Source organism: Antechinus flavipes, chromosome 2 (assembly GCF_016432865.1).
Source record: "Antechinus flavipes isolate AdamAnt ecotype Samford, QLD, Australia chromosome 2, AdamAnt_v2, whole genome shotgun sequence".
NCBI lineage: Eukaryota > Metazoa > Chordata > Mammalia > Dasyuromorphia > Dasyuridae > Antechinus > Antechinus flavipes.
In genome coordinates this window covers 597,935,171-598,079,349 of record NC_067399.1, presented here as the reverse complement: position 1 = coordinate 598,079,349, position 144,179 = coordinate 597,935,171, and the positions used below count along the sequence as shown (strand labels likewise).

General features: G+C 33.4%; 1 protein-coding gene across 2 annotated transcripts; it reads left to right on the top strand.

Annotated features, from left to right (window-relative positions):
* The first annotated feature begins 33,620 nt into the window (after nt 1-33,620).
* On the top strand, nt 33,621-104,248 carry RAB11FIP2 (RAB11 family interacting protein 2). Of its 2 annotated transcripts, XM_051981520.1 has the most exons (6): nt 33,621-34,060; nt 43,759-44,201; nt 44,905-45,373; nt 57,772-58,101; nt 91,200-91,245; nt 99,999-104,248. In XM_051981520.1, the coding sequence occupies exons 1-6, from the start codon at nt 33,708-33,710 to the stop codon at nt 100,224-100,226; spliced, it is 1,869 nt and encodes a 622-aa protein (XP_051837480.1). In that variant the 5' UTR covers nt 33,621-33,707; the 3' UTR covers nt 100,227-104,248. The 2 variants fall into 2 exon arrangements, with proteins under 2 accessions (XP_051837480.1, XP_051837481.1); XM_051981521.1 differs by lacking the exon at nt 57,772-58,101.
* The last annotated feature ends 39,931 nt before the right edge of the window (nt 104,249-144,179 follow it).

Here is a 144,179-nt window from a genome sequence, read left to right as displayed (position 1 = left end):
CTTTTTACTCTTTTCTTTCTAGGGTAGTCCATAACCAAAGCTACAAGTAAATTTGTTCCTAGAGTTCTAGGATTGAGGTTTTAAGAAGCAATTAATGGAAGGAAAGAGAGCCTAACCTCTTCCTTTTAAGGCCAGTTTCCCCAGCATTTAACTGTGTCCAATCACAGCCTATAATAGAGGCACCTCAATAGAAAAGTATCTTTGGTCCCAGGAGTAGTCTCTCAATGTTATACTACTAAGCAATAGCAGAGGTTTTGATGAGCATCAATGTATATACTCACATAGATGAAACTATGAAGCATTGAAGTAATCGATTAAAAATTCAACCATTTACTTATGCGTAGTAATGTTATCCTCATAACTCTTTCCTTTGAAGATAAAAGTATTATGGAAAGGTATCCAGTTGAAACTCAGTTGGGGAAATTAAAAAATATAACTGACATAAAAACAAGCACAAGCCTACAAGATTCAAAGTGCTGTTAATTGTCTTAGATGAAACTTTCATCTTTTATATTTTATTTTCTTAATCTTCTGCTTAGCTCAGACCATGCTTCATTAGCTGGACCTTGATTGCAGTGATCCATTACAATTCATACTTCCATCCAAATCTTACCTCCTAGCTGTGATGACTATTTAGCTAATTAACTAACCAATCCCTAGCTCTTACCTGATGTTTGTGGTATCTGCCTAGCAGTGGATTCTTGTTAAGGACCATGCCTAAGTGAAGGGGCAGGTCAGTTCTCCGAGAGCCTCCACAGCTGTGAATCATAACATCTGAAAGAGTTGCAGGGCACCTTTACTGACACAGGTGTTGCTCGTAGAATGGGAATGAAATAAACTGGAGGCAGAGGGCAGAGGAGAGTGGTCAGACAATGTAACTGCCTCTCAGTCTTTTTGTATCATCATCATCATCTTCCTCTCACATGAAGAGATCTGTTCTACAGGTCCATAGACCTCCAGAAGCCACTGGCAGGTAGCTCCCATATTACAACAGATTCTGATTTTGACCTGTCCTTGCTCCATTGATCGGTAAGCTTTAGCCTGCACTCCCAGTTCTCACTCATTTGGTTCAGCTGGCCATAGGCTTGGCAAAGTTGAAAGAAATGTGGAAGATAATAAAACTACAAGCCACCAAGAGCTAGACTAGATTTCCTAAAGTTTTAAAGGCATCCTTTGAATATTTTGAGAAAATTCTGCATTTTATTTTCCATATTAATGAGGTTATTTTCTTTGTATGTTCATCAAAACATGTAAGACAAATTTCTAAAGATTAATGATTCATTTACAAAACCATTTAATTAAATTTTGTTTTAGTTGACAACAGAAAGTAATAAAATACCAGCTTGTCCAACTAGACACATTTTTTAAATAACCATATTTCTTCAATAAAGTATGAAATCACAAAGCTGAAGCCTCATTTTTCAAATTTCTAGAGCATAATGTGAATTTTTAATTCAATTCAATAAATTTTGAATGCATGCTAAAAGCCCCCATTCTCTTTTATATATTGTGTTTTTACTATATCAAGAAGACATAATGCAATCTTCTGAGCTTATGTGCTACATTCCGTTTATATTGTTCACCATATTCAACGTAATGGGTTGCCTTGTGAGCTTCCTGTCATTGGAAGCATTCAAATTGAAGCTGTATTACATACATTATTCACCAAATACATTCATTGGATTATACAAAATGATCTATAAATTCATTAATCTTATGTCTTCTTGAAGACTTTTTGAAGACTGACTTATCAAATGATCTATAAGTCTTCCAAGTTCTTATAATTGTAAAGTATACTAAATGAACATGGTGGGAGTAGGAAGAGAATGATGGCAGCACTGAGATTTTGAATGTTTGATGATCATAATTAGTACTGTTTGTAGCAAGAGTAATCAGAATGTAGAAAAGAAAAAAAAAGTATTAGAATATAAAAGAATTATGCTATAGAACACTTTTTAAAGGAAAAGTTTTAACCCAACCCTGAAAGAAATGGAATCCAGTAGTTTGGGATGATGAAAGTATAATATCTTATCAGTACTTCAGTAGTGATATTTTTCCCCCACATATTAATTCATGATGCACTGCAGATTTATTTGATGAAACGAAAGAGACAGAGAAACCAAGAGAGACAGAGAGTACTTGACAAGATTCTGTTACTTGACTTATAACTCAACAAGATTGAAGCCAAAAATAAAGAGTATAAATACAACAAAATATTGGTAGCAATACTTTTTTGTGATAGTAAAGAACTGGAAACAAGGAAAGTATCCATCAATTGGAGAATAACTTAATAAATAGAAATGAATGATAGAATGTTGTTATGCCATAAGAAACAACACAGAGGAAGAATTCAGAAAAACATGGGTAACTATATGTAAACTGCTACATGGTAAAGTAAGCAGAAGCAGTAATAAATCAAGCCATAATATCCACAAAAACCATATCATTGTAAATGGAAAGAATAAAAAACTGTCATTGGAAACATTCAAATTGAAGCTGTATTACATACATTATTCACCAAATACATTCATTGGATTATACAAAATGATCTATAAATTCATTAATCTTATGTCTTCTTGAAAACTTTTTGAAGAAGACTGACTTATCAAATGATAGTCTTTAAGTTCTGAACAGTATGTAAATATAATGCCCAAAGCTGGCCCTGATGAATAGCTATGAAAACATCTCTCTATTCATTTCAGAAGTAAGGGAGTATGGTTTTGGAATAGTGTATATATAGTTGATATATGGATTCATTTGAATGAATTACTACTATTTTCTGTTTTCATCTTTGTTACAGGGAATGAATAGGGTAGGGGAATAGAAATAAAAAACATAAAAAATGACAAAAGATTTGAATTATCAGCATTAGAGGAGTTGCAAAATGACAGACATACTAAAACATTGGTGCATCTGTGACTTAACCTAATCATTCTAAAAAGCAATTTGAAATTATGTAAAAAGAAAGACTAATATATCCACTGTAGTGACTCATAGATTGGACTAGTCATATGGATGACATAATAGGCATATGACATAAGGATGTCAATTTCAAAAAAGAAAGGCCCCATAGATACCAAAATGTTTATAGCAACTCTTTTTTCTAATAGCAAAAAAATAAGGAAAAATAAATGTTTATTAATTGAGGAATGATTAAACATATTTTATATATGTATACTATACTATGTGTATACTATGCTATAATAATGTGTAATAAATTATTAAAATGAATAAAAGCTATTCCCAGTTGACAAGTCACCTGATATAAACAGGTAGTTTTCTAATAAAGATATCCAAGTAATTATCATGAAAAATGTTCCAAATCCTTTATGATTAGAGAAATTAAAACAATTTTTAGATTTTATCTCATATTCCTTATATTAGAAAAATTGAGAAAACTGGAAAATCACAAATATTGGAAGGATTATGGGGATACCTTTCTATTGCATGTTTCCAAATCCATCTTATATAGTTCCAATGAACCAGTAATTCAAATACTTTATTCCTTCTTATTTAGTTGTTCTTTCAAAGGTTGTTTTCAAGTGTGTGCTTCAAAGGTAGTAGTTAATAAACTTTATAGATTTCAGATTTTTTTTAATTTAAAAAAAAGTTGTAATTGAAAAGGTGAAACTAATGATAATGTGACTCAGGGAGTATTCATAGAATGAGAAAAATATAGAATGACTTAAAAATTTGAAAAGCTTTATAAGGTAGAAAGTGATTTCTGAAAAAAAATTGTTGGTGAGTAAAGGATAAGGACATGCATAGTGGCAAGTACTAGAAATGCATTTTTATACAATTTTTTTTTAATTCTACAAATGTATATGTATATGTGTGTGAGTGTAGGTACAGAATGTGAATGGAATTTCATATATATAGAGAGAGACAGACATATTTCATATATGTATGCATGCACACAACACATGCATATGAGAGTTGTGACATTTTTAATGTTCTTGATTGATTTCATTTATTAGGTATCATGGTATAATGGAAGGAATGTTGGAATAGAAATCAGGTGGCTTAGTTCTGCAATTAACTTATTATGATTCAAATTTCTTAGCTCTCTGGGCCTCAATTTCTTTATCAGCAAAATGAACAGGCTGCATTAATCAATCTCTAATGTTTCAAATGGTAACCATGGGTATGTAGGATTTATCAAAATTCTATTGTTTCAGAAATAAAGGTAATGACATCACTTTAAAAAAAAAGAAAAAGAAAAAAAGAAACCCAGGACTTAAGAGTTGGAAAGGACCTTAAAGGTCCTCTAATCCAATCATCCAATCCTCTCATTTTATAAACAAGAAAATGGAGGTCTATGGATGGTAACTTCTCCAAATTTATACAGTGAAATAATGGCCAGTCCAGAGCTAGAAGCTAAGTTCTTTTGATTCCCAACACCTATACTCTTTCCACTTAGTAAGGTGGAAAACACTTTTTAATAATCTCATACTGAAACATGAATTTAAAAAAGTTAGTCCCTTGGCTTAAACAGTTGAGTATAAGAAATGGAAAAGAAAGGTACACTTGCCATCACTATATATTCTGGCTGTTTGTGCTGCTATTTATACAAGGCCAAATATGGCACCTTTCCTTTTTTTTTTTTTTTTCTGGAGCATAATGTCAATTTTAAAAAATATTACAAAATAACTAGGTATAATAAAAGGATTTGTGTCACAATTGTCACTCTGGAACCTTGGCACCATCCAGACAGGAATTGAAAGCCACTGATAAAATGCATACAGTCTCTCTGTATAAAAGGTTACAATAGCTCTAGTTTCACTCACAAAAGGATAACAAGGTGTAAGTGGTTTGCTATACAATTCCTATTTATTTAGTCACAGCTAAAACCTTTTAATGTTGCTGCATGTAACTCATATACCGATATGATCATTTGTTACTGCATTTGGTGGGTTTTATTATGATAAATACTGACTGTAGAAAGCAGCAGTGTTTTAAAGGCTAGTTAATCATACTTCGTTTACATCTAAAAGCCTTTTCTTTTAATAAAAACATAAAGTCAAGGAATAAGGATTCATTTCTCAGATTTGGATGGTATAAAGTGTGCACAGTATGCATGGAAATTCTATTTGGACATTGTGTTTCTCATTGATTTTTCCTCTTTGTCTCAAGTTAATAAAATGCCTTGTAAAAATGTACCTACACTGTAGTAGTTTCATAAGCTCCACTAAATAAAACACATCTTCTTGATATAATAAAGTTTAGAAAGCTCTGAGTTTTCTTTCCTATAAATGTATCATATTACATTTTACCAGGTAATAAAGTCTCAAAGAATGAGTATGCCCTTCTTTTCACAATTTGAGCCTTTGCAAATGTATATGAACTTAACTCTGATCTTTTATGTGAGAAGATGCTGGAGACTGGAAAGTACATGTCTTCTTTCAGTATTGGGCGCAGAATCAGCAGCAGCTGACTGTCAAGAGAGGGCAGCAGGGAACAGAGAGGACAGCTGGACATGCAAAGTTCCCTGCTGCTCTCTCCTCCAAACTCCTGCAGATAGAGTTAATGAGGTTAATAAAGCATGGTCAAAGCAAGGAGACCTATGGAGCTGAGTAGTACCGAAGAGGATATATAAATGGGGCCAATTACCAGAATATCAGTCCGCAGGGTTCAAACAAGAGCAGATATCAACCCCCTCCCCCCAAAAAAATTAGATATCTGGAAATCACAGGCTTTAGAGTTGGTCTGGACTTCAGAAATCGTCTGGTTCAATCCCCTCATTTTGCACATCAGGAAACTAAGGAGACATAGTAAAGGCAAATGATTCATCCAAGGTCACACTTGTAATAAATTTGAAAGCCATAGTTCAAAATCATCTCTTGACTCTAAAGCTATCCTCCTTTCTAATCTACCACACTTTACTGTTTTCCCTACAATAGACTATCTTATAGAATGTGCAATATATGTATCTATTCCTTCAGCCACTTCCTGGCCATTCTTAGTTGTTGGATGTTTGACTGAATATTTTTGATGAAGAGCCTCTGTTTTTAGATCCAGCCCTTTCTCATTTATCATATCTAGAAAGGAAATTGCCAAACTTCTATAATCCTTTAATTAGTAGTGACCTTTCTTTTCTACGAATTCTCATAGAACTCGGTGCATTTCTAATGCAATGATTTTGTGGGTGTTTTGTATCTTCCCCCAAGATCTCAGAAGTGTTTCTTGTCTTTTCAGAGGCAGCATAATATGAAAAGAGAACTAGATTTGGTGTCAGAAGACTTTGGTTAAAATCTTAAGACTTATTTCTAATGATTTTGTGATTTGTGTGATTTTAGGCAATTTGCTGGATCAGTTTCCTCTTCTGTAGAATAATGCAGTTCGATTAGATATTCACTAAGTTCCTTTCTTAATCTAAATTGTGATCCTATGGGAGAATCTCAAAACTAGTATCCATAATATAAAAAAGAATTCTCCTTATCACCTAGCACATGACCTCAAATGACCTTAAATGTATTGGATGCTGAATCACTTGCAATAAAGCTTGAATGCTCCATGGAACTAGTCACTTCATTGTATCCAAAAGGAATATTAGAAGTTCTCATAGAGTATCCCTTATATCTACAAAAATCTTTGCATTCAAGAAGTGGAATGGAAAATCCAGATAAGTGTCCCTCTTTACTATTGTGAGCCCCAAAAGGCTGCTTCTGGTCATAAAAATGAAGCTTGTTGCCTGGAGTTGCCAAACTCGGGAAACCTCTGCCTTTGACCTTGTTCTCTGTATATCTTCTAGTTGACTGGTTGCATTCCCAGAACCTAGTCTAGCCTAATCCTTCTAAGAAATCTTTTTGCTGCCTTGTATTAGACAACTACGCAGCCCTTCCTCACTTAAATCCAATTCACTTGCAAGCTATGGCATCACCTTCTGATGTCATGGTCATCTTCAAGATTGAAGGACAAACAACAATACACTTAATGAACACATTCAAAAGGGACAGAAAGAAAGGATAATTATATTCTGATTTTATGTATAGAAGCTTCAGGTCTGTCCTTCCTTTTTTCTTTAGCACCAGTTGATAGAATTACATTGTCCTGCTAGTAGGCAATTTCCCTGAACCACTGCCTGTTCAGTTGATTGGGCTTCCCAAAGCACTGGACCAGGGCAGTCATTTCAGTTTTAGCTCCCTAGGGAAGGCTCCAGCTCTAGCAAAACCATTATGTAGTTAGGGGTAGCAATGTTGGTTAGTGACATAGAATTGTTTCCATGAGTTGTCTGTTGCTCACAGACCTGGTAGTTTGCCAAAATCTTTGTGCAGTTGGAAAAGTATGAATTTTTTTAAAAAGAAAAACTTCCAAGTATTAAAAAAGTTTCCCAGCAAAAATCTACTTGGTGTGAAGTTGTGCCTGAATAAACATTTTTATAAATGTTTGCTTCTCAAAACAAACAAAAAATTCTATTGCAGATGTGTCTTAAATAATTACAGATTTAAATAGTGTTTTAAAGTTTACAAATATACTTTCCTCACAATTGTATGCAGTACGATTGTACAAATATTATTATTTCTATTTTATGAATTAGGGACCTGAAGCTTAAAGAAGCTTTGACTTACCTGTGGCCACACAATTATTAAGTAAAGGAGCTGGGCTTTAAAGACTGGTCGTCTGACTTTGCATTTGATGTTGTAAAAGCATACATATACTATGCTAATCATAGTAACTAAAATTTTCGTATGCCATTAATCATTCAGTTACAACAGTCTTTATTAACACTAATTTAAACAATACAAAATTCAATTCATTGCAAATGATGTGGAATGATACCAAACAGCATTTAATGCAAGTCAAAAGTCAATTGATGTAACCTTAGGTGAACATATTCTCACCCTGCTATGTTTTTGGTCTACACTTACCTATTGTTGCATGTGGATAAAATATGCTGCTATGTATCGCATGTTGCATAAGCTATTTTAATACCAATAATGCTGTTTTTTAAAAAAGAATCCTTAATAAAATGGACAAAGGAAGGCATACTTTAAATGAGAAACAAAAGAACACCCCCCCAAAAAAAAAACAATTATTACATGAGAACAAAAATCATGAGAGTTATTACGTCTATTTTATTACATAAGAATAAAATTTTGCAATAACTATAGCAATCCCCAGCCTTTGGGATAAGAATTCATTATTTGACAAAAATTGCTGGGAAAACTGGAAATTAGTGTGGCAGAAACTAGGCATTGACCCATACTTAACACCGTACACCAAGATAAGATCAAAATGGGTTCATGATCTAGGCATAAAGAATGAGATTATAAATAAATTAGAAGAACATAGGATCGTTTACCTCTCAGACCTATGGAGGAGGAAGGAATTTGAAACCAAAGAAGAAGTAGAGGTCATTATTGATCACAGAATGGAAAATTTTGATTATATTAAGTTAAAAAGCTTTTGTACAAATAAAACTAATGTGGACAGGATTATAAAAGAAGCAATAAACTGGGAAAACATTTTTACAGCTAAAGGTTCTGCTAAAGGCCTCATCTCCAAAACATATAGAGAATTGACTCTAATCTATAAGAAATCAAACCATTCTCCAATTGATAAATGGTCAAAGGATATGAACAGACAATTTTCAGATGAAGAATTTAAAACTATTTCTAGTCATATGAAAAGGTGTTCCAAATCATTATTGATCAGAGAAATGCAAATTAAGACAATTCTGAGATACCACTACACACCTCTCAGATTGGCTAAGATGAGAGGAAAAGAAAAAGACAAATGTTGGAGGGAATGTGGGAAAACTGGGACACTGATGCATTGTTGGTAGAGTTGTGAACAGATCCAACCATTCTGGAGAACAATTTGGAGCTATGCTCAAAAAGTTATCAAACTGTGCATACCCTTTGATCTAGCGGCGTTTCTACTGGGCTTATATCCCAAAGAGATCCTAAAGGAGGGGAAAGGACCCACATGTGCAAAAATGTTTGTGGCAGCCCTCTTTGTAGTGCCTAGGAACTGGAAATTGAATGGATATCCATCAACTGGAAAATGGCTGAATAAATTGTGGTATATGAATGTTATGGAATATTATTGTTCTGTAAGAAATGACCAGCAGGATGAATACAGAGAGGCTTGGAGAGACTTACATGAACTGATGCTGAGTGAAATGAGCAGAACCAGGAGATCATTATACACTTCAACAACAATACTACATGATGATCAATTCTAATGGACATGGCTCTCTTCAACAATGAGAGGATCCAAATCAGTTCCAATTGATCTGTAATGAATGGAACCAAGTACACCCCGAGAAAGAACACTGGGAAATGAGTATGAACCACAACATAACACTTCCACTCTTTCTGTTATTGTTTGCTTGCATTTTTGTTTTTTCTTCTCAAGTTATCTTTACCTTCTTTCTAAATCCGATCTTTCCTGTGCAATAAGATAACTGTATAAATATTTGTGTGTGTGGATATATATAGTATTTAACATATATTTTAATATATTTAACATTTATGGGATTACTTGCCACCCCTAGGGGAGGCGTGGGGGGAAAGAGGGGAAAAGTTGGAAAAGAAAGTTTTGCAAGGGTCAATGTTGAAAAATTACCCATGCATATGTTTTGCATATAAAAAGCTATGATAAAAAATAAAATTTAAAAAAAATTTTAAAAAAAGAATAAAATTTTGGTGCAATTGCATGACCTGACTATAGTCATAGTGACTCATTAAAATATAAAATGTTATAAAACATGCAGGTAAAATCAAAGAAAAAGGCAAATTTGCATCTGTTTTTTGTTGTTTGCACATAACAAGGAAGAGAAATGTTCAAATTATAAAAAGGGAACATCTCTTAGCTGTATTGAAAAGTGCCAACTAAAAAGCATTCTTCTTTTAAGAAAAGCCAATCAGATAAAAACTTCAAGTATTTATTACAATGAAAGAAAATGAAAATGATGTGGATATTGAAGAAATTTTTATTGTAAATTTTGGTACAATTGCTCCAAAAATAGTTCTTAAAATTAAGTGCAATTACATAATGTTAAAATTATAGGAGAGACAGCCAGTATAAATGAAGATGTAATACTAAGAATCTTGATGTTTTGAAGAAAACAATAACAAATTTTTAATGTGAATGAAACATATGTATTTTGAGAAAAGATGACTTCTAGAACTTAAATTTCTAAGAAAGAAAAAGACCTCAACCTGGATTTAAAGTGTCTAAGTATTTCGTTTGACTTTTATTGGGGGATAATGCAGAAGGGGAATTTAAATTAAAACCAATGCTTGTTTATTAGTCTCCAAAATCCTCCAGTTCTTGAAGCTACAACTAGCAATAAGCTTCCAGGCTTTTGGCAGTCAAATAGAAAGCACTGGTGACTAAAGCTGTTTTTGAAAACTGGTTTTCAAGTTATTTTTTTCCAAATTATTGAAAAATATTGCAAGAACAACAATATCATATTTTAAAGTATTACTGATTTTAGATAATGCCTCAAGTCATCAAACTATACTTAGGATTCTGCTGCCAAAATATTTTAAACAATAATAATTTTTTTCTCATATATCATTAGTATAGGCTTGTCTGTAGGTGTGATATTCAGTAATTTTTAAAATTTTGCTTCCTATCAGTATTGCTTTGTAAAAAAAAAAAAAAAACTTTAATCAGAAATACATTTTTTCTTATCCTTTTCTGCTACATTGTGGCAATAAACAAATAAAAACTTATTTGAAATGTTTTTCTTTGCAATACTTTTATTAGGCTAGAACCAATTATCATATTTGACATATAGTTATAATTTCAAATAATATAAATTCAAATAATGAGATAGCTTCATTGATTCATTATTAGCATTAATTAGGACCTAGCTGCAAATAAGTTTTTGCCAAACTCTATTATATGTAGTCTCTATCTTGAGGAAAGTTTTCATAGAATATCAGAAGTGCACCATCTAGTCCCACTCCATAATTTTACAGAAGGAGAAAGTAAATGCAAGGGAGATAAAGTATCTTGATCTCCATCTCCCAGTGAATGAATGGCAGAGCTTAGATTATAGTCAGGTCTTTTGACTAATCAAAGAATTGTTGGATGTTAGAGCTCCAAGAAACTTTAGAGATGGTAGTTCCAAACTACCTTCATTTTATAAAGTGAGAAAACTGAGGCCCACAAAGGCAAAATGACTTCACAAACTCACTGGAATAGTAGATGAGGGAAATGAGCTTAGGACACAGATATTCTCACTCTTTTTACTGGAGAGTTTACAATATTGCTAAAGGTGACAAGATACAAAGTGAAGAATGCAAAAATGTAAGATCAAAGGCAAAAATGAGTCATGCAAAAAGTACAACATGCAGGAAAAAAAAAGATATTAAAGGAAAAAACACGTTGTTTTGAAAACTTCACTTACAAGTGAAAAGGGGAACAGGAGGGGGAAAGGAGTATAGAGGACATACTAAGCCCTAATAAAAGAAAAATCTATTTGGTTAAGTACCACACCTAATGAGATAGTTCTACTATTGAATGTAATAATATGGACATATATAGTCTAAGTTTCACATTTTTAAAATGTAAAAAAAAGAAAAATTTCCCTAAATGTTTATGCTACAAAACAAAACAAACAAACAAAAACCTCTATTGTTTTTAATCATGATATAAACTTCTACACAGTTACCAGCAACAATCTTGAAGTTCCAGTCAAATACCAACAACGAATTAACTTTGATCCAGGAGAAACTATTTTTTTTTTTTTTTTTACTATTTTTGTATGATGACTTAATAGTATTTCAGTTCAGTCCCCCAAAAAGAAGAACTTCACCACTGATGTGGTTAGGTTCTGTTCAAGGTGTGAAATTAGTACGTGACAACACCAAAAGGGGTTATTTCTTTTAATATTGTGTTTTCTTGACATGTCTAAAAGATTATTGTTCTTTGGGAGGAATCCAAAAATGCATAGTGAGAAATATTTATAGCATATGAGTATAATAAAAAATATTTAATCATAGACTAACAATAGCTTAAACTGGTAGGACATAGTTTACATTAGATCACAGGACTGAATATCAAAAATACAGGCAATATTTTTGAAACAACAACCAGCAGTGAAAAGTTTATTTATAATACAAACCAGATACTTCAAAATAATTTGTGGTTTGCTTAATTCTTACCGTTCATCCTATATTCTTTTGAATATGCCAAAGGAAGGCACCCGCGTAACTGCATCAGATGGTTTTGATTTAAAGCTTGAATTTTCACTGAGATGAAAACTCACTACATGAGAAAGAAAAATGCATAATTTTTATAAACAGATTTTTCTCATCTAGACATATTAATTGGGGAAAAGAATTATTATAATAAATTATTGTTTCAGCATTCTATCATTATTTCTTAACAAATATTTGGATGTCCTAACAAAGACTCACATTGCTTCCAATGAGCTCTGCAATTTGCCCTCATAGAAAATCATTAGAGTAACAAAACCAGCTGCATGTAATAGAAAACAAATGATTTATGATGTTACTATAAGAAACTACTTTATTTCACATTATCATAAAAAGAGCAGAACTGAATATTTGCATAACAAACAGAGGAATCCAGGAAATTCCAAATCTATCTCATTTGGGGGATATTTTAATAGGCATTAATATTAGCAGGTGAATTAGAAAGTCTCCAATACAACAAAATATTACTGTTTGCAGAGCAATACTACTAACAATTAAAATGTGCCAACTGGGTTTTCATTCACTGAAAGAAAAAAAAATTCTAAATTATCAAAAGTAAGAAGATTAGAAGGTGTTCTTAGAGCTATATTTGTTTCTTTTCTATAATATTTATCTTCCAAGAATCTGATATTTCTTCAATTTGAGTACAATATATTTTTCTTTAATTTCATTTAGAATAAAAGATATAAATACATTGCACATTCTTGATTGAGGGAAGAGTTCACATTTGAACCAACAAAACATATGTCTTTAAGATCAACTGTGTTTTTAAAACATTTCACCAAACTAGAGGACCGTTGACTTTAAGTCTTTGAGTTCAGACATATGATTGAGATTAAGAGGACTCAAATATTTTTCTCTCATATTGAACTTCCAAATTGACACCATAGCTTTAGATCAATCACAGGCATTTTGGATCATTGATTATTTGAACCTGGGAAGGCAACTATATATACTGAGAGGTCAAGATCTTTGATACAGTCTATGAACTGAGCACTTGAAAAAGTTAAAGCTGTTTTGAAATATAATTATAAAAAGTCACCCAGTGATTGTGATAAAATCTTTGGCTCCTGTTCTCTAATTGTATTGTTGTGGTATTACAACTACATAATTATATGGTATATCAATGGCAGACTATATAGCAATGCTATAAAATAGGAGTTTATTGCGGAATCTTGTAGAAATAGCAATTGGCTCAGCAGTGGCTAGAATGCTGGGCCTGGAGTCAGAAAGAACTGAATTCAAATCTGGTATCCAACACTTACAAGATGCGAAACCCTGGACCAGTCATTCCTTTGCCTCAGTTTCATTAACTGATAGGAATAATAATAGCACCTACCTTGCTAGAGTTGTTATGGAGCCCAAATGAAATTTGTAAGAAGTGCTTAGCACAGTGACTGGCACATAGTAAACCCTATCTTTAGAAATGCTTACTTCTCTTTCCCTTGACATTTTATTTAGCTTCATCACTTATGAAGTGACTAGTTATCTTTTCTTCCTGATAATTGGTTATTTCTAGTCATATGTTTGGGAACTAAATCTGTCAAGTAAAAGTCAAATGACTCAAATAACTTCTTCCTGTTTCTGCATCTCCATTTTTTCACATATTCATAAATCTTGAGGCTGATGTTGAATGGAGATACTTCATAAAAAACATCCTGCCAAGAGGAAATACACTTACATTTAATGAAGTGTTAAATTAGTTTTCTATGCCTAAGATGGATATCACCTGTAGGCTATTCCTGTACTTAAAAGATTGGTACAATAGCCAGTGATCCTTTTTAATATTTTGAATCAGAGAAGTTTACTAAAAGTTTTTGTGGTCAATCATAATAGCTCACATTTTTAATAGCATGTTAAGATTTTAAAAGGCACCTTTCTCAGAATAACATTCTGAGGTTGATATTCTAAGTATTTTACCCCAGTTTTATAGATGAGGATATGAACATTTGTAAGGGTAAGAGGACTTATCCTATATCATTCCAGCAAGGAGTCAGAGCTAGAATGTAAATCAAGGGATTCATACTCCAAGGGTGATGCTCTCCAAATGTCAAAATATCAGAACTTTGTGAAGTGTTTTTACCTCGTTCCCATTAGCTTTTTATTAGCGCTTTTCTCCTCCCCCTCCCCCTCCTCCCCCCCATCATATACTTTGTTATCATAAAGGCAGCTAGGTGATACAGTGCATAGTGAGCTGGGGTAGGAGTCAGGAAGACCTGAGTTCAGATACTGCCTCATATACTTCTTAAAGGGGTAATCCTGGCAAGTCATTTAATGTCCCTGGGCCTCAGTTTGCTCATTTGTAACTTGATGACTTTTAAGGGTTCTAAGCTCTAAATCTATCATCTTATGATTGTTTTAAGCCATTGGCAACAGGGTGATATAATATAATTATATATATATATATATAAATAAAATAGAATATATATAACAAAATATGATATATATGTGATAATATATAATATATATATATACATATATAACATATATAATAATGGGACCTGAAAAGATGACCACAAAGAACAAATAAAAATCTGCTCTTAGCTGTTACAGCTACTGGTTGTCCTCATTGTCAAAGCATGTGACATCTTTGTGTCTTGTATTACTACCATATTTAGAGTGCATTTGTTTTTTGTTATTTGCCTCAGGAATCAATGGATTTGATGTACAATTTAAGAGTTTCCTTTAGTCTGTCACTAGCATTCCTTCTTTGTGCCCACTTTAAATGATCTCACTTCATATCATCATCTCATTGTTCTTATCTCTCCTTCAGCATTAAAGCTGAATTACTAGCAACAAAGGATGAACAAGGGTAAATGAGTGTCTTCTTGTTGCTAAGCCTCTGAGATACTACTCAGCTGTAGAACTGAGTGAAGTTAAAAAAAAAAAAAAACAAGAAGTCTTCATTATGGAAAAAGCTAACAGTCATATGGTTGATTGGACCTTGTCACAGGTTATGGCAAAAATAGCTTGTTTGTTGGAGATTGGATTCTGTTTTATCTGATGTTAATCTATTTAGGTCCCTTTTCATCCATCAGCTGATCTTTGGAAGAAAGTATAGAAGTGAGCTAGTTGGCCCAGTGGATAGAGCATTGTAACTGGAGTCAAGAAGATCCAAATTCAAATCTACTGTAGCAGTCATTTAACCTCAGTCTGTTTCAGTTTCCTCATTTGTCAAATGGGGGGTAATACCTTTATCTTCTGAGGTTGTTATGAGGATAAAATGAAACACTATTTGTAAAATGCTTTGCAAGCCACAAACCACTATGTAAATCTGAGTCATTTATTATAGGAGTAATAATTTCTTAGAAATGTAAAATTTTCTAGTCTTATTACATTTGAGCCATACATTTCTTTGTTCTTGATATGCATCACATTATTGACTTCAGGTGTGCCTATCGCTTAAGGAACTGATTAATACTAGTAGGTAAAAATTAGATCCATTAGATTTTTAAACATCTGTATATGCCACTAAAACATTATAGGCATTAGGGAAGAGGAGAAAAATATAGCATCTAATAGAGCTGAGGAGTGAGCACAGCATATATATCATGCCCTGAGAAGTATGATCTGGTGTTCTTACTTGCTTGGGGGAATAATTAATTAAGGACTATGTAAGAAAGGCTTTGAGGAGAGACTCTGGTACTATTTGAACTAGTAATATTTGTTTCTAGTCACAGTATGAAGAGCATTATAATTGGAAAGGGGAAAGTTAGACGGAGCTGCTGATATATGTAACCCTCTACTTATCAGCATATTCTTCAGATTCCTGAACTTCTTTCCTTTTGTGTGTGGCACTCCGTCCAAGGCTCAGGTTGGATACCCAGAAGACAGAACTGGGTGCTATTACTCTTTCAGATCTTGATTAAGTACTTTTGAGGAGCCAGGATCTTGTATAAGTTTCGGGAGGTATCTCTGAATGATTTTACATGTAAAACTCTTTGGTTCTAGGAAGTTGTCATGTGGGCTTGATTGTCACAAATCCTTGTTTAATGGAGGTTACCACTTATAAGTAACAATAAAAAATCTTAAAAGGATCTACATTTAAAGTACACATGAGGCCAAAGTGGGTTAACTTACATCTGGAGCATCAGAAGTTCTTTGTTCCCACTGTGGAGTCCTCATGAAGTTCCTCTAGGTAAAACTCACTGTTGGAACAGTCAGCTGTTACTGATCCAAGCTGCCATATGATGTTGGGGGCCAGGTCCCTCCTTTGCTAGGTCAGGCTATTAGATCATTGTTGGTATTCTCTTTTCAACCTTACCTTCCTGCTCAGGTAAAAGGGAATGGGAAGATGCAAATTCCTGCTTAGCTTAGCTGCTGCTGAGGAAAGTAAGACAGACAGCAGTTCAGTAACTCAGATGCTAGCAGAAAATCTTTTTAAATTAAAATGCCCCACAATGTTTTTTTTTTTTTAAGTTTTTATCCCAGGAATTCTCTCTTAATGCATTTTGATGCAGTTATTTCTAAATGCTTGTGGCTACTGATGATGCTTGCCTGTCTTACATCCTCCAATAGCTGGTGGGACTACACCTCTGGACATCCTGAATTCACAAGTCACCTGTATTCTCCCCTCTTGGAATATTCATTCATGTAAGATCAGGAAATATCATAAAGAGAAAAAAATGCCAAAATATGTATAATGGTTGAGTGGGAGGATGTGGCTGGCTGCTCCACAGTTTGGCAGAAGCTGCCAAGAAAAAAAGACAGAGATAGGTAAGTCACACATTTTGTATGGATACTCGTTTTTATGTCCAGACTTCTCTTGGCACCCATTCTTCCAGCTCTGTGAACAATTGAAGAATTTGCATTTTTACATTGTATCAACCCCTAAGTCATTCATAGCTGGAAAGAGACAAAGAAAGTCTGTGCATGCTGTAATGACTAAAACTAGTCAGACAATATCCATGTTTCAAAGACCAAGTCTTTGAACATTGCTACACATTGCTACTTCTTATTTGCCTATACCCTAATCTTAAACATAAAAATTCTCTGTAGTGCCTTAAGTTTGAGAGGGAACACTATAAAATTTTGTCCTGGGGGGAGAGAGAGAGAGACAGACAGACACACACACACACACACACACACACAGAGACAGACAGACAGACACACACACACACACACACACAGAGAGTGTGTGTGTATATGTGTGTGTGTGTGAGAGAGTGTGTGTGTGTATATGTGTGTGTGAGAGAGAGAGAGAGAGAGAGAGTGTGTGTGTGTGTGAGAGAGAGACAGAAAGACAGAGAGAGAGAGAGAGAGAGAGAGAGAGAGAGAGAGAGAGAGAGAGAGAGAGAGAGAGAGAGAGAGAGAGAGAGAGAAAGAAAGTATATGTGTGTGTGAGAGAGAGAGAAAGAGAAAGAGAGACACCTGAACTTTTTGTGTCTGGGGTTGAAGAAAAGATCTTAGAGCAAAACAACAATGGTGAAGTGAATGCTCACAGCTTCAGATGGACATTATTATCTGAAAGCCTTCAGAAAGTTTTTTCCCCCTTTTCCTTGAGGGTAAGTCAATTTCTGAGTCTTTGTCCCTAGCAAAAGCATTTATGGACATTGAATCTTCCTCAATGACTTTTAAAATAATGTCTACAGCCATTTAAGATTGTAAGAGATTTTCAATCTGAAGATCTCATTTCCAAGTTTTTCTCTGAAAACTTGACATTAAAAATTATAAGACAATTATTTCTTATTCACTTTGTTGGTGATAAATAGGGGAAGTTGTTTTTTTTTAAAATATGCAAAACTAAACTAGAGGCAGCTAATTGCATAAGCAATAGAATGTTGGGAATCAGGAATGGGAATATAGAAATGTCAGAGTAGGAAAATGAGATCAAATGTAGTATCTGACATTTTAGTTGTATGATCCTGGGCAAATCACTTAACCTTTTTGCCTCAGTTTCCTCAAAAATGGGGATAATAATAGCACCTACCTCTCAGGATGTTTATGAGGATCAAATGAGGTCATATTTATAAGTTTTTAGCATAGTGCTAAACATGTAGTTGGTTGGTTGCTGTCTTTTCAAAGAAGATCAAAATGACATCATTATGTTGTGGTCAAGGTAGAACGTGCCTAACTGTGGCTGATTGGTTCAATATGAGCTTGGAAGTCTCTCCCACAAATTTAGTACAAAATGAACATTTAGAGTGAAGATGCCTCTCAATTTGAATATGTCACGTGTCTTTTGAGCTACTGCAATTCTGCTTTGCTCATACAGCACAGTGCCTTCTTTCATGTGGGCATGCCATGATGGCACATAGGCACAATATAAATGCTTATTCTATTCCCTCGGCATTATGTTAGAAAAAAAACAATATAATGGTTTGGTATGGAATGGGGGAGGAAGCTCTGAACAAATATTCTTTGTAATTAAATAACATGCTTAAAGATTTTATCACTTGGTAAAAGGGAATTTATCTAATACTGATTAATGGAATGTTTAGATTATCAGATGTGCTAAAAAGTTGCTAACTTTTTCAATAGCCAAAATTCACTTAGAAAATGGTTAGATGACAAGTACCTCATGAATTAAATGATATCTTGTATGATTCATTCCATAAATTTCTTGCTCATCTTTCTAAAGAAGTAGGAGTCATATAATTTAGAAAAACCTTCATTACTTTTCTGTATGTCCAGAAGGAATAACATCTTTGAAGAAGGTCTTTTAACTGAACCTGAAGAAGGCACAGGATTGTGTGAGGGACTTAAAAGCTCTGAAATTAAATGAGAATTCAAGCTTTCTTTTGTGCTTTTCAAACTTTTTTTTGCATACTTGTTTTCAAGAACTAATTTTTTTCCTCCATTTTTAACATTTCCAAATTCTACACAGCAAAAAATAAAATTGTAGGAGAAATGTGCCCCGCCCCTCCCAATATTTCATTTCTGAATTCTTTATGCATTGTTATTTAGTAAAGTAGATAACCAGGAACATTTTACAAAGTGCTTTCTTAATTTTCCCTTAAATGTTTAAAACCTAAAATGGCTATAAACAGCAAAATTCCCTGGACATATAATTCAAGCTATCAGTCTCTTGGCATAATAGACCCTTAATGAGTGAATGAACTTGGAAATAACACAGTAGACCTTGAGTCCAGAAGATCTGGATCCAAATCTTGTCTCTGACATTTAGATTCCACTTAAGAGATTTAAAGGAAAAACCGAGCAAACTCTGAATATGAAACTTTACATTGATAGGTAGGTAGGTGGCTCAGTAGATGAAGCACTAGGCCTAAAGATCTGGATTTAAATCCAGCCCAAATGCTTACTGTGAAACTCTGTTTACCTCAGTTTCTTCATCTGCAAAATAGAGATAATAATGCTCGGAAGATTGTTGTGAGAATCGAATGAAATAATATTTGTAAAAGTGCTTAACATAATGCCTAGTGTCTGTCACAGTAAGTACTATAGAAATGTTAGCTATTATTATCTTCACTTTCTGTTCATAGTTACATAGTTACAAAGTGTTAGAATCAGGCTCCAAACCCAGCTTCTGACTTCAAAATTTTCTGAGCATCAATTTTGTCATATGCAAAAGGTAAATGATAATTCTTGTAAAATCCAATCTCTCAGGGTTATTAGGAGGCTCCGCTGAGTTATATAAGTGTTTTATAAATGTCAATTATTATCATTATTATTTCATAAAGTGAGTGCTTTGGTACAATTTTTCATTGTTTATTCTTGGTTCTCAAAACAGAACATGATTGCTCGATGAGTCAGAATTTTTAAGAAGCACAATGCTGATAGTATAAAATCACACAGCAAACTCAGCTAGTTAATAATGATACCAATTTATTTGGGTCCAGTTTCTTTTGATTTGATTCCATTGAGTCAATGATCTCTTTCAAAGTGACCTTGAAACTACTTTATATCAATCTGTATGTACTTACATTTTACATTTTTATTTCATTAAATACTTTCCAGTTATATGCAAATTCAGTATCTCCCTCCTACCTCTCCCCATCCCTTGAGAAGGCAATAGGATATCAATTATATATGGAAAGTCATGTAAAACATATTTCCATACTAGTCATTTGTAAAAGAAATATATACACACAAAAACCAAAAAAAAAATAAAGTTAAAAAAAGAGTTCTTCAGTTCTCTCTCTCTCGAAGTGGATAGCATTTTTTCATCATGAGTCCTTTGAATGTTATGGATCACTGTCTTAATCAGAATAGCTAAGTCTTTCCCAGTTGATCATAATTACAATATTGCTTTTATTGTGTATAATGTTCTCCTAGTTCTGTTCACTTCATTTTGTATCAGTTCATAAAAATCTTCCCCAGTTTTTATGAAACCGTTTTCATCGTATCTTACAGGACAATAATATTTTGTTATAATCACATACCACAACTTGTTCAGCCAATCTACATTTGCTGGGCATCCTTTAAGTTTCTAATTCTTTGCTACCACAAAAAGAGCTATAAATATTTTTGTACAAATGGGTCTTTCTCTTTTTAAAAATTTATATCTTTGAGATACAGATCTACTAGCAGTATTAGGGAATCAAAGGGCATGTACAACTTTATAGCTTTTTGGGCATAGCTCCAAGTTATTCTTTAGAATGGTTGATCCAGCACAAAACTCCACCAACTATATATTAGCATCCCTATTTTTTCCACATTCCCTTTAGCATTTGTCATTTTCCTTTTCAGTCATATTAGCTAATATGAAGTGTATAAAGAATTAACTCTGAGTAATTTTAATTTGCATTTCTCTAATAAAGTTATTATTAGAGTTATTTAATAACTGATTTTTTTCTTCTGAAAATTGCCTGTTCATATTCTTTGGATAATTATCAACTGGGGAATGGTTCATATTTTTATAAATTTGATTCAGTTCCCTTTATATTTGAGAAATGAGGCCTTTATCAGATATTCTATAAAATTTTCTCCCACTTTCCTGTTTTCCTTCTAATTTTAGTTGTATTAGTTTTGTTTGTACAAAAATTTTATTTAGTTTTTAATTTACTAATCAGTGTACTATATCTCCCAGGATAACATAAACTCTTCGAAAGAAAAAGACTTTTGTTTGTATCTTCAGCATTCAGTATAATTTCTTATATATTATAAGTACTTAATAAATGCTTGAATATAATTGAAATAGTTTTGTTTAGAAAAGATAACATTCAAGGTTTGATTTCCTCCAGATTTTAGCTTGTCTAAAAGATGTCCACCATTCTACTTGAAGACTATAGCTAAACACTTATTGAGTCTTATGCCCAAGGTCTTCAGGAGCAACTTTTTATTTGTTTATTTATAAGAACTTATTATAAGAACTTAAAAGATTTATAAGAACTTGTTATTTATAAGAAAGAAAAAAGGAAGTCTCTGAGATAAATCTTTGAAAAATTTAATCAAGATTAGTAGAGAATTATTTAAAATATCATAAGGCAACAGAGTTTCTCCTGAGTAGAGATTCCGAGATTTGTGAGGAAGGTGCTTTGTAAAGTGCTAAGGAAATCACCCAGTAAGTCTTTAATCTTGTCAATAATAATGTCAATTATATATAGTGACCATTTATATATTTGCATAGGAAATCTGAACTATACCTGAGTGTCTCTCCACCTAATCTCAAGTGGTTTACTGCTGGTGTGGGGGCCTATCTTTGCGTCGATGATCTGAAATTTGGACCTAAAAATAGGCTTCATTTCTTTCCAACACAGCTGGTTCTAATTCTTGTGCTTGCTACTTGGCAAACTCCTTTTTGCATTTCAAAAAGATCTCATAAGATGAGCACAAGGGTAATGTATGTGCAGTGGCATATCCTCATTATTATATGTTTTGATGTCTTGATTTTTTTTCCACATCACATTTATATTCAATAGCAAATTATCTTTTGAGAAGGTCATAGGATTCAAGGCTGGGAAGAACCTTATAGATCATATAGCCTAACTCCCTCATTTTATGCATGAAGTAAACTGATTTGACTAAAGTCATATAGATCATAAGTGATAGAGTTGAAATATGAAATGAGGTTATCTGAATACCTATTCCCTTAGGTAATCTACAATTAATATAGTTTCTTGGAGTAGATTAACAATAGAGTGCTGGCTAATAATTGGGTAAGTTTTTAAGATCTAATGCCAGTGGAACTTCTTGATAATGTAAAACTGTAAAGGCTACTAAGTTAAGCTTGAGTAATACAGAATTGTAGTTGAGTGATCTACTAGATTCTTCTTTCTTAAAGGTGGACCCCATCTAGCAAATACTACTTGGGAGATTGGTTCCCAAGAATGGAGCAAAGCAACCTCTGTTTTTATTTTGTGTATATGTGTGTGTGTGTGTGTGTGTGTGTGTGTGTATTTTAAAGAGTTATATATAGAAATTGTTAAATCTATCTTATAGAGCAGCATGGTAAAATGGAAAGCACATTCTATTCCAAATCAGGGGGCCTCAATTCATATCCATTCTATGGCATTTACCTTGGACAAATAATTTGATTTCTCCAAGCCTCATCTTACCCTTAAAATCACAGAGTTGTTTGTGTGAAATTGGTGATTCTATTTTAAATTGAGGACAAAAAATATAAAATTTCATTCAATAAAGAGAAATATTTTCAAATGAGACTATTTCCAGTGCTTAGCTTATAGTTGAATTTGTTTTATAGTTGAATTGTGTTTTAGGAATGAGAATAAGGAAAATACAGAAAGGCAAAGGGAGAAAAAGGTTTGGCAACAAGACTAAAAGAGTGAAAAATATCTGCAAATATTATATGTGTGTGTGTGTATGTGCATATACATACATACATACATATATATATATATATACACACACACAGAGAGAGAGAGAGAGAGAGAGAGAGAGAGAGAGAGAGAGAGAGAGAGAGAAGACATTATAGAATGTTAGTCATCCACTCTTAGTTTTTTCTTAATACTTGTACCATATATTCTGAATACAAGTCAATGTTGGCCATGTTGGGAAAAAAAAAAAAAAAAAAACTACTTAAGGATTGATCACAGCTTTGTATTCTTTTTCCTTAAAAAAAAAAAAAAAAAAAAAAAAAAACTGCTCTGAAAAGGATAATCATGACATCCCACCAAAGGGTAAATTAATTCTCAAAGGACCAAATCTACATTGCCCTCAGAGGTAAAAGTTCTGCATCCACTGTTTTATCCAAGAGTTTTGGAGTCAGTCATAGATTTCTAGTTCTAGAATTTCTCTGATTTTCTGTGTTATTCCATGTAGGTCAGTTAAATTGTCTGGGTTTCAAATTTCTAAATGTGTAAAGTGAAGAACTGAGTAGTTGGGCTGCATTTCAGAGAATGACTGATAAATGAACTAAGTTACTGAGCATCGAGAAGACTATCTCTCATTGAATCCTCATCCCCTTCATAATTCCTTTTAACTTAATTAAGATTTTATAGACTTACAAGATGATGTAATTAGGATAACAGATTATAAGTATACAGCACTTTCAAACAGCATATTATTTATTCCTAATAAGAACTCTGTGAGGTAGGTCTTATTACTGCTCTCAATTTTCTGCAAGGGAATTAAGGGAGGCTAAGAGGAATTTTGACTTGCCCAAGGTCACATACATTGTGTTTGAGGCAAGATTTGAACCTGACTCAGTTCAATGCTCTATTCAATATACTGCACTACTCCTTTTACAAGTGAGAGTCCACTATTCTTTGACAACTCTGACAGTAGGTAAAGGACAAAAACTTATCTAGTGCTGTTGTGTCCTGCTTTCTATAGCCCCCAAGTTGGGGTGACAAAACGTACTGTGCTTTCTAGAGCCACCATGCTATGGTGATTAAAACATACCATCTTAGTGGAGGAGTGATAAGGTGAGACTCCTGAGGATGGTTAAAATATGGAGTCCATTTATTCCAAGTTCTTTCACCCTTATATAACTTAATATGCATGTGCTACCTATATACAACACATGTGGGACCACAAATAACTTGCTATTGTATATGTAGTTTGCTAGCTGGTATTGTTCTTGCCACCTGATATCACTCTGCTTCAATCACAACACAGGTTGTCACTGCCCCCTAACTTATACCTCATCCAGAGTTCTCCCACTATCTGTGGCCCTCTACATAATGTAATGAATAATTTGTACAATCTACAGGGTCTAATTGCTCAAGGCCTCTCCATTTTCCTGGACATAAAAAAACTTGATAGTTGACTAGAGAGGGTCAAAAGAATGAGTAATGACCATATTTAATTAGATATTTATAGCATCATCTTTGCTGAAACTTTGTCAGTTCTCTCAGTCTTTAAAGAGCTATTAAGCATTTTATACTTCTTTGATGTTAGAAAGCTCTTAGGGTTTCCAGCAAGAAATACTAAGCTGGATAAACTATTGTCTCCTGGAGGTTTAGTTAGGTTAAGTTCCTCTGAAAGCAAGAAAATTTGTTTTCTCCATATCTACTGCATTGGAATTGATGTTCCATAGATAGTTGGCATTTAGGTCAATGAGGTTCTTGAGCAGAGGACTACTTTTTAGATTCTGATTTGAAGAGTCAGTGCTAATATAAAGTAATTTATTTGGGAAACTGTCTATTAATTCTTATTTGTAAAAACAAGTGTTTTTTTTCTTTGTATCACCTTGAACTTCTGTTCTGAACTTAACTGAATGAACTCTTGTGTCATCTTTGTATTTTGTGTTTGGTATTAGGAATTAGTCTTAGGTATTAGTTTTTTCTCTGGTCAATCAGTAAACATTTATTAAGTGCTTACTATGTGTCAGGGACTATGCTATGCGCTGGGAATACAAATAAGAAAAAAGATAAATGGTCTCTGCCTCAAGGAGCTTACAATCTAATGGGGAGATGTAATGATCGTGTATTTAAAATCAGCCAGAGTCAGGTTAAGGGAAAAATCTTCAGTCTTTATTGAAGTGAAGAGGTGAAAAAAGATTGCGATAGCAATATGGGCAAGAAGGATTGCGATAGCAATATGGGCAGCTGCGACATGAAGCCAGCTAGCAGAGAAAGTGGGACCTGAGCTCTCCTCCCCTTCCTTTTTCACTCCCCTGCCTCCACCCACCAGAATCGTCATTTCCTATACAACACATCAGGACTTGCACAAAGAGTGGGTGGGGGCCATTCTTTCTCCAAGCTTATATATTAATAGAGTATGGTCCAATTACTATTTAGCCTCATGTGCTTGGGACCTCAGTGCATCAACTCAAGCCTCAGCCCATTACAGGGAGAGAAAATACACCAAAAGTTAGGGGAGGAAGAAAAATGAGGTGAGAAAGAAGGGAGAAGAAGTATGGTCAGTGGACAATAATAGCACCCAACACGGGGACATGATAGAAAAGTCAGAGAAATCCCACAGTACAGCACTCCAGTGAAAAACAAGAGGTTCTGATCTCAATCCCCTTCTTAATGAAGATTATAAAATCCTGGTACCTTGTTTATGTAGATGTAGAGTGTGTGTGTGATTAGTCACTTCCCTATGACTAACTATGTAGGTAGAATATAGTCCTGGAGGCAGAAGTCTCAAAATCCTGTCTTGGGAGTTTATTATTTTGTGACCTGGAGCAAGTCATTTACCTTTATTTCCCTACATCTAAGATCTTAAGAAGGTTTAAGCTTTAATGACCTAGTTGCTTCTATGTATTTTCAAAATAAAGGGAAGGCAGTGTAATTCAGTGGAAAAAGTATGCGGTTTGAAGGCAAGAATTTAGGTTTGAATCTTATCTTATCTGCATGACTTTGTGCATTTAACCTTTTGAAGACTCAGTTTATGCTATAAAATGAGGGGATTAATCTGAATGATCTCCCAAGCTTTGTCTAGTTCTAAGTACCATGAAGGCCATTCTCAAACTAATTCTTTATAGTGCCAAAAATAGACAAAATATCAATTTAGTGGGGAATAAAAATCAATGCTTCTGCATTATTAGTACATAAACAAAGCTTTAGCTTTATTATATTACCTTGTGACTGTCTCCTGATTTCTTTGTTCCTCTGAATAGTTACCTGGAGAATAATTTCCACTATGTAACATATGTAGGAAACTTGGAAGTCCCTGAACCAGTAGGCTATTTGCAAGGTATAGTAAAACAGTTGTTTATTTCCAACAAGAAAGTACTTTAGTAATGTGGTGGCATAAATTCTCTCAGGAACTTTTATAGTGAAATATAAGATATTTATTCAATATCTTCTGAAATGTTTCTCTGTGAAACTCTTTTGACAGATAGTGAACCAATTTATTATTTCATTTTTATTTTTGGTTCACTATTCATTTCAGCAAGGATCTTAAACTAGTAAGTTGAGGATTAAATGGTTTTTTTCCCCACTATAAAATATAGACTTTTCCCAAGCTCTCATCTTTGGAATGGTCTCAAACATTCCAGATCATATCATTAGTCATTGAATAAGAATGTTACTCTCTTCTATTCTGGAATCGTGTTATACACGTCATTCTTCTTTCTTAAAATATAATTTCCTATATATCTGAAATCAATTATAAATATTTAAAACAATGGGAAATCCAAGAGTTTTGATTAAGCTTTTTACAAAGTTTAAGAATATATGTGACCTGAGACCAGAGCAGACATTTTGGCTACCTTTCAAGAATAGTCTTTTACCCTAGGAAGTTCAGTATGGTAAGTATACTTTAAGGTGGTTCCAAGGCCTACTCTACACCTGCCTATCCAAGGAAACTTCAAAAGAATTTGAGGCTATGTTGAATTCATTAAACATCCAGTGCTCACAGCCCTTTTTCAAGTGAGCCACTAAACCAATTCAAGGGTTAAGTTAAAGAGCTTTTCTGTCCAAGCATAGACATGTATCTTTGACCTAAATAATCACACAGAACCCATACATTCACCTCTCCTTTGGAATATATAGTCATTTTGTGTTGATCCAAAATTCATCAAGCTAATTATTCCCAGTAGCCTTTCTAGTTTTGTTTTGTAGTACAGCCTGTTATGCTATTAGTTTTATTACTTTAATCACTTCCCCAGCTTTACTTCATTGTATCATTTCATTTGTCACACTTGGTGTTTCCACCTATAGCACCTAAGGCTTTCTTAGTAAATCTTTTTGGTATTGGAAATATCCAAATCCTATTCAGATGTTGCTTGGCATCTGAAAAATATTTTACAAACCTGGATGATTTGAAGTTCTACCTGCCATATCCAATCATTCTTTGGTTCTTACCACCTAACCCTTTAGTGACCCAATCAATGTGATGATGGATGAACCAGAATTTTATCAGTAGACAACATGAACATGTACACCACTCCTCCTCAATCATCCTTAAATATAGGAAGAAGGTTTAGGATTTCCAAACCATTTCCTCAATTAACTACATTTAATTCTGGATAAAAATGTCCAAATAGTAATATGTGGAATATCTTTCACCATGCTTGTATCCTCGAACTTCATTTTCCATGTTAATATACCTATTCAAAATACGAGGGGAAAAAAAAGGGCTATCAAATTCAATGATTCTTGTTCTAGGATAGGAATATACCTAGCCCCCTGCCCCCAAAAAAGCCCAATAAAAATATATTGTCTGGAGTTGTTAATATGATCAAGAAAGCTATAAATTAAAAATGGAAGGGGAAGCAGAAAACTTTTTACATTTATCTGCCAAACCAAATACCAAAGTATTAGTTATGTTATAACTGAAAGAAGAATTGCAAGGAGTTAACTAGCAAAATTCACAAGAGATGATATCTAAAATAGAACCAACAATAAAACCTGTGACCTCAGATATACATGTACAAATGCCAAAAGTATGAGTAATAAGGAAAGTGAAATGGAGATTCTACCGCAAAGAGACAAATTTGATCTCACAAAATAAAGGGTTAGGGGGATAGGATTTATGTCTGGAATATGTCTCTAGAAAGATATATCTTATTAAAAAAGGAATAGAAAAGAGTGGTAGAGTAATATTATGAAGACATGCTTAAGTGGGGAAAAAACCAGGATTTTATAGAGAAACAGTGAAAAAGCATTTTGGTGAAGCTCAACAGTGGGAGAAATGAAGTAACTGTAAAGAAGCATATAACAGACCATCTGAAACCAAGGAGGAATTAGAACAGGTGTCGTATCAATTTTCAGTAAAGGAAGAGAAAAATTCTTCAAACTATAGCCCATTGAAATTGGCTTTTATTCATGTTAAAGTCTATTTGTATTATTTAAAGGGATGTTATGTAAGCATTTAAAAAAGAAAATGGTAATCACTAAGAGCCAGTGTAACATCAGTATGAACAAGTCATATTTGATGAAATTTATTTCCTTTTTTGATTAAGATAAACTATGTTGATAGATCAAAGGAGAGCTACAAATTTAGTATCTCTGTATTTAATTTTAAAAACTTGGAATACATTTTCCTTATTATCCTTGACAAGATAAACATTAGCTAGATATTAGTATAATCAGGTAGATTAAATGAGTAGTCTTACAAATAGTTATTAATGAGCTAGTATTACTTCAGAGTGAGATACCTTAGAGTATACTCAAAGGGTCTCTCCTTGGTTCTATTCTGATCAACATTTTGAAAAAGAAAATCAACGAATGACATGGATGGAACGGTTGTCAATTTTTCATGTATCCTAGAGTATGGGAAGAATAATATATTGAATTGAAGTCAGGAAACCTAGCTCAAATTCTCTCAGACATTTGCTAGCTGTGTGATTATGGTTCTTTAACTTCTCAGAATCTGTTTCTTTTTCTGTAAAATGGGACTAATAAGACAGGTATTACTTAAACCTTGTCCTTTAGCATATCTTATCTTCATTTATCAGAACTATTAGAAAGGGGTTTTATGTGAAGTGATGTACAGGATAGCAATACAATTGGGGATGAATTGTAACCTTCAAGTAATATCTCCACTCTTGTTGCCCTTATTAAATAGGGCTCAAAATAACTTGAGATAGATATTTTTCTTTAAATAAAAAGATCCTGGCAACTTTCTGAGCCTAATACATACTCCTTATCCAATTTCTTTGAAGGGGTCAAAGTTTCAAAGAGATAGCTAACACTACAGTTTTCTCAAGCAGTCATTCTTGGGCCTGAACCAGGATTTATCTGTACATGGGTACTGACGCCAGTCCTTCCTACCCAGTTTAACCATCAGGAAGATTTGTTTTCATACTTCATTTTACTCAAAATGGATTTTCTTATGTTCTCCCACCTCTGTACTTATTCTCTTTGTATTGTTCCCTTTTTGGAAGATGCTTTCCCATATCTTAATCTGCCAATGTCCAACCCATTCTTTAAGGGAGTATTATCACCACTTTCAGGAAGCTCTTTCCTGAACCTTCTTATCAAGAAGTGATTCCTTCCACATCTAATTTCATAGCCACGGCAAGGTCATCCACTATATCCCAGGCCATTAGCAATTATCTTGACAAGAGTCTTGCCATTGGACTCAGGAGGAGAAAATGACTTTATGCAACTCTGCCTCATTTAAATCCAATTCATGAACAAGTCAAGATATCACTCCTTGATGTCCTAGGTCCTCTTAAAGAATGAAGAACAGCAGCAGCTTTCCTAGGACTTTATTTTCTTCTTTTGTAGTTACTTGTAACATATTTATTTGTATGTATATCTAATAAGCTTTATTATAGTGTGAGTTCTTTGAGACCAAGGATCAAGACCAAGTCTTGTCTTGTTCATCTTATTCAGCACTGAGCACATTTCATGATGCATGAATGTGTTTAACAAATGCTATTTCTGCAGGATCTCGAGTTGAGATCTGAATTTGCCAAAATAACAATTTCAACTAGCTTTTCTTCTGGTCAATACTTGAGAAGCCACAAAAGAAATTTAGGACAGATAGGAAAAGTGCTCAGAAATTCACTCAAGGCAATGCTACTCTCTTGCCTTGTCAACATGAAATAGTGTTGAGTATATTATTTATTACATTGTTGTGGAGTATTTAACAATATCGAACTTAAAACTCTAGATGTGACCATCCATTATTTCAAAGATGGGTGAAATATTTGCAGATGCATTTATAATCATTTTATAAAGCTTGTTCAGCATCTTTTAGAAAAAAATTCCATATTATAACTAATTGTTCTTTATTGATGCATTATTATATCACAAAACACCTAATAGATACCTGAAGGTTAACTTTATCAATGTAATTTATTTATAGGCAATTTTTATTAAAATAAAGCTTCAAGTTTTCAGACTTTAGTTATCAAACTGTTTTTTTTTTAAACAAATTCTACCATTGCACTGATCTTTATAAAAATTTCTAAGAATTAACTTGTCTGTAGCTGACAATTGCCTGCTCTGGGATACAGATAACAGATTTGCGCTTATAATTCACATTATTGATCTTTATATTGATTTGACTTTTCATGCACACCTGTCAAGTCCCATCTTTGAAACAATATGATCATTCTCTCTTACTTGAATGTGCTATATTCTCTTTTTAATTCATTAAGGTAAAGCCTTTGAGATGACTTAAAATGCAGTCCTTTTGTTCTGAGTTATCTTTCCTTCTAGGATTAAGTGGTGGATCTCTGATATTTTGATAATCTCATCAGACTGATTTGCATTTTGTTTTTTAATGACACATAGCTCTAAATACCATGAAAAAGTACTATATGTAAGGAATGCTAAAGAAATAGTGGATAAGCCTTACACCTTCAAGGGAAATATGTTCTCAAAATTCTTCAATTCTCAACAACATTGAAAGACTAGAAGATATGGGCAATGTCCCTGGTATTTATCCTTGTTGTGCTGTTCCTCAAAGTAAATACAGCATTCTTGTCTTTTCCATGATGATAAAAGGGATAATTTTCTCTCTCTTCAAGTATTTTCACTAAATAGGCTTTACATACTTGTAAACATAAAACATTTCATGTAATTAATATGCTCCTAATTTCCTTTTGCTTCTTATAGTTTAATATAGTTCTATAGTAGGGGCCTGTGAACATAGTATTACTGAAAAGGGAGGAAAGGAAAGGGTCATTTAAAATTATTTTATCTGAGGATATAAAAAAAGTTCTCAGATGGAGAGCCTTTGAATAGTGCCTGCACATTGGAATAAACCCTTGAGCTGTGAAATTTCCAAAGTATGAGTTAGCTCAGGAATAATAAATTTCACAAATATTTATTGAATATGTCTATGACATCTAAAGCAAGCCCTATGCTAGATGCTCTGAGAGACACAAAGATATATGACCCAGATTTTGTAATTATGGGGCTTTCAGACTAGTTGGGAATATAAAGCAGCTTTTGCTTGTACTCAGGACTTTAATTACCATCTCCCATCCCTACCCTCCAGGTAACTTTGTTTCCCATATCCACATTAGAATGTAAGCTTCCTGAGGATAGTGACCGTCATTTTTGTAGTATCATTTTGGAGCTCTTAGAAACTGTCCTATAAATGCTTTACTGCCTTCTTGTGTGTATATGTGTGTACGTGTGTATGCACCCGGGCATACTATTTTAAAGACGAATAGATTTACATGTGGTATCTGGTGAGTCAGTGGCTAAGGACTAGAATACAAGTCTGTTAAACTCTACTCCTTCACTCCATTCCCCTGAGACCTAACCCTAAACAAAAGAAGCCATTCCATAGATAAAATAGCTTCAGCCAGATTTATCTTATTTATCCCAAGAAATCCCATCATTAGAGAGGATTAGTATATAAGATTTAGACTTTACCTGGTCTAACCTTTCCCTAACCCAAGTGGAATTTCAATTCATAGGGATGGATTTCTCCGAAGTCACAAGTTAGCAGTACAATTGGGATTTGAATTTAGATCTCCTGACTCCAGATCCAATCAAGATTATATAGGAAGAGTAGGAATAACATCCTGTTGGGGCCAATATTAGATTATTAACTTTAAGTGGTAGGCAACCAGAATATCTGCGCTTCAAGCCTATCACTAATCCTTTGACAACTTTGGAGAGCAACAAGTGGTTAGGACTTTCTTTCTTCCTGGGAGTAGAGGAAATGGTACCGAGTGTTTTTGAAATATAGGTTGGTTGATTTGGAAATCTTTGTAATTACTTCAGGACATATTTGCATTTATTTGGGTCCCAGCTATTTCCTGCGGATAGAATGTAACTTTCTTGGAGGAAGAAAGAGTTTAGAAATTTTTTTGTTCTTTGTATCGCCTAATGTATTCTACAAAGTAGGGCGTTAATGTTTTCTGAATTTTCTTGTTTAATCCTTTTGCTCTTCTGAGCCTCCAAAATTGAGGGAATCTTTCCTGGGAGTCAACCTAGTTAAAAAAAAAAGCATCGACTTACACAGGGTCAGTGTTTTTAGTGTGTGAGCTCTGTGGGCATGCAGGCTTTCTCTCGGGCATCTTCGCCTCCGGCATATAGTAGGTGCTTGTGGACTTGATTGTAGGCCTGGTTCCACCACAAGTAGCTGTGTGCGCTTGGTCAAGTATGTGACCTTTCCTCAGCTTCCTAATTCAGTATCAACGAAGGGCGGGACTCTAGAGCTCTAAGGTGGCGCGTGGTGTCACATCTAGCCTCCGTCACTGCGAATTGTGGGCCTCCAGAGAGGCCTCAGTTTCTCTCTCTATACAACAAGTTCTTTTAGGTCCTCTCCACTCCAAGACTTCAAAGGAGATGCAGCTTCCTTTTTCCCCCTTCCCCACCTCAAAGTCATCCCTCGGCCTGAGTGGCCTAAGGATACCATGGCAACCAGGGAGACGCTTGACCCCTGACCCCCCGTCGCCGCGCCCTACTCTCGTCACGTTCCAACATGGAGAAGCCCAGACCGGAAGTGCCGCCCCAGCCGCCTGCCGCCCGCCAGTCCAAGGGCGCCGCCAGGCCCTAAAAAGATCCGTAAGCCCCAGCTCGGCCTCACGTTCCACCGGCGCCTGTAACGGCCCAGCCCCTTAGGTGACCGAGAAGCGAGGGCCGCGGCCCGACATACCCTGCATCTGAGAGGAAAGGAGGAGGAGGAGGAGGATCAGGCGAGAGGAGGGAGGTGGAGGGATAGAGAAAGGGAGAGGGAGCAGCCCGAGTCCGAGCCGCCGGGGGTTCGTATTAGCCGGGGGCTGGGGTCCGGGGCGGAGCCGACCCGACCTGGGGGAGACCCGGGAGCTAGGCGGGGCGGGAGCCCGAGCAGGTGCCGCGGGGGAGGCCCCGAGCGGGCGTGCTGGGTTGGGGCGGCCCGGACCAGAGTAGGGAAACCGAGCTTTAACAACCTCGCGGCGGCCGAGGAAAGCCCCCGCGCCCCGCCTTATGGGGCGCAGGTGACCCGGGCAGGCCTCACCTGTTCCTAGGGCCGGACCCGGAAGGAGCACCCCTCCCTCCCAGCACCTGATCCCCCACCCCCCCCTTTCCCCAAGGCTAGTAGCTAGAAAAACCCCGAGACTGGGGGAGCCTGGGAGCGATAGCGGGATCGGCCCGGCCCGGGGATGCCAGCTCCGGAGGCGGTGGCGGGCGGGGGCTCACGGGGCAGCTGCTTCGCCGGACCACGAGGCTGGCAAGCTTTGAGACTGGAAGCAAATAGAAATCGGGCAACTTTGAGTTCCTCGTGAAGTGCCCTTAATATGCAGTCCCTGCAGACTTAGGCTTGGGGAATTTTCATTTATTGCTACTGTTTGTAATCCCCCTTGGGGATCCCCCAAAAGGCAAAATGATGTTGTCCGAGCAAGCCCAGAAGTGGTTTCCAACTCATGTGCAGGTCACCGTGCTTCAAGCCAAAGATCTGAAGCCGAAAGGCAAAAGTGGCACTAATGACACATACACTATCATCCAGCTGGGCAAAGAGAAATATTCCACCTCGGTAGCCGAGAAAACCCTAGATCCGGTCTGGAAAGAAGAGGCCTCTTTTGAGCTACCTGGATTGCTAATGCAGGGCAATCCAGAGAAATACATTCTTTTCCTGGTAGTGATGCACAGGTCTTTGGTGGGTCTGGACAAATTTTTGGGGCAGGTGGCAATCAATCTCAATGACATCTTTGAGGACAAACAGAGAAGGAAAACAGAGTAAGTCATGCACTTTATTTTCTTGTTTTGCAGTGTTTAAAGTATATCTCATCTTGTAAAAAAAAAGGACACTTTCTATTTATTTGAGAGACATAGGTTTTAGGATGAAGCGTGGTGACTTTTAGAAAGAAGAAGACTTTTAGAAGAAAAAAATAACTCACAGGGAAAAAGCCTTTAAAAACGGTATTGCACAGATTTTATTCTGTTATTTGTTTTATTTTAAAGTAGTCATCTGTTTAGGATTTACAAATGTTAACTTTTTTTGGTAATGACTTTTGGAGTGGTGATTAAGATTACTTGTAAGAAGCTGTCACTTTTAGCCTTATAAAAATGGATAAGTATGCTTATAATCCCGAAAATTAGTCAAAGAGATGGGGTAATTACAAAGGTTAGTAGCCTCTGGGGGGAAAATATAACAAGCATATTAGAGTAGTGTTTTAATGTTAAATTTCAAAAGCTTAGGATTTCTTATTCCATTTTAGGATTACTTATACAATAGGTCTTCATTATTTCTTTGTCAACTGTTGCTCTATCTCAAGACAACTTAGTATATTCCATAACATTTGGAAATCTAGAATTTGAAAGTTACATAAATGTTTCATTTCTGACTTTGAATATTCTTATAACTTCTTTTATATTTTCATTCTAACCATGCCAGAAAATGACTTCAAAATTACTTCCACAAAGCTAATATATTTGTCCATATTAAGTACTTCAAGATTAAAAGTATTGATTCAGTTCTTAGGATGAAGAAGCTTAATAACATGTGCATTGGAAACAGGGCCTTCTTAATAGGAATCTTTAGTTATGAGACCTATTTTTTATGAAAACAATAATAAGATAAGTAAAAACCTCAACACTAAATATTAAAACGAAACAAAGTACTTCCAGAAGTAGGAACTACTGCCCAATTCAACTTTTAACCCAAGGATAATATGAGGAAATAATCAGTTTTGTTATATTCTGGAAAGAAGTACAGGTTGAATTACAGGTCTACAAACTTGGAAGAGACAAATAGAATGTTTTGAAAGTGAGTAATTCACTCATAACCACAGTCAAATTTCCTCTTTAAAAATCATTTGACTAGTGTAAATTTACCTAATGACATAATTTCACATACTTTAACTATAAACGTGTAGACTAAAGTATATATTGCTTCGGAACTTTTAGAAAATACTTTTTGGGGGAGAATCCATATTCTAAATCCTGATCCAAGGTTTGTGTTAGTGATAAATGCCAAGAATATAAAATTAAAAGTGATAATAAATATTTTAAAATAATTAAGGTGAAAATGTCCTAAGGAAAAAAGGAAAAGACAAACATAAAATGCATATTATCTGTGCTGTTGGTAGCACAGTGAAATACATTTTGCATTTCCTTTTTAAAAAAGAGTATTTTATTTTCCATTGAATTTTTTTCATATTATTGGGGTTGTTTTTTAAATAATATTTTATATGTTAAAATTGATGTATGCATGTTAGAAGATGCTTTGGAGACTAATGTTTGAACATACTTTCAAGTATCATGATTATGAATTTCTTATGCCACTTTAATTTTCAAATTTTATACTATATTTTCAAATATTTGATAGATTGTGTTACTGACCTATTAAGAATACATTTTCCAAATAAATAGTTGATCTAATTGAAAACTTAACAATTCTTAGTTTGAAATAACTGTTTTCCTTGATTCAAGATCTTTTTGTATGTGGTAGCATTTATCCAAAAAAGTGGCAGTTGACAGTCTAGTTTCTATGGGCAAAAGTTTGCATGTGTATGTTGACTTAAATAAAATTGATTAGTATTGTTTGAAAATCAAATTGTTGCTCCATATTATCTTTCCTAAGCTTATCATGTTATTTTACCCAAGTAGTTTTCTTATATTCTGTATCCTTAACATTTTTTTTTTTTTTTTGCATTGTATGGGGATGAATGAGGACCAGGTTATTTGATGAAGTGTCTTTATTGGTAATATTTCTAGTTTTTTAATATATTTAATAGCTTCCTCTTTCCAGCACAGCTGTACATATGGCCTTGCAAAAGACAGACTTGAGTCGCTGGTGTATTACAAAAAAAAAGATATTTAATATTCTGCACAATGCTGAACTCTGTCAGCAATTCCCAAGTGTTTTTTAGAAAATCAATATGAGTGATGAAGGCTACCAGCTGATTTAGAATTCCCATAAAAACTAGAGGGTGACACTTTTCCCCCCTTTGATATTGAACTAAAGAAAAATATTTACAGGTTGATTTATTCCAAATTGCATTATGATAGATAAAGGATGAAATTCTGAAAACTTCTTCTGTTTTTCACTGACCCCACTCATCACTTTTTCTCCTTAAAGAAAGAAGGGAAAATGGCTGAATCTGAATAATTTAAATACTGGCCTAGAGAGTACTTCTGTGTCTTCAACTTTAATGGCTTGGTGCTGGCATGAGACTTGAGAAAATAAAACCATGTTTAATATAACAGAATAATAAAATTGTGCATGCTGTTATGTAATATCTATTGCTTTTTTACAGCAATACATTGTGTGTTTAATGCTCATGAAAATAGTATTTGGAATCCCTAGAGTTAGGTATGATGCAGGCATGAGCTTTTTAAAACTTCTCTGTGCAGCCTTGCCAGTGCACCTGCATTCTGGCCTCTAGCACCCTTAATGCCAATCTTTTCCCCACTTCTGACCAAATAGCACCAATTGTTTGGGAATAGTTCCCACATGTGTGATGATTTTTCTAACATGGACTGGTGCCCACTAAAAATTGAATTGAGGCCATATTGAATTTAAATCCAGGACTCAAGAGATGAAAAAAAAAAAAAAATCAGCATTAATCCACTAAGCCTTAAATGCTATGTCTTCATTTTATCTTTAGGAAGCCTGGGAAAACAAATGATATCTCAAGAATGGTTCTTGAAGGCCTCATTAAGACTTCCATGTTATAGCAGCATAAAAACAACATCAAAGCAACTTAAATTACTTCTTATGCTTATACTTTTATTCTGAAGTTTTATGTTTTAGCTTGTGAATACATTGTTGATCTAGTGAAGGACTTAGATAATTGGTAGACTATATGTGCCTACCTCAACTATAATATCAAGTACCTTTTTGTGCTTCCCATTAAAGTTTGCCCAAAGCTTTAGAGCAGAGATTTTTAACATTTTTAATATTTCTGAATTAAAAAACAAAAACAAAAACAATGCTTTTTCTGATCACTTCTTTATTATAACTGGCATCTATTACAATTTTATGCATACAATTAAATATTTACATTTAAAACACTTCTGAGAATGGGTCTATCAGTTTTACTAGACTGCCAAAGAAGAACTCTACACAAAAGATATCCCTGCTTTGGAGCTATTTTATAACTTGGTTAATTCTAGAAACATAAAAACGACGATATCTTTGACCTCTGTTTCCTGGTAATCAATGTCCTAAAATTTAAATATATATTCTGCAATAAATGTATCTTAACTAATTGGTAAGTGGATTGTTTATTAGAAAAAAAACCCTTTAGAATGTTCAAAGAGAATTCAAAATCATTGATTTTTTTTTTTTTTTTTTAGATTAAATCCTGTGCAAATTATTTTACCAAGTTGGGCCTTAGTTTCCCATTTAATAAAATGCAGGAATTGAACTAGTCAAATCCAGCTTTAAAGTTTATTTCACATCTGCTCCACAAATCTTTTTGCTAGGATTTAGAAAGGATAAGAAGTTGAAGTCACTGCCATCGTGGAGTATATGTTTAATAGAAGATATGTACAAAAATAACTCAGTAAGAGTCAATCTGTTGTCAAAGGAGTTTCAGACTTAGAATAAGACCTGGATTTGAACCCTGCCTTAGTCACTTAGAGCTGATGGGACTTATCCTCAACCTCAGCTTTTTTTTCTGTGGAAATATTGTTTTTGTGACTTAATTTCATTAGGTTGTTGTGAGGATGAAATAAGACAACCTATAAAGGGGTTCATAAATTTTAAAGTTCAATATAATTGTCAGCTGTCATCATCATCTATTGTTATAAAGTGCTTTGGTACTTTAGAAGAAGGAGCAGTTACTTCCAAGTATGAGACTGTGAATTAATATTAATATTGGTATTAAAGTGAAATTATTTGTTATGCTTATATTTTGTCATATTTTGTCCTTGTCAAAACATTTTACAGATTTAGGGGGTTTTGTATAAAAATTCTATGATTCTGTTTTCCTTTTCTCCTTTGTTCTTTTTCCTTTGAGTTATAGTTCTACCTGTGTTTAATAGTGTGACACCTCTAGATATTATTTATCCATTGTTACATTCTCAATTGATGGGTTTTTGATGAATAGTTTACCTATTTCCTCTAGATTATTGCTGTTTATGATGTATCATCTGTCAAATATTTCTCAATATGAATAGTAACTAATAATTAGTTCCATGGCTACATTGGCAAGGCAGTAGCCATTACATTGGTAAGACATTTGTGTTTGTTGTGTTTCTTCTATCTGAATTCCATAAAGATTGTAGTATCTTTGTATCCCATTTTCTAGTCATTGAATTTTCCAACTTCACATTAGTGCTACTGTTAATTCTTTTTTTTACCTTAGATCTTTTATTCTTTATGTAAGTTGTTTAACATTGTTGGTTCTTAATTGTTGTTATTTAATGTTAATTAAGAGTTGTTTTCTTAAATTTTATTAATATTAGGTGCTTGTGAAAATGATTAGCAGAAATACTTTTATCTGAATGATAGTATTAGAACCTGTATCTTAATTTTGAAAAAGTGGAATCAAGTTATGGACTTCCCACATATAGCTAGATCTTTATTTTTATAATTAAATTTATGTACAAATTAATCTCATAACTAATGAGGTAAAGGTTTAAATTGTTTGTAGGTTGCTTTTTAAAATGTTTAATGCCTTTGATTATACTATAGCTTTTTGTCTTCTTTCAGTCATTCAAGCAGTCAATATATTAGAAGAAGCAATAACAAATTAGAAGTTAAGAAATCTAGAAGGCTGTCTGCTACAAACTAGTTATATGACCTTGGTTCAGACATTTAACTTAATCTGAGCCACCAGTTTTTCAGTTCAAAATTGAAGGGATTGATTATAGAATGATTTTAAGGTTTTTTTGAATTCTAACAAAAGTCTGACAGTTTTTAAAAAAATATTAATACAAGTAATAATTATGGTGTATAGGATATTGATAATGTTATGTTATTGATCTTCACAAAAATCTCATAGTTGCCTTGTCTTATTTAGAATTAATATTGATACCGAATTTAGGCCTCTGTCTACTGTACCATAGGTACCTGTCTTTGATTTTTCCAAATTTAAATAGTAATAGTGGTTTAGAGAAAATTTCTTGGATGTCTATTATTATATCTCTTAGTTGTTGATTTTTGTATATTTTTCTATCTAAATATATATGATGATTCTATACACTGTTAGATCATATGCTATAAGGTGATATATACAAAGTACTTTTAAAAGTATATATATATGTTAGCTATCATCTAGTATAAACAAATTTTCCCTGCATACATTCACATTTTCTTACTTGGTTTTCTTTCTTACAGACTTTTGTATTGAAATAGGATTAGCATTGCAAATCAAATGGCCCAAGCTGTTATGATCTTGGCTCTGGTGTCCTATACAACTAACTATAGTTGTATGTGGTCTTGTAGATATATTGGAGAACCCAATCCTGGAAATGAGTTATTTCCCAAGAAGAAAATAGATTAATAGTATATTGAATAATTTTTTTTATATGTAAAGTCAAAAGTATCAATAGATAAGTTAACCTTGCTTAGCTTATATATAAACAGTGAAAGTAGGAGAATGTGATTACCCAAATGGACTATAATGTTTATTTCAAAATAATTTGTCGCAATAATTTATGGCATCCTGAATCTTGATATTTTTAATAATGTAAAATTTTATTTCACATACAGTTCTATATCTATGTAAAATTTACTTAGTTGACTCAGCTGAAAGAAAGGAGGAAGAAAGATGGACAAGCAGAGGAGAATAATTCTTTCAGATTACCTATTTTAGGTACTTTGTTCAGATGTGGCTGACATATTCTTTTTTGTTTCTTGTCTAATAGAACTAAGTGTTCATCTGATAAAGTATTAAATTAAAGACAAGTTATTATGTCTTACATATTCTAATTGTGACCTGTGTAAAATTGAGTCATTTAATTCCTTTTTAACTAAAAAACTTTTTAGGTTTGACTTTTGGGTTTTGTAATATCTTACTCATTTTTTTGTATACTTGACGCTGGCTTCCTCATGGAAAATATTCCATTTCCTAACTCTAGGCATGTTCACTTGCTCATTCTCTCAGCCTGGAATTCTTCCCTCTTCGTTTTTGCCTTTGGCTTTCCTACTTTTCTTCCAGTTCGAGGTAAAATCCCACCTTCTTTAGAAAGATCTTCTGGATTCTCCTTTGTGCTAATGTCTTAATTTTATTGATCATCTTCAATTTATTATGTATATGTTTTGATTGTATATATTTAGTTTTCAATATTGCTTTTCCCATTAGAGTTCCTTGAAAACAGTGATGTCTCTTGCCTTTCTTGTGTTTTAAGTGCCAGTGTCTGGCTTGTGGATCTGTGAACTTTTGTGTTTTGTGTTTGTGGACTCTCACAAAGACTTTTGTGTTACTTGATAATGAAGTAAAATATCCATGCTTTCAGAGGAGTTATTTAAACAAATTCTGTTGATAAACATTTGGTAAGCTTTTATGTTCTTTTGCAGAATGTTAAGACTAATCTGCCCTTGTAAGAAGAACCCCTTGTGATATTCTGAAAATTGTGGTATTTTTCATGGTTAAAGATGCTGTAAATGAAACCTCAGTAAACTATGCCTTGCATACTCTATTTAAATAAAGTGTGTAGTATATTGGAACAAAATGTTTGAAAATAGAAAATTTTATTTTAAATTAGTTTTTAGTATTTCCATTTTAATATACTGTTACATGAAGTACATGGATGCCAGCAGGAGGCATTTAAGCTTTTCTTTTCCAGTAATCTTAGCTCAGTTTATTAGTAACCAGATTTCTCAGCATTGTGATCAGTTTGCATATTTTATAAAAACTCAATTCAACAAACATTTATTAAGCTCCTCTTGTATATAAAGTATTGTTTTAGGCATTGAGCATGCTCCTTTGTCACCTCCTTTTTCTCTCTTCCAATCCTTAATAAGTCATATTACCATCACAAAGCTTTACAAAACCTTTTACTTGGATTGGGAATGGAAGGGATTGGGGAAAAAATGTATACAGTTAATAAAAAGCTAGTAATTTCAGGGGCCTGGATACAGGGCTTAACAGTTTGAGGGGATTTAAGAAAGGTTTTCTATGGGAGAAGGCACCTGAGCTAAGACTTGAAGGGAGGTTGGGTTCCAAGAAGTACATTAGGAGGGCAAAAATTCCAGTTTTTGCGGGGGTATGGAAGTTAGAGATGTTCTTGTACATATTCAGGTGGAACAGAATGCCTATGGGGATAAAAATGAAATACATTTAGACATAAAGATTGTAGATAGATTGTTTTTATTTTATTTTATTTTATATTGACAGAATCCATGCCAGGGTAATTTTTTTTTACAACATTATCCCTTGCACTCGCTTCTGTTCCGATTTTTTCCCCTCCCTCCACCCCCTCCCCTAGATGGCAAGCAGTCCTATATATGTTAGATATGTTGCAGTATATCCTAGATACAATATATGTTTGCAGAACCGAACAGTTCTCTTATTGCACAGGGAGAGTTGGATTCAGAAGGTAAAAATAACCCGGGAAGAAAAACAAAAATGCAAATAGTTCACATTCGATTCCCAGTGTTCTTTCTTTGGGTGTAGCTGCTTCTGTCCATCATTTATCAATTGAAACTGAGTTAGGTCTCTTTGTCAAAGAAATCCACTTCCATCAGAATACATCCTCATACAATATCATTGTCGAAGTGTATAATGATCTCCTGGTTCTGCTTACTTCACTTAGCATCAGTTCATCTAAGTCTGGAGAGAGATTGTTAAAAGCCTTTGAATGGCCTACAAAGAACCATGATGAGAGAACAAGGCTAATGGCTTTGAGATTGGAAAGAGGAAGAAATGATATGTGGAGGCCTGTTTAACAAGATTTCCTATTTGATTGGGTAGGAGATAAGGGAGATTTGAGATTAATTAAAGTTGGCTCCAAGATGGTAATCCTAAGTAAATTATATGATGGTGATACTATCCACAAGAAATAGGGAAGTTAGATGAAGAGATGGGTTGAGAGGGAAAAGATTATCAAAAACAAAACCAAAAACCCATTTTGGACATGTTTGAGTTTGAATCACCTATGTGACATTCAGGTGAAGATGTCTAGCAGGTAGGTGATAATGTGAGACAATAATTAGCATTTTTAAGATTTTTAAGTACTTGACATATCTGTTAAGTTTATAACATTGTAAGATAGATGCTATTATTATCTGCTTTTTACTCCTGAGGAAGCTGAGGTATAGTTTCAGATCAGATTTGAATTCAGGTTTTACTGATTCCATGTCCAGATTTTTATGTGTGGTCCCATCTTATGTAGATTTGGACATCATCTATGTAGCTGTAATAATTGTACTCATGGAATTGATGAGATCACAGAGAATATGAAGAGAGATCTATATTAGTTTCTATTTCGGAATCTAATATAAAATGTAGTATAAATAAGATGCATTATGTCCCCAATGTTCTTTAAAGTTATCAAATTATTTCTCATTAGGGTAAGTTAAATGTACTGATTGTACCCAAGTAGTATTTAGAGCGTTGAAAGACTTTGGGAGAATCATTTTTCAAAGAATTTGATCATTATTTGTCATTGTAAATTGCCTAACTCAAAAAGAATTTTTATTGGTGAATGCTTTCAGATTCTCTCCTTCAGTATATTTCAATGTCAAGAAAATTTACTTAGGCCATTAGCAACACTTATCACATATGGAAACATGTTAGCTATTACTGATAAGAATTTTAAAGGTGAGTAATTTTAAAATCATATAAGAAAAGGTCACTTAAAAAGGTATACTGACACTTCTGTTTTCAAGCCTATTCAACTAGCTTCATTTCATAGCACAGCATTAGTTGTATAACCTCTTTGAAAATGGATAAACCTAGAAATGTACAGGATTACTAAATTGGATAAACACTGTTATTCCATTCTTAAATGGTCTTGAAATGTCAAATTATGAAAAAAAAATCATTTATATATGAAATTTTAAGGTTTTCTGTCTAATGAAAGTACACCTTGTTATGTTTTATCTTTAATTTTTAAATCCTTTTATAATATTCTTATATTGGAATGTTTTAATATAGATTGGCTGGATGCATGTGTTTATTTTGGAAATAGTTGCTATTCTCCCATAATTTTTTTTTTCTTTTTGATTTAAGAAATTAAGGGAAGGTACTGCACTTTAAAATATCAGAAGAAACTTGTAGACCTATGGCTAGTTACATTTGAGTTGGGGCAGAGTAGGTGATGGGTAGTGCAAAAAGTTCTATTTAAAGGAAATTTAAAATATACAAACTTTGTAAGTTATGTTTTGTAGTCTTGTCAGCATTTTGTTACATCAATCTAAGGGTTCAAAGATACCTTGGTTGGAAATTTTTTTGAGTATTTGGTGATACTGTGCAAATAATAAATCTAATGAACATAGCTGAATGTCTGATGCAGCCCATTTTTTTCCCTTCTTTTTTAAGGTGGTTTAGATTAGAATCCAAACAAGGGAAAAGAGCCAAAGACAGAGGACAAATAAAGGTCAACATTCAATTTATGAGGAACAATATGACAGCCAGTATGTTTGATCTATCCATGAAGGACAAAACAAGATCTCCTTTTGCAAAACTAAAAGATAAAATGAAAGGTAGAAAGAATGATGGGACGTTTTCTGATACATCTTCAGCAATCATTCCAAGTACTCACATGCCTGATGCTAACACTGAACTTTCAAGTAGTGAAATACAGATGAAATCCAGACCAAAAAAGCCTTTTCTTTTGGGACCTCAGCGACTTTCTTCAGCTCATTCAATGTCTGATTTAACTGCATCACATGTTTCTTCAGAGAAATTGAAGACTACCACAATTGGTCATACACATCTTTTCAGGCGCCAATTAGAGTCATTTGAATCTGTTGAGGAAAGTGGTAAGTGAAATGTTTTACTAGATATTTTGATAGAAGTTTAAACCACCCTTTGATTTTCTTACATATAGTTTTTTAAGTTGGAAAATGCTTTTTTTTTCTTTTAGTTTTTTTTAAAATGAGTTCTCAATCCTTTTATTAGTAAGTAATATAAATTCATTTCTATTTATAGCAAATTTTCAGCATGAATTCTTCAGTTTTAAAACTTCCTTTTATGGTCTAATTCTCTTTTATTGCTATTTTTTCATATTGAAGACTTTATAACATTTAATTCTGTATAAATTGTGTTACAAAATACATACTTTCTGGGGTCAAAAATGTCTTTGAAAATAAATCCTGCATATTAAAAATGAGTTTAATAGTAAATGATTTAAAAAAACACACAAATCCTTGAAATACTTTATAGCTTTCTCATACCAAGAAGATACACTGACACTAGTTTGTTTATATCATGCTTTGTCTGAAGTGAAGAGCTTATTAGGCACATGTTTAGTAATGCTGTAAGTGTCATTTGCTTAGAACCTTTGTACCATTATACAGTGGCGTCTTAAAATGAATTATTTTACAAGATTATTTTTAAGGTTAATATCTTGGAAATAACTAATTACTCAACTTCTAAAAACAGAACCAGCGTGCACACTGAATGTGTCAAATAGTATGATGTAATGTCTCACTGGCTATGTATTAACTACAAAATTGTTTGCAGGAAGTCTCAAATCTCCACATAGAAGAACATTAAGTGCTGATACTTCTAAAATCAACCAACCTGACAGCATAGTTGATGAAGGTGAATCGTCTTTTGGAACACAAAATGACCCATTTACAAATGTGACTGCTTCATTACCCCAAAAATTTGCAACACTGCCAAGAAAAAAAAATCCATTTGAAGAAAGCAGTGAATCTTGGGACAGTGGTATGAATTTATTTTCAAAACCAGTTGAAGTCAAAAAAGAAAATAAAAGAGAGAAAAGAGAGAAAGTTAGTCTTTTTGAAAGAGTGACTGGGAAAAAGGATAGCAGGAGGTCTGACAAACTTAGCAATGGGGGATCAGACAGCTCTTGTGACTTGAAATCACCTAATGCATTTGGTGAAAATCGCCCGGATTATTTTGATTATGATTCTACTAACCCGTTTACAACAAACTTCAGGACTACAAACATGATGCCATCTTCTAGGTAAGCTTAATCTTGGAGGGGAGTATGGTGTTTTGAAAAGTAAAGTAAATGAAGGAATAAAACCCCCCAGATGTTTAATTATTTTAAATACTTTTGCTTTGCTCCTTATTTATTTCACTTGATTTGTGACTTTTGTTTATAGTCTCTTTTTGTGGCTGTACTTTTGCTCCTCATTACAGTGGTTCTTCTATACTTTGCAATTACAGTGGGACAACAAATCTTTCATGTATTTTCTTATACTTTTAAAAAGTTGGTAAAATTTAAGGAATGAATGTTAATCTTTTTGATGAGATATAGTGATGGGTATCCTTATTTACTCATTTTAGAATTTTCTGTCTTAAAGTAAGATTATTATATTGTAGATAATAATGTTTTAAAAGACCAACCTGTGCCACATGCTTTAAGAGCAGGAGCAGACTAATATAGGTTACATTTTGAAAGCAACTACCTTATATCTCAAGTTAAACTTCATATTGCTTTGATATTTGGATGAGTAGCCATCCTTAGAAGGTTTTTATATTGTAAGAATGTTTCTTAATTCTTGTAATATCCTTTAAGACTCCAAGTGAGTAACTGTTGCTCATGTGGTGATTTATATAAAATCATAGCACTATCAAGTTTAAAGCCAGAAGTAGAATTCAGAATACCTGATTCACATATAGTGTGAATATATAGTATTATATATATTCCTATACTAGTCTATATATGTCAAGGAATATATGCATTCATTCTGTATTTTTAAGGGAAGTATCAGAGGTTGAAAAACATGAAAATATTTATTTGTAGAGATTTGCAGAAATTTTGTTTGGAAAAGCAATGCTGAGATTTTGCTATGTAACTATGGATTCATTGCATCATATTCTTAGAGATAATTGACTGATTTCAAAAACTTGGCTTTATTCTCTTTTCACTACCTTCCTGTCACCTTACCCCATATCTCTGTTTCTGTCTCTCTCTCTGTCTCTCTCTCTTTCTCTTTGTCTCTGTCTCTGTCTCACTCGCTCTCTCATTCATTCTCTCTCTCTCTCTCTCTCTCAATAGGGATTCTGTTGAAAAATGTTTCATTATCTGTTTTCTGTGTTTGAGCTCTGATGGATAGAAAGACCTGTCAAGCAGAATCGGTACTAAAAATTTAGAAGAAATGTATGCTTTTTTTTTGCCTTGAGAAAGATTAGGTGGTTTGCTATGGCTTAAAAAAAATCTAGTGGAATTTCTTAACATGGTTCCCAAAGAAGTTTATTGTTATTATTCAAGATAGTATTGCCATTTCATTTCATTGAGAATTACAAATATATATATATATGTATATCTTATTTTAAAACAACTTATTTCCTTGATATTGTAATAAGTCTCATTTCACTAAATCCCCAAAGATTAGTGTACAGCATACCATAGTTTTACATTTCATAAAATAAAAACATCAATACTAATTATGAATAAGGATTCATTTTAGAGATATGGAAATTGAAGTACATATTACATAAATGTTTAACATTTAACAAGCATTAAAGTTTTGTAACATGCTATATATAATTAGTTGACAGCATACAGCTTTATAAAAGACACCCAGGTTTTCTAACTAATTCTAAGTTTTCTTTCCTTTATACTATAATTTCTTAACCTTTTCCATTTTTTTCTTTTTTCTCTTATTCAGTTTTTTATGCAAAAGTTTGGCCTAAAATAAGATGATTATTTTAAAGGACCTCAATGAGTTTTGAGGAGCTTTAAATTCCAATTAGGTAAAAAAAAAGAAGAAATAGTAGGATTTAAAATAAATGAAAAGTAGGAGGATAAAGTTTTTTAAATTATAAAATGTTAAAGATTGTTTTGCTCAGATGAAGTCAGTGTGTTATCAAATCTGGGATGATAGGGCCATTTTCATCTAATCCAGTGTAAATGCAATCAAGAGTTTTGAATGCAGGAATTCTACTTAGTCATCTAGGCTTTCCAGTAGCTTATTTCAAAGAAAATGCAGAATTTTCTATTAAAACAGCTGTTTCAGTATGTAGTTAAATTTTACATAGGTGAATTAGATTATCGGTGACTTATTTTTAATAATGGTAAACTAAATTTAAAATACCATAGATTGACAAATATGTTTGAAATCTAGGAACTAACTTCAAAATGTAAGCAGAAAGAATTTTTTGGCTTTCAAGGAAATAAAAGCTAAAGGGGAGTGGGGAAAGAAAACATTCTAAACCAAAGCATTAGGGCATCGAATATTGACAGAATAATTTTTAAAGGATCTTTTCAGAAAATTCAAAAATTATCTTACCAATTTCTAGATAAAATATTTTTTTGGGGAGAAATGTAGGAAAATAAAGAGAGTAGTGATGCCTTTCCATATTCCATCTTTTTCTTCTCTGTATCCTTTCTCATGATTTACCCTTCCCTATCCCCATGCTTACCATTTTTTCTACTATGTGTCTAGTGATTTTGACATTTGATCCTTAGAATATCTTACTTGTGTCAGTTATTTCCACGATAAAGGGCACTATCTGACACCTTGAATCTGTTTTCAAGATACTATAAAATGCAATAGTGTATCAACTGAAAAAAATAAAGCACATCTCTATAGTTTCAGATGAGATTTCTTTCAAGTGACATGTCACAGTGTTTGTGATTTTTCAAGCCCTATCATGTAGCATGGCAAAATATATAATAAAAAGCCATAGTATAGATCTTCAGGATTATGATTTTTTTGAAATTTCATAATTTAAAAATGTAGAACAGAAACACAGTAATAGCTAATTTGTATTGATAGTGTATAAAAAGGTAAAAGGTAGGTAACTTGACTTTAAAATTTGGATTAAACTTTAGAAAATAACCTAATGCTCTGTGCAACTTTCTAAGAATGACTTGTAGAGATGATAATATACATCAGAAGAAAAAGTTTCTTCATCTTTTCAATTTTTGGGAGTTGGCCATTGTCTTTTTAATTTCTTCAGCACTGCACATAAGAAACACTGGTGCTGATGTTTATTGATCACTTTTATATGTATGTCTTCATTTTCTAGCTTGATATTCTTTACCACTTTACATGAATTGTACTATCAATTTAAACTGGTTTTCTTTTCCATACATGATATTAAATCTTTCATCATTCTATCCCTTGTACAATCTGGACTCCCATGTATGGAATTTAATTCTTTTTAAGCCTCTTTTTAGGAATCTTTAATTTCTTTCAAATTTCATCGTAAACACCAGTTTCTACAGGAGGCTTCTCCTAATTCCCAAGGCTATTAATGTCTCCTTGTCCCAAAATTACTTGTGTATACTTAAATTAGTCATTCCTTGAGCAATTATTAAGTACTTTTTGAGAACATCTAAGGCATTATGCCAAGTGCTAGGGATATACAAAGATACAAATGAAACATCCTACTTGTGAGGAAGACAACATTTTGGTATGTAGTATATATAGAATTATATATAGAAAGAATTTAGGATCGTTTTAGGAGAGTTAATCAGTACACATTCATTTGGCTCCTACTATTGGTCAGGCAGTATGCTAATTGCTGAGGAAGGGCACTATCAGCTGGAGGTTCAGTAAGACAACATACAAGGTGGCATTTGAGTTGAGTCTTGAACGAAATCAAGAATTCAAGTACATATTTTGTCAAAGCAAAGGCACAGTGATAGGGGTTGATAACAGGTAAACCAGTATGGCTGGATTCTAGTATGTGTGGAAAGAAATACTATGTGATGAGACTAAAAAGATAAGAAGGGATAAGTTGAGGGCAGCTAGGTGGTGCAGTGAATAGAGCATAAGCCCTGAAGTCAGGAGTACCTGAGTTCAAATCTGGTCTCAGACACTCAATACTTCCTAGCTGTGTGACCTTGGGTAAGTCACTTAACTTAGCCTCAGCCAAAAAAAAAAAAAAAAAAAAGGAATAAGTTGGGAAGGACTTTAATAGAAGTTTATTTGATCCTTAAAATAATAGGAAGCTGCTGAAGTTTATTCAGTTAGAGGAGGGTATATGACCAGACCTATCTATTTTTTAAATTAAATTTTATTTTCAAAGATGAAGATCTACCTTTTCTCCTTTTTACCTCCTTTACCCCCATTGAGAAAACAAGAAACAAAATTACACGTACAAACATGAATAGTGAAACAACAAATTTCCTAATTGGCCATGTCTTTTAAAAAAAAAAAAAAGTTTGTGTGATCTCTGAGTCTATCACTTGTTTAGTAGATAGGTTGCATGTTTACTATGAATTCTCTGAAATTGTATTTGGTTATTATGTTTAATTAAAATTTCTGAATGTTTCCCAAATTGTTATTACTGTATAAACTGTTCTCCTGACTTCACCCTGCATCATTCTATACAAGTCCCAAGTTTCTCTGAAACCATCTCCTTCACCATTGCTTATAGTACAATAACATTTTATCAAATCATAAATCATGATTTGTTAAGATATTCCTTGATACACATTTTTTTGTTTTTTAATTTATTGTTGGCATAAAAATATTTTTGTATATATGAGTCCTTTTCCACATTCTTTGATCTCTTCAGACTATAGATGTAGGGTTATTGATTATTAAGGCAAATGTTATACACAGTTTTATAGCTATTTAGTAGTTATATAAATAATTCCAAATTGCTTTCCAAATGACTGGGCCAATTCATAGCTTCCCCAACAATGGAATAATATACTTGTTTTCCCATAGCTCCTCCAATATTTATTATTTTCTTTTTTGGTCATCTTTTTCAATCTGATGGATCTTGAGGCAAAAGCTCAGAGTTATTTTGATGTACAAATCTGTAGTTATTTTCAAAATTTCAAAAATTTTTTCATGTGGCCATTGATTACTTGGATTTTTTTCCTCTGAAAACTGCCACATGTGGGGTAGACAAGCCAGCTTGGCTGAAGTAGTAGACACTCCGAGAGAGAGATGGAGGGGAGCATGTATTAGCAAAGTCAGACCATCTCCACCACTCTGACCACCATTTTCACTCAAATTTTGATGAAGGAAATAGCACTGTTTATGTCTCATTACCTTCAGCCATCATTCTGGGAAGTAGCCTGTATAGAGATTCTGTTTCTGTACAGAAAGGAAAGTTCTTCCCACTTCCCACTAAATTCTTAGTATTGTTAAATAATTCACCATCAGAAATTGGTAAATTATTTTTAGCAACAAAAATGATATTAAGGAGGCTGTACATCAAAGATTAAGAGATTTGGCTGAAAACTTCCCATAGGTAGTGTTCTCCACTATTACAATGTGAATTCCTTGAGAACAGGGCCTGTCTTAATTTTCTTTGTGGAATGCTTAGCATTTACCACTGGTTTCCTTATAAGTGCTTCATCCATTCAAATAGAGGTGCATACAGAAGATAAAATAATTCCTAGTTTATGAATCTAGAAAACTTTTGCATGAATGAAAATAATGTAGTATTAGGGAAAATGTAGAGTGAAAAAAATCTTTGCATCACATATCTGTGATAGGGTGTGTTATGCAAGGTATGTGGAAATTAACAGACATATAAGATTGAAAATCATTTACCAGTGTCTAAATTGTCAAAGATATGAATAGGTCCCCTTTTGAAAGACTGCCTTGAATTACCAATAATAGCACATGCAAATTAAAACTGAAATTTCATCTCTTCAGCCAACAAGCTGGCATAGATGACAAGAGATTTGGAAAAAAATCTGTGTCAGGGGAGCTATAAAAAGGCAGGCATACTATAGCATTGCTCCAATTGAATTGGTACAACCAAACTGTAAGAAAAAGTGACTAAAATGTCCATATTCTGAAAAGTGGTCCCATATATAGTAACACTTATTCATGGTTACAAAAAACTAGAAACAAAGTATTTGACAACTGGGAGATGGCTAAACAATACACAGTACATGACTGTAATGTAATAGTACTCTACAGTAAGAAATGGTGATGAGAATTCAGAGAATTATGGGAAAACCTAAGTTAATGCAGGATGAAAAAGCAGAACCAGAAAAGAACACACAGAAAACCTACAGCAATGTAAATTGGAGGGAGGAGGGGGGAGGGGGTCAAAATGGACCTTAGGTAATTGTAATGACCAAGTGTAATACTGAAAAAATATTGAAAAAACTTGTTCCCTCATCTCCTTCAAGGATGTAGGATAAGTACAGAATGTTGCATATACTATCAGATAAGGAATGATATGTTGATCCTTTTCCTCTACTGTAAAGTTGTTTCATATATATATGTGACAGCTAAATAGGAGGTGTGGAAAGGAAGTATTTAGTAAAGATGACGATGTAAAATCAAAAAAGTACAGATAAAGTAAAAGAAAAGAAAAAATACAGTAGAAAAGAAGAAATGGAAAATGGAAAAAATCTAAAGGCTTTATTAAAAGAAAAAAACTGAGACAGAAAGTGTGAGAGGGAAGCCTTTTAAAATAAAATTCCAATTAAAAAAAAACCCAAAATATGGAGAATAATGCCATATAAAGGATAAGCTATTGTTTAGAAACTTATATATGTTTGAATTTTGAGTTATTTCTGTTTGCATAAACCTAGCAAAATTAGAATATAATTAAATATAGAGGAAAAATCTAAAATGAGTAGTTTGAATTACTCTAGTACTGTAAAGAAAATATGTATAACTCTTTAGGTATAGAACACTGATTTGTTCCATCCTCAGTTCCTGGAATCAGATTATTTCCACAAAAAGCAATGGGAAAAGAGATGGCTATGCAATTGGACTTCTAGCTATAACAGGCTAGACACAGAACAAAATATCAAAATTGGGTTTATCATATGTCTCTTATGCATTTTGAATAGCAGATCAGATTTCTGGATATTTCTTTCAGAGGTAAAACCCCCTCCCCAACTTTAGCCTTAAACATCTTGCTATTGTAGAGCATAGATCTGCAAGGCTTTGGGACCAAGAGATCCTCATGATATTTTTATACAAAATCTAGATCTAAGACAGAATTATGACACAGTCACTTTTTAGTATTGATACTGTCAGGGACTGTGTATTGTGATTTAATTTAGAATCCAAAGGTAGATCACCCTACCAGCTATAGAGATGGCAACATACTTAAACAAATGGAAAATTTTGTTTTTTCTGTTTTTAAATATGGAATGTTTCTCAAACAGCATTCAGTGGATGATTAATTAAGACTACTAAGTTTACACATGTATAGGCTCCCCTACTATTCTTCTAGATGTCAAATCAAAATTAAATTCTATTGAAATAATTTTAAAACTTGGATACTGATTTATAAGAATCATTCTATTACAAGGAATATCAATTTAAGAAGCATTTTTTAAAAGTCTTATCAGGGACCTGAAAAGAACTTGATTTCTACATCTGATCATGTCATACCAACCTGTTCACGTTTAACTATTGGATTCTCTATGTGTTATCCTGTGTCCAGTGCATAAGAGCTCGTTAATTACCTAAACTATATCTCCATAGGTCTTGTTAATTACCCGTCTCCTGTCTCAGAGGACCTTGTTAATAACTTGTACAGTCTCTCTAAAGAGGTCCTAACAACACATTAAAATTAAAGATGCTTTTCTTTTAGCACCTGTCAAGTGCTGTAAATTGAGAAATTTTCACATCAGTTTATTGGACTTACAACAGTTTTTGTGGATTTTTTTTTTTTTTTTGGTTTGTTTTCTCATTCTCTTTCAGTAAACTAACTTAACAAAAGTTTGACTTTCTTGTTAGAGGATTCTGTTTTGTTTTCCTTTCATTTTGCAGAATATACATATCAATTTGTATTAGAGTCAGCAGGAGTATAGAATAGTTGATCTACAAATTAGCCCTCAGGGAAATAGAGCAATTAATGAAAAGTTATTATGAGTATCAGGATGACAAAGAATAAAAGTTTCAGTTAGTGTCCAGGGAGTTTATGCATAAAAGTTCTGGTTACTGTTAAGGGAACTTAACTCTGAAAATCTAAAAGTTTTAGTCATCATTTCATTGGCTGGCTACATTCTGTAAATTCCTGGGCATTAATAGATTAATGGATTTTTAAAAGTATCATCTGAGAAAGATTTTTTGTTTTTTAAATTTAACCACAAATTTTCCTAATTAGATTTCCTAATAGTTCTCATGTCACCTGGGGTGGGGGGGGGGGGAGAAGGGGGAAGAAGAAATCATTCTTCACATAGAATTTGACACGAGAGAAAAATAATTTAGTTTTCAAAATTAAATGATGTATTTTCAGACTTAGAGTACAGTATTGATAAGCTTCTATCTCTCTTTGGAACAATTATACTCTAAGCAAGAACAACAAGAAAAACCCTGTCCAATTACCATTATTGCACAAAAATAATGAGTAGCTTAAAAAAATAAAAGTAAGATTTTTGGTACAGTTTGTCTAAGTATTTTTTAAAATAATTTCAATTAACAAATAAATTTAGTCAACCTTTTCACATGATTTTATAGATACATTACTTTATCCAGTTATGTGTTTCTTAGTTATATGGTAATGTTTTAAATATTTGAAACTTTTAAATATATTTACATATAAATCATAGATACATTCTAGGTTATCAATTCATTGGCATCTAAAAAGCATGTTTAGGCCTCGGTTATAAGAGAGTATACCTAACAAATGACTGTGACCTTAAGAAGAGGGAAATAGCCATTTTATATATAGAAATATAAGTTATTAAAGGAACAATTAGGATTTTTGTTTGCCTGATCTTTATAATATTGTGAACAAAGGATTATTAATCAGCCAAAATTAATTAATTGGAAGTCAGAATCAATCATTGTAAATTGTAAAGAGAACTGTATGTTCAAAGTAGCAGCAATCCTGTTGGGGGCAATATTAGAATGTCAGTTACTCTGATATTTGAGAGAATTTACAAAATAATATCAGTCTTAACAAAGATATTGTTATCCAGAATCTAAGAAATACTCACAGGTATCAAGATACATTTCACCAAATACAGAAAGTAACTTCAAAGTCATTATATTTATGGTCAAAAGATAACCAAAGGAAAAATACAAAAATATTTCTTTTCTTCTTGAAAATTAGATAAATACAAATTATAACTTTATATTAGTAGTTGTCAAATATTTTGTTATTAATTTGAAGTCTTCTTATTCCTTAACTATACCAATTAAAATATACCAATACTAATAAATCATTCCATGAAACAAAGTTTAAAGAAAGGGGAAAACAGTTCAGCAAAACTTAACAGAATAATCTGTCAGCATGTACAATAATGCATACATCACAGTCCTTCACTCAAGACAGTATAGTAGAATGTTCATTTTCTCAATAATTAAATAGTATTCAGCTAACTTGTGTATTATATTTTGTTTTAAGTCATACTTAACTTTTATTCTTTAATGATAAAACAGAGCTACAAAATTTAATAACATGTCTAATAGATGTTGCTATGCTGAGTAACTTTTTTTTTTTTTCCTGAAGCAATTAGGGTTGTGACTTGCCCAGGATCACACAATTAGGAAATGTCAGGTATCTGAGACGTGATTTGAACTCAGGTCTTCCTGACTTCAGGGCTGGTGCTCTATCCACCACCTAACTGCCCCTAAATACTCCTAACTTTTAAGCTATGTGGACACCAAGGGCCTTAAAAATATAGAAATCTAGCAGAAATTAAAATCACTTGGAAGCACACTGAGATAACTGTCATTCCTGTTAATCTATCTGCTATTAGAGTTGTACTAGAGATACTTTCAGGGAGTCTGTGTTCCAGTACTTGATTTTAGTACAAAAAGCATTATTTCATTCACATATATAATTGTCTGCAGAACATTAAATACAAAAGAATAACAGGGTAAGGCCTCATCTCAGTATTATTTCTATCTAAACTCCACAGAAAAAGGTAAGATCAAGTTGATTAATAATAATAACGTTTACAAAGTGCTTTACAAATATCATTTGATCTTCACAACAAACCTGTGAAGTAAATATTATTATTATCTCCAGTTTACAAGTGAGGAAAATGAGACTGGCCACATAGCTAGTTAGAATCTGAATGGGATTTGAACCCAGAAAGTCCAGCGCTGGAAATAAAGGAACAGAAAGCCAAAAAAAAAAAAAAAAAAAAAAAAATCTGACAATGAACTCTGGATCTTAGGACAGATTTTAAAAGATTTAGGGAAAAGATCGTGTATCCTATTGACTAGAAATGTATAGGATATGTCAGCCCATGGGAAAAAAACTCTTAAAAGTGAAATTTGGTTACACTAAGAGAAATAATTCTGATGAGAAAGAAGGAAAAAGGAAGGAACCAATGTAAATATGGAAGAAATTCAGTCATCTTACAAATATATGTATAAATGTACACACACAAACTCAAAGGAAGTAATACTGAATATAAAGCAATAACAGAAAATATTAAGAATTTTAATAGAACTAAAGCTCTGTATGAGGTGAAGATAAGCATTGTCAAAAATGGTAATGACAAAGCATTGTGAAAGAACTGTTCCAAGGAAAAGAAGGTCAAAAGAGGATTGAGACAGTAGCTTTATAGATGGAATGATAAAAAATTGAGAGAAAGCATACATACTCAGCTTTTCCTTTCTTTGTAATATTTTTCTTCCAGGTAAAATAATTTTGTAGTGGAAAAAGACAAAAAAATTGTCTAACCGGGAAGTTGAAACTAAAGAATAGTAGGGAGATAGTAGTCATTGCTGAGGATGAGTTTAAGAAGTTAGACTGAGATTTACTTCAAGCTCAGGTATTTAAAGAACTGAAGGATTTGAGTCCGGAGCTATTGTTAATGATTTCTGAAAGATCATATAGAATGGGTGTTAAAAGCATAAAAGGTAAAATTTTGAATTTTCAAAATAGGGAGAAGAATGCAAAACTTGCAAAATGTAATTCAGTAAATTTAACCTAAATTCTTGCTGAAATTCTTTTTAAAAATGTTTAAAAGAATTAGTAGTGAAGTTCTAGAAAACAAAGTAGTAATCATCAAAAGACAACATAGCTTTTAGAATAGACCATGCTAGAATAACCTCATTTCTTTTTCTGATAGGGAAATAATAGAGTATGAGGTTTACCTCTATTGCATAATATTTGACAGTCTCTTATGCTATCCTTGCTAACAGGATAGATAAATAGAAACTAAAAGTGTAGTCGTTTGGATTGGTGAATAAGAGAAACAGTGAAGAATCAGTATATCTCAGTTCTCCACAAATACTCCATTCCAACATCTTTAAAAAATTACAAACTTAAGTTGTGAGGGGGATATCCAAAAAGAAAACAAGTCATTTTTTCAGCTTAGATTAGCTTAGATCTTTGGATAGTAGACCTCTATTCTAGCCAAGAAGGCATTGATACTGATTTTAAGTCGGATGAAGCTATGCCATAACTAGAGCAAGTGGTAATAATGGATCTAGAAGGGAATGGATCTAACTTTAGGCATGTGGAAGGAACAGAATCCAACTAATAGCTCTGTTGCTCTGACTTAATATGGACTGAGGAGAGGACCTGCAAGAAGGGGCATCTGACCTGGGCCTGAGGCTGTGTATTTACTTTACAAAACAGAAATTGAAGTAAGTAGCAGCTGTATGGTTCTTATTCTACAGCCAGATTTTAGATTTTTGCCTTTTAATCAGAGAGGGATACTCAGACCAAGGCTAAATCTGTAGTTCAATCACTATGAACTTAAATAATTTTGCAGCTAGCTGAATGCCTGCTGTAGGGCAAGGGCAAATCTACAGCATTGTTGCTCAGACTCAAACCCTGGTCAGAAGAACTTGCAAAAGCTCATGCAGGAGGACAGTAATCAGGTTTAAACCAAAAATCATAATGATTTGAGCACACTTTAAGTCTGTAGATCATAGGCCTGAGCTGTTTGTGAGACCTTTGAAGAAGAAAGCACAGAATACTTGAAGAAAACAGCAGCAGGAACCCAGAGAATTCAAATCAGGACTAAACAAGTCTTATATATTTTCTCCAGAAGTACACAGAACTGGACCCTAACATGAAATTCAAGTTTAGGAAGAAAGATTATAAGAATGAATAGCATAAAAAAATCCACCATTAAGAATTGTTATGGAGACAAAAAGACATTCAAGACATACTTGGAAGAAGAGAATGACTTCAACAGACTTATAAAGACACAAAGAAAAAGTAGCCACAAGGTCAACTAGAATTCCTGGAAGAAATATGAAGCAAGAATTTTTAAAAGAGCTGAGGTGCAAAGTATTAGCAAATTAAAAATAATAATGTGTCACAAAGATTACATATAATGAACAGGTTAGATTGTATATTAGGAATGCAGGGGATAGTTCAATATTAGAAAAACTACCAGTAGAATAAAAAAATTACAGGCAACAAAACTTAATGTTCATCCTTCGTTTTTGAAGAGCACCAGTGACATCATGGGGTGATGTCTTGACACAAGCATGAATTGGATTTGAGTGAGGCAGAGTTGTACAAAGTTACCAGCCTCACTTTCTCTTCCAGAGTCTTCCAAGTCCAGTGGCAAGACAAAAATCAAGACGACTCGCGATGGCTTGGGATGCAGTGGATGACCTTGGCGTCTTCAATGTCTCACCAAGCTTTGAGTGTTCCACAGCGCTTGCTTCAGCCACCTTTATGGCCATTGGAACAAGTTGTTCTTATCCACCCATTTGGTCAGAAGAAGTCTTCACACGCTTGGAATAGACATCCCTCTCACTCCCTCACAAGAGTTTTGAGGCCTGTCAGATATCCTCAACCTGGTTTAGCTCATCTGCCAAGACATTTTAACCAGCGTGTGGCCGCTACACATGCTAGAACTTCATGGAGCCACAGGTGAGAATGGGTGAGAGATAGGTATTAAAGTTGGGTGAGCAGCCTTGACTTAGCAAGCCCTCACCTCAAAAGTGCTTGGGGTCTCTGAACACTCTGTGCATTGTATTATGACAAAAGATGAAGAAAGACAAGACCTTTTGACAAGAAACATTATCTTATAATAATATTCCTATTAAAAATGCTAAAAACATGAAATGGACCTATATTTTATCTAATAATTAAGAATTATCTATCTGAAACCAAGAGCCAACATTACATATGAAGTAGAAACATAGAGGCCTTTGTAATAAGAGAAGTAAAGCAAGGATCTCCACTTCCCCTCTACTAATTGACATAAGTTTAGAAATATTAACTGTAGCAATAAGATGAAAAATTGGGGGAAAATACAGGCAAAGAGGGAAGAAAATTATCATATTTTGAAGGTAAGATAGTTTATTTAGATAAATCTAGAAAAGCAACTAAAAATTAACAGTGTCAACAAAGTAGCAACATGTAAGAAGTGTGAATTATTAGCAATTTCTGAATCCAAGAGGAAGATATAGAAATTCAAATTCTATTTAATACAGGACATTATGGGATTTTATCTTCCAAGACACAGATAGGAACTGTATAAATACAAATACAAAGTATCCTTTATACAAATAAAGACAGACTTAAATAAATGGGAAAATATTCATTGCTCATAGCTCTATAGAGCTAGAAAAAAAAGTTTATCTGGAGGAACAAAAATTCATGAATTTCAAGGGACATAATGACAAGAAAAATGGGGAGGAAAGTAGCTTAGCAGTACTAGGTATCAGAACTACTACAAAAGAGTCATTACCAGAATAATTTGGTATTGGTTAAAAAATAGAGAAGTTGCTCCAGCTGTTCTGTTATTTGGAACTGCGCACAAAATTGTACATTCCCTCCTAACCCAACAATACAACTAGTAGGCCTAATTAATACAGCCCAGTGTGATTAAAGCAAGTAGAAAGTGATCCAGCAAAGGTGCCCATCAATTGGGGAATTGTAATGTTCTTTGTTTTTGTTTTCTTGGGATCTATGGGAGCAACCTTCATTTCAGCTCAGTAATCTGAGTAGCTGGGGTTAAAATCCAAATCCTTTATTATCTCTTTCAAACTCTTGTCTCCTTTCCTGGGGCCCAGTTAGCTTTCTTATAGTCCAGATTCTTTATTATCTCCTTCCTGGGGCTGGGCAACTTTCTGGAGAGCCTTTCAGATCAGCCTTGGTCTCAGTGGGGAAGTGTAGGAGGAGAGCCTGCCACCAGTGGCCTGACTGAAGATCGAATGAATGTCTGTCCTTGGTTCTGAGAGCTTGAGCTCCCACCTGTCTTCTCTGCCTTCTGAAAGCTTTCTTTCACTAAGGGCTTTCTGAGTCCCAGCTTATGTGCTCTACACTGAGTATAAACCAATCATTATATCTCTAGGAAACCATTATTTGTCTTAAGATTAAATCAGTCATACTGACCCTTGCTAAACTAGATAACCATTGTTTTCTCAATTCCACTTAGTACCTTATTTCAAGTTCTGGCCCTTAATGGAATGACAACAAATTATGGTCTCTGAATACAATGGAATGCTTTTGTCCTGAAAGAAAGAATACAAAGATCAGTTTTAGGGAAACTGGAAAACTTGTAAATCGACTCCTAGTAAAGTAAGCATTATAAAGAGAATTACCTATGTGCTAAAAACAAATAACTTCGAAAGATTTAAGAACTCTTGTGAACACAATGAGAACTGATGATGAACAGCTATGTAGAATGAGACACAGTTAATGTGGGAATTAATTTTTTTTTAAATAATTATAACTTTTTATTGACAGAACCCATACCTGGATAATATTTTTTTTTTTTTTACTTATGTGCTAAAAACAAATAACTTTGAAAGATTTAAGAACTCTTGTGAACACAATGAGAACTGATGATGAATGGCTATGTAGAATGAGACAGTTAATGTGGGAATTAATTTTTTTTTAAATAATTATAACTTTTTATTGACAGAAGCCATACCTGGGTAATTTTTTTTTTTTTTACAACATTATTCCTTGCATCCCCTTCTGTTCTGACTTTTCCCTTCCTTCCCTCCACCCCCTCCCATAGATGGCAGGCAGTCCTATACATGTTAAATATGTCACAGTATATCCTAGATACAATATATGTGTGCAGAACTGAACAGTTCTCTTGTTGCACAGGAAGAGTTGGATTCAGAAGGTAAAAATAACCCAGGAAGAAAAATAAAAATGCAAACAGTTTACATTATTTCCCAGTGTTCTTTCTTTGAGTGTAGCTGCTACTGTCTAGTATTGATCAATTGAAACTGAATTAGATCTTCTTTTTGTCGAAGAAATCCACTTCCATCAGAATATATCCTCACACAGTATCGTTGTTGAAGTGTATAATGATCTCCTAGTTCTGCTCATTTCACTTAGCATCAGTTCATGTAAGTCTTGCCAGTCTTCTCTATATTCATCCTGCTGGTCATTTCTTACAGAATAATAATATTCCATAACATTCATATGCCACAATTTACCCAACCATTTTTCAATTGATGGGCATCATTAAGTTTCCAGTTTCTGGCTACTACAAACAGGGCTGCCACAAACATTTTGGCACATACAGGTCCCTTTCCCTTCTTTAGTATTTCTTTGGGATATAAGTGTAGGAATTAATTTTGCTTGACATGTGTTTGTTACAAAGTTTTGTTCCTTTTTTTCTTCTAGGATTGGAGGAATTGTAAGAGAAAGAAAATAGATTTTTGTTCACTGAAAAAAATTTTAAAAAGTAGATACCAGATCCAAAGAGTATTAATATTTCTTTAATATTCAATATCAACTTGATAGCTCTATCCTCAAACAAATCAAGAATTTGTACTGTTCCTATTTATTTTAATCAGTGACTCAATATTTTATCAATAGATGAAAGTCAAGATAGCAAATTTATCAAATATGCAAGTTGTAAACTTAGGAAGTTTAGCTCATATGTTATACTGGTTAGACAAAATCTTAATAGATTTTTAATACTATTCAAATTTAATCACATGGAATGGACACAAACAAGCCTTAGGCTTTGAACCTGAGGTCCAAAAAAAAAATCAGCTTTACAAGTAAAAGAGAATGTAAATCTTGACTCTGTTGCTATGAAAAAATCTAGGGGTTTTGGTTGGGCATTGACTCAATAGATGAGTCCAAAATGTGATAATCAATTCAAAAAGTTGATGGAGTTTTGACTGCATTAAGTGAGACAACATTGTCTAGAACATGGAAGTTGAAAATTCAATAGTGTCTTTTCCTTGTCATAATTTATTTGGAATAGTGTGTTAATTTTTGGGAAGGACATTAGTAAGTGGAAGTGTATCTAGAAGAACAAAGAACAAAGAAAAGTCTTCAAAAGAATGCAATGTAAGCATAAGCTGAAGGGACAAGGAATAAGTGGGTTATAGAGAAAACATTAGAAATATTTCCATTAATGATAATGACAGCAGTGAAACAAATCCACTGGGATGTAATCATTTTTATTAATGATAATGACAATAATTAAAGACAACATATCTTTGGGGATATAGCCAAAGGAATTCTTAAGTGAAAATTTGTAAGCAATTTTATCAATAAAAGAATAAATAAGTAATTGGATATATAAGTAGAGGAACAGAAAAGCAATAAAAACCCTTAATGAAGCAGCTGAATAGAAATCTGAAAATCAGAATAGATTAACATATAATAAAAAAAAAACATTAATAAAAAAAGGAGAAACTACTGAGGGAAGACATAGAATTAAATAAACTTTTAGCTAATGTAATTTTTAAAAAGAAAACCAAATGACTAGTATCAAAAATGAAAAAAAGCTAATTCCTTACTAGTGAGGAAGAAACAAGTTATTTGTCCAACTATATGCCAATTAAAAAAGCATATTTACAAAAATGTGAAATGCCTAGATTAATAGAATAAGAAATGATTTAAACTCAATCTTGGGAAGACAAATTTTAAGTTAAATTCTCAAGAAAAAAAATTACAAGACCAGATGGATTTACAGATCAAATTCTATCAAACATTTAAAGAACAATTTAAATGGTGGTCAAAGTGGTGGAGATGGTCTGACTTACCCAATCATGCTGTCCCTTATCTCCCTCTTGGTGCCAGCTGCCTCAGTCAGGCTGAATTGTCTTTCTCCCATGTGGCAGTCAGTGACAGCTGATGGGAATGACTGGCCCTTCCCCGCAAGAATTGCTCTTCTTGATGATATTTGTGAGGGACTAGAAGGAGTCCAACCATTGATTTAAGGATTGCTGCCACTCTTAGGGCTTCTATATCCATCTGCCTATCGGTGACAATTGGTCAGCAGTTATTGCTAATGGTGATGAGGAAAATGACTTCTCCCTTTTATGATGGCTGGAGGGGCTGGGCTGGAAGGAGATTGCTTTTCCAAAGGCTCTTCGGCTCAGAGTCCATTAATTGTCTCTTATCAGAGTTCAGTGGAAGACTGAAGTCCTATGGTGGTAGCTGTTTTTTTGTTTTGTTTTGTTTTTTTGTTTTTTTGTTTTTTTCTCTTTTTTCCTTTTTGCATTTAAAAAGTATTTTATTTTCCCCCAATTACATGTGAATATAGTTTTCAGCATTCTCTTTTATAAGATTTTTAGAGTTCTAAATCTTTATTATCTTTCCTCCCCCCTCCTCAAGAGACCAAGAAAGAAAAAAACAAAAAACCTGAAAATAATGTGCTTCTATCTACATTCAGGCTTTATAATTCTTTCTCTGGATGCGTTAGCATTTTCCATCATGAATCTTTTGTTATTGTCTTGAATCATTGTATTGCTGAAAAGAGCTAAGTCTGTCATATCTGATCATAATGACACAATGTGTGTGCTGTTACTCTATAGAGTATTCTCCTCGTTCTGCTCACATCATTCAGCATCGGTTCATTTAAGTCTTCCCAGGTTTTTCTGAAAGCATCTTGTTCATTTCTTATAGCACAATAGTTTTCCATCATACACCTCAGTTTGTTCAGCCATTCTTCAATTGATGAGTATCTCGTCAATTTCCAATTATTTGCCATTACAAAGAAAGCTGCTATAAATCTTTTTGTATATGTAGGTCCTTTTTTCTTTTTTTATGATATAGATACAGATACAGATCAGATGTAGTAGTGGCTATACATAATTTGATTGCCCTTTGGGGGCATATTTCCAAATTGCTTTCCAGAATATTTAGACCAGTTACATCTCTGGTGATGTGGTTTGTCTTGCTTGGCACATGCTATTTCCATCCCTCATTTTCTTCCTAGTTATAACTGAAAGGTTCCCGATCTTGTTTTCTTTAGAATTTTAAACTTAAAAGATTTATCTTTTTAGTAGGAGAACTAGAATCTTTGTCAAATATAATTATCCTGCAGTGGTAATTCAATCTACTAAGATATTTGCTATATTTTAATTGTAATTTTACTTCATGTTTGTTAATTTGTCATACTCCCACCATTAAAGGATGACAAAATGTCAATAAAATTATAGTTTTAAATAATCATATTCATATACTTATGAAAGAAGCTTTCTTTGTTTTCATTTGTGTTCCTTATTAACATTTGACAAGTTCTTTTACTGTTTTTTTTACTAGTTTAACTTCATTCTTTTAATTGTAGAATGCTACAAAAATGGTGTTCTTAAAAAGATAGACAAAATACATAAAGATTACTATGCTGTCTTGTGTATGTTTCTTCTCTTTTGTTTTATATGGAAAATAGTTGCTAAAATTTGAAGTATTTGTCTGCATGAAAGGACATGGCTCTTTCTGCTCTTGAAATATCAGTCTCATCACAACTTTTTCATGATTAAAAAAGTTCTAATCTAAATAAAGAGTATTCTAATCTAAATAAAGATTAATACTGAACTATATATGCTCTATCTCTGCTGCATTTTTAAATTTTTGCCCTGTTTAGTGTTCATTCCAGTAGCATTATCTTCCTGTAAGCAGACTATTGTTAATTACACTGATGTAGAAGATAACATAGCAAAAAATTATTAAGTAATAACAGTGGAGGAGGTTATATTAACAGTTTAATGTTGTCAACATTTTAATTCTGAGAGAATTAAATTTTAATAATGAATTTGTTAATTGGAAATAGTTTTTAAAAAGGATCAGGGATTTTAACGAGGGCTACATTAGTTGGCACTGACTCATGATTTGAAAAGAAAAGTATTAGTAATAGAGGTTGAGAAACTCCATTTATTTTAACATTTTGAAAATATTTTATGCAGCTAATAAAGAATTCTTTGCCTCCATCTTGATTTATTCAACATTTATTCATTTGTCAAGCACTGTTGAAGGCAAAGGAGACAGATAAAAATCAGAACAGCTCTTACAAATAGTTTACATTCATTGAATGAATCATCATCTTTACCACCACCACCATCACTGCTACTGCCACCATAGCATAATAGAGAATCTGAAGTTAAATCTTGAATGTACTAGTTATTTAGACTCTCTATATCCTTGAAAAAAACATCTAAACTCATTTTCCTTTATATTAAATGAAAGGATTGAACCTCTTAAGATCACAAATTTATATACATTTAATAAGCTTATACCTCTAGTCAGCATTCCTTGAGGATATTATACAAAGTACCTGTTCTCTAATAATCTTTATTTTTTTTTAAGATAAATTGTGTTAAGATAGCAAAGTTACCAATCTCTCTCTCTCTCTCTCTCTTTCTCTCTCTCTTACACACACACACACACACACACACACACACACACACACACACACACACAAAAAAACAAAGAATATACAAGCTACTCATGACATGGATAGCTTAGGGAGCAGTGGATAGAATACTGGACTGGGTCAAGAAGTCTCATTTCCCCGAGTTCAGATCAGGCCTTAGATATTTTTTAGCTCTGTTGACTCTGATCAAGTCATTTAACACTGTTTGCTTCAGTTCCTCATCTATAAAATGAGCTAAAGAAGGAAATGACAAACCAATCCAGTATTTTTGCCAAGAAACCCCTAATGTCATGAAAGTCAGACATGACTAAACCAAACCATGACATGAATATTAATTACTTAAAGTTTCTATTTACAGAGCAAGATTTGGCTAATATTCTTTTTTATTTTTAAATAACTTTTTATTGACAGAACCCATGCCAGGCTAATTTTTTACAACATTATCCCTAGCACTCACTTCTGTTCAGATTTTGTCTCTCCCTCCCTTCACCCCCTCCCCCAGATGGCAAGCAGTCCTATACATGTTAAATAGGTTACAGTATATCCTAGATACAATATATGTGTGCAGAACCAAACAGTTCCCTTGTTGCACAGGGAGAATTGGATTCAGAAGGTATAAATAACCCGGGAAGAAAAACAAAAATGCAAGCAGTTTATATTCATTTCCCATTGGCTAATATTCTTAAGGAAATGTATATTTATGGTGGAGATCATTTTTAAGTTTAGTTCTTATTTACTTTTGGAGAAAAAAGACACAATTCTGATGACAAAAAAATATCCTTTAGAAAGAAAAATGTCAGGAGAGAACCTGAAGTAGTCATGTTGAGATATACTTGTATACATCTTTATAGACTATTTCCTGCCATAAGAGATTTTTAAAAAGTACAACTAATACTCTTTTCGTGTCTTCTAAAACATACTTGCTTTTTAGGAGTCTTCTAAAGAATCTGCTGATACAGTTTTAAAAAAATGAACTTGGTGACTGACCCTTTGGGTGTTCTCACTCTCTCACTCTCTTCATTTTACTATACCTTTTTTTTTTTTTTCATATTTTATTTTTCCCTCAGTTAAAATTAGAACAATTTTTTTTTTTTTTAGCATTTCCAAATTCTATCCTTTCCCCCTTCCTGTGACAGTAAGCATTCAAATATGTTACACATATGCAATCGTGTAAAACATTTCCATATTAGTTATTTTGTGCAAGAATCAGATAAAAAAATTAGCATATTTCAATAATTCAAACAATATCAGTTCTTTCTCTGGAGATGGATAGTAATGCTTCATCATTAGTTCTTCGGGATTGTCTTAGCTTATTGTATTTCTGAGAACAGCTAAGTCAATCAAAGTCGATAATATAGCATTGCTATTATTCCATGCAGTGCTGTCCCAGTTCTGCTCACTTCATTCTGCATCAGTTCATGTAAGTCAAGGTTTTTCTGAAATCTTCCTGTTCGTCATTTCTTATTATATTCCATTATAATCATATACTAGAACATATTTAGCCAATGCCCAAATGATGAATATCCCTTTGATTTCCAATTCTTTTAAAGAATTGGAAATCAAAGGGATATTCATATACATACACACACACACACATATAAATATATTTTATATATTTATAACCAGAATGGTTCACTTCACAGCTCCACCAACAAAGCATGTCCCATTTTTCATCTCCTTATTCAGCATGTTCCATTTTTGTCATACTAGCCAACATGAGAGGTACGAGGTGGTACCTTAGAATTGTTTTAATTTTGCATTTCTGTAATCAAAAGTGCTTTACAGCACTTCTTCATATGCTTGATGGTAGTACAAGTAGTACAAGTTTTTCTCAACATCAATAACAAAACACAAACCATACAGAAAAGATCATCTTTCTATAAGATTCCTCATGAATTCAAAAAAGGATCAGCATTCAGTCAAAAAAAAAAAAAAAAGCACTTATTAAGCACCTACTATGTGCCAGACATTATGCAGATAAAAATCCTTCCTATCAAGAAGCTACAGTTCAAAAACATACATGAAATATAGACGAGAAATTAAAGATGATCAATAAAACATTAGCATAATTGGGGAATCAATCAGGAAAGACTTTGTACAGAAAGTAGAGTTTAATTGTCACCTGAAAGAAGCCAGGAAACTTAGGAGGTAGAGATGAGGAGGAACAGTTTGGGGAACTGTTGAGACAATAAGAGAAAATTCTAGAATTTGAGAGGTGAGGTATCTAACTATTGTCAGAAGCAGGAAGGAGGCCAATGTCTTGGGATCAAAGAGTATATGGTAAAGTTGGTATAGTTAAGGAATAAGAAGACTTCAAATTAATAACAAAATATTTGACAACTACTAACATAAAGTTTTAATTTGTATTTAATTTTCAAGAGGAAAAGAAATATTTTTGTATTTTCCCTTTGGTTATCTTTTGACCATAAATATAATGACTTTGAAGTTACTTTCTGTTTTTGGTGAAATGTATCTTGATACCTGTGGGTACTCTGTGTATGAGTATAGATCTCAATCCAAACCATCATGTCATCATTTCTATTCTAAAAAATGTACTCACAGCTCAACTATATAGGTCACAAAATTCATGAACTTAATTGGTAAAGACTCTTTTCCAACCTAACTTAAATGTTGTTAATTTTGACATTATGTACACTTATGTTTTACAAACAGATCAATAACTTTATATCAATTTTTACCCAGGAAGCTATGGAACTTTGCCCTCTTTCTTATCACTTACTCTCTAACAGTTTTTTAGCTACTTTCGTTCCTTCAGGCAATTATGGAACCAATTATCATATTGTATCAATAGGGTAGTAAATAAAATAAACTTTTATTTAAAAAAAAATTAGTATATTTGGTAAATGGAATCTTTTGATTTAATTAAAATACCTGTTATATCTTTAATACTGCCCTTTTAAAAATCAAGATACTATAAAATGCATTCAAAACTAAAATATATGGTATATATTTTTATCGTTTTTGATACTGAAGATATATCAAGATTTTATATCTGGAAGTTTGTAATGCCAGTGAATAATTCTGGGGAACAGAAAATACTCAAAAAGCCAGATAATGTAGTTGATAAAATGCTGAATTTGGATGTAGCAAAGATCTGAATTTGAATCCTGCCTTAAGAGTCGGATTGTGTGACCGAGGGCAAGTTACTTAAAACATTTTTTAGCTTTAGTTGCCATAACTAAAAAATGGGAATAAACATAGCAGCTACCTTAAGAGAAATTGTGATAAATGTAAAGCACTTTTCCAACCTTAAACCATTAATAGGTTATATCATATGTGTGTATTTATATATATATAATATAATGTGTATTTATATATATTTATATACTTATTAACTTATGACCTGCCGAATAAAGTTTACTGTGTTTCCACAAGGGCCACAGAATTTTTAGATTTGAAGACAGGAGACAATCTTATATTTTATGAAGGTTGATATTTTTTATATGTATATAAGGTTGCAAATTTTTTAGAGATATGGCCATTTTTTGGGGGGGAGGGTACTTTTTTAATATCCTCACTGTGCAGGTAAATATTCCCTTAAACTCCCCTACTCCCTTTCCAGCTTTCTTTTCTTTCTTTCTTTCTTTTTTTTTTTAATTGTCATCTTCTTCCAATAAAATGTTACCTTTTTGAAGGAAGAGACTGGCTTTTTGCTTATATTTGTATCACCCTTAAGTAAGTGCTTAACAAATGGTTGCTCCTAGCCTGCCTGCTTGCTGTCCTGCAATTTCATTAGGGAATGAATGCTTTCCTGTATAGAACAGGCCATAAATAGTCTCATTAATGTTCAGGTTTGGGCAAATATTGAATTGTTAACTTTTCATTTACATTTTATTGGAGGAAGTACTACTAACTTCTATGAGTAAAATCCCTATTCTCATAGAGGTAGAGAAATAACTTGTGGCCTTATCAAAGTTACTATCAAAAGCAGAGAAAGTATTAGTCTGCTATAGGCATGATTCTCAGTATTCCCTCTTGAGCATGTGTTAATATATACATTCATATAAAAATGATAGCAATACTTAAAGTTCTTGAAGGAAAAAAAGACATTCATTTTATCCATGTTTACAGTTGTGTATCTTTTCAGTAAGTAAAGTAGAGCCACTTATATAGTTGGTTTGAAAAATAAATATTTTCCTCATTATGAAATTTGTTATGGAATATATATATGACATATTTTTGGAGAATTTAACATACAATAGGAATTTAAACCCAAGAGATTCTTGATTGGACTTTTATTTAACAATATGTATGTTGTCTTTACGTTGTTTTATTTTAAATCACTACTGAAAATTTGTGGTAAATGAAACTTTTTGTACTACTTTTGTGTTGTAAATATGTTATTTAAAGGAAATCCAGTGTTGAATTTTGATATGAGATTATCATCTTTTTTTTCTTTTAAATATTTTTTCCCAAATACATACAAAGATAGTTTGCAGTATTACCTTTGCAAAACCTTATGTTCCAAATTTTTCTCCTCTCCTGCTCCCTTCTCTCTCCCCCCCGTCTCCCTTCCTCCCTTAGACAACAAGCATTCCATTATAAGTTAAACATATATGCTATTTGTCATGCTGTACAAGAAAAATCAGCAGATCATCATCTCTTAATTTGCTTCTGTGGCATGAATTTTTTTTTTTTTTTTGGAAATGCGTTTTCATTCTATTCTTGAAATTCTAGTCATTAGTTAGGTAACAAGGAAGCTATGTAGCCTTTTGACTGATTCAATTTTGAAAAATAGACTTTATTTTCTCGATGTTTTAAAGACATATTACTTTCCCTTTCAATGAACCTAAATAAAATAAGTAAATTGTTTTTAAATCATCTTCTCTTCATTATAATTTATAACCTGAATGTAACATGAATATTTGATTAAATCATTCAAATAGATAGCTATCTATCTTTTTAGTTAAAATTAAATAGATTCTTCCTGAGCAAGAGATTAACAAGAATTAAGTTGTTCTGGATCCTTCTCACCACAGAATAAAAGTATTTCCATAATCTGGCTGCAAATCAATTTTGAAAATTTATTTCATGTTACTTTACTTACTTAAAAAATGTAAAACAGCTTACTTGCTTTCCTTGAATGAGGCATTTCCTGGCAGGTCTTTGGGCCTTCATGTCTGGAATATACTTCCTCCCCATTCCCCTCTCTTAGATGAGTAAACTTCTTTTAAGGCTCAGTTTTAGGTGGTTCCTCTAGAGCAGAATCTTTCCTGATTCTCCCTCCTCATTGCTTGAGTTAGTGTTCTCAGCCTTTTCAAATTACCTTGTTTTAGCTAATTAGTGGCCTTTTTGTAGCTCCATCTCGTCTTCCCACTCCCAATAAAATGTAAAATCTGGTTTGTTGCCCTGCTGCTTAGTACAGTGTCTTTTGTATGATGTCCGAGAGATGTTTGCTAAAATAAAAGAAGCTGAAATATTAAGGTGGTTTTTTTTTTTTTTTTTTTTTGTTTTTTTTGTTTTTTTTTTTTTGGTTTTTTTTAGGATTGTATGTAGAGAAGCTTGACTCCAGAGTCAGGGAAAAGGGGGAGCAGGATATTTGTGGGGGGGAGTGGGAAGGATTAAGTGAATTATGAGGCCCTAGCTATGCCTCCTAATAGTGCCTAGTGTATAGTAAGCACTTAATGTTTGTTGAAGAAGTTTATATAGTTCTGTATATTTTTTCTTCCTCTTCTTGATCTCTTATACTTTTATCATATTCATTTTTGCTTGAAACATTCCCTTGATATCTCTTAATTTTGAAGAGATCTCCTGTCTTTTCCAGTCTATTGGGATTCTGATTTATTTGGGCCTATCTTTTACTTCTTTCTTCAGTTATTTGTAAAGCCTCTTGAGACAAGGCATTTTGCTTTCTTGCTCTTCTTTTTCTTTAAAATTTACTCGTTGCTGCCTCCTACATGATGTTATAAATCTGTTTATAGTTTTTCAAGCACTTTTATCTACCAAATTTAATTACTTAAATCTATCACTTCTCTTTCATAGAAACAAGCAGACCTTTTTTTAACTGATATATAGAGATTCTTCACTTTTGGCTGCAAAAATGTATAATCATTATGATTTTGAGGTTAATCATCCAGTGATGTCCATGTGTAGAATCATGTGGATTGTTGGAAAAAAAATAAAGTTTGCTGTGACCAGTGAATTATCTTTACAAAACTCTGCCATTTTCCATTTTGTATTCAAGCCAAACTCGCCTGTTATTCCAGTTATCTTTTGATTTCCTACTTTAGCCTTCCAATCCCCTATGTTGAATGTGACTTCTTTTTTCTGGTATTATGACATACAACTGATCAGCTTTGGCCTCTTTTGTATCAGTGATTGGAATGCAGATTGTTTATTATGATGTAGAATGCGTTGTTTTGTATTTGAAAATATAATTATTTGCTTTTCTCACTCTTATTGACTGAGGGCTACTCTATTCTTCTAAGGGATTCTTGCCCATAATAGTATACGTAATGTATATGTTATACAGTAATGTATACAGTATATGAATTAAAATAACCCATTTCTAAGTTCATAGACTAGATGTGAATACTTAATCTTTCCATCTCTTGTTTGATCACATCCATGTTACTTTAGTTCTGAGATCTTACATTCTTGATTCCCATGAACTATTGATTTTTACAACTTCAGACTTTCCTTTTGTCACAAGATACATCTGCAGCTGCTCTTCCTTTTGCTTTGAGGCAGCCACTTCATAACAATTCGTAGTTATTCTCTGCCCTTCCTCAGTAGTGTGTTGGACACCTGTCTATTGGACAAAGGAGTTTATCTTCCGATATCTTTTTTTCTTTCTATTTAATATTGTCTATGGGGTTTTCTTGGCAAAGATACTGCAGTGATTTGCCATTTCTATAGTGGATCATCTTTTAAGATCTATCCACTATGGCCTATTCTTGTATCCTGCACAAGCAATCCTATTCCATCTTATATTTTCTAAAACATTGTCCCGCTCTATTATTCTCACTCTCTGACTTAATCTCCCTCTCTATTGGATATTTCCTTACTACCTACAAACAAAAAAATTTGACTTAATCCTTTCATCTCCACTATCATCTTTTATCGTTTCTGCTTTTGTGATCAAATTCCTCAAAATAATCAGTCTCCTCTATTCCCCTTCTCCTCTCCCCCCTTTTTAGTGTTATATTTTACTCTGATACATACTTCTTATACATACTCTTTGATCCACTGGCATTGGTCTCTAGTAAGACTTGGCTTTCTCCTGGGCCTGAAATGCTGTCTCCTCCTTATTGCCTACCAACTGTTGACTTCCCTGGCTTCTTTTAATACCCAACTTAAATTTTATCTTCTGTTACATAGTTGGGGAACCATTTTTTCTGCCAAGGGCCATTTGGATGTTGAGAATATCATTCACGGGCCATTATCTTTAATTATCACAGAATAGAATTCAAGCAGTGGAAGTTGGGCCTAGTTTGCAGCTCATCACTGCTATGGTGCCCTTAGCAAATAATCTTGCTGGCCTTCTATGACCCCTGGGCTGGAGGTTCCCCCACCCTTTGTTAAGTAAGAAACCTTTCCCTATGCTTCTTATTTTTAATGCCTTCCCTCTTAATGATTTCCTGTTTTTCCTGTTTGTATGTATTTGCTTTTATTTTCCCCAACAGCTTGTGAGCTCCTTGAAAACAGGGGCTGTCTTTTGCCTCTTTTTGTATGCTCAGGACTTAGCATAGTGCCTAACATAGAAGAGGCACTTGGTAAACACTTATTATTTCATCCAGATGTTTTATGATTTAGCTCAAGTAGTATTTTCTTACATATACTTAAGTCCTTCGAAGAATGCAAAAGAAATGTATGACAACTGTAAACTTTAAAATGTGAATAATCTAACTGGAGAGATAAGATACATTTTCATGAAATATAGCATATGGTAAATGCCACAATGAGTGTATAGTAAAGAAGTACTATAGGCATTCAAAGAAAGAAAAGCTCATTGTCAATTGAAATTGTCTGAGTATGTTTTGTGGAAAAGATTTAGTTTGATCTGGACCTTAGAGAATGATAGGATTTAGAAAAAAGGAAAAGAGGCTGGGGGGAGGGACATAGGGCAGTTCTCTGTGCAAGAGAACCAATATGAAAAAATGCACTTGGAAATGGTAAAAGACAAGATTGGATAGGCAGTGTAGTCAAGGTTACTGATTTAGAATGCTAAAAGTTTTAGACTTTAGTCTACATATATATCTGTTGACCATTTCAAGAAATTTGATTCAAAGATTTTTTTACTAATTTATCTTAGGTGTTTTAATTTTATTTATCGAGAAGCTTTTCAATTTTAGGTTGCCAAAATTATCAATTTTATTTCTTGTAATTACCTCTATTCTTTGTTTAAGCTTACTTTCTTCAGTTATTACTGCAAAAGAAATTTATAGTACACTTTTGAAGAACACAACTCTCCTGTTAATAAATACATCTCTGTATGCCACAAGCCTCATTCTTCCTAAAACATCAGTGAAATTACTTGTAGGAAAAAAAAAAAAAACTGTCAAAAGTAATATTCTATTATATGTTGGCATTTTCTGTGACAAATAATTTCTGTTCAGTCTATTAGAACAAAAAAAAACACTCTTTATGTGTGTGTATTACTTTGAGGAGCATGTAATATTACACAAAGCAACAAACTCTTCTAACAAATTTCATAATTCTGGAATTTTGCATTACTATATTACTTTGAGGAGCATGTAATATTACACAAAGCAACAAATTCTTCTAACAAATTTCATAATTCTGGGAATTTTGCATTACTGATGCCCTAATTCCTTGGCTCTCAATACTCTTTAAACTAGTAAACTTTTCATATCATTTGGGATTATACTTAGTATTTTGTTATTATGTTAGTGATATGATTATACTTGAATAAATTTTCCTTTTTGATAGCAAATACAAAAAGTATGGATAATCTCAAAGCTACATATTAAACAGTCCTTTAACGTATTTCTCTAAGTTGTTTTATTTTGTGGTTTGCATCAGTATTCATTTCTGGAGGAGATTAAAATGGTCTGCAATGCTGAATCTGTTGTCCATTATCTTTACAGTTACTGACCACAAGTTTTAATTGTCTTGCCTGTGAGATCTCATAAAGCAGCCTGTAGGGCTGTTTTTTCCTATGAGAATATTAATGAGTAATTACTGTTTTTCCCTAAGGGCTGTTATATATTAGGTTCTATTTTGTCATCCTTTTGGATTCATTGTACACACACCAACCCAAGGGAGATGAGCACACTGTTTTAGTCTATAATACCATTAATTTTGGGATGGTACTTAAATCTTCTCTTAAAAAAAAGAAAAGAAAAGTGATAGCAAATATATATCTAAAATTCTCTAAGGCTTATAATATAGTAACATTCTCTAGTTTGCATACAATTTTTTTTCCTCTAGAGCCTTTAATTTATTGCTTGTGTTCTATAAAAGTTAAAATAATCAGTTTTCAAAATGTAAATGTATTTTACATGTCTGTGGGATATATATGAACTCTGACCTCTTCCTGAAGGACTTACACTTAATAATAAGATGATACAGCAACTTTTTGGTCCTCAGTAATGAACCTTGTATTAAAGATAATTGGGGATATACCCCAAATAAACCAAGTATAACATAATTTGTAAAAGGAATTCTGGAGAAAATTTTCTTTCTTTAGTATTCTTCTAGCACCTTCTCTGCCTCTTAAAAGCAAAGGTCACGAAGGGGATTTTTCTTTCTTTCATCCCCTTTACTTCCCTCTAAAGAGTAGGTACAATCAATCAGAACATTTGCTTGCTTAGGCAAACCTGAACCTTTGGCTGTTTATTGCCCAGGTATGTTTTCTACCCGAAGTATCATTCGCTTTCTAGTGATGTTAAAAATTGGGTGTTTCCAGCCTTGTCAGTAAGCTTGTGAGTTAAAGGGTCAAAGGCTTCCAACTCAGATGCTAGCTGCCCACAACTAGAAGATTATTGATATAGCATTCCTTCTCAGAAAAGTAATAACTACTAAAGAAATGTTAAAGCTGAAATGACTTCAGTAGTCTTAAGCTATTTCCTAACCATCCAGGAGATCTAGGTTTTGTGATTTGCTCAAATAGCGCAAATCCTCAGTGAGTATTAAATATCTACTGCAGTATTTTCAAAAAATTGTTTTTTGGGGTAATGTGTATTTTGGAACAAATTGGAGTTTTTGAAATAAACATTATAGCAGTAATAACTACCCTAAAATCTTTTCCAACTAGTTGTCAACCTTCATATTTGAAGATGACTAAAATAACGTCATTATGTTGCATCACGTATAATGTTTGACTGTGACTAATCAGACTAATATTAATTCAAAAGGCTCTACCACAGGTTAGGCACAAATAGTCTGTGTATATGTTTAAAATGGAGATGTATATAAATTTGTGCTTCTAATATGCTTCTTTTGATCTATTGCACTTCTACTTTGCTTATAGAGCACAGTTCCATCTTTTTTTTTTTTTTTTTAATTTTATAATAACTTTATATTGACAGAATCCATGCCAGGGTAATTTTTTTTACAACATTATCCCTTGCACTCGCTTCTGTTCCGATTTTTCCCCTTCCTCCCTTCACCCCCTCCCCTAGATGGCAAGCAGTCCTATATATATGTTAGATATGTTGCAGTATATCCTAGATACAATATATGTTTGCAGAACCGAACAGTTCTCTTGTTGCACAGGGAGAATTGGATTCAGAAGGTAAAAATAACCCTGGAAGAAAAACAAAAATGCACATAGTTCACATTCATTTCCCAGATGGAATTTTGCATTACTATATTACTTTCTTTGGATGTAGCTGCTTCTCTCCATCATTTATCAATTGAAACTGCGTTAGGTCTCTTTGTCAAAGAAATCCACTTCCATCAGAATACATCCTCATACAATATCATTGTTGAAGTGTATCATGATCTCCTGGTTCTGCTCATTTCACTTAGCATCAGTTCATGTAAGTCTCTCCAAGCCTCTCTGTGTTCATCCTGCTGGTCATTTCTTACAGAACAATAATATTCCATAACATTCATATACCACAATTTACCCAGCCATTCTCCAATTGATGGGCATCCATTCAATTTCCAGTTTCTAGCCACTACAAACAGGGCTGCCACAAACATTTTGGCACATACAGGTCCCTTTCCCTTCTTTAGTATCTCTTTGGGATATAAGCCCAGACGTAACAGTGCTGGATCAAAGGGTGTGCACAGTTTGATAACTTTTTGGGCATAATTCCAGATTGCTCTTCAGAATAGTTGGATTCGTTCACAACTCCACCAACAATGCATCAGTGTCCCAGTTTTCCCACATGTCCTCCAACATTCATCATTATTTTTTCCTCTCATCTTAGCCAATCTGACAGGTGTGTAGTGGTATCTCAGAGTTGACTTAATTTGCATTTCTCTGATCAATAATGATTTGGAACACTCTTTCATATGAGTGGTAATAGTTTCAATTTCATCATCTGAAAATTGTCTGTTCATATCCTTTGACCATTTATCAATTGGAGAATAGCTTGATTTCTTATAAATTTGAGTCAGTTCTCTATATATTTTGGAAATGAGGCCTTTATCAGAACCTTTACACAGTTCCATCTTTAATGTAAACTTATGGTGCTGGGTGGTCCTGAGCTAGTGACTTCCATGTCATAAAATGGATTCTAGAATTCTTCAGAGAGACCTCGAGAGAGTGTCTTCTAACCTGTGTGTGGATACTTGCCTTGTATGACTTCTCTATAAATTAGATTATTTTTAGGCAGATGTGTATGATGTCATGATCCTCTTTGAGAACAAAGGACAAAAAACAGTGATTTGAATAATGTCAGTAGCCTGTTAGAGTTGCACTTTCTGCCGTAGGATATGAATACTTGACAAGTCAGCTCAAGAAAGGATGGTACCTCATTTTGCCAGGTGATCTCAGAATCTTCCCAAGAAAATGGAAGTGGTTCCGTTTCCTAGCATGGGTAGGGTAAGCAATTCAGTTTTCACAGGCATTCAAGGTCAGCACAATGGCTGTATGGTCAGCATTCTAATAACCCTTCACTCCTACACTTTTCTTTGGAGCCTCCCAAACACTGACGTAGCTTTGGCTACATATGCTACAATCTGATCACTTATGTATACATCTCTAGAATATATACTTCTCCATAGCTTTCAAAATTTCTCCATTTATTATACCATTCGTTCCACATATGGATGGTGTGCTGGTAGAGAACCTCTGTTTTCTTGGTGTTATTTGTTGGGCCAAAAATCAGTACAAGTGATTGATTCATTCTCTTGCCTCTCATCCTCAGAGGCTACATTGAATGCAGTCTTCTGCAAACAAAAAGTCACGGCCCAGTTCTTCCTTTAGGATTGGCTTGTACTTTTCAGGTCAAATAATTTAACCCTCAATGTGATGGTGACTTTGATGACATTTTTCTCCCAATTGGAGGCATTGGCATCTGACAACATCTGGCAATCTCACTAGAAGCATGGGAACAAGCACACATCCCTGCTTCACTTCTTTGGTGACTGCAAAAGTTTGAGAGCATCATCCATTGTCCAGAACTTGGGTAAACATTCCATTTTGCAACATAATAGAACTTCTCCAGGCAACCAGATGTTGACATCATTTTCCAAATGCCCTCACAATGCAACCAATAGAATTAAAGGCCTTGGTCATCAATGAATATTGTGTGCAAAGCTCTTCTGCCCTGTCACTTCTCCTGGAGTTGCTGGGCAGCAAACATCATGTTGACTGTACCTTTTTGAAGCACACCAGCGCGTAGGCCTGTGACTATCTTCTAGCTGAAGAATCAGTCTATTAAAGAAAACCCTGGCAAGTATCTCATCCACAATGACTAAGAGAGTCCTGCCTTTGATTCCTTTATAGAGATGGACAATGGAAGTGTCTTTGAACTTTTAGTGGATGACATCCTCTTGTCATATAACTCAGAAGATTTCACTAAGTTTTTGTATGAGCGGTGGACCCCCCCCCCCCACCTTGTAAATCTCTGTTAGAATAAAATCAGCAACAAGTGCTGTGCCACATGAGAGAAGCTTAATGGCATTCAAAACTTTTTGAGATGACGTTTAGCTTGAGAGAGAGTAACTTCAACCTGAAATAGAGTCAGTGGCTTCTGTACTTATTGATAATAAGACTATTGATAATAGTCTATTGAGAACACTATCGAAATGCTCAGCTTATCTCTCCAGCATCCTGTCCTTATCATCAGTCAAACTAGTTTTGATGACCAGATCTCTGAAAGTTTCTTCCTTTTTCACTTTACTTTTGTCAACCACGTGTTGGCTTAGCTTTCCCTCCAAGTTCATGCTGTTGGAATAAATTGTTCTCATCTGCCCATTTTGCTGGGGGAAGTCTTCTAATGTTTAGGGTGGACACCCTCCCTAATTCACTGTTTGAGGTCGGTAAGTTACCTCAGCCTGGGTAGTCTGTCCCTTGAGATGGTTTACAGGGTATAGCTGCTGTGCATGCTACAGCTTCTTAGAGCCATAGCTGAGGTTGAGTGACTGCTTGGATGCCAAAGGTAAAAAACATCCCTGAAAAGGACTCACTGGCTCTCCCACCAGTGGTAATAGTCTTTTCTGAACACTCTTAACACTTCTTTTTAAAAGCAAACTCTTAACTTAAAAAAAAAATCTGAAGAACTTTTTATTGATATAGTATCAAATTGAGATTTCTTCTTTTCTTCTGATACTAGGTCTATTAAGACTATTAAGACTATGACTGACACATAGGTCTATTAAGAAAGGACTAGCACAGACGCCAAGAAACTGTGAACCTCGTAAAACCACCTCAGTAGGAAGTTTAAACCAGATTAAGAGTAATTGATGGGCTTCACATCTGTCAGGGATTTAGGGGAATATTTACCCCAACCATGGGAAGACTTCTCTCAGCAGAATGGGTAGATGAAAAGGGTTTGTTCCAATGGCCACAAAAGGGACTGACACAAGTATTGTGGAACACTTAGAGCTTAAACAGGTATCCAAGATGCCAGCCATCCTTTGCATCCCAGGCCATGGCCAGCCATTTGTATTTTTGTCTTGCCATGAAATTTAGAGATCTCTAGAAAAGAGTGAGACTTCACTTAAATCCAAGTCACATGCACGTCAGTCCATCATCCCATGATGTCAAACAACAATAACAATATATGCTCTGTCTGATAACACATTGCTTTTTTGTCTGATAACCTGCTGCTTATCTAGCCTTGAGCTTGCTTTTGGGAGACCTGGATTTTTGTATACTGCCTCAGGCAGGCAGTAATTGTGTGATAATGAACAAATCCCTTAGGTTCCCCCTAGCTGCCTGGAAAGTCTTTTACAAACCATCAAGTGTTTGTTCATCTTTACCTAATCAATCACAGCCTGTTAAAATTGAGATTAGAAAAGGTTTCATTTTTGAGATTTTAAGAAAAAAACTTTAAAGCAAGGTACTGTTACAAGCAAAGCATGGAAGCTCCGAAGCTCGAATTCTATTTAGAGGATGACAAGTAATCCCAGTAATGGCAAGTTTCCCTGGAGCCTATGATTCAATAGGGGACTGTGGAAAATCTAGGGTGGGGCCTGTCATGGGTTGAGCCTAACTCAGGTTGTTCTCCTAGTACTTTATGATAATAGAATAAAGCAAAACATTTTATTGGTTGTTTAACATTTGGCAAAATGTTTTATATAGAAACATAACTAAAGAAAGTATTTTCAATAAGCTCATAAACTTGGCTCTAGTAGAGTTGGTCTGCTGTGTGAGTGTATGCACGTGCATGTTATCCTGGGAATATCGCACCAAATCTGAAGAACCCTACCTGTGTTGGTAGCTGTGTACCTAGGTGGCACAGGGGACTGAGTGTTGGGTCTGTTGTCAGAAAGACCAGAGTTCAGATCCAACTCTGGACACTTACTACCTGTGTGACTTTGGGTGAGTAACCTCTAGCTACTTCAGTTTCCTTTGCTGTATGGAGACAGTAATACCTTCCAGGCAGGGTTGTGAAAATCAAGTGAAATATTTGTAAAGTGTTTAGCACAGTGCATGACACATAGTAAGTACTATCTTCATTATTATTACCATTGCCTTTTATGACCTAAGGTGACCAAGAAGCTTTATCAGTATGCCTTCCAAGAAGCTGAGTTTACACTTGAGCTTTATCACATAGGGCAAATCTAGTCTTGGAGTGCTTTGGGGGTGGAGGGTGAAGAAAGGAGAAAACCAGTATAATCTCTTTGGAGCCAGATAGATGGTGAAGGGAATAGGGCTCTGAGTCGAGAGTCAGAAAGACTTAACATAACATACTTATTAGCTCTGTGAACTCTCTTAACTTCAGACTTCCTCAGTTTTCCTCAACTGTAAAATGGGGATCATACCTCTCAAGATTGTTATGAGAATCAAATAGGAAGAGGAATTTATTCGGGGAGTATTTAAAAGTTGTGATTTAGACATAAGTTGGTATAGTGAAAAGAACACTGGTGGCTCTGAAGTCAGAGAATCTGGATTCAAATCATACATCTGTTGATTGTTAATTTTAGTATCTTAGTGGTCTCAGTTTCCTCAGGTATGAAAAGAGCTGGATGCATTAGATGACCTCTGAAGCCCTATTAAGCTCTAAATATATGATACTGTGTTTCTCACACCAGTTTGGCAGTGGGGAGTAGAATGGATTGTAACAGAAAGTATGAAACAAGGATTGTGGATAATAGCAGAAATTGGAGTAGAAAGTAAAAATGTTAGAAAATAATCGACAGGACTTGATTATTTATTGAATCTAGGAGGCAAAGCCAGAAGTTGTCAAAAGAAACAAGCCTATATGACAGAGAAGGACAGTGGTCCTACTAGCAAATGTAGAAATAGAGGAAAAGACCTGATTTTGTTGGGGCAGAGGTTTAATCTCTCCCTCTTCCGTCTTCTCCCTTTCTTTTTGCGGAGGCAATTGGGGTTAAGTGACTTGCCCAGGTCACACAGCTAGGGCGAGTTAAGTGTCTGAGAGCAGATTTGAACTCAGGTCTTCCTAACTTCAGGGCTGGTACTCTATCCACTGAGCCACCTAGCTACCCCAGCTAAATTTCTCTTATAGCCGGTGGAGTTTCAGTTCCTGGTAGGATGTGCTACAGATAACTGGAAACAGGAAACAGAGCTTAGAAGAGAATGGTCATGGCTGGAAATAGAGATTTTGAGTTCATTTGCATAGAGAACTTGGGAATGAATGAACTCAGATTTCATAGCAAGAAAATAATGAGAAGGAAATAGGAATTGAGACAGAATCTTCTATGGGAAAGTCCTTGATTTAGAATCAAAGGATTTGGAACCAAAACCCAGCTCTTCAAATTTTATTTTTATTTATTATTAAATTTATTTTTCCAAATACATACAAATATAGTTTCCAACATTCATCTTTGTAAAACCTTGTGTTCCAAATTTTTTCCCTTCCTCTTCTCCCTTTTCCCTCACCAAGACATCAAGCAATCCAATATAGATTAAACATGTGCATATTCCAAATTCCATATTCATCATGCTGCACAAGAAAAATCAGATCAAAAAGGGTAAAAATATGAGGAAGAAAAAATCAAGCAAATAGACAGTAAGAAAAAGGTAAAAATATTATGCTTTGCTACACATTCAGTGTCCATAGTTTCTCTCTGGATGCAGATGGCACTTTACATCACAAGTCTATTGGGATTGTTTTGGATCATTTCATACCTCGTTGTTAAAAAGACCCATGTCCATCAGAATTGATCATAGCATAATTTTGCTGTTGCTGTCTATAATCTTCTGTTAGTTCTGCTTACTTCTCTCAGCATCAGTTTATATAAGTCTCTTTAGGTCTCTCTGATCATTTCTTATAGAACAAAAATGTTCTATAACATTCATATACCATTACTTTTTTTTTTTAAGTTTTTTTTTTTTTCCAAAACACATGCATGGAAAATTTTCAACATTCACTCTTGAAAAGCCTTGTGTTCCAAAATTTTTCCTTCCACCTCCTCCCTCAGATGGCAAGTAATCCAACATAGGTTAAACAAACATATGCAATTCTTCTATATATATTTCCATATTTATCATGCTGCACAAGAAAAATCAGATCAAAAAGGGGGAAAAATGAGAAAGAAAACAAAATGCAAGCAAACACCAACAAAAAGAGTGAAAATACTATGTTGTGATCTACACTCAGTCCCCACAGTCTACTCTCTGGGTGCAGATGGCTCTCTTCATCACAAGACCATTGGAAATGGCCTGAATCATCTCATTGTTCAAGAGAGCTACGTCCATCAGAATCAATCATTGATACACCACAACTTATTCAGCCATTCTCCAACTAATGGGCATCCACTCAGTTTTCCAGTTTCTTGCCACTACCAAAAGAGCAACTATAAACATTTTTGCATATGTGGGTTCTTTTTCCTCTTTTGTGTCTTGGGATACAGACCCAAGAGAGACACTAGATCAGAGGGTATATAGTTCATAGTCCCTTAGCCATAGTTCCAAATTGCTCTCCAGAATGGTTGGATAAGTTCACAACTCCACCAGCAATGTATTAGTGTTCCAGTTTTCTCACATCCCCTCCAACATTTGTCTATCTTTAACTTTTCCTGAACTCTTAGCCAATCTGAGAGATGTAAAGTGGTGCCTCTACAGTTCCCATCATGTTTCTGGACCCCAGATTTCATGTAATTAGCCTAAATTAAGGATTTTTAACCTTTTTATTATGGCTTGAGTTCTTTTGTCAGTCTAAGTGAAATTTATTTAGAACTCAGAATGTTTGTTTTTAAGGTCATAAATCAAAATAGCATTACAAAGGAAACCGCTGGTATTAGAATATAGATATAAAAAATTAAAACAAAAATTCATAGATTCAGGTTAATCCTTGAACGACATGATTTTTTAAATAAAGGAACCTATGACTTTGAGAAATATTGTAAGAAGAAAATTACCAACAAAAGAGATGAGAGGGTAACTAGATGGCATAATGAATAGAGAATCTGCTCTAGAGTCAGGAGGATCTGAGTTAAGTCCAGCCTCAAAACATTAGATATTTAATGGCTGTGTGATCCAAGGCAAGTCACTTAATCCCAGTTGCTTTGGTTCAGTCCCTTCCTCCCCCCCAAAAAAATGGAGCAAGGATGCTCAGAAAGGAAGAAAAGCAGCATTTTGCAAGTGCCATATTGTGTATACTGATCAAGAAAAATCTGAGTAAAGGTTGTTTCATATATTGGGAGATCATTGGCTGAAGAACAGAAAGTTTCAATAGATTGAGAGATGAAGATAGATTTTAAAGGACTAATTAAGAATAAAGTAGAAACAAATAAACTTATTTTTAGAGATTTTAAGATTAGCCCAAAAATAAATAAATAAATAAATGATAGCTTGAGGGGAGAGCCTGTATGTGACTCATACTTTAAGTTTCTTTTGTTAAGCAGATTTAACATGTTAATTCCTTTTTGGCTTCTTTAGGGAGTAATGACTGAAATTCCTCCCTTTTTCAGAAACTTCATCCTTTGTTATTGAAGTTGAAGCTCATCTTTTCAGGATTTGTTATTTCAAGGTACAACTTGATTTCTTTTACTTTTTTAGAACATAATTTTCCAGGGTTTGTTTCCCTCTTTATTCCCATTTAACAAAAAGTAGCCTTATACTATTTGGGCTGTTTTTTCTTTGATGTGTGAAAGAGTTCATAACTATTTGTCATTTACTTTATGTTGATGTTTCAAAACTGGACCGGAATATATAGCAAGTTTAATTTGCAGTTTCTTTCTGCTACCATGATAAGTTTTTTCAAAAGGTATTTTGCCATCTTTCTAAGTAGACATTGGTTTTCTAATGTATGATATTCTAGCCTTTTACTTTGTATTTTTGTATGAGATAATTAATTCTCAAGTTTCTATTTTCAAGTTAGAAAGAATCTGAGGTTCTTAAATACCATAGGAAGTGGTCTTGTCTCTTGATTTTTGCTCCGACAAAGAATCATAGAATTTAAAAATTGGATAAATGTAACCTATCTTCTGAAGAAATCCTTGGGTATGTAGCATATCCATCAAGTAACCATTGTTTTGGATAGTCTGATTTTGGTTCTAATTGTCATATTTATTTCTCACTTTAATTTTAATTTTTTGATTGCTTCAGAATGATTCTATAAGTTCTTAAATTGTTCCATTTTATTATTAGAGTATTTTGTTTGTCATCTGGGGTTTTGACTTTTTTTTTTTTTTCACTTTTATCCATCTCCTAATTTTCTGTCCAAAAACCCCCCATTTAAAAAAAATATTTTCAGTTTTTTTGTTCTTTTACTCTTTTTACACATTTCTGAAGGAACTGAACTTTATATCTTCAATGATCATCTTACAACCTTACTCCCTTTCTTGTCAGCTTTTTTAAAAAATAAATTAAATTTTTATTTTCAAAACATATGCATGGATAATTTTTCAACATTGACCCTTGTATAACCTTGTGTTCCAAAAACCAAAACCTTTTTGGGTATAGTTCCAAATAGTTCTCCAGAATGGCTAGATCCGTTCACAGTTCTACCAACAATGTATTCGTGTCCCAATTTTCCCACATCTCTTCCAACAGGGTCATTATCTTTTCCTATCATGTTAGCCAATCTTAGAGGTGTGTAGTGGTACCTCAGAGTTATCCTAATTTTCATTTTTCTGATCAATAGTGATTTAGAGCACCTTTTCATATAACTAGAAATGGTTTCAATTTCTTCATCAGAAAATTGTCTGTTCATAAACTTTGATCATTTATCAATTGGAGAATGGCTTGATTTCTTATAAATTTGAGTCAATTCTTTCTATATTTTAGAAATAAGGCCTTTATCAAATTCTTGAATGTACTTTTTCCCCCCCAGTTCATTGTTTGTAATGTTCTTGGTTGGTTTTCTGGAGGTCTCTGGAGCAGCCTTCTTTTCAGCCTAGTAATCACCATTAGAATAGCCAGGATAAAGTCCAAATTCTTTATTGTCTCCTTGCCTGGGGCTGGGCAGCTTTCTGGAGAGCTTTTCAGACAGGCCTTGGTCTTAGTGGGGGAAGGGCAGGAGGGCCAGCCACCAGAGTGGTGTGAGATGAAGTGAATGAATCTGGCTTTGAGTCCCCTGGGCTTATGCTTCAGCCTCCAGCCACCACAAAGGTAAACAATGGAATGAATCTGTCTCTCAGTCAATCCCACCTTGGCTCAGTTTGTCCTAGCTTTATATGCTCTATTTTAATTACATCATAGGTGTGAATCTTGTAGAACTATATTAAAATACATGTACTGAACTAGAGAACTCTTAATCACCATGCAAAACTAGATAACCATTGTCTATCAATTCCACTGACTTAGCACCTTGTCAGAATCCTTGTTTTAAATACATCTCCTGTTTTCTTTTGATTTAGAACATAGGTGGTCATGACCTCCTTGTACCCCAAAAAGGAGTGTTCATACCTTCCCTGACTCCTCAAAAAAGGGGGTGAAAACACCAAAAAAGGAGTTGATCACGCTCTCCCTGACATTTCAGAAAGGGACATGAAAACACCAAAGGAAATAGGGAATCAAACCAGATTAGTGGATTCCCTATTGTTCATTTTATTTTGGTGTTTGAATAGAAACACCAAGTCAGGAAAACCCAGCTTCAAGTGCTACATTTGACAGAAGCTGGGTGACACTTAACAAATTATTTAATTTCTCAGTGCCCCTGCTCTATAATTTCTACAGAAGAGGCAGATCTTCTTTGATAGAGGAAGTTCTTCACTTCAAGTTCTTGGTCCTGATGAAATCACAAGTGTAGTTTTAAAAATATTCTGAAAAATATATGATTTAGTATTTCTACTTTGCTTTTTTATAACATTTGGTCATTTTTCAGTGCCTTAGTATATAATATATAGAAAAGGGATTGTGTGATGCTAAGAAATAATGTATAGTCTTCTTTGTTTTCTTTTAGAAGATTCTCTCAATCTTTCAGCCCTAAGTTCGTCTTAATTTGTTCAGTTCTGTATTTTTCTTTTTGTCTACTATTAAATTTATCCAGCTTTAAGAAAGGAATGTTAGAGTTGCCCACTATTATTTTTGAATAATTTGAAGATTGCCAATTTTTTATTACATATGTAACACTTGTGTTCTTCTAGAATAAAGTACTTTTTAAAATTTACAGATTTTTATCATAATCTGGATCATATACATATACTGAAGTGCAGTATTGTTGCCAATAATAAAGCAATAGACGAAATTAACAAATAATGTTAAATTCTTTATTTTAAAAAATGTTTTATTTTTCCAATAAACTTGGGTTAGAAACTGTCATTTGTATCCAGAGAGAGAATTATGAAGACTGAATATGGATATACTTTTTATGTTTTTTTTTTCTTATTTTTTTCCCTTTTGATCTGATTTTTCTTGCACAACATGACAATAGGGAAACGTGTTTAAAGCAATTGCACATATTTAACCTATATTATACTACTTGCTATCTGGGGAAGGTAAGTGAAGGGAGAGAGGGAGAACAGTTTGGAAAACAGTGTCTTACATGTAAAAGTAGTTTTATTTCAAAAAATTATATACTATTGAAAATTTAAAGTAAGATAAAATATTTTCCCCCATTACATGTATAACAATTTTTAGCATTTGCCATTAAAAAAAAAAAAGTTTTTGAATTCCAAATTCTTTCCCTTCCTTCCTCTTCTCCCTAACTCCTTAAAGACAAAGTAATCTGATAAATGTTATATATGTGCAAGCATGTAAAACATTTCATATTCATCATATACCATAGTTCTAGAGTCTTAACTCTTTATAGTAAATAAGCAGACACATTCTATGAGCTCTGAGTTAAAGATGATAATTTTTTGTTGTTGTTGTTTTTGTTTTAATCTTTCTGGTGAGGCAGTTGGGCTTATGAGACTTGCCCCAGAGTCACACAGTAAGTATCAAGATTCTGAGGCTAGAGTTGAACTCGAGTCCTTATGTCAAGGTTTGTGCTCTATCTACTGCATCATCTAGTTGCTCTAGATTTTGCTCTGAAACTTTTCCTCCCTCCCCTTCCCAAGAGACATTCTTTATAACAAAGAATTTTCTTAAAAGAAAAAGACCTCTCACCCCCTCAAAAAAAAAAGGTGTTAATTTTCTTCTGATTACACATTTTCCGTGCCCTTTTTGGGAATAAACAAATAACTGATGGGAAAGAATATAATTTTGATTCAGGGAGACAAGTTTCAGATGAAAAATTTTAATAGATCTCATTAACTAATAGAATTAATTAGGTTGAGCTAATTCCTTAATTGCAGCTATTGCTTTATTATTATTAATGGCAACAGTATTGTACTTCATATGATTTGATCCAGACTATGATAAAAATTTGTAATTTTAAAAAGTACTTAATTCTAGAAGAGCACTAAGTGTTAAACATTTTACTTGTGTTTGATACTAGGGAATTTGTAGAAGCCAATTCAATGCTATTTTACTCTTAAGTATTTTTATTCTATAAAAGAACAACTTACTTGTTCTTTCTTTTAAAAACTTCATCTTCTTTTTAGTTTTGAAGAATTTATAGGAAGTCTTGAATAATAACTCTAGTGGTTTGGCTATTATCATAATTATCTTTATTACTTTATAAAGACTATGTTTCACCTGGCCTATTGACATAAAACTATTAAGGACTCAACTGTTTTAAAAAAAGTTCCTCAGGTTATCTATGCATTTAGAATTTTAAATGCTATATAATTTTTTCAACAGAAATTATTAAAAATTTCACATGCCATAAAGTAAAAATGTCGTCTTAGCTTGCACAATGTTTTGTTAATTTAAACTTTTCTTTTTGCAAAAATCCTTCAGCAGTTCAAAATTTTAATTTACAATCCTAAAATTTGGTATAGATATTTATATATTTTAGTACCCAGAATTTATTCTATGTACCCTTAAAAAACACCATTCTTTTAACCTGTCAGCAACTCAGTTGAGCAGTCAGTTTGTATTATTCAATATCTTGTCTGACATGAGGACAGCAGACTGAAGAGAAAGATATCACAAATTGGTGCCACACTTCGATAAATAAAGACATTTTATTTTTCACCAAGCTAATTCAATCCAGTTCAGTTAACTCATTTTCTCCCCTTAAGGACAGATCAAAAAAGGCAATCTGTGAATGACTGAGTTCATCATGTGTTTGACACATCAGTGTGAGAATAAAAAGCAGGCTATGAGGGAGGGTTCCTGTCTTTACACTTTAGACAATACCCCGATAAAAGAGGCCTCTCACTCAGATCTCCTTTCTGTAGTGAGGAGGGCAGAATGCCTTGGATGACTGTTAAAACAGGTATAATGAGAATTAATTCAGACTTGATTGATTAGACACCTTTTTTCTTTCCATTTGTTACCGTATTATAATATAATCATCCTAAACTATTCTCTTGTTTTTCAGTTGGTTGTTGGCTTTCACACAAGTTACAAAAGCCATAGGCTTAGATAGACTGGATTCCAAATTTTTCACCATTTTGAATTATTTTACTTTATAAAGATTTCTATATTTACATATATTCTTTTTATTTTTTTAAACCAAAGGAGCAATTAATTTTTTAAAAATTATTACTATAAGGCCAAATAGAATTTTTTAAAAAGTGAAAGCACATCCAATTTCCATTAAAAATGTTTAGTTCTTTTGAAATTATTAAAACCAAATTTTCCTTGGTCTCTTTGGTTTTTATATCATTTAGATTTTGCCTTGAAACTCTTCCTTCTTCCCATTCCCAAGAGACATCTTTATAATAGCAAAGAATTTTCTTAAAAGAAAAAGAGGAAGACCTCTCCCCTAAAAAAATCAATAATCAATCCTTTAAAAAAAAAAAGAAGATGAAGAAGGGGCAGCTAGGTGGCACAGTGGATAGAGCACCAACCCTGAAGTCAGAAGCACCTGAGTGCAAATCTAGTCTCAGATACTTAACACTTCCTAGCTGTGTGACTCCAGGCAAGTCACTTAACCCCAATTGCCGCAGCCAAAAAAGAAAAAAAGAAGCAGCAGCAGCCTGATATCATATGAAGTGTTGTATACTAGAAAATAGCTTCTCATATATTGTATGAGAAGCTAAGCTTCTTATTTGTAATTTCACAATGATCTTTTTCTATTTTGTGGTGAGTTCATAGCTCTCCTTACTTCACTTTAAATCAGTTCATCTAAGTCTTTCTGTGCTTTTTTATATTCATTATAGCCATTGTTTTTTACAACATAAAATATTTCTTTACATTCTTCTCTTAATCAGTGATCACTCACTTTGTTTCTAGTACTTTGATATAAGAAACACTACTTCAGTATTTTGGTATATATGGAGTCTTTGTTTTTGTCATTAGCCTTCTTGGAAGCCATATGTAGCATTATGATCTCTGGGTCAGAGGTTATGGATGTTTTTGCTACTTTTCCTAATTCCAAATTACTTTCTAGAAAAAGATTATATTAAAATAAAATTCTTCCCACAGTGTACTGGTTTTCCTGGCATTTAATGTTTCCTATAGCATAAACTATTTTCATTTTATGACATTTTTGCTACTTTGCCTTGGTATGATGTGAAATCTTAGTTGTTTTGTTCTTTTCTGTTATTATTTGTGATTTAGAGCTATGATGAATATGATATTTTATTGATCATGGTACAAAACTTGTTTCATTATGATACAAAATTTTGTTATATTATTTGAGGATATAAAGATAAATAATTGTATATGTAAACACAATCAATCCAATTAATATATGCATGGCTCTCTCCATATATGCAAATATAATATACAAACATAATATACAGCTGAATATTAATAGTGAATTAGCTCATTGTATCAGAGAGCCAGACTTAGTTTTAAGATTTTAATTTTTTTTAAAAAAGGTGATTTCTTAATGTTTCTTATTCTCGAACTCACATCTTTCACCTTTTTCAAAAAAATCTGATCAATACCAATATCACACTGCTGCTTTTGAGTCTAAAGCTATAGTCAGAGACTTAAAAAGGCCACAAGTAGTAGTATTTTATATCTGTTTCTCATGACTCCTCCTTTGAGTATCTGTCTTCAGTTCACTACTTCTACTTTCTTAAAAGATGTAATGCCACACAATTATCTACCTCCATTGCTCAATTGCATTTTATATGCATTAGGTATTTTTTAAAAATTTAATTCTTGTGTTAAATGATTAACTCTAATATCTTATATTCTTGTTGTTGCTCTTGAATTTCGCTCCTAGATGGAAGAACCTATGAATTTATTTGCTTAAACATTAACTTGATAGACCTTGGTCTAGTAATAAAGCAATTCTAAACTCATGATGGTATTGTATTGCATTTGTAATGATTCCTAGCCTGGACCTGATGGAGTTCCCTTAATATCTACTGGGAGTTTGTTTATGGGCAAAAAAAAAATCATCATTTTAATATTGAGGCTAATAATAGGAATAGTTATCAATTTATTTAGAAGTTATCAAACTTGCATAGCCATGTAAATTTATGGAATGTGCTGTATATATTGAGGTGCTTTAAAGAACAATGATATAGTTTTATAAGTTTATGAGATGTAGTCTTTGATGTCCACATCCTTTATGTAGATCTACTAAAAGTTAAAAAGTAAAATTAATTGTTCTTGTAGGAATCCATTTGTAGTATACCCATGATTCATTCTAATTCAGTAATAGCAGTATGTATTAAAAATATAAGAAATTTTGCCCATTTGCTGTATTTTGTAGAAGGTACAATAGTTTTAAGTAATCAATGAAAAACTAGTCAGTATCTACGCTTTCAATTGTGTATATCTTCTAAATAAGTTTTTGTTCACCATTCATTTCTTAAAAGTTTATGTCAAAAAATTACTGCATTCAGAAGGAATCTTAATTTTTTTCTCTTTTACTTTTTAGTGTGAATATTTAAATTTTAAGACCACTGTTAAAAATACTTATACTAGGATGTGGCCCACACAATTAGTATTAAGTTTTAGCAGTATAGCGATATGTAAAAGGTTGATTTTGCTGAAATTTATGATTTAGAGGATTTTTGCCTCATTATTCTTTGAAGTCCCAAATTTACTTATGATAAAATACACGTATCTTCTAGTATTAATATTACTATTAATAGCATTAGTATTATTAATTAATACTTGTAGTAATAATATTTAATATGTAAATTTTATTTTTGCAAAGTATCTCTGTACTCAAGTTTATTGGTTTAGGAGCAGTAGATTGAAGACTTAATTTCTGTGGTGTACATAAATACACAATGCTTACTTGCACATTTTAAACTTTTTTGTGAATACTACCAGTTTTCCTTCTGTTAGTAATTATGTAAGATGTTATCACAGAAATTACTTTGGTATTAGTTTTAAAGAGTGTAATTTTGCATTCAATGTAAGCTATACTTTCTATTTGACATATATGTATATTTTTTTCTTATTCAGTTTTCATATGAAACCGACAAACAGTGAAGAGCTCAGGAAAATACTGGTGAGTTAAGATCATTGCAAACAACTGAATTTTTCCTTTTATTAATAGAGTTAAATTACTAACATTTCTATAAAATAAATGCCCTTTGAATCCTATATAACATGATGTGGGATCCATACCAGCTGTAAAATTTTTAGTAAATAGTGTAATTATAGTTGAGAGTTTTGAATATATATGGATTGCATTTGTTTTGATAATAGTTTAAAGATAGTGTTAGAGTGAATGAGTATGTGTTAAAGAATATGGAAATGACAATTACAAAAATGTTTTTATTTCCTGAAACATGCATAACTTTGAAGTAAAGACAATATTTGAATAACCGAGTATCATAAAATATTAATTAATCTGGTTTCTGTCAATCCAAGACTGTATCTTTTTAAAAATATACTTGTTTTTTGTTCTGATGGCAAAAATTTTAAGTGTCCTAACTATCCTGTTTCCCTTTGAAGACTTTTAAAGTCAGATACATCTAGTGCCAGAATAAATGCTTTTCCTAATATTAAATATTAACATTTCCTTAATTTATTTCTTCCTTTTAGTTTCTTGAAATTCATTGTTAGGTCACTGTTTAAAATTTGGTTTTATTTATAGCACATATTTATAGCACAATGATGAGTTGCTTTAGAAAAATAAAAGCAAATGTAGTCATTGTCTTGGTGTAAAAGATATCCCCGAATAGCTGAAACTGGGGCTCTAATCCAAGAGGCTTGAAGTTAGTTTTTGCTTAATGCATATGATATAGATGAATAGTAATAATAAGATTTTTTAACAGTGTTAAATCACAAATTATATGATATGATATGCTTATGAAGTGATGGATTTATTAAGACTTATTTTATAGATACTAAAAATCTTTTAATTTTTAAACTACAGAGTATTTTAGAACAGTATGATTGTACCATTTCTGTAAATAGATTATAAATTTTGACGTTTTGTAAAAACCTACCTAAATTTCTATGTATGACAGACTGATAGGAAATGTCAGAGTATATGAATTCAGCCTTTGATCAGATAGTAAACTGAATTTTATCAGCCAGTTACTTAATCTCAAACAAAATAACACATCAAAAAATTGACTTAACATGGTAGCTATTGTCTCTAAAGTAACCTTAATTACAATTTCTATGTGCTTGTAAATGTTTTTCTCCAAATCATGTAATTCATTACTGTAAAAGCATCCTTAGACTTCTTTAAAGAAATAAAACATGAAAATTGTTTGATTTAAAGGATTTAAAGGTGATAAAAGAATTCCTTGATGTGTGATTATTTTTCTTCGGAATACTAACTATCCTCAATAACAGTTAAAGGATTACTAGGTGTTGTTAATTTTAATGCAAGATATAATTAAAAGGAGAAAAATCCTCCTCATATTGGTTGTTGTTTTTTGAGGGGAAAGTATTTGAAAAAATTTTTATGAAGATTATAAGATGTTTGAAGTAATTTATATTAAGTTCTCCAATAATAGCAATCCACCAGGTTATTTTTTTCCCTCTGGACATAGTGTTTTGTAATTAAGTTTGTATGTCTTATATTCTGGTGCCAACACCTGTCTCTGAAAGCACAGTGTTTAAACAGGAGCAGTAGCCAGTTGAAAGGGCAGTGTGAGCTCTTTAAGGCCTAATTAAGAACTGAAAGGGAGATCAAGGGAGTAGGACAAAAGATGTGAAAGTAGCTGAGATGATATTCCCAGAGCAAAGTTCCTCATTAGAACAATAATGAGATGATCAGAGAATGCCAAGCCTTCATCTTATCTCTCTCTCTCCTCTAGTTGCCTTGGATGTCAGTTAGTACCCCACCAATATTTGGTTACCAGGACAACCTTTCTTTAAATCTTTAGCTATTTTGAGTCTTGATAATTTTCTTTTGTTTAAATTTTAAGTATTGAAAATGATACACATTTCTTAGTTAAAAATGTAGAAATTTGCACATAAAGGAAAATATAGATTATCTAGGAAACCAATATCATATGAATGTGTATATTAATATAAAAATTCAAGAGTTGATAACATTCATAATAGTTCCATTATTCTTTCACCCCATCCTCAAATACTTAAAATATTCTTATTGTCTCCATGTGGAGATTTTATTGATGGGAAAATGGTTTGCATTGATTTTCAGCATAAGAAAACATCTTAAAAATAAGTGTTATATGGCATCAACTAGGAAACAATATAGAACAATTAGAAATCTCATTTAATGCTTGTTTTAGAGTTTTGTCAGATAATATTTTCCCCAATGTCAGCTCTTTTCCAAATAATAGTACATAAATGATTTTTAGATAATTAGAATTGTATATTTGGATTCCAATTTAGCTCTAGAATACTGTTAACATTGTTTTGTTTGTAAATAAATATATTTACAACCCAATGGATTCCTGCATTTATATTTTCTTCATAAGCTAATATTTTTGCATTTTTATAAAAAAAGATTTTTTTCCCCAGGTTAAGTATAAGAAAGGCAATATAAAAATCTTTTTAAAAAATAAGAGTTGCATAATTTTCTAATCTGGAATAAAATCTGTAACTGTGGTCCAACTATGTTTTTAATTACTCTGTATTCTTTCCCAGAATATAGCTCATAATACATGTGTTCGGAAGATGTTTATTTACTACAAAACTTCATGCAAAATTTCTGGGACAAAATACTCACATAGACACAAGAAAGCTCCAGGAAATATATTAAAAAATTTATCTTGTAAAAGTGTTAACTGTCTTTTTTGGGGTATTCCCTTAAGTCTGTTTGTACCTAGTATGTATTGGTTCTAAAGACCTATCACAGAGTTATAAATAATCATATATATGGGGAAACTATATTTCCATATGCTATTTTTGTCATGATTAATTTAAACTTATGATTATTCAGACAGTCCTGAAAACTATTATTGTTTATTTCTGTTTTTCAATGTCTCACAAAAAGTGTTAGTTAAAAATAAAAGTGTTAGTTAAATAAAGTTTTTCTGTATAGTAGCTTATGATATCAGTATTTTAGGAATTACTGCAAAGGATTTTCAACAATACATTACAAATATGGAAAACTGAGTATAGACAATGCATATTTTAATTATTATAAGGAAGATATTGATGAATTAACTGTAGTTTTGTCAGATTGAGTAAGAATAAAGCCAATTACTTCATAATATATCCTCTGTAGTTTCATTTATTTAATTCCCACACTTATTGATTTGTCACAAAATTTGTCACAAAAGTCCCTGATAAGGAGAGGCATTTTAGTGTATGAAATTTTAGAGGATTTTATTATTTTTATAAAACCAAACACAAACCATATTGCCTGAATCTTAGATTTGGAAGAGAACTTAGAATATCAGCAGTTTCATGTAACATGAAAGTCCAGAGATGTCAGTATTTCATCTTACATTATACTAAAAATGATTCATCTAAGGTTCAGAATTTCAAAACCTGTTTCTGGACAGGTCTTAGATCCATTATAATATCCTTCCCTTGATAAGAATTATTTGGAACAAACCATGTTATCTCGCTTTCACATTATGCTTGCTTCATTTCTTTCCTTATTACGATTGGGTCTTCAAGAGGAAAAAAAAAACAAAACTCAGAAAAACAAAATGATTTTAGATCCAAAATGAGTTTTTAGAAATTATTTTGATATTTTATTTAAATTTTTTAGATTTTTAGAAATATTTCGGTATATTTCTTAAATGTATAGGAAAAGTATATATGTATCATATATAGTCTGACAGTATAAATATATGTGTGCATATATATGTGTGTGTATATATATATGTACATATATATATACATGATATGTGTAATATGGGGCTAGATCTTTTCAAAAGATCATTCAGAAACTTAGCTAATATGTTCAGTCTAAGCATATTTATAAATTGAATTATTGTACATTGATAGCTATGACGAGTTGAAATCAAACTAATACTTATAGATATGTTTCCTACATCTATTTGCTTGCATATTCTTCAGAAAAAAGTTGGTTACATGGATAAGAGTGCAAAAAAGTCATTTAACTATAGTTCCTAAAATATCTCACTAAGGGGGAACAAAAGATTATATATAATAACACAGTATTTTCAACAATTGAGCTATTGGAGAGAAAAATCTGTTTTTCAAAAGTGTCATGAAAAATAAAGGAACTAGGAAAACAGGGTATTTTGAGTGTCTGAGTCCAAAATGGGGTTTTGTATGCAAAAAGCTAACATAACTGAGTCAGTCAAAAAGCATTTATTTGCAATCTACTTTGTGCTAGAATCTGTACCAAGTGTTGGGGGATACAAGTAGAATAAAGGAAGTAATACTTTAATATTTTTAATTTCAAATGGCAGAAACTGTGACAGCCTTTAATAAGGTGGTGCTGAAGAGTCAAATTTTAAAGATGTAGTACAGATAAGGCATTTGGCAACTTATTAGATATGTAGGTTGAAGGAAAATAAGTTAAAGATAATGTTGATAATGAAGGTAAAGTTAGGACCCTGGGAGATTCTGAGTGCCTTTGACAGGAATAGGGAAGTTGAGAAAAGGGAACAGTTTAGGGAAAAGATAAGCTCTGTTTTATATATCTTGAGGTTGAGCCATATCTGGAACATCAGTTTGAAATGTCCAATAGGTCATTGCTAATGCAAGATTGAAAGTTAGGGAAGAAGCCAAATAGTCATCAGTGTCTTTATTTGTTGGTATGTATAAAGCTGTATCTGTATAAGTCTTTTTTTGCTGAGATTTCCTGTGTGTATAAGTATATATGAGTAGATAAGAGTAATTGGCATAGAGAGAGAATACAGTGGCCTTTAGGCCCTCATTCTCTCTAGCCACCTGATACTCCCCATATTTAGGTTTCTTCTGGGGCAAACCTTTGATTGATTGCCACGCTTAGAAATGTCACCTTCCTATGGAACTACTTCCCTTGTTTTTCCCACACACCATCTAATCCCTACAATGAATTCTCTGATGTTGCTTTTGCATTTAAGATTCAGCCTAGGAGTTAATTGTAAGCACAAGTACATTCCTGTTTACATTTTGTTGTTTTTTAAAATAGAATTTCCTATTCTCTTCATGCTGAGTTTTATTACTGAAAACAATGTTAGTAATAATATAGTGGTACACAGAAGTAAGTACCAGTAATTCATGGTGCATATATCTTCCTCCTGCTACTTTATTTTTCATTTAATTTTCTGTTGACTCAAGGGTTCTCTCTGTAAATCATTATATCTGTCTTCTGCGAAAATCTTTAATTTAATTTTCTTTTTCCCTGTGTTTATTTCCTCATTGTCTCTGTCTTGCCTTATTGCAATAGCCAGCATTTTTATAGCAGTCAAATACTAGTGGTGATAATGGACATTTTTGTATAACCTTTGATCTTATCAAAAGTCTTCTACATAGCCTCATTATATGTTTCATTGGCATATAATTGGGCAGAATAATTTCAATTAATTTTATTTGTTTATTGTTAATCTATTTCATTCTTTTTTAAAAAACCTGCAATGTACTGCTGAAAATATGTGTACTCCTTTCTATTCCCATTCAGCAATTGCCATAGATATATTACATATCTAAAATTCTACTTATCTTTTGTTTTTATTAATAGTTATCTAGGTCTCAAAGATATACATAGAGGTTCCCCTCTATTAATAGTTTTATTGCATCATTTCTTCCTGAAACACATACAGCTTCAACTGTTTAGATGATAAGCCATTCAGTACACATATATTTAGAATTGCTATTACATTTTCTGAGTTATTTATTTTTTTTAATAATGTAGTTTCCTTTTAATATCGTTTAGTCAAGTCTGGATATTTTTTGTTTTTTTACTTTTTCTTTCTCTCAGATTCTGCCTTTTTGAGTGAAGCAAAAACAATATTGTCCCACACTGTTTAACTTTACGAAACCACATATTGTTGGATCTGCTTTCTAATGTATTCTCTCTCCTATTCCATTTTATAGGTTAGTTCATTTCATTTAAATTCATAGTTTTGAGAGTTCATTGTGAATTTATCTCTAATCTCTTACATGTTTTCCCCACCAGTTTCTTGTGTCTTCTTTACAAAAAAAAAAAGGTGTTGATGAGGAAGGAGTATGTTTAAAACCAGTGCTTTAGGTTTGATGCAAAATGTGTCTGCTCCTACCTATCTGCTTTCCACGCCTTTCCTTCTCTTTTCTTTATGCAGAACTCAGTCACAAATTCTTATACTTTCTTTTCTTTTAAACCTTCTTGGACATTCACCCTCCTCCCTGGATTCACTCTCCTTCTTCCCCTTTCCTTCTAGTTTCTCTTGAGTGAACTATATTTCTCTATACCTGAAAATGAAGTTCAAGTGTCACATCCTTTCCTTATTCATTTGTTTCGTCTTTAACTTAGCCTCTCCCCCTCCCCCCAGTTTTGTGAAATAATTTCTTCCACTGATCTGCTTCCTTTTTTTCTCTTTAGTTTCTTTTTTCTTTCATTCCTTCCTTTTTAAGATCATCAAAACAACAAAACCAGTACTAAAGATCTTTCTTATGTAGCTCCTTTGATTATTTTTTTAATCATAGATGTAGGCAGTTTTATTATTTCTTTAAATATAACATGTAGGCTTTTTGGGGGGGGGGGGCGTTGCAGCGTTTAAACAGTTCACTGATGCTTATCATTTCTCCTCGAGTCTGTTCTCCAGGTCAAAGTTTTTTGTTTTGTTTTTTAATTGGAGTTTTTGTTTTTTACTTTTTCTATTCTTTTGATTGTTTCATTATTTGTCTCATGATGATAACTAACTTGTTTGGTCCCTTCTGATTTTCAAGAAATCTGTGGTTTCTTTGATTAAGATGTTGTATTTCTTAAGTAGTTAATTTTCTTTTATAGTCCCTCTTTCTTTTCCAACTTTTTATGTGCTTCTCTGATTTTGTTATAAAAATAATTTTAAGGTCTTTATTTTTAAATTCTGGATTCGTGTCTTCCTGGGAAACGTAACTCAACTTTGTGTCCAAATTGTATTTTTTTTTTTTTTTTTTTTTGGTAATTTTGATTTGAAAATATTTTGCAATCATTTTTAGGGTGAGACTGTTTTTCTTTTTACTTATTCTTATAGGCATACTTCCTGAATTTGGACTTTGTTAAGACCCTACTCTCCTCACCTGGGGAGTGAATGAGTAAAAAAAAAAATTTAAACAAGAAGTCTTTCCCTTTTTAATACTGGAACTCTTGCCCTGTTGATTTTCTTCATTTTATCCATCTTGGATATGGATAGTGAGAGATACTGAGTTCAGTAGACATCTTACACTCATATTGTCCAAAACTCAGCTTATCTTTCCTCCTAAACTCTTGCCCATTTTTGATGCAAGGCTTAATCCTAATGACATCTTTTTTTTTTTTTCCTCACAATTTCTCTACAACCCCTCCCTCTCACAGATTCACCTTTAGGTGAATCCTACCTCTCATCTCTGATAGGTACACTATAGCAGTAGCCTGCTGGTTGCCACAAGTCTCTCTCCAATTATTTGTGAAAATAATCCTTTGCTCAGATCAGACCATGTGTCTATCTCTCACACACCCATCCACATCCCTCCCCCTAGGCTCTCCTTTCAGAATCAAATGTTGTTTAGTGTTCAAAGCCCTTCATAACCATGCCAGTCTTCTTGTAGTATGTACCTCTCCTCCTTCCTCGTAGTCTTTGATTCAGTGATTCTGGCGTCCTTGCTGCTCCATGACCATCTTCCCTGGCTGTCCTCTAGCCCTTCTCATCCTTGCCTTGTGGCTTCCTTCAGTCCCATCTAAAATTCCATCTTCTACCGAAAGTCTTTCCCAATCCTTCTTAATATTAGTGCTTTTCCCCTATTACTTCCTATTTGTCATATATGTTTGCTTGTTATCTCTCTGATTAGATTAGATTGTTAGCCCATGAGGGTAGGTACCATCTTTTGCCAATCTTTGAATCCCTATCTCTGAATGTAATCCCTTGCACAGAATAAGCAGTCAATAAATGCTTATTGACTAGATGACAACTTGTCATTTATGTTACTGATATTTTTCTAATATTGCTTGGACTAACTGTTCATTGAGCTACATTCCAACCCCAGTATTCTGTAGCTTTTTGATTTTGTAATCTCAACTCTTGCTTTTTTTTTTTTTTTTAACATATATTGAATACTTAAAATATATGTGGGGCCAATACCTTATGTCACATTCTAAATAGTGTCATATCATAAATAATGTTTGTGTGTTATGACTATAAAGAAGTGAAATTGCTGTCCATAAGTGAAAATGTTACCAGTTTGTAGTGGAACCACATTTATTGCACAGAGATTTCTGAGATTAGTTGCTCTTTATAGTTTCATTCTTTGAAAGTTTCTATCTGTAAAATTATTTAGTTGAATACTAATGTTCCATTTGATTTTAGTTATAAGCCATTTGCAATTTGTCAAGGGAGACCTGCCTTGTGACAGAAACAAAGAACTTTAAGTTTGAAAAACAGTAAAGTATAAAGAGCATGTACTGTTATTGAAAACGATGTACCAACCAGGTTGAAATTGAATAGGTATTATTTTTGAGAAACCATAAACTTAATGGAGATTTTTATTAGAGATCTGTGTAAACAAATATATACTGGTGCTTTTGTTGTTGTAGTTAGGAAAAATATGTAAAAAATAAGTGTTTCTTTTCCAGGATCGATTGACAATCATTCATATCCATTCCTCCTTTAGTCTTCCCCCATATCCTGATTCCTCAAAGCCTTTCTTTGGATCTTATTGTTTACTTATGACATAACATCCAATAAAACAAGTATTTTTATCCTGTTCCAGGATAGCAATCCTTTTGATGCCACTGCAGGGTATCGAAGCCTTACGTATGAAGAAGTAATACAAGAATTGGTGAAACACAAAGAACTACTTAAAAGAAAAGATACCCATATCCGTGAACTTGAGGACTACATTGACAATCTTCTTGTAAGAGTAATGGAAGAAACTCCAAGTATACTCAGAGTGCCATATGAACCTTCGAGAAAAGCTGGCAAATTTTCTAAGAGTTAATAAGCCAGTAACACTGCATTTCATACTTTTAAAATGTTAATGGAAGATGCTGTACAACAAGTTTAAATTTTATTACTTTTTCCTGTTAATTTCTCAGAAATTGTTTTAAATTTAAATATGCGGATTGCTCCAAAAGTGTCATCTCTTAAAGTGAGTTAAATATATAAATATTTAAAGAAAAGGCTATAATCACTAGGCAGCATAACTTTTCCTTAGATGTATATTAGGCCTTCCAAGCCTACTTCTGTATTCTTGATTAATCTGTTGGTGCAGACATTCACCTTTGTAACATTCATCTTCCAAATGCTTATCTGTTGCTAAAATTTTTCATCATTCAGATCCTGCCTTCTGAAATATGATTCATTTTTGATTTTTCAGAAATATTTAGCCAGAGAAACACTAATTACACATATGCATAATTAAGTATTTTAAATTTATAATTGGTACCTTTTAATGCTGAATTCCCTTGTCCTTCATTTGAACATGTGAATGTGTTTTATTTATTGGTGCAAAACAAAAATCGGTTCATATTAGTATTACTGTTTATGTAGAGATTGTTTTGAATCAGTCATAACCATGTGATATTTGATTTAAGAGTGAATTGCAATGTAATGTAATACTTAAAATCCTTTCCTCATATTCATGGGAAGAAATGGTATAAAGAGTGTCATATTTGTGTAGTATTGATAATGTCTTAGAATATTACAACTTCAAGATATTAGATACTTATTGAAACTCATTTTTTTATCCTGAATTTGATTTTTGTGTGAAAAATATGAAGTTTGTAACAAACTAATAAAAAATATGGGTTTTTGTGTTTGTATTTTTAGTAAAAATATTGCATGCTTTTAAAGATGTGGACTAGATGTTAAGAGGAGAAATGTCAAAGAAAGAACAAGAAATAAAAAAGATAGCCAAATAAAATACTTGAATAATTTATAATAGGACAAAAGATGTTTAGGAATTTGCGTTAAGTGGACAATGTAGAAATATTGACAAAAGCAAAATAAATTTTAAGCATTGAGTTTCAGGTTAGGGAATTTTTAAAACCTTAAACCCAAGAAAGACTAGATAAAGGGATTGTAGTTTTCTAGTGCATGTCCTTACTCAAATAATAATATATTCTTTAATTCTTGATATAATGAATTTTTTTCTGCTAAATTTTTCTTCCCTCTAAAAAGCACGCTTAGTTACTTCTATAGGGCATCTTTAGATATTTTTGTAAAAAGCATGTGAAATTATCCCATCATTTCAGATGGAAATGGTATGTTCAAAGAAAAAGAGGTTTTGTTTTGTTTTGTTTTGTTTTTAAGCCTACTACTCAGTGAATTTAAAGAAATTATTACAATGATAAGTTAAGAAGGAAGAATTCTCTTCTAATGTTAAATTCATTTCATTTTGGGATGTCTCCCTATTTAATGAACATTTGTAATTTTTCTGATACTTGTAGCTCAACTTCACTAAAATCTATAATCAAGTAAATAGTATCCATTAAAAGAGTTAGATAAAGAACTTTTAAAAATATAATATTTTGAATTATCTTTTTGATCACTTTAATATTTGGGGTCAGAGTGAGTGTACTTTTCCAAAGAATCTGACTCTTTTACAGTATGTATTTATTTCTCCAAAGAGAGTATCATTAAAATTCTGAAATAATTTTCCTAAACAACATATAGTTCATTTTCTAAAATTTGGAAAATTGATTTTGCCCAACTTTCCCACCTCCAGTTTACTGTTTTGTATTTAGAATCTATGGTGGCTATACCTCAGATATCAATATGTGATTTTTTTCCCCCTTAATTTGAGATCTTGTTAACAAATATTTTTGAATCTGGTGCCAAAGGTCATGATTTTGATCATTATAATTCACTTAGATTTTTTTAAAAACATTTCTTAAATCATTTTTTTAAATGAAAATATAACGTAAGGAGTTGTTCGTTTTTGCCACAAAGATTCTTAGATTTTCGTGTACTTTGGCCAAATATGTTTTTATATAATTAATGTTTATTCTGCCATGTGTATCTATGTATCTCTTAAGTAGGACATAACCAAATCTACAAGAATCTCTAAGCTCTTTATTTTTATCGTTGTTAGCCAAAATGAGTATTATATTAAAACTTGATTTTTAAAAACACTTAGTACCACCTGAAACTATTTCAGTTATTGGTTACTGTCACTTACATGGACTTAGAGCTGGATGCTATTTTCAATATAATTATGTTATAAATCAATATAATTAAAAGCAGATGAAAAAATGATTCCTCAAATTTTGTTTATAAGTGAAAGTGTCTTTAATCTGCCCTTGGTTGAAAATAGAAACAAAACTCTTCAATTTTTAGAATTGCAAAAAAGCAGAAAATAATCATTTAGCTTTTATTTTTGAAGTATAACTTAATTCAAGTTCTTTTTTTAAGTTAGTAGTTTAGAAATAAGGGTAAAATTAATGAATTTGTTAGTAGAATGTACAATACTTAATTTTTTTTTTATTTTCACTGAAGTATATTTATAAACTCAGAAGCATTTCATTGATCTAATCATAAAACAATTTACACAATATATCTCAAAACCTGTTATAAGCTGAGAAACTTCTATTATATCATAGTATAGTTTTTATTTTATATAATCACTTCTATGTTTTCAATTTCAGTATTAATCCAATTTAGTGGTGATAATATTGGAAATACTTGCCTACAATTAATGCATTTAACTTTCATTTATGGAACAAATACCAGGGTTATATCTTAGAGTTGTAAATAAAATAGCTTATTATTCATTCATGAAGAATGTATAACAGTTAGATGTTACTTTTTGCTGCTATATTTTGTCTTGAGTTTTGTTTTGTCACCTTTGCATGCGTGAATGTAGCATTATACATAGATTTGCCATAACTACATTTATTGATTTTTTGGGGGGCAGGAAATCAAGATCTAGTTGTAATTTCTCATTATGAAAATGTTGCCTTGTTCTTAAAAACGATTTCACGAATGAAAACCTGAGCAAAACTGAGCTCATCAGTGAACAACTTGCTTTCTTCATATGTGCTTCCCCCATCCCCAACTTCTTCAAAAGGGAGAGGGAGAATGCATTTTCTCTGACTAGGAGGATCTTAAAAAGAAACAAGAACTGCTTTCTTTAATATATCTACAATTACTGTTGTACCAGAGATTTTATTTTCTTCTATAGCTTTTAAAGAAAAGCCTATCTTGGATTTGTAAATCATACTGAAACTTTTTGATGTTCATGTGCTCATACATCTTGTAGTTATGGTAGGTGTAAGTTGTGTGTGTTAAAATGAACTTTAAGAGCATGTTGATTCACTTATTCTCTTTGAAGTAAGAAGTGAAGGATTATGGCATTGCTAGTTCATGATACTAGATTTAAAGGTCTGTCAGCACTTCCATTTTAAACTCCATTTTAATGGATTTATAACTTTAATAATCCAGATGTAATCATTGGAAGTATTTAATATGCAATAGATAGCACCTTAACTAATCTACATATGAAGGGTTTTCAGATGCATTTGTTAAGAAATGTAGAAGCTCTTCAAGCATTAAACTAGAGTTGACATCATTTATTTCATTTATTTTCTATGTCAAAAGAATCTACTCTTATGTGGAATTGAAATCTGTTACAAATAATACATTTGGGTTTATTCATGTTAGAAGCTTCCAGATGTTTTATATTTTGAAGGATGAAAAATTGCTGCAGATCCTAGAATGTGTATATTTAGCAGGTATGCAAAAGATATAAATGTTATTTATAACAGAAGAATATATACTTGTCTTATTAAAAATACTGTAGTCACTTGTACACATTTTTGAAGATATAAAACTTTCAAGTATATTTAAATATCGTTTAGTGTGACACCAAATTTATGTAATCTGATGCATGAAGAATCAGAATTTTTATGTTAATTATAAGTATTGATTTATTATAGCTGATTAAAATGTATAATCTTAATATAATGGTCTATAATTTTATTTAATTGCATGTCTGAAATGTTAATAAATTTCAAAAGTACATCACAATAGTTCGTTTCTTTTAGTTTAGTACATACATTAGTAGGTGACTTATTCATTATGTTGGAAAGATATGTTCTGTAAGAATGAGTATAAATAAGTATGAAAGCATTTAAGAGAATAGTAAACAAATTGCCTACATATCTCCTTTTCAGTATATATGTGAATCTTTAGTACTTTTGTTTGAATAACACATCATATTTTTCATCCCATATAAGTATGGAAATATAGATTAAACAGTAATCTTGAATATTACTCAAATAAAATAGTCAAATTCATACAACTTAAAATACTGTATTTTGCACATTTCATAGAATCATAGATTAGAGTAGTTTTGGATTTTAGAGACCATGAGTCCAACCCCCTGCAATAAACAGAAAGCAAGCTGGGAAAGTGATTTGCCATGATCACATGCTTAATCATTGTCAATGTAGAATTTGAAATTAGTTTTTTTTTTTTTTTTTTTGACCCCAAGCCCAGCACTCTGTTCATTGTACTACTGCTATCATCTTTTAAGTTAGAAAAATCATATTGTGAATGGAATTGAATTGAAAAGAACTGAAAAGTTGTCAGTTATATCTCACTCATTTATTTAGTAAGTTTCAGTTTAGTCTTCCAATGTATGTAGAATACTAAAGTACTCAAATCTTGAAAGAAAAACCTCTAGTTCCATTGGTTCCATCAAAAAAGTTTTGATAAGACTACTACCAAGTTTGTTTAACAAAATAAAGACTTTTTAACAGAATGTTGTGTAGAGATAATACAGAATCAAAACACCCTGTTGACACACATATAGACTTTTTTATAGCTTTTTGTTTACAAAATATATGCATAGGTAATTTTTCAACACTGACCCTTGCAAAACTTTTTGTTCCAACTTTTCCCCTCCTTCCCCCAACCCCTTCCCGTAGATGGTAGGTAGTCCCATATATGTTAAATATGTTAAAGTATACGTTAAATCGTATATATGTTATACATATTTAAACAAGAAAAATGGGATCTAGGGAAAAAAAAAAAAAACCTGAGAAGGAAAACAAAAATGCAAGCACATAATAACACAAAGAGTAGGAAATGCTATATTGTGATCCACACTCAGTTCCCACAGTCCTCTCTCTGGGTGTAGATGGCTCTCTTCATTACTAAACGATTGGAACTGGTTTGAATTATCTCATTGTTGAAGAGAGCCACGTCCATCAGAATTGTTGCCTCATATAGTGATCTCCTGGTTCTGCTCATTTCACTTAGCATCAGTTCACGGAAGTTTCTCCAAACCTTTCTGAAATCATCCTGCTGGTCGTTTCTTATAGAATAATGGTATTGCATAATATTCATATACCATAAACCATAATTTATTCAACCATTCTCCAATTGATGAGCATCCATTCAATTTCCAGTTACTAGCCACTACAAAAAGGGCTGCCACAAACATTTTTGCACATCACACACAGACTCTTGAAAAAACTTTATTGATTTCCCTTTTACATTTTATTCCTGTTATTAAGCTCACCACCCTCCTCCCAGTCACCCAGGCTTGCAACCTAGATGTCTTTCTTAAATCTTTACTTCCACACTTCTCCCATAGCCAGTCAGTCACCGAGTTTTGAAGATTGAATTTCTAATACTTCTCATATTTCTTCCTTTCTCTCTTCTGACACTGCCATCCCATTGGTGTAGAGCTCCATTACCTCTTTCAGGAAGTACTGCAATGACCTGGTTGTCTCTGCCTCTTTCCAGTCCATTCTCTCATCCATTCAATTTTTAAATTGATCCAAGTGTTTTTACCTTGCCCCTTTCAATAATTTTGCCATCCAGAAATGTTGCCTGTGTCACACTTCATTTCCCAATTCCACATATTTCCACTAGTGATCCGTTCCAGGAACTCTCATCTCTATCCCCTGGCTTCCTTCAGGCTAGGAGCCTTTCCCCAAATTTCTCAGTGCTTAAAGTAGTTACTATCCATCTACATCTAATTCACACATTTATTTTTAGGTGGTTTCCCAATTAGAATGAGCTTCTTCAGAGTAGGGATTGTTGGGATTAAGTAATTTGCTCAGGGTCACACAACTAAAGGATGGATTTAAACGCAGGTCCTTCTGAATCTAGGGCTCTATCCACTGAGCCATCGAGCTGTTACATGACTGCCAATTTGAGTGTAAAAGATTCATCCCTTACTCGCTTTCCTGCTTTTTTCTCCAAGTCTTTCTCACAGATTGTTATGAAGCTGATCCACCAGCTTTTCTATATATAATTGAAGTCAGTTACACACTTAGTAAATAAATTGGGCACTTAGTAAAGCATTGATTAGTTGCCTGTCTGAGGCTACTAGGCAGCACAGTGAAAGGTGATTTACCTTATTGAGTTCAAATACAACCTCAGACATTTACTAGCTGTGTCCCTTGGGAAAGTCCCTTGATTGCCATTATTAAAAACAACAGAAAAACAGCAGTGATATTGTTAGATGCTGAAGATAGTATTTCATTGAAGCTGTGGAAAGTATAAGACAGCATAGAATAATGCAATCTCACATCAGATACTTATCTTTATTTTGACTTCAAAATGGGGCTAATAGCACTTATATTTACTTCACAGTGTAGATGTTATGTCATTGCAACAATTTTAATATGAGATACTGTTTTTTTATTAAAGGTAAATTACAATGGACCCCATGCCTTTTTCAACCTATACATTTTTGGTTTTTTGGTCCATGATTTTCCATAGACCTTTCAGAGGGCATCTGTCCAAGATGGCAATATATCACTAATTCTTTCACTATACCTTGAATACAGTATAGTATTTGGATGATCCATTTGTTATCTCTTTCTTGCTATATTATGACCTGTCCACTTCCTTTTTTGGTTGTATATTTTCCAGATATTTTTTACGCCACTTATTATGAGTCATCAATGTTAATAATGCTTCTTATTTAAAAGCCACCTTATGTGTCTTCATTGCCATTTAATTCCCAGCATCTGAATTGGTTTTTTTTTTAATTTTTCTTCAAAATTCATTCTCTAGCCTTTACTATTTTCACTTTATTAAATTCAACTCCTTCGTTTTTGCTAAGTCTCTTTTAAGATAAAGATTGCATGGCAAATTTGTGAGAAAAAAAAAACATTAAATTTGGATAAGAGAAATTTAGGAAGATTTGAGGAATGTAAATGAATGGCTGGATCTGAAGGAAGAAGAAAAGGATGAGGGAGAAGAAAGAAGACTGAGAAAGAACTGAGGAGAGATGACTCAGAAAGGTAGCTGGTAAGGCAAGGTAAACACAGCAAAAGGTCTTGACATTAATTTTGTAGAATAGGAAGAATTTAAGAATGACTTACATTGAATTGCAGGATTTTTATTTTTGGCAGGGCTAACATGAATTTTTTTCCATCCTAGAAAAAGTGAAGGATTTTGAAAAATATCTCTATATTCCACATAATCATAGAATAAGTTACTTTAAAAAGATGAGAATGATTTTCCTATGTGAAAAATGAGTAAAATGATCTGAAGAGGCAAAAGGGAAGCCAGACTGGCATCTGGAGATTGAGTGATATATAAAAAACAGTCTAAGGAAAGGACTATTGAACAACTTGAAGCTAAAATTAATTTATTTAAATAAAATTAAGTTCTTTTAAAAAGAGAAAGGAGACTGATGACAAAACTTCTATTTTATCCTCTAGAAAAAAATAAAAATAGGTCTACAGATCCTTTCAAGTAAGAGAATCCAATAAGATTCTTCCCAAAAAAGGAGTAAATATATGGTATTTGCTAGGGATACAGAGGGACTATTTGTCAAACTAAAACCAATAGGGAGGCCTGTTGTCTTCCTGATGGCTCAGAATTTGTCAAAAATAGGTACAATACACTTCTAGTGATGCTTTGGATATGAATATTGCCAAAATGGCCTGAGAAAGCATTTCCAAGGATTGGATTCTTCAAGAAACTGAAGACTTTCGGGACAAAAGTAGCATTTTCACCCATGCTTCTTGCTTCTTAATGAGGGAATGCAGAAGAGAAACAAATCTGGAAAGCAAACAATTAAGAACAACATTAAAAATGGAATTTTGAATATCTGGAACATGAAGTACAGAAATTCTAGGTTCTTCACTGGCAATAAGATATCTAATACAGAAGCTGCCAAGATTATATCTACCTGGAAATTTGGAAATCTGATTTTAAGATTTTAAGCCAGGAACCGTCATGAGTAGAGCTGCAACATGACAGAAGAGCTTTTGAGATATCTAATCACAGAAGACAAAATTCAAGAAAGGAGCAAATAGTGAACCCCCTGGCCTTGAATGTGTAAATCTGAATGTATATATGTTACAATTTTAAGATGACATCAAGCTTGTAATGCAATGAGGCAAATTTGATCACTGAAGAATCACTTAATTTTAATAAAATGAGATCTGTGATTGAAATGTTATTGGAAGGATATACCTTATTCAAAAGGAATATCATGGATAAGAGAGGTTGCTAAAATATTGCCTACTGAGAAGATATACTCAGGTGAAGAAATTGAAAGAGCGGAGAGAAAAATAGCATTGTGGAAAACATTTAGGTGAAACTTGGTAAAAGGAGAATAAAATGATTTTGTCATCTGGGTATACTATAGAACATTTGACTAGAAAGGTAGTAAATAGGTTTTAGTAACAGAACCCAAATCTAGTGCAGAAGCATGATAATAGTAGTGATAGGAGATATCAGTTATCTAGATAACTGTTGGAACTTTTGACAAAAGAAAATGGTTAATGGTTTTTAATTTTCTTAAATACACTTTCATCTTTAAAAAAAAAAAGGTGGGGAAGCCAAAAGGGAAAATTACAATGTGACTTCATTCTTACTCAAAGGTGGTAGGAGTTGGTTGCTATGGTAGAATTGATGACAGTTTGGCAGTTTGTTACTGAGAAGGGTAAAACCAGGAAGTTATTTAAATAACCACCCAATATTTCTGTAGAATAGTTTTCTAAGAGTTCAAAGTCAGGATCTTGTAAATGATATTCTTCGGAGTGGGATCACAAGCTCTCAATAAAATTCTGAAGACAGAAATGAATATATTTTTCTGATGAGGAAATATGAATTCAAATAATGTGAATTATTTGAAGAGTTAGATATGGATGCACAGAAAATATGCCCATGTAGAGATTATTTTTTATGACATTGAAAACAAGGGAACCTAATGGAATGAATACAAATATTAGGCACTGTACTATGGGACTAATATCAAGATTTCTAAAGCTGAGAATGAACAAGCTGATGAAAAAGATTAAAGGATACCTTACCCAAAATCTAATAATAACTGTCAGAAGGTTTTTCTGCTCAATTCTTATTTTGGCTCTAGATAGTTTTTGTTTTTCTTTCAAAGGAGAATATCTAAGGTAAGGAGAGAAGAACAGTTGTCCTTTCAGGACCCAAATAAACCACATTCTAAGGTACTGAAGGAAACAGTAGCTGAGCCAATATCAGAAATTATGGAAAGATCATGAAGAATAGATGTCCTGCAAGACTGGAGAGTTAAAGGGCAAATGTTTCCATATTAAAAAAGAAGGGCAGAGGAAATGAAATTTACAAATTCTAGATCCATAAGCTTGACTTCAATTCCTGGCAAAATTTTAGAGCAGATTTTTAAAGAGATGGTTGCAGTCAGCCAGCCAGCATAGTTTCAGCAATCATGTGAGGATATTTCCTTTTAAAAATATGGTTAACAAATTGGCAAATCAAGAATTGTTGGAATTTCATATTCTAGTGAATATATATATATATATAATTCAATTTAATATGTTAACATTTAGAATGTAAACTCCCTGTGAGGGCAAGGAATGCTTATTTCTTTGTCCCCAATACTACATGAAAAACCGAGACATTTAATAAATATTATTTATGAATGAATTGTTCATTGTCAATTTTATATGAATGAATGAATGAAGGGTTAATTGTCAACTTGTACTATATATTTATTAATCAACTCTTAATGGTTTTAAGGAAATTGTAGATACAAAGGCAAAAACGAAACAGTCCCTGCCCTCAAGGATTTTACTCTATGTAGGAGGAAAGCCACATATTCACATTTGTGGAGGCCATTTGGACCAGTGGGAAGATTGTTTGGTAGAGTCAGAGGACCTAAGTTTGAATACCAGGTCCACCATTTACTACTTTATGACTTTGAGCAAATCACTCTCTGAGCCTCAAGTTCTTCTTCTGTAATGTGAAGATATTAGATTTGATGGTCCATGTGACCCCTACTAGCTTTAAACATAGGATTCTATAATGCTAAATTTTTCAAAGATGTGCAAAGTAAATAGTAATTTTGATGGAGAGCTCTAGCTGTTGGAGGAAGGCGAGAGAAAGAAAACCAAATGTAGGAAGATCCAGTCTTTGGAAGTAGATAGCAATTCTATGAAGTATAGTAAGGGGAAGGGGGAGTTCCAGACATCTAGGGCCATCCAGGACAATCTCTTCGGAATTTGTGACAAATGGATAGGAAATTGGAAAAACTTGAGGCAGGGAAAACAAATAGAAAGTTATTGGGATAATCCAAGGGGGAAGTGATAAGGTCCTGAATTAGGACCTCATATGAGGTAAATAATGAGTAATGTAGAGAAGGACAAATATAGGAGGTGTTGTGGTGGTTAGCAACTGATTGGCTACGTGAAGTGAGTGAGCAGAGTCAAGGATAAAATTAATTTTCAAACATGGGAAATTAGAATCTTAAAATAGCCTGTCAAGTCTCTTTCTACTTCATGTTCAGACCATGTCATTTCACTATTCAGTAAATCCCCCCCCCTTTTTTTTCCCCTGAGATAATTGGGGTTAAGTAACTTGCCCAGGATCACACAGCTAGGAAGTGTTAAGTGTCTGAGGCCAGATTTGAACTCAGGTCCTCCTAACTTCAGGGTTGGTGCTCTGTCCACTGTACCACCTAGCTGCTCCAGTTCCCTTTTTTTGAAGATCACATGTAATATTTTCTGTTTGGCTTTTAAATTCCTTCATAACCAGAATCCTTCCTCATATATTGTGTTTTGTTTTTTTTTTTTTCCTCCCCTCACTTCATTTATAACTATAATGCCAGGATAGCTGTTCATCTAATAAGTGTTAGAGCAATTCATTGACCTTTGAATATTTATCTCACTAAAAGTATCAAGAATAAGATTAGTACTGATAGTTTTAAGACATGTAATTTTTAGCACCTTCTGCACCCTGCTCTGCTTCTCTGAAACCATTATTAGTAGAACCAAAGGGGCTATCCAAGCTAGGGACCATTTTGTATTTTTAGCTGCTCAAGAAGTTGCCTTAGCCAAAGAATGTGTCATGTATTGATTCATCTTTAGGTGATGTTTGGCTATGTTTGACCTCAATGGGTAGCATATATAAAGCTTATTCAGCTTAATAGACTCTTTTAAAACATGTGCTCTACTGGCACAGACTTTAAGAATCCATGTTCAGCTCCATGATAGGAAGAAGCACTTCAGTTGTATTCTTGGGGAGGGCTAAATGGTATACCGATCCATTACTGAAAGTATGATTTTAGTGTTAAAAATAATACACAGCCTGGCTTTTAGACGAGATGGGTCCTGAAGAGGGAGACCACCTAATTCCCACATACCTACTCCCCACTAAACCTAGAATTCACACCAAATCAATCATCAAGAAATTCAATGAGAAACAACAGTAAGTGACTTCTTCTGTGATAGAATTGGAATAAAGTACTGTTAGAATCTTTCTGGCAATAGGAAAAAGGTCTATCAAGAAAACCACCACCTATACAGAGTAGTTTCCCAGCATGAACAGATATGGGCTGACGACATGTATCTTGAATCAGCAAGAAAAAAGGGTTCCTTTGAAAGAGCAATATGGTGGAGGTATTAGGAACCCTGGGAAATAGCAATGGGTGGGAATCAGCCTAAGAACTCACATACCAGAGTAGACCCTGAAGATCCAGAGATTGAACTTCAATCAGTGAATTTTAATCCAGGGAAGAGAAAATCCTTATAGAAACTGAGGGGAGGTAAAAGACCACAAAGGGCCAACCATTCAATCCAAATTCAAATATGGAGCAGAGGTTGTAGCTCAGGCACAAAACCTCAATTCAGGAAGTAAAACTGAAGAAATGAATAAATCAAAGAAAATATTGAACAATATTAAAAATTTATTGTCTATCTAGAAATTCCTCTAGAGTAACTTCATAAAAAAAAGGCTAAAAGAAAAAAGATCGATTTTCCACAGTAACTACACAAATACTTAGAAGAAATGAAGCAAAAGATTTAAAAACTCTTAAGGGGAAAAATGTAAGGGAAATAAACAACTTAAAACAGAAAGTGTTATACTTTGCCAAAAACTAGAATCCATCAAATAGAAATTAATGGTTCCCAAAAACGTATTAGAAAAAAATCAAAATAGAAGGGAATATAAGGAAAACAGATCAAGGTGAGAATCGTAAAATCAAAAGATATTCTGCTTTTAGAAAAAAATCATAAATGAGAGTTTCTATATTTGTTAGAATCAGAGCACAAAGTAAAGATAAGGGGAACCTACCAGTTACCCTCCTGAAAGGAGCCCCCAAAATAAAAGTGCCAGATATGTCAACAAAAAATATATTCCTTTGTCAAAGAAGTAACTACAAAGCATCGAGAAAGAAGTAGTTCAAAAGGTCAGAGATATAAACAGCAATTAACAGTACAGTATGAAGAACAGTTTAAAGATAATTGAGAATTGTTTCACAATAAGAATATAATACAATGTACACATAAGTAGTTTAGGTATTAAAGAATTAAGTTCAGCAAAACTAAGACCTGGAAATTTCTACTGAAACCAAAGGAAAATTTAGAATAGTGTATTTCCAAAGGCAAAAATGCAGGCTTTCAATCAAAAATAGTCTGCAGACCTAAATCAAATCTAATGTGATACAGAGTTGGGAGAGAATGACTCTTTATTGGAATAGAAGGCTTTCAAGCATTTCTGAACTTTGAAATAAAAATACAAGAATCAAAAGAAATCTAGAAAGGTAAATTCATTTGAACAATTGGAAGGATGTAGTGATGATGTAGTGTTAACATTCTGTTAAGAGTGAGGTGTGGGAATAGAAGAAAAAAAGTCTCCCTATAGAACTTTAGGATGTTCAAAGGGCTTTGAGGGAACTAAATAAGAGAAACGAAAGTCCTGAAGTGCATTGATTTTGTTCTGGAACTTTTGATAGGGGAAAGGAAAAAAGGGTAAAAAGAATATACTGTATGGAAAGGAGAAGCAAGGGAGTGACATTTGATGTTTCTCTTTGAAGTTCATGAGAATATGAGAAAAGGGATATAGATGAATCATTCATCTTCAATGGATGGAGGAAGTTGAACATACACATATGCACTTACAGTTTGTAAATATTCAGCAAGGAAATAGAGATAGGGAAGTAGAGAAAAGAGTCATAGGTGGAGGAAGAGAAGCATAGAAAAAAATTTAAAGAAGTACTCTAAATTGCCTCTGGAAATTGGAATAATTGGAAACTGGATGCATAAATTGTGGCATGTGAATAATGGAATTATTTCACTGAAGAATGACGAAAGAGAATAACAGAGAGTATGAAGTGTTTCAGAATAAAGTAAACAGATTCACAATCAGTTGAATGGCCAACTATATATCCAGAGTACTTGTGATGCTTTTGTTGAAGCATGTTATCCACATTTTGACAGATGACAAACATGATGCAAAAGGAGACATTTTTTGAACATGGCCATTATATGGATTTCCTTTGCTTGGCTAAGAATTTTTACATGTCTTTTGTGATGACTGCGTTTAGCACTCAGAGTATATTAAAATCAGCCGGAGTCAGAATAAGGGAAAATCCTTGAGCTTTATTCTTTGCGGTGATGAAGGGCAATGGCAATACAAAGTAAGAGCAATCACTACACGAATCTGGCCAGCAGTGCCTCTGCCTCTCTCACTCCACCCATCAAATCGTCTATACAATCTCCTATACAACACATCAAACTTGCACAGAGAGTGGGCAGGGCCATTCTTTCTCCAAACATATATTAATATTGTCCAATTAGCCTCAAATGCTTGGGACCTCAGTGCAATGAAAGCTTCAAGAGCTTCAGACCATTACAGTTTTTTCCTTCCTTTCTTTGTTTTAATGTGGAGAGAGGATGTATGAGGGGAGGAGCTTAGCAATAGTGATGCCAGAAAAAGAATGGGGAAATTGAAATTCATTTTTTATTAAAACTTTTCATTTTCAAAACATATACATGGATAATTTTTCAACATGGCAAATTTCTACCCTCCTTTCCCCCATCTATTCCCCTGGATGGCAAATAATCCAATATATGTTAAACACAATAGAAATATATGTTAAATCCAATATATGCATATTTATACAATTATTTTACTGCACAAGAAAAATCAGATCAAAAAGAAAAAAATGAGAAAGTAAATATAATGCGATCAAACAACAAAAAGCATGAAAAAAGTAATCCACATTTAGTTCCCACAGTGCTCTCTCTGGGTGTCGATGGCTTTCTTCATCACAAAACCATTAGAACTGGCCTGAGTCATCTCATCATTGAAAAGAGAAATGCCCATCAGAATTGATCATCATATAATCTTGCTGTTGCCATTTATAATGACCTTCTGGTTCTGTTCATTTCACTTAGCCTTAGTCCACGTAGGTCTCTCCAAGCCTCTCTGAAATCATCCTGCTGATCGTTTCTTGTAGAACAATATTTTATAACATTCATATACCAGAACTTATTCAGTTATTTTGATCCCAGAAAATCTCTCCTCAGAAATACAAATAAAATATTAAAAACTAATCTCTATCTTGCCTCAGTTTCTCCGGCACTACAATTATATATGTCTTACTTCTACCTTCTGGAGTCAGGATCAAACAGGGCCTCCTTACCCCAACCAGGAATACGGGAGTGGAGTTTGGCCCAAGCACAAGCCCCCAATTTAGAAACATGCTGGAATCAGCAGTATGGGATCTCTGTTGAATGAATATCCGACTTACTTTATTTTGGATCTTGGAATGTAGTTAACTGAGAGAATTGGCCCCTCAGTTTGGGCCCTAAATTCCCAGTCCCTTTAGACAATCCTGGAGAAGATCAGCCTATGTATTCTGTCTATATACCAGTCTTTGATACTCTACATGGCTATGAAAGACCCAGTCTTGCTGAAGTGGTAGATTGCTAATACGGCCATAAAAGAATAGTACTTTCAATGACAGTAAAGGCTCTGGGGGTCTGACTCCTTCCTTTTTATGATAAAGTGTCTGTTAACTTAAGCTCCTTTGATGTTACTTTGGGCAATTTCCCCTTTAGTCCAAGAGGATTTTAGATGTTGGGAAGTTGGTTGGCTGTGACTAATGTCTCCTTTTGCTGCAATGAACAAAGGGAATCTGAAAGAAGTAGTAGGAGCTCAACTATTGGCTAGGGGCTAAGATAAAGAGTGCTTTGTATTGACAATGTACCTTGGTTTAATCAGCTCTTGGGCCAGTTCACCATCAAAGGCCTGACTGATGCAATGAATGAGGCTGTAACCTTTGAATCAGTCTCTTTGGGAGTTACCTGCATTGTAAATCTGAAGTACCTTACAAGTTTGGGAAGCTTAACCTCCAAAAACCTAATGTTTTAGGGTGGGATTGTGTCTTAAGTTGGAGATATCTTTTGTACTGAAGAAGTATGGAAGAAAAATAAACTGTTTAAGGGTAGAGAACAAAAGTTGAGGCTGGACTCGAACAGGAGGAAACCTCAGGCATGTTAAAAGAGGGTTTGGGGAGATTGCAGCACTACAACCTTAGAAATGCAGCAGGTTTTATACCTGATTTACCAGTGTTCTACAGAGAAAATGACTTATCAGTTTCAATATTATTAATCTTTATGCTGTTCTCTTTTTTACTTGAAGAACACCTCGGATACTACCACTGGTAGCCATTTAGAATATTGATGTAAGCAACTACACGATATTTATGTAGTGTTGCTTCTGATCTCCTTTTTTACCTTGGTTCCATCAATTGGATTGAATACTTCTATTTTGTTATACTTAGAAACTTAAAGATTTCCTTTCTTCCTTCTATTTCTTCTTTCTCCTGGTAAAATATCTTGGGGTTTAATGGGCTAGATTTCTTTCTTAAGGACCATACCTTAAACCCAAATCACTCTGTCTTTCATTGATTGGCCAACAGTAGGCCCTAGCCCAAGCCTCATTGGTCAGTGTTTGAGTTTCAAGGTTTAGATTGAGGATAAATAGCAATTGTTTTTGTTTTGGCTAAGGGTCTTTCCCTCCCAGATTAATTTTTTTAACTAGGCAAAAGAGTCCTTTCTTTGTGTCATTTCTTATCTTGCCTCAATCACTGAATGGGCATTTTTGCTTCAGTCAAACTAAGACCTGGACAAGATCTTAATTTAAAAAGATGATCATTTCCAGCAGGGGCCATCTGCTGCATTCTGATCTGTATCTTATCACTGGATCCAGATGGTTCCAGAGAGAGAGTGGGACTGGTTGCTTTCACAATACTTCCTTGATTAAATCTAGTTCACTTGCACATCATGCCATCATCTTCCTGATGTAATATAAGAACAAACAACAAACAACAAATATAGAAGATTAAATAATACCAATAATAGTACTTTGTAAGATTTGTAAAGCTCTTTAAATAGTATTTCATATTAGCCTCACAAGAACCCTGAAAAATAGATGCTATTATTGATTATCCCCATTTTTCAAATAAGGAAACTGAAGTAGACAGACTTGCTCAGGATCACAAAGCTGTTAAGTGATTGAGACTGGATTTGAACTCAGATCTTTCTCACTCTGGGTTCCTAGGACAAAATCCATTGTGTCATCTAGCAGTCTCAGTAACCCTGCCAACATGAGAATATTGTCCGCTGTGTGCTTTCCTATAATTCTTAAGTTTAAATGGCACATTTGAATATTTTATCTTTCTCAGGTCATTAAATGGGAGGAACAGGAAGGAGTAGCTTCACAAAAGGCATAGTAAATCTTTGTTGAAAAAACCTGACTGTATTTCTTCTCTTGAAAGAGTCTTCAAAACTATTTGGTACAAGTTTAAAAAGTAAAAAACAAAACAGAACTTTATAAATGGAATAGAATTGGTATATGTAAACTCTAGAAGCAAATTAGCATAGTAGTGGAATATTCAATATTCTGCTAATATTGCAATAAGGATTCACTGTTCAGTAAAAAATTGCTAGTAAAACTGAAAAATAGTCTGGCAGAAAAATAGATTTAGATCAACAACTTACACCATGTACTATATTAAGTTCCAAATGAATACACAACCATAAAAGAAAGGGATAATTTTTTTTACAACTATGGATAGAGGAAGAGTTATTGCCTAAATAAGGGATAGCATAGATGATAAAATAGACAATTTTTATTTCATAAGATTTAAAAGTTTTTTCAATAAATAAAACCAATATAGTTATAATGAAAAGAGTGATACATAATAAGGGATACAATTGAGGCAACTTCCTTTTATTGAATCCTTATATCCAAGATATATATAGGAGTTTATGTTACAAACATATGTGTATATACATATAGTCACAGCATAAAACAATGACAAATATCTGGTCATATTGGCCATTGTCTTTGGAATGGTTTAGAAGCCAAAGAGATTTTCTTTTAAACAATTAGTCTTCCAGATATTTGTATTGATAGATGACTCTGTGCTGCTTATCTGGGAGAGCCTCCGAAATGATATCTATTTTCAATCAAGAGTCTAACCTAATAGCCATCTAGGAAAAAAACAAAAACAAAAACAAGGGGTTATAGAATGTCTGTTGTCCAGACTCTATTGTGTAGTTGAATTGACAACCTAGGGAACATTTATAAAAATATCAAAATTAATATCTTTATCCAAATTCACATTTATAACAATTTTAAAAAAAATAACTTCAAAATTAATCCTGAAATAAAAGATCTTTATATTTTTAGCTTTTTAAAAATAAATTTTGTATGTTTTTTGTTTTTTTCCTTATTTATATTTCCCAATGTATCCTTTCTGTTCCCTTCCCAGAAAGTCATCCTTTATAAAAAAGGAACTTAAAAAGAATAAGAAAAGTTCATTAAAACCAACCAAAATATCAAAAATATCTGATATTATATGTAGTATACCAAACTTTCAGACTCATTTTCCTCTTCATCAAAGAATCTATGGGTTTGGTAACCATCACACAGAAAAGTACTGGAGGCAACTGGTTAACAAAGTGGCTAGAACCCTGGACTCATACAGACCCAAGATTGAGTCCAGGCTCAGATGTTACCAATTGAGTGACCCTGGAGAGAGCACTCACTTTCCTTATGTGCAAAGTGGAGATAGATAGCACCTACTTCCCGGGGTTGTTGTGAGAATCTAAAGCAGTTTGCAAATCTTAAAAAGTGACATACAAATGTTAGTCGTCATTGTTATCTTTTCTTTATCTCTGAGCTTGGTCATTATAATTTTGTGGCACTAAGTTTCATTATTCTTTCCGTTTCCATTCTGTTCATTGGGCTTTCCCGCTAGTGCTATTCACTTCATTTTGCATTAGTTCATACAAATGTTTCCAAACCTCTCTGTACTAATTATATGCATCAGTAATATTCTATTATATAATATACCACAATTTGTTTAACTGTTGTCTTATCTATTCACATACAATTTGTTTCCAGTTTGTTGCTACACCAAAAAAAAAAAAAAAAAATGCTGCTAGAAATATTTTAGTTTATGTGAGTCATTATTTTTGAAAATGATGTCCTTGAGATAGATACAGCAGTGCAATATTGGAATCAAAAAATGAAATGTCTCTTTTAAACAATAATCTCTCAGTGGTAGTGAGGCGCCTTTGCAGATACAGTAGTGTTAGCCTGGAGCCAGGAAGTTCAAATGTGGCCTCAGACAGTTAGGGACTTAGGCAAGATATTTTACCCTCTTTTCTTAGTTTTCTCCACTGTAAATTGGGCAGCCTTAGGGAGTTGTGTAGTAGAGCTTGAATGCTTTGCAATTCAGCAAAAAAGCGGACCTCAGTGTCCGATACCTCATCCTGCCAGTTTTGATCTTCATGATTTTCCTTAGACAATTTAAATGGAAGTATTCTGAATTGTTTGTGTACATAATAAATTGAAACTATGAAAATTTTAAATTTGAAATGAAATTTTTTGAATTAGGGTTAATTTCCATTATCATTGCCCATTACCATGCATAACTGAAAGTCTAATTGATTGGCATTTCTAAGAAGCAAGAAAATTAAATGTCATTTTCTCATCCCACCTAAGCTGGGGCTGCTAATGAGTAGGAAAAAATGGCAGGCGGATGGAGAGGAGAAGCAAGTGGATAATCTAAAAACTAAAATGGCCTTTCTCTAAATAAGTGAGATTATGCTGCAGGCAAATGAACTACAAGAAATATTGATGTATCACAAATAGCTGTTGACTGATTCAACTGCAGTATTTTTAATGTGCTTGTATAATATTTATGTTGGAAATGTATTAATAGACTGTTGCTGGGTATCATTTTTATGATTAACAAACTGTAAACTATTTTAATTTTTACTCAGTTGTTTATATAACCATGTTTCATATAAAATTATGAAATATGGAGTTTTTAAGACCATCTGTGGCATACATATGCATAATATATATGCATTGCTGTGTATACAGTAAATAAAGCATGAAATTTAAGAAAATTTGTGTAGAAAGCATAGTCCTGAAATTTCAGTGTGAATAACTCCTTTCTAAAATTAGATTAATGAGCAATTTGGTTCTAAACTTATCTGTACATCCAAAGCTGAAGATCCTATCTTCCCCTGCCAGATTCCAGGGGAATTTAATCTCTTCTCCTCATGAGCTGTCACTGTGACTTTGAGAACTTTGGGGGGCAGGAATGGATCTGAATCTGTGATATTATCAGTGCCCATTATATAAACCATGCAGATTGTTTGAAGGCTTGCCGTTATGGTGTTATCTTAGAGAGGTATCTATTGTCATTAAGAAGTTAAGCAATTTGCTGGTTGTTGTCCTTCATTTTTGAAAAGAACCAAAATAACATCAATATGTTAGAGTCAAGTTAGTATGTCTAAGTGTGACTGATTAAATCAAAATGATCTCAGAATGCTCTGATACAGGTTGGATACAAATAGTCCCTATGAACATTTAGGGTGAATTTTCTAACTTTGCACATCTTGTGTTTCTTCTAAGTTAATTTAATTTTGCTTTGTTCATAGAGCATAACATCTTTATTGTCTATGAGTGTGTGCACATTTTATGCATCAATGGTAAGTAGAAACAACTTTGCAGAAGTTTTTTACATTTTTTAGGGTTTTGAACACAGAATGGGAGCTTCATCTGCTGCAGTAATCAGGCTAGGGTTGGGTAAGCAGACAATTTTTAAGGCACCTTAAAATTTTTTTAATAGTTTTTATTTTTCCAAATACATGAAAAAAATAATTTCCAATATTCACCTTTGCAAAACCTTGTGTTCCAAGTTTTAAGTTAAACAGGTGCAATTCTTTTAAGCATATTTACATATTTATTGTGCTACACAAGAAAAATCAGATCAAAAGGGGAAAAAAAACCCAGGAAACAAAAAACAAGAACAAAAAAAGTGAAAATACTATACTTTGGCCTCCAAAAGCCTGAATGTGGAAGGCACTTTTTATCACAAGATTATTGGAATTTCTTTAATCACCTCATGTTGAAAGGAACTAAGTCCATCACAGTTGATCATCACATAATCTTGCTGTTACAATGTTCTCTTGGTTTTGCTCAATTCACATATTAGTCTCTCCAGGCTTTTCTGAAATCAGCCTTCTCATCATTTCTTATTGAACAATAACATTCCATTACATTCATATACCATAATTTATTCAATCATTCCCAACCGATGGGCAGCTACTCAGTTTCTGGTTCCTTGACACTACAAAAAGGGCTGCTACAAACATTTTTGCACATGTGGGTCCTTTTCCTTTTTTATGATCTCTTTGGGATACAGACACAGTAGAGATACTGCAGGAGCAAAAGGATATGCACAGTTTGATAGCCCACTTTCCAAAATGGTTGGAGCATTCACTATTTCACCAACAATGCATTAGTTTCTTAGGTCATCTTCTCTAGCTTCTTTGTTATACCTTATATAAAGGCTGCTCAGATATTCGGGGGTCACCGAATCCCACTGCTGCCCCCAGCTAGAAGATGATGTTATGGCCTTTTTCAGGGATGCCCATCTACCTTTAGTGTTCTCTTGTATCCAAATCTCACCTATGGCTCCAAGAGACTGTAGCATGAAAAGTGATCATTCCATTGTAATTCCCTCTTGGCAGATACGCTAAGGCAGATTGAGGATAATTGACGGGGCTCAAACCCATTGGTGGATTTAATGATTCTTGAAGCATGTGAAGACTTCTCCTGGAAGAATGGTCAGATAAGAACAGTTTATTCCAGCGACCTTGAAGGTGGCTGAAGTAAGCACTGTGAAGCTCTTAGATTTTGAAGGTCATCCACCCACTGCATCCCAAACCATTGCCACTTGTTTGACTTTTGTTTTGTCACTGGATTTGAATGACACTGGAAGAGAGATGAGGTTGTCAACTTTGTGCAGCTGCTTCACTTAAAGCCAGTTCACACGCACAAGTCAAGACATCAACCTATGGTATCATTAGTCTTTTTTGAAAATGAAGGACAAATAGTAACTACAGAATTGGCCATCTTATTCTCCATCCCTACCCAATAATCTTGAATGGCTCATTTTCTCTCTAGGATCAAATATAAACTCCTTTGTTGAATATTTAATTTTTTTTTTTTTTTTTTTTTTTTTACCATCTGACTCTTTTCCTTTCTTTCCAATCATGACTACATGATAACACACACACACACACACACACACACACACACACACACACACACCACACGAAAGTCTCTGTCTGACGACACTGGACTGCTTGCAATTGCATAAAACATCAAGGTCTCTCTATTTTCCTTTCCCATACCTTTTTAATTGGCTGACTCCCCGTGATGGTTTCCCACTTCATATCTTATAATAATTAGATTATGAGATCTTTGAGGACAAGAATTGTGTTCTATCTCTTTTTTTGTATCTTCAGTTCTGGCACATAGTAGGCTTTTAATAAATGGTTACTGAATTAATTAAATATCCCTGGACCTAGGTCAAGGATGACAGTATGCAAGTGGCCTTCCTCACCTCTCCCTTCCTCTACTTCCATTCTTTTCCCCCACCATCCCTCGCCCCCCCTCCACCCTGCACAACTGCCATTAGCTGCTAATGAAAATGCCTTTCCTCTTAAGACTATCATTTATCTATATCTTCATATCATATATATCAGGTACACATGTAAGTAAAATGTATTATAAATTATATCTGTTGTGTATAAATGTGTGTGTACAAATATATCATATTGTCTCTTCCATTAGAATGTAAGCTCATTAAGGTCAAGGATGGTTTTGCTTTTGGTCTTTGTACTCCCAGCATAGTGCCTGACATATATGAATACTTAGTAAACATTTGGTGTATATACTTACTAAATATTTGTTGATTGAGTGGTTGATTTAATTGAGTGATTGTTTTACTAGATCCATTCAGATCAAATGATCTATGCTTTTTTGAGGAGTGGAATTGAGAGAACTTGAAAGAAATGATTCTTTTTCTGGCTTCAGATTTCCAGATTCTCTTCAGGGTTCCATCCTTGGAGAAGGATAAAAACTGGTAAGAGGCTGATGCCTCTAGTATTTCTTTTCCAGCTTGTCACACTAGAAATTTTGGAAACTTTCTCCTTGGATGAGATTAAGGACTTTCTCTTTTGAGTGAGTTGAAATATTTCACTCCCAGTGAGAGAACTCATTCTTTCTAGGTGAGAAGGAAGGAAACAAACATTTATTAAGTGCTTACAATATTTTGGAAACTGTGCTAAAGGCTTTATAAATACTATCTCATTCAATCCTGTGTATTGTCTGGTATAGTCTCATTCATGTAACTTTCAATTTCTGTTTGCTATCTGCTTGGATAAATAGATTTATTTACTTTTCAATATATGTGATATTCAAAACATGGGGAGGATTTGAATATGGCCTGGAATATTCCTTCCTCAATAAGGGATAGAATCTGGAAAATAGGATGTGAACCTAAAAATTATTTTCCCTAAACTAACAGTACTTAGGGAGCCAGGTAGATAAAATTCTAACCCCCTTTCAGAGTGCAAAGCTAACCAGCCTTATGATCTTACTCTCCTGTTCCTTTCCTGGCAAGAATTAAAGTCTCTCTTGGAAAGGAGTAGGTTAGATTCCAGTGAAATTTAATCTCTTTTCCCCATGAGCCACATTTACAGAGATCCATTTAGACATACACATAACCTATGTAGAGAACATATATATTTTATATAACTTCAAAAAGCTATAATGGGTTTTGTTGTATATGGATGTTTAATTCAAGAAACAATATTTTGATTAAGACATGATTATTCGATTTCTACTATGAGCAATAACATTGAAATATGTGTGCAAGACACTAGACTCTAGTGACAACAAATATAAGAAAATGACATAGATCATGCTGTCTCAAAGTTTTCTATCTAGTTAAGGAGATGAGAAAAGTATACAAACAACTGTAATACAAGTTAGAATGGGATTTAAGTGGATAGGAGACATCTGAGTGACAGTATATTCGAGGAGGAGATCATTTCTTGTTGGACTAGGAAAGGCTTTTTCCTTACTGGTTAGACTAGGGACCCTTAGAAAAGTTGGCAACCATGAGGAGTCTTAAAGAGAACAGTTTCAATAGAGACAAAGCTGGGAAGTGCAAAGAGGCATCCATTCTATGCACTGAGCAAATGCATATGCTTTAGGGCAGAATGAGACCACAAAATGATAAGTCCGGTATCACTATTAGGTTGGACTAGAGAGTGTGTAAGGGAAATAAGTAGTATAAAACAGGCTGGAAGCTATTATTTTTTTTCTTCAAAGATAAATAGAATAATAACTTTACCATGATAATCATTTGACTTCTTTTTCCAGTGGCTAAATTTTTAAAAATGCCTTTCAAAATCCAAAAGTTTATATCATCAGAATATTGAATTGATTTCTATTTCTTTTTTCATCCTAATTGTATATTTAACTGAGGAATTGTGTCTACTTTCAAGATTTAGGATGCCAATATGGTGTATTGTTAGCTTTGCATAGTAATAAATTTTATTTACTCTTGTTTCAATGGTTTTGTAATCAAGATTTTTTTTTTTTAATGTATACACATCTGTAAGAACTTTAGCTTCAGGAGAGCAAATAAAAACCCATATCTATGAATATATATTGTTCTGCTTTCCAGATAATTGATATGATAGTTTTTACTAAGATTTATATGGTTTAGAGAAAAGATCATAACTTCACAGATTTGGAGTTGAAAGAAATCTCAAGGTTATCTTTTCCAATGCCCTCATTTTAAACATGAGGAAACTGAGGAACAGTGATATAACTTCTACCCCAAGTTACATAGGTAGTTTTCTAGTAAATAAATAATAAAAAATATAATTTTTTTATTTTTGTAAGGATCAATATAGTGAACATCTCAGTAATCAATTTGGGAGGCTATAGTGAAAAAAAAATGGGGATGGAGTAAGGACTTTTTATAGTCATTGAAGTAGAACAAATTAGATCTTTGGAGGAAGTCTTATCCACTTGGAGCAAATATGTTAATATTAAACAAGAGCTAATCAGATAAATATAAAGTATATTTATAAATAGGACCAAAAGAGGTCATTTTATAGACTCAGTTGCTAGATACTTGAAATGGCTAATGAAAAAAGTTATTATATTTTTGGTTTATATAATTCAAATGATAGTATATAAAAGATCATTTTTTTCTAGTTCTTTGTTTTCTTGTTTTTTAGTCTAGATTTGTTGTTCTATCAGGGAATTCCTTGCTAGATTTTTACCCAGTGAGGCTTTGTTTTGAACCTTATATCCCCTTCTTTGTACTCAACACAGCCACTAATTTGATAAAGGATCCCATCAGCTTACTCCTGGGCTATTATAATATTTTTATGCTTGAACTCCATATTTTAAGTCTCTTTTCATTCTCAATTCAGTTGTCAAAGCTATTTTTCTAGACTACATTTGACTATGTCCCACATTCAGTAAATCTTACTAGATCTGGAATTACCAGTACAGTATCCGATAATCCAATAAAACAAACACCTTATTTAGCATTAAAAACCCTTCACAACCTGAACTCTGCCAACCTTTCTTGCCTTATATTGCATTCCCCATACCTACTTGACTATCAGTACCACTGGCCTTTTTATTCTTCCTCTCACACAACATTCTGTTTTCCAACCCCTTGATTTTTAATTAACTGTCCCCATATTTGGAATACTTCCTTTGTTTTTGCCTCCTGGCTTCTCTGGCTTCCGTTAAGATTCAGTTCAAATCCCATTTCTACAAGAGACCTTTCCCAAACTACCTTCCCTAATTATCCTCCTATGCTTCCAAATTGCCCTTGCTTTGAGTTTATTTTCTATTTACAATAGATAGATAGATAGACATAGATACAAATGGTTATCTTTGTCTACTTGTATCTGACATATGTGTGTGTATATATATTTGGCATGCAGTCTCCTCTGTTAGAATATGAGCTCCTTGAGGGCAGACACCCCTTTGCCTTCTTTTTACAAATCTTCATTGTTTAGTACAATGTCTAATACATCATACATACTTTTAATAAATGCTTATTGATTGTATGGCATTTATATAGAAAACTATAAGTTATCTCATTTGTTCCTCACAACAACCCTGTGGAGCAAGTGCTATTATCCTTACTTCACAAATGAGGAAATCGAGACAGACAGATTAAATGACTACTTACAGTAATAAAAATCTGATACAGTATTTGAATTCATATCTTTCTGACTCAGGTTCAATCATAGTCTGATATGTAACCTAGATTTTAGAGAATAGATTTCAAAAGCATACAAAGACAAAAATTAAATACAGTCCTCATCTTCAATAAGTTTGTGTTCCACTTAGCAATACTATATAATAATCTACTGCCGTCTGTAAGCATTGAATGAAATTCAGGAAAGTATTGATAAATATTTAACAACCAATAAGCTCTCCAAAAAATTATGAAATTATGAAAGATGTATTTATAAGTTTAATCAGTATTAACATTATTTCTTATTCTTTGTTAAGTCTAGATAATCAATAAAATAATAGCTCAAGCTTTGATTTGCCTATTTCAAAAATGTAAATGTTCATTGTAAAAATTTAACAATCAATTCTCTTATAGCAGTTCAAGATGGGTTGTAAACACCCTGAAAGAATGTCATTTGGAAATCGGATTATATTTTTTTCTTTTTGTTCAAGGCAGGGAGAATAAGGAGTAAATTTAATCTTGATAAAAGGAAAAATGTCCTAGTAATTAAATTCTCCAGAAATGGAGTGACCTACCTTAAGAGTTGGTGAGTTCTCACCCCACTTGATGCCTTCAGAAAAATTTTTGAATGACCTGTTATTAGGTTGATAGGTTGATTGTAGAAGTTTTAAGAAGGTATAAATTGGACTAAAGTGGCCTCTGGAGTACCTTCCAACTCTGTGATTCTGGGCAAGACCATTTTGACCCTTTAGAGGACAATAGGAGTGATTAAGAAACCTTGACGAAAAAGTGATTACGAATTCTTAACTAAATCTAAGTGACAACAACTAATAGAGATTTGGTATTATCATTTTATTGAGATGATATCTCATTGTCATTCCTTAGATTGCCTTTGACCCATAGACAATGAGTTAATGACAGATGGACCCCACAGCACTAAAAGAGATCTGGTTTTGATCTTGCAATTAACAGATCTCTTTTCACCAAGGGTTTAATTATACATAAATAATCATTTCTATGTGCTGCTATCACTATGTCCTGAACTAAAATAAAAACAAAAGCTACTTAGACAGTGATGAACTTTCCAGAGATAATTCTGAAATAAACACGAAGCATTTCCCAGAACTTATCCCTTTCCCTCAATCTCTTTCCTCCCCCTGCCTTTATTAATTTCATCTTGGGCATTATAGTCCTTCCAAGTTTACAACCTTAAAATCATCCTGCATTCCTCATTCTTCCCACCCCTACACACATATCCAATCATATTGCCAAATCTTGATGACTTGACTTCTATGACCTCTCTCATATTTTACTATTTCTCTCACATGGCCACTACATTAGTGGGGATCTCAATCATCTCTCTCCTGGACCATTGTAAAAGCCTTCTAATGGGACTCTTTGCTTTAAGTCTAAGGTTCTAAGGTTCAAAGATTCCAAATCGTATTTCACCCAGTTGCCAAGGTGGATGGTTTATCCTGAAGTACAGGTCTGGCATTGTCACTCAGTAAGCCTCACTGGCTCCCTATTGCTTCTAGGAGCAAATTCAGAGACATCCACCTGGCCGTCACAGCTTGGTCCCAAGCTTTATTACATGCAACCCTCCTTCACACATTTTAAGGTCTTGATCAAACGGACTTTTCTGTTCTTCACATGTAACATTCCTTCTCTTATCCCTCAGCTCTTACACAGGCTGTTTCTTATATCTGGAGTGCATTTCTGTCACTTTCTTTCCTATTTTTTATAGGGAGCTTCTTTCTAATTCCCCTCTCTAAATTGCTTAGTGCCTTTATTCGACTTTGTATTTTCTTTCTACATTTGATATATACATACTTTTTTTATTATAGCTTTTTATTGACAGAACATATGATGGGTAATTTTTCAACATTGTCCCTTGCAATCACTTCTGTTCCAACTTTTCCCTTCCTTCCCTCCACCCCCTCCCCTAGATGGCAGACAGTCTCATACATGTTAACATGTTAAAGTATGATATATACTTATTTATTATTTTTTTTTATTAAGACAATCAGGTTAAGTGACTTGCTCAGGGTCACACAGCTAGTACATGTCAAGTTGAATGAGGACATATTTGAACTCAGGTCCTCTTGACTCCAAGACTGGCTTTCAATCCCCTCTGCCTCCTAGCTGCCTCATGATATGTATGTATGTATGTATATGTTCACATATCATTTCTCCTGATAGAATGTTTATCATTCTTGAGGGGAGAGTTTCTTCCTTTTTTCTTCATTTATATCTCAAGGCCTAGTAGAGTATCTGTCCCATGTAAGTGCTTAATAAATGCTTGTTGGTTGATTAATTGAATACTGAATAGTCCCTAGAAATGAGACAGTTCTTTAATAATTTTATCTTATTAATTTTTGCATTACTTTCTGTGCCTAGCACATAGTAGATACTTTGTAATGGTTATTGAGATTGAATTAAAATACTGCATTATGATCTGTCTCTGAACTGCCCACATGGAACTTTCTCCCACTAAGGTTCTTACCCAAATTAGAAATAGAACAAGGAGAGAAAATGTTAAGTCAAAGAACATGGAAAAAAACTCTTCAATACCAATCTGGAAATGAGTTATTTTTATGGGGGAGGGAGTGGGAGAGGGGAAAATAAATACCAAATGGCCGACTGGAAAAACATTACATGATTAAGAGTTTTATAAAGAAAGAAAAAAAAAAATGTGTTTTCCTCTAGTGGCTCCTGGGTAGAATAAAATTGTTTGTGCAAAAGTGTTTCATAATTTGAATGATGGTAATAGTTGGTTGATTTATCTTTGTTACTGAGCATGAGAAATGCCCAAGGTTGAAATGAATAGCTTATATCTAGTGATCAAAGTTCCATTGACCCCATTGATTTTAAACCTGGTATTAATAGTAAAAAATAATGCTTAAATATAATTTTCTAGGTAGGATTTGTGTTCTGGTCCTTGACAAACCTAAGGAGACATTTTTTGGCTTGACTTGCTATATTTTGGATGCACTGTAATGTGCAGTCAATTTCTGAATGGCTGTCCTTTGTCTACTACCACCATTGAGTTTTTCTGAAGGCTGGAAAAGCATAATATAATCATTAAAGATCCAGACACAAATAGATTGGATTAAAAAATAAATTACTTGCTTCTGATCTTTTAAGAGAACAAATGGTTTGTGTATAAACAGCTCCAACTCCATCTGGAATCTCTTGACTTTTTTGACCTTGTACAGTCTCATTTTAAGAAGGGGTGGGCAGAAAGCTGCACACATTTCACTGGTTGGGGGCTTTCTCCAAGTAACAAACAATAGGCAAATCTTGACACAGGAATCAGCATTTTTAGAAATACAGAGAAAGGAGTAGGTTTGAGAACTGAGTAACATTTAAAAGAGTTAGGAGAGAAAGTTAGTAAATCATGCCCAACTTTTAAATTAGTTAACTGGTTTGTGCAATGACTTATTGAAGAACATGATTTAAAACCAGAAAGTAAGATAATATCTACAAGTGAGTATTTCCTAAACTGTGGCTAATTATAGGTAGTCACTGAATGATGTATCCCATTGACTTATGAAAGTCAGAAGTTTAGCATTTAGCTTGGACACATTGATGACAGCTGCTTAGTTTCCATTGGCATTATCTAGCTCTGTCCTGATAGTTTCCCTTGGTTTTCTATAGCCAGGTAGCACTTTTGCCCAAGGTCAGGATTAAGATTTCTCTAATGATCCACTGGATCTGTGCTCTTATTGAAGTGGGTACCCCTTTCCATGATATTGATGCAAGCTTCCCCATTCTGTATAACATCCGCATTTTCCTATAAATCCTGCACAGGCGAGCTAACCCAGGTGCTGTGGGGCTTCTTCTCATTCTCTTGGGTTGTGTGATTACCAATTAAACATGTTGACTATCCATCATTTATTCCTTCCTCTTGCTAGATGAATGCCCCTTGTTTTTGTTGTTGTTGTTGTTGTTGTTGTTTTTCTGACCTACATTTCTCTGATGACCTTCTTGACACCACTTTCTCTGAAGGTCAAGATCATTTAGGCCAATATTTATATTATCAGATTTAAGCTTCTACTCTACTCCAAACCTGATGAGTTTGAGAGTAACTCAAACTCTGGGAGTTATTGGGAGACCACAAACTCAAACTCTTACCAAACTTGAATGATTTCAAATAATGCACCCAACAGTACACTTGTATATCTATCATACGAGAACTAGCCTGGCTAAGAAAAAGATGGAAAGGGTACTATTCAATTTTTTTTTTTTTCTGACCACATCAATTCATAAGAAATTTAAGGAAGAGAAACTGTTGTCTGCATTGATGGGAACTAGTTTCCTCTTGATGAAACTTTGAATTATTGAAGAAGTATCTCATTATATATGTTAGCTGTAACATTACCTAGTTTGGGATTTTACTTTTAATTGTTGCCAGATACATTTTTCTTATGTACAGAACCAATAATGTCACTACTTTGTTCAAAATTTTATACCATTTTTCTATTGCCAACCAAAAAAGCTGAAAGTCCTTTCCCTGACATTTAAAGCCTTTCACAATCTGGCACCAGTTTTTATTTCAGCTTTATTTCATTTCAGATGTACTTTCATCTATATGTTCTGTGTTCTATTCAGGATACATCCTATGCCTAATATTCATATCTTTGCTTTTAGTGTTCCTTATAACTATAATTGCTCTCTTTGCCTTCTTTCTCCCTGAAGAAATCCTACTCACCCAAAGGAAGAAAGCATTCTAGCTCTTCATGAAATCATGGGATCATTAAGTAATTCCACTCCCAGCAATTTCCCAATGAAGAAACTGAATTTCAAGTGAGATGGCTCTTCCAAGGTCACAAGATAAATTAGGGATAGCATATGGATTAGATAAGACACAGCTTATCTCTCTATGAAGTCTTTCTTCATAGTCTATGAAACTTTCTGTATCAGGATTCCCAGTCAAGTGTTAGATGCAATACATGTTTATCCAATTGATTTAAATAATCAACCAATAAGAATTTATTAAGTGTGCTGAGTTATTTATTAAAATGGTAAACACTGGGATTTTAATATGAATAATTGTGTCCATTGAGCAATTACAGACTGTGAGAAATAGATTTGGAAAAGAGCATTTCTATAACTTTCAGCAACTACTTCCATTCAACAGATGCAATTGTTTTCCTATACCTTTAAGATATATTTATTTCCCTTTTAAGTTTCCTAGGTCAGTAATTGCTTTTCCTTCCAGGAAAGCTTTTGATGCTGATTGCCTTCTTACTTTTAACTCCCAACTTGATTTCACCGAGGTCCTTCTCTTGGGAACCACTCCACTTCAGACAGAATAATGGTAAGGGGCTTAAGTCTTCAATGGCCTCCCTCTTTCTGACTCATTTTTCCTATGCTTTTAGTTTCTAGTACCTGTTTCATTAACGAGTGCTTTGAGTGAGGGTTGTGCTTGGGCCACAAGGGCTTGTCTTCATCAGTTTTTGCCCTGCCTCATGTTTGTATCCCCCAATCTCCCCCAGGTATCTCTATTTGCATTCCTTACCTCCTACAAGGAAGCTTTTAAACTGAAGGGGTGACACCTGGCACAGTCTTCCTTCCTAGGTCTCCTTTAAAGAATTCATTTTTCTCTTTTCCTTTGGGACTTCGGTAGTCTTCACATCAGTCCCTATGATCCTTTTAAACTTTACCCTCCTCTCCTTTTTTTTTTTTTTTAAATTCTGAGTCTGCAACTCTGGACATAGACAAAGAAGACAGTTTCAAATCAAGCCTCAAAAATCATCTAGATATATGACCCTGAGGAAGTCACTAAAATGGTCTCAGTCTCAAATTTTCTCATCTTTAAAATGAAACTAATGTCTGTACCATCCTTACCTCTTAGGGTGACTGTGAGACTCAAATGAGATAATATATGTAAAAATGTTTTGGAAACTTTTAAATGCTTGATGAACATCAGCTATTATTAATATTTAACTTTTATGAGTCTCAGTCTCCCCATCTTAAAAAGTGGGAAAATTATTTCTGAAGTACCTACCACATAGGACTGTTGTGAAGCTCAAATGAAATAATGTATATGAAGTGCTTTGAAAACCCAAAAAACATGCAGTGTCAAAAAAGTCTTGGTAAAATATAAAGTTTCAACAGCTTAAACAAATAAAGCTTTAATAAGCTTTAATAGCTTAAAACTGCAGCAAGACTTTAGGGACTCCCTGTATAAATATCATCATCATCATCATTATTATCCTGTTCTCATCTTTTTTCAAATAAGCTCCAATGGAAATGGTCATGGGGCAAGTCTCTATCCTGCTATTATGGCTATTTTATGTTTAATACTCTGCAGACTATTGCACAGGTGCATAAAATAACCTTTTTAATAGAATAAAAGTGTTGTGATGTAAACTGATCTTCTATGATCTCATTTGAAAATGTTTTTTCACACCACCCTAGTAACAGTGAGGACAGTAGGGATAATATCTTACCTGCATCTCTGAGATACCATCCTGATCCTGCGTGGTTTCCATTTCTTTTATTAATTCTCTATAATTTGAAAGCTTTTCACTCCGTGTAGTTTGGAGAATATTTGTTTTTAGCAACATCTATTTGGGAAAAAAAGCATACCAGAACACTGTTCTTAAATTCTGGACAATTGTGGGTAGCAGTTATATCTCTGGGGGCTGCTAACATGACAAAAAGGATAGAGTTGCTGGACCTGGAGTCAGGAAGACTCTGGCCTCAGACATTTCCAGCTGTGTGACCTTGAGCAAGTTACTTCACCCTGTTTGCCTCAGTTCCTCATCTGTAAAATGAGCTGGAGAAGGAAAGAGCACATCATTCCAGTATCTCTGCCAAGAAAACCTCAGATAGGATCATGAAGAGTCAGACATGACTAAAATCACTCAATAAAAGTTGTGCTCTGATAATCCTTTAGTTCCAGGTCATTTTTCTTGTTGAATTCTCAAGGATATTTTGAGATTTGTATCTATTTGTTGTACAGATATTTTTCATCCAGGCTTTATGAAAGATAGTGAGCCGTTGATGTGTAATTCTAGCTACAGATCATGTCTTCCTTCCACATATTATTTTATTTATTTAGAATATATCTTGTTTTCTGTATATATATTATAAATAGATATATAGAGATACAAAATATATCTTTTATATGCACACATTGTATCTTCCAATGGAATATAAGCTTTTGATAGATATTACTTTTAGAGCAGAAGCCTTGGACTTGTCATATTCACCTCTTCAAGGATAAAGTCAAGTTCCAACAAAAAGTTATGCTTTTTTCCCAACTTCTCTTATTCCTGTCTAGTAACAGAGACAAATATAAATTTAAAATATTAGAGAGAGCCAGATCTCATCCTTAATGTTAGATTTTTCCTAATCGGGGCTCTAGGTCATTGGGATTTAGCTTACCAACTTTTATTTGATATAAATTTAATAATGAAGTAAAGGAGGGGACTGCCTGGACTTTAAGGGATATAATGGTGTGCGGTTTTTTGTTTTTGTTTTTGTTTTTTAATAAAGAGCTAATTGTTTCAATAGAATAAAATTGACTAAATCTCTAGAGACTGTAGGGATAAGGGAAAAAGAACCCCTGCCTTCAGGGAGTTTAGTTGTTCTAGGATGGATATCCACAAATATGTAAATTTAAATTTTTTTTTAAAAAGGGTTATTGTACAGTTGTGTCTGATTCTTCTTGACTCCATTTGGGGTTTTCTTAACAAAGACACTTTGCCATATTCTTCCTCATCTCATTTTTCAGATGAGAAAACTGAGGCACAGAGTTGCCTAGGGTTATACCGTGTTTCCCTGATAATAAGACACTGTCTTATTATTTTTTTGGACAGAAAAACACCAGAGGGCTTATTTTCAGGGGAGGGCTTATTTTAATGAACATTGACAGCAATTTTAATAAACAGGTAAATGTGAACAAAAAAAAGTACCTTTATTCAATAATGATCATGTCATCTTCTTCAACAACATTATCATAAGTGTCCATACCCTGAATTCTGTCCTGGATGTCTTGCGCCTCTATTTCCTTCAGAAGAAGTGGACCCAATCTGTCATGTCCAGCACTAGAGCTCTCTTTAAATGAACATGTCTTGTCCAGGTAACCTGCTCGTAGTGCCTTGGCGACACAGCTGTCAGTAATTTTATCCCATGACTTCTTCACCCAAGTCACGACTTCTTGCAGACAGGGCTTCACAAAGTTTCCATGCTGATTTCTTTCCATTCTATTTTCAATGTAGTCATTGACTTCCATGGGCAAATGGTCCTTGAATGGCTTATTTATTGCAATATCAAGGGTCTGGAGATAGGCAGTGATTCCTGCAGGAATCATTACTTGATCTATTCTTCTCTCTGCAAGGAAGTTCTTCATTTCTTTAGCGCGGTGAGTGCTGGCTGAGTTCTTCTTTTATCCTCCATCATGCCCCCTGAGTTCTTTTATCCTCCATCATGCCCCCTCACTCCCTCTTACATACTGGGTTTTTATGTTGTCCTGCCTCAGCTCTCCTCCGCGGCACTGCTCTCAATGGCGCCAGCAAGCAAATCACTGGGGAAGAACAGGATGACGCGCTCACTGCTGCAGCTCTAATTGGATGCAGCTCGGAGCGCGGCGTGTGTTTCACCGGGGGGAACAGTGCATACAGAGGGTACTGTAATGTAGCGTGCAGCGCAGGGGATCATCTTCACTACAGTAGCAATCTCAATAGGGCTTATTTTAGGGGGAAGGGCTTATTTTAGAGGAATCTTACACAGTAAGGGGAGGGCTTATTTTCGGAATAGGTTTTATTATCGGGGAAACACGGATATAACCAGTAGATGTCTAAAGCCAGATTTGACCTCAGAAAGATTAATCTTTTTGACTCCACCTTTGGCTTTCTATTTCATCTACCTAGTTGTGCCCCCCCCCCTTTTTTTTTCCCCAAGAGACAGATATTTCTAGTAAGTTAGAGGGTAAGAAATAATGTAGCATAAATCAGTAATCCTATTACGTAGAAGTGAGAAGGTAGCATATTCCACAGAAGAGAGCTATGCAAAGTCTCACAAATAGAAAATGCATTGTAACATATAGGGAAGAATAGCAGTCCATTTCAAAAAGAGGGTATGTGAAATTAAAAGTATGTGAAAGAGAATAATATGAAATCAGATTGGAAAGGTAAGTGAAAGCTAAAATGTATAAAACTTTAAATTCCAGGATGAGGAGTTTGTTTTTTTATCTCAGAGGCATTATTAAAGAGCCTCTGAAGATTCATTTGTTATGAAATTCACTATTACTTCTAGTCTTATTAATGGAGATAATTATACTGATTTTGCTTTTGAATATAGCATCACACTGTGCTATATTTATAGAATATATGCTTGGAATGTGAATTTTGGTAGAACTATTTTTTTGTGTTGCCTCTGTACCTTACCATAGTTGACATTGAACAAATTTGATTATATTTATATTCAAATATCCTTAACAGGGAAAACAGAAGGATTAAACATTCAATAAAAACAGAAGCAAACCTCTGAATGTGTTCTAACAAGTTTACCCACTGATAAATAGAACTAATAGGTATAATTTTCAACTACAGAGACAAAAAAAGTCATCCATTGTGTCGAAGAATTTGTACAATGCTCTGGGCAAGTTCCAGCTGGATCACTGTTAAGAAGTTCAGTCTTTTCTGGCAAATGACTCCTAAAACCATTATTTCTATGATGCTTTTCAGCAAACTTAATCAATTAAAAGGATTTTCAATATTTCCTTCGGAAATTAGGTTATAACAAATACATATATTTTTGCAACTTTCAAATGAAAAGAAAAAGAGAGAAAATGAAAACAACTCATCACCAAGCCTTCAAATCCCCTATAGTACAACATTATACACATTTCTCTCTCTAGCCTCCAAGCAATTCTCTTTTAGATTGATGGAAGCAGCTTTGGAGCTCTAAAGCTGACAAATTTACTTATCATTCATGATAATCACTCCTGCTGCTTTAGGGAAAAAGTTTTAAGTACCTAAGCATTTGGGGATTACATTATGACATCCTAAAGAAGTCAGAAAATAGCTTATATGAATGATAAAACAACACAAGTCAGGAATCTGAATCAGATAATCATAATATTCTCTTTTAAAATAAAGTACCTTCTCAAATTGCATAGTGTGTTTCATCCCAGATTGAGAAAATACATTAAACATTTGTGACTTCTTAGTTTTATTTCAACATTTCAACTTGGGCTATACTACTGATTTCATATGGAATTTTATTTTTAAAAATCTACCAAATGACATTATGAAAAGTACCAAGAAATATGTTATATTGACAGTAAACTGAGAATATATAGGAGGAAAAATACAGAAACACACACACAAACATGTATATTTTTCCCCTTGTGTTTTCCAGATTTACTAGGGTTGGAATCCTTTCACACAAATTAAAAATCTACCTTTTTTGTTCTATTTTCATAACTACCCTAAAGTCGATCTAAAGCAAGATGTAAACATTCCTAGAATAAATCATTTTTATTTTGAATATTTAACTTTTGTATGTATGATACTTGTACATATTGGGTGCTTAATAAATGTTTATTGACTGACTGAATTCTTCTTCATCTATGAAATGAAAATAATCATAGCCTACTGTCCAAGCAGACAGAAAAGCATATTATGGTAGATTATAAATTTGTCAGGGGCAGGAGCGGTTTAATTTTTGTCCTTGTAACCTTAATGCTTAGAACACAAAATGAGTACTTAAATGCTTGTTTAATTGAATTGAATTGAATTGAATATTGGAAAATCTTGAACTTGTCAAGTGAAGTAGGTACATATGTGATAGTGTACTCTTTAAAATGACCAATATTTATTTTTTTTTTAATTTTCACAGGAATTTTCAGAGAATTGAGACAGTCTTGAAGATTGGAGGAGAAAATGTGTGTAACAGTATGTCTGAGAGTTTAAGCCCACCTTTGAGTTGGTATAGAAGGGAAAAAGAGGAATCGCACTCCTTTTCTGCCCCCCACGCTTAGAACATGGCTGTCATCAATCTACTCCCATAGTCACTACACTTAGATCCTTCCCTATAAAGGAAGCTCTCTGAGAATATTTGAGAAAAATAGATAACAGGATGGTGTAACTACCGCAAACCCTGTCCTCTGCCCCCACCAGTTAGACATATTTTTAGATTATATTTTGCTTAGGGGGAAAAAAAGACAGATCCATGCTTTCCCTATTTAGGGAAGTTTAGAAAATATAGCAACTGATATGACTTTTACCAGATCCTCTAGCATGACAAAATTCAGACAAAACATTTCTCTCTTCCGCTCCCTTTCCCTCTTCTTTTTCCTCTCCCTCTTTCATCCCTTTATCTTTCTCTTTTACTTTTTTCTCTTCCTCTCTCTGCCCTCCCCTCTCCATCTTTTCTTTGTCTCTCCTTTCCTATTACATGCTTCATTGTATCTGTCTTCTTTCTCTTCAAACTTCACAATAATGAAATGCACAAACCAGAAGCAGTTATGATCAATCAAAACTTTATCTCAGCATTCAAGACTAATTAAACAATATAATGTAACTTTGAAAAATAGAGATAAGCTTGGGAATAGGAATTCAGTCTTCTTGGCAAGAATAAATGGAGGGAAAGAGGGGAGTGGTACAATGTCACAATTATCCTGCTAGACAAACTCAGACAGCTACAGTCTCCCAATCCAGCCCCAGGTGACATTCTCATGATTTAATTCCTGATTGTGGTAGCAAATGCAGTAACTGCGGCTCCTCCTCTTTCCATCACTCACACTTGCTCATCAGAATCCACCCACTTTGGAGAAATCTCACCACTCTTGCTCCAGTAATAATACCCTAGAGGTTTCTATTCTTCCTTGTCCAGGAAGACCATCCTGTCTCCTCCTACAGCAGTCACTGCTCCCTTAGTTCCCAGATCTTGAGCAGAATAGCTTGAGAATTTCACTTTGTTCAGCAGAAACTGATTTCCAATGAATTTCTACATGTGTTAAAACTAAACAGCAGGTATTTGAGGCATGGATAGTGGGTGGTTTTTTGTTTACATTTAGAAGTGAATTTTATGCTCTAGATAACCTAATTTGGAGGAAATTCAGTGAAAATTCTTTGGGTTGGCTAAATTCATGGAGAAACTTTGTAGACATCTGACGTTCACTCTTTCTTCCTGTCTCAGAATTTTTAGCTTAATTCTTCTTCTTTGTCGTCTATCCTGATAGGTGTTAATGCTTTCTCTGCTATCAGTTTATTTGGTATTTATATATCTGTAAATATTTAGAAAATAAATTTCTTAGGAGCAAGGACTAGTTTGGTTTTGCCTTTATGTTCCCAGTGCTTTGAATTTAGCAACGTTTGCTGAATCGAATTGTCGAATTGGATAAATTAAGCTCTGGTCTTCTTTGTAGGAATCCCTTGTCAACATTTTCAGAGTACTTTAAGACAATGACTCTCAAACTTTTGTTCTCAGTATCTTTATATTATTAAAAATCGAAGATCTGCCCAAAGAGTTTTTATTTGTTTGGATTATATTTATAGATATTTTCCATATTAGAACTAAAAAATTAATTTTGAATTTATTGACTCCCTAAAAGGGTTTTAGAGACTCCCAGGATTCTCTGGACTATATTTTGAGTGCAACAGCTTTAGAAAACAAACTCTCCTACTCCAGAAGTTTTTAAGAACAATGAAAAGTTGGGGCAGAGTACTTGACAGTGAAATTGTCATTTTCTAGAGGAGAGTTGTAAGCATAAATCATTATTATCTATTATCAGCTGTAGAATTCTAGTGAGTTGAAACTAGGGATGTATTGGAGCTAGCTAGAGTCTATGTTTAAATTTTCAGTTTGAGCATTTATACCTCAGAAATCAGAATGTTACAAAGCGGGACTTGGTTTCTTAGTTTGCTGAATGTCTGAACTTAAGAAAGTGATGGAGAAAACCTTAATAATGTAGATTTAACTCAAAAATCTGTTATGAGGACATTTTTGAGAGCTGATTGTTAAATATTTACCAGCACAACCCTAGCAGAACATAGTTTAAAGAAAACTAAAAGTAAAGTCTAAATCTCAGGGTCTGTGAGAGGGTAATTGAATTTGGTCAGGTAAAACTATTTACCTTTACAAAGCCTCTCTTTAGAAAATTATGAGTAAATATGAGCATTTTCATATGTAGATAAGGCCAGAAAATAATGATTGTACATGAAACTAAGAATCAATGAAATCCAACTTATCCCTTTTAATGTATGTTCAACATAACTTGACAGTGCCAACATTCTTCTGCTTGTCTGAACCTCCTGGTCCCTTTCTATAGACAATATTTTTAAATGCTTCATTTGCTTTCTTTTCTTTTCTCTTCTTTTTTTCATCATGATTACTCTGTTCATTCTCTTCCTCTCTAATCCTTTCTCACCCAACACATAAAAACCCTCCTCTGTAACGAAGATATAGTAAAATAAAACACATTTATATTGTAATGGCTGTATGTGGAAATACTTGTCACATTCTGCAACTAGTCTATCATCTCTCACTCTAGAAGTAGAAGGAATACTTTACCATCTTCTAGAGTAGTGATTGAGCATTTCATTGATAATTTTTCTTAAGTCTTTAAAAGTTGTTTTCCTTTACAATATTATGGTCATTGTAAAAACTGTGGTGTTTCACGCATTTCACTTTGTATTAGTTCATTTAAATCTTCCTAGGTTTCTCTGAATATGTTTCTTTTGTAATTTTTTATGACAATAATATTCCATTAAATTCATAAAGCCACAATGTATACAGCCATTTTCAATTGTTGGGCATCCAATATCTTTATAATTCTTTATTACCACAAAAATTGTTGCAGTAAATATTTGTGTACATATATCCTTTCTCTTTTTTTTTTTTTTTAATTTTTGTGGCATATGCTTAGTGATAATATCACCAAGCTAAAGAATATACATAGGTCAGGGATTCTCCTGCTACAGTTCCAAATTGCTTTCCAGAAATTTTTGGAACATTTTATATTTCCACTAACAGTCTATTAATGAGTTTCTTCTCCAATAAGCACAGACAGTAATTGAAATTTTCCTCCTTTTGGTTATCTTTGTCAATCTGATGTTGATGTAGGGTGAAGTAAAACACTGCTGAGTTGTTTTATTTTGAATTATTTTTATTATTAGTGATTTGAAACACATTTTTAATTTGGTTGTTGATAGCTTAGATTTCTTCTCTTGAGAATTACATGTTCATATTCTTTGCCCATTTATCTACTAAACAACAGTCTCTTGTTCATTTGTTTGTATTAATTAGTTATGTACCTTGGATATTAGGCCTTTATTTTTAAATTAACAAATCTATTTTCTCTTCTTCCCACCTCCCATTCCATAGGGAAAAAAAAGAAAAGAAAAAAACAAAGTCTTTGTTAAAAATATGCATTGTCAAAGTCCTTCATTGGTTGTATTAAAACAAACAAACAAACAAACAAATTCAACTCTAATTTTGTATGCTGAATCTACCAACTTTCTGTCAAGAAGTGGATAGCATACTTCATCATTGGTTCTCTGGAATCATGTTATGGCCATTGCATTGGTCAGAATTCTTTATAGCTTCCAAAACTGTCTTTAGAGTATTGTTCTTATTGTATAAATTGTTCTCCTTTTTTTGCTCATTTCATTCTTCATCAGTCTATAAAATTCCTCAAAATTGTTCATTTTTATATTGATGTTTTAGTATAAATTGTTCTTCTAGTTCTGCTTACTTCATTCTGTATCATTTTTTACATGTCTTTTTAATGTCTCTTTGAAATCATTTATTTCTTCATTTCTTACAGCACGGTAGTATTACATTCATATTTCATTAAATTTATATACACCACAATTTGTTTAGCCATTCCCCAATTTATGGTTATCTCTTTGATTTCTAGAAGTTTTTTTTTTGTCACCACAAAAAGAGTTGCTATAAATATTTATGCACCTTTATCAGAGAAATGTGGCGCAAAAATTTCTCCCCATCAACTATGTCCCTTCTAATTTTAGCTGCATTGCCTATGTGTGTGCAAAGACTTTTTACTTTTGTATAATCAAACTTATTCATTCAATTCTCTGTCATCTTCTTCATTCATTTGTTTAAGAATTCTTTCTTTAAACTTAGCGGTATAAGATATCTCCTTCCCTTCTCTAATTATTTTCCTCTGATATAACCTTTTATATCTAGGTCATATATTCATTTGAGTTTTGGTGGCATATATCATTAAATATTGATTTAGTCTTCATTTCTCTCAAGTTGCTTTCTGAGTTTCTTAGCAGATTCTTGACCTTTTAGTCTTGCAGATGAATTTTTATAGAACTTTACCTAATTCTACAAAGTAAACTTTGTGTGGTTTGATAAAGACATTGAATCTGTAAATTAATGTAATAGTTATTTTTATATTCCTCTCCTATTATTTATATCTTTTGTTTATGTAAAGAGTATTTTATTTTTTTCTTCATGTAATTCCTGGGTGTGCTTTGGCAAATAGACTTCCAACTAGTTTATATTTTCTAAATTATTTTGAATAGAATTTCTTTATATATATGTGTATATATGTGTGTATATATGTAATTTATTTATCTAGTTTTTGTTGAGGTTCATTATAATATATAGAAAAGCTGATTTGGTGATTTGTCTTATATCCTACTACTTTACTGAAAGAACCATCATATCAAAAAAAATTTTTTTTCTTTACCAATGCTGTAATTCTTTAATTTCTTTTTCTTATCATATTGTTACAACTAGTATTCTAAAATTATATCAAATAATTGTGGTGACAATGAGCATCCTGGTTTTATCTCTGATCTTGTTAGAAAGACTTTTAGTATTTCTCTCTGGCAGATAATTCTTGTTCTTAGTTTTTGATCAATACTATTTGCCACAGTAAAGCAAAGTATTGATATTATTTCGTTATCTTTTGTTTCCTTAAGTAAACATGTAGTTACCAAACTTGTATGTTTTTTAGTTTTTATTGTTCTGTATCTGAAATCATAACTAGTACCCTGATTTTTTAAAAAATTGCCTAATAAATTCTGCAGTAGATTTTTATCTGTATGAATATTTGTTTCTTTTAAAAGTGTTGGATTCTAATTTCTAATCCATTTTGCTCCTTCCTAAGTTTTATATGTGAGTTCATCTTATTATTAGTCACTGAAACAATTGAACATTCCACATTTTCCTCTCTTATATACTCTTTTGGAAAACTCTAGGAAGAATGAAGAAAGACTAATGGAAGTATTGGATTGGTTAGTAAAAAAGTTTCCAACTGACAAGTATTGCTTTTGCATAACATCTATCAAATATATGAACAAAAATCCAGTGTCTCTCCCTGGGACTTAGGAAACTTATCCTTGTTTCTTTTTTTCCTAAATGAAGCCATTTAACAAAGAGAATCATAATAAAAGTCACAGCAAAATATTTACCCCATAACTTTGGTTCATACTATTCCCATGGATAGACAAAATATCAGTTAGGAAAGTTGATACATATTGGGAACACTTATGGAGTGACACACACTATAGTCTCCAAAGTTTCAGAAGTGCTGAGATGTTCTGGTGAGGTCATTGTGCTGCACCCCCTGTTCTTGATCTCGTCTGGTCTCACATGGCTCCTGCTTAGCATTGTTCCTTGGTCCATTTCAGTTTATAGAGGCTAGTCTTCTAGCAAACTTCGAAAGGCTTCTGTTTGCTGAAAGTAAATGGAAGAAGAAAGACATTGGACTAAACTAAGCCTGGGAGAAGAGGTTACTATCTTCCCCTTGACTAGTGATGTTCTTCCTTTTATTATGTATATCATTCCTTTTTTTTTCTTACTTAGCCTTAATCAATGATTGGGCATTTCCTCAAACTGAGATCTTTTTAAGACCTTAGCTTAAAAAGAGCCAGCTCTTCCACTGCATCCAGGGCCATTTCCAGTCATCCTGATCTATCTTTCCATTGGAACCAGATGGTTGTGAAGTAGAAACTGAGGCAGGTGACCTTGCCCAGACCTCTCTCACTTAAATCCAATTCACTTGCATGTCACGATATCACATCGGTGATGTCATAGTCCTCTTTGAAAATGAAAAGGGAAAAAAAAAAAAAAAAAAACTTCTGGAGTTGCCCTACTAAGGACCCAAGTGGAACTAGTCAGGCAATACAAATATTTCTTTCCTAGGATATTTTATTCTTACCAGATAGATTTCTTTCTTCACGAGTAAACCTTAATCCAGAGGTCCTCAAACTTTTTAAATAGGGGGCCAGTTCATTGTCCCTCAGACTGTTGGAGGGCCGGACTATAGTAAAAACAAAAACTTTGTTTTGTGGGCCTTTAAATAAAGAAACTTCATAGCCCTGGGTGAGGGAGATAAACGTTCTCAGCTGCTGTATCTGGCCCCGGAGCCATAGTTTGAGGACCCCTGAAATTTCACTCTGAACCTCATTGATTGGCCAACAGTAGTTCTCAGGCCAGCCTAGTTGGTCATTTTGCATCTTAATTGACTCAAAGTGAATATGAGTAGAAATTGTTGCTGTTTTGGCCAGAAATCCCAAGTGTCTTCCTCTTCTACATAGGATGTTTGTTTTTGTTTTTGTTTCTAACTAGGTAAAAGAAGCCATTCTCTGCCTCATTTCTTATCTAGCCTTAATCACTGAATGGGTATTGCTTCAGTCAAATAGATCTGTTAAAGACCCAGCTTACAAAGGCCAAGGTCTTCTATTTCATCCAGGTCCAAGTCTAATAACTCTAAAGGAGAAAATGAGGTTGGTGACTTTGTGAATATTTGTTTCTTTTAAACAACATATTGGATTCTGATTTCTAATCCATTTTGCTCCCTTCCAAAGTTTTGTATGTGAGTTCATCCTATTATTAGTCACTGAAACAATTGACTCTCACATTCATTCCTCATGATTCTCATGTTCATTATCTTGCCACTCCCCCTTACAACCATTTCTGGGACAATTATATTTTGATTCTAGTCTAGGGTTTTCCATTCCCCAAAAGGACAGAACAAAAAATGGTACATGATATACAAACATGAATTAGATGTGGAATAGATCTACTATTCTCATACAGAAAGGGAAATAATAAACACAAAGGAATCATGACCTATGATATAGAATGATC

What these genes read in the sequence shown, in the direction of transcription:
- RAB11FIP2 (XM_051981520.1), top strand. Translation starts at nt 33,708, where the DNA reads ATGATGTTGTCCGAGCAAGCCCAGAAGTGGTTTCCAACTCATGTGCAG. An exon ending in AACATGATGCCATCTTCTAG is followed by an intron (nt 45,374 to 57,771) that starts GTAAGCTTAATC and finishes TTTCTCTTCCAG; the next exon opens with AGTCTTCCAAGTCCAGTGGC. An exon ending in AGAACTTCATGGAGCCACAG is followed by an intron (nt 58,102 to 91,199) that starts GTGAGAATGGGT and finishes TTTCTTATTCAG; the next exon opens with TTTTCATATGAAACCGACAA.